The following is a 144179-nucleotide window of genomic DNA, read 5'->3' on the forward strand; positions in this document are numbered from 1 at the left end:
AACTTTCTTGATGGTTCAGATAATTATCTATGAAAATATTATTTCTATGTAATTATTAAAAGCCTGAGGAAAAGTGAAAAGTGCAAAGCTTAAAAAAAGTTTCCATATTTGTTAAAATATTTATGACAAGCATAGTCTAGCTTCCATATACTTTGGTTCAGGAAAAAAAAAAAATCATCTTGCCAGAAAATAAGAACTATCCATGATTAAGTGATGGGTCATGAACAAAAGGTGCTCCGATTTTAAAAATGCAGAATTTAATCACTGGAAGGAAAAGAACAGGAGTCTAACATAAGAACATTTGCAATGCTGATGAAATGCTCACAGTCTGAAAATGCTGAGTGATTTGACCTGGGATGAAACAGAAAGGAGTCTATTACATTTACATAGCAGGTAATGAAAAACAAAAGTAAACAATTATTTTGAACCCTTTGGCAGTTGCTTTAAAATCACTGTGAATGTAATCACAAAAGAAAAACTTTCCTGAAAAATAATTAAAAAAAAAACTATCTCTGAACTTCTGAGAAGTATCTAAACCTGAGAAAAATGAGGGTTCCTATCAAAAGGGTTTTTCTTAAGTGCCAAGAAGAATTACATTTGCCATACAACAGTTCCAGAAAATACATATCTTTCATTTCTTTGCCTATACCTAGAATTGAGGCTCCAGTTATTTCTATGAAATGTTACAATTCCTTCAAGACCCAATTGAAGTCCCACTTCTCTGGTCAAACATACACACACACATGAAGGTCTTTCCTCTAGACTTGTGTTGCCTTTATTGTTTTTATGTATAATGAGTATTTTCTTGCACTGTCAATTACATTGCTAGGTATGGAGGTTTAACCTATAGCATGCTGGCGCCTCTTTATTAGGTCTGTACAGCATCTTCTATATTGTTATATTTCTCCAGAAACTTCTACAAAGTAGGTGCTTAGTCCATAGAAAAAGAAGACAAAATAAATCTGAATATTTCAACTTGAGGAAGGCATTTAAGCTCTTCGGATCTCAAAACAGAAATTTAATGTTGGCCTAGCTAGCAAACTTAGCCCATGGTGTCTTCATAAAGATAAATTAGGTGAACTGGTTTTCAAACTGTAAAAACTATACCTTATATGAGAAGGAAAATTCTAATGCTGAAGAGAAAAAAAGTTGGGCTACAGAGACACTTAATGTGCATTCTAATTCTGGCTTCTGACACTTATTCGCTGGGTCCTTTCACAACCCATACTGATTTATAAAACTGTGACAATAATACACATCTAGCAATATACTGTGAAGGTTAGCATTTCACAGAATCTGGAGAGCCATCAATAAATGCTAGATTTATTATTGTTCAAGCATAAGGTATTATCATACTATTGTTATAGGTACAGATATTTCAAAAGGAGATATAATGCAGAAAAGTAATACAATCTAAAATACCACCACCAATTTATTTATAATGAGTTTGTATGCTGTTCCCCCTTTATATTGAAATACAAGAAAATAGGCACATTTCAATTAATACTGAGAAATTGGGCAACAATTGATTTAAAAAATCAACTCTAATGTTGTGTTACTTTAATCCATATAAATGTACCCAAACTGACTATATAATAAAAACACCTGTAGAACTTCACAAAATGCTGAATCTGAATCCTCTCTCTCTCTCTCTCTCTCTCTCTCTTCATATATATATATATATATATATATATATATATATATATATATATACACACACACACACACACACACACACACACACACACACACACACCATTATCTCTCTATAATGATCAGAGTTGGTAGGAACTCACAAAGTTATTACTACTTCAATATCTGAATAGACTATCTTTAAAGGCTTAATTATTCTAAACTTAATGGGAAAGCAATACCTCCATTTTACCACGAGGATTATATAAGAAAGTATATAACATTATTTTGAACATTGTAGAGGTTTAGTAAGAGTTGTACTAGAATAAATAACTATTAAGACCTCTATATTATTATCATTTTATTACCATTATTATTATCACTAGAGGCCCGGTGCATGAAAATTCATGCACTGGAGGGGGGTCCCTCAGCCTGGCCTGCCCCCTCTCACAGTCCAGGAGCCCTCAGGGGTGGGAGGCGACCCTGCAATCAGGGGAAGGCAATGCCCCATCACACCTCTGCCGCTGCCACTGCCACTGCTGGCAGTGCAAGCCTTGGCCGGCCCTGGTTACCTGAGCCTCGGGCAGCCCTGGGCAGCTGGGCAGCAACCATCAGAGGCTTGCCTGCACCTCAGACCGGTCCTGGGCTGCTGGGGGGCTGAGGAGACTGGGGGACTTCGGAGGCAGGCACGCAGAGTGGCCGGGCCCGCCTGGAGGTAGGCCCAGCCTTGCCGCACGCCTGCCACCCTGGTGGGGCTGAGGGGACTGGGCACCGTCATCTTGTGGCTATGGGCGCCGCCATCTTTGTGACAGCATGAGGGTCAATTAGCATAGTCCCTCTTTATTAGATAGGATTATTGCTATTATCATTGTTATTATACAATGTGTACATGTGAGCCCTTCTCAAAGCATTAACATGAATCTTTTCATTTGCTACTTCAGTGAGTTGCTTCTTAATTTCATTGTACTACCTCTCCTCCAACATCTCCAATAAATAATAATTAGAGCCCAAAACAATTATTTGTGAGAATTCTAAAAAACAAAACAAAACACATTTATCTCAGTTATTTAATCTCAAAAAAAGGGACAGTATGCCACCTGTTTTATCTAAAATAATTGTGGCACTACCTGGAAGGTTAATCTGGGTATGTTATTTTTATGACTTTTAAAGAAAGATATATGTCAGATTCATAAGGTGAGTCAAAAGTTGATGGCAACTTTAAGTTGACTCTAAAACCTTGAAAGTGATTAGGAGATTCATGTTCATTTGACTTGGCCTAATAAATTCTATCCAAGTGTGAATGCACAATATGAAATACACAGAACATACAACATACTTTGAAAAATCTTCACTTACTGTATTAATATCTTTATTAAACTTCAAGGGGAAAAAAGGAAATTGTTACATATATTAATCAAATGGTAGTGCATTTTCCCTCTTTGTATAGTATGAACTTCAATACAGTATTTGAAGTATTTCTTAATAATTTCAAACTAGACAACTGCCATGTGGATATGTGGATTGTATTAATCTTGATTTAAAGTGTTAAAGGTCAAATTATTTGCCTCTTTCCTATTAAGTGGTCCCTTCTACAAAAGTAAATTTAATTTGTTCATGTCGTCATAGTCCTATATACCCTAAAATATATTCACACAAACTATTGATTACTATTGTGTTATATATAGTTGAAGTTTAATTCACTCATTTTTTGCAGTACACAATTATTATTTTGTTGAATATCTGCATTGTGAATAACTTCCTTTCTTCACCTTAACTTGGAATCTTATTAAAGCAAGAAGATATACAATTTCTGTTAAGAGGACAACAGTCACTCATTTCAAAATATGACCATGAAAAATTGTGTGATATAAAACTTGCCACTTACCCGTATCTAGGGCATTTTGAAAAGTAACTAATAAATTATTTAAAGAGCTTCTAATATAATGTGCTACACATATTATCAATAAAAAATGAGCAAAAGGTCCTGGCCAGGTGGCTCAGTTAGTAGCAGCCTCATCCTATACACAAAAGGTTGTGGGTTCAATCCCTGCTCCAGGCATATATGGGACGAAACCAATTGATGTTTCTCTCTCATGTCAATGTTTTTTCTCCCCCCCTCCCGCCCCCACTTCTTCTCTAAAATCAGGAAACTTATTGTTGGGTAAGCATTAAAAAAGTGAACATTTTTAAAAGTAACTCCCCTCTAGGCAATGTTTCTGGAAGTATTTTGCATATGAAAACACACTTTCCCAATTATCCATCAAAGCACAAGGAACATTCTCAGAATGAAATACCTGGAATAGAGTGACTTAAAGCTAGCCAAACAAAGGGGCAACTAATTCTCTTCTGTTCTTTTGGCCAGATTTGGCTGAAGACAAATTTGTATTTTTAGCCCATAGCTCTTTTCTCAGTCTCAGACCTACATATCCATCTGCCGAGTTGGCATCCATGCTTGAACATCTTACAAGCATCCCAAATTTAATATGGGCAAATATTAACTTTTGAAATCTCCCTTCAGACATTCTCCAAAGATTGGCATATCTACATTTTAGTATATGGCCCCTCTGTCCTCCCACCTAAATTATCTTGGATGACTTCCTTACTATTTGTCACTTATCCAAGTCTTTCGGATTCTATGCCCTCAAAGTATCTAGATTCAAACTGGTTTCCTGCATCCCTATGGCCACTACAGTAGGCCAAGACACCACCTTCTCTAAACTGAACTCTGTCAACAACCTCACTACTGTATCTCTGCTTCCATTCCTGTCCCTCTAGTCCACTCTCCACAGAGCAGCAGCAGGAGATTTTTAAAGCTAAAGTCTATCATACTTTTCACCTACTCAAACTAATTCTCATTGAACCAAGAATGAAAGGAAAGTTCTTAAAGTAGTTTCCAACTTCTTGCTTCATCTGGCTGCTGCTCGCTCTCTCTCCAGTCTCAGGTGATGCCAAGGTGTTTAGATAAACTGTATGTCTCATATTAAGAGTCATCTATTCTTTATCTACATTTCACATTTAACTGGGTTTCCTACCTTTTACTTGACAATCCTAGTGGTGTCACTATCTAATTGCTCATGAAGTGCCAGTGACAGCAGCCTTTTAAAAATTTTCCTCAGAGCTACAACCTATCCCACTATAGCACCTACTATTCCTGTTAACAGGATCGCTCACCTGTCCAATCTTTACATGACAAGCTACAACTCTTCTTTTCCAGATTTGCCTTAAATGCCAGGTTATAAGAGAGTCATCTAATGTGCCAATCTGAGTAAAGTTACATCATTAAATTCTCATAACACTTAATATACAGGAAGTTCAAAAAAATGTATGCACACACTTTGAATATAGGCAATGCTTATTAAAGTACATTTCATTTTCAAAATTGAGCTATTAACTGTTAAAGTGTGTATACATTTTTGGGGGGACACCTTTTTGCTCTTGCTCCAATCATAGTTTATATATTTACTTACATGAATATAAATATGTAAATATGTGCTTGACTTACCACTATATCCCTCATGCTAGCAGAAAAATTATGGACATAGTGGATCCTCAATATAAATATTTGAAAGGCCAAAAGGTAGAGGAAGGGAGGGAGAAAAGGAAAGAGGGGAGGAGGGCAGAAAGGAAGGAATAAAGGGAGAGGGAGGGAAGAAGGGATTAATTCTATCTAAAGCAACCCCTTTATTCTAAGTTTATGCTGCCTATACAAGCTTCTATACTTTGATTTCCTGAAAGCATGTACAATTTTGGACCAATGCATCTGACCTTAACCATAAAGTATCATTCAGTCATTCTTACATATCTATTGATTGTTGGAAATGAAGATATTGGCACACTGGTCTGTGAGTTTAGTCTTTATTATTAAATTCCATGGATTTTATCATTCAATTATAAGGTCTGGCCTGATTTCTTGTCATTTTCATTTTACCATACCAAGGACACTTAATCTCAAGTAGGAGATTCTGTGTAGTCTCTGGTTCCCTACTTTTAACCCAACTCATAACTTCAGTGCCACAAATAGGATCAGCTTCTGTGGAGAAGCACAGGACTTGATTGGAAAATCTATAAGGAGGATTCTCCAAAAGGTCAGAGGACTCTAGGGGATTCTTGTTGAAGACAGCAGACCCTGACTTGACTTTTCCAAACAAGTCTGACCCCCAGATGTTTTCCTGGAATCTTTATGGTTAGACTTCAAAACATCCTTGTTTTAAAGACACTACAGATACATGTGTTTTCTCAAGGATACTTATCCTGCTGATTGTATCTAGAGGTTAATTTTATTTCAAGCTGTTGCTAAAAGCCTAAGGAGGCAGGCAAACGAGGCTGTCTGGTTCCTTTAGCCAGGCAGTCCCTTAGCCCTCTCTTTCACAGAAACATGTGTCAGAGTAATCATTCATTCGTCGCTCAGGGTCTGCTGGCAAGTGGTTCCCTGTGTGAGGACCAAGGAATGCAACAAAACATGACAGAACCCATGAAAACAGAGGAATAAAATAAAAATAACTGCTCAGTAAGTCATTGGAGCCCACTTGGGGTTTCCAAATTCTAGGGAATTGTTTCTCAGCTAAGGTTTCATAATGGGACAGTAGTTGTCCACAGAACAGCAGCAATATATCACAATGCTGAAACAGTTATTAAAAACAGGTGGTGCCACTGTTACAGAAGAACAACTAAAAAGCTTATTAAAAACTGTTATAATTTACTAGAGGCCTGGTGCATGAAATTCGTGCACAGAGGGGGTGTCCCTCAACCCAGCCTGCACCCTCTCTAATCTGGGACCCCTCGAGGGATGTCCGACTACCCGTTTAGGCAGTTGGACATCCCCCACACAATCCAGGACTACTAGCTCCCAACTGCTTGCCTGCCTGCCTTCCTGATTGCCCCTAACCTCTTCTGCCTGCCAGCCTGATCACCCCCTAACCACTCCCCTGCCAGCCTGATTGATGTCTAACTGCTCCCCTGCCAGGCCGATTGCCACTAATTGCCCTCCCCTGCCAGCCTGGTCACCCCTAACTGCCCTCCCCTGCTGGCCTAATCACTCACAACTGCCCTCACTTGCAGGCCTGGTCCCTCCCAACTGCCCTCTCCTGCTGGCCACCTTGTGGTGGCCATCTTGTGTCCACATGGGGGCAGCCATCTTTGACCACACGGGGGCAGCCATCTTGTGTGTTGGAGTGATGGTCAATTTGCACATTACTCTTTTATTAGATAGGATAATCCTTGGTTCCCTGATGCTGGAATGCTTAGACCTTAATCTCTGGGAACAAGTGGGCAGGCATTTAAAGAGAAATCAGGCCCAGGGAAAACAAGTGCCCTTATCATCATTAACTATGTGGGCTCTTGTTCGAGCTGCACTATGCCCATTTCATATAGAGGATCAAACCCTACAGAGCAACAGGGGGATTTACTATTGTCCCCTCCTCCTGAAGCAGAGCCTGCAGAGCCTATAATACCTAAAGCCCTGCTGCTGGAGGAAATATTTTCTGATCCTCCACCTCTGGTGTGGGAGAGTCCACCAACTAGATCCTGGATTATGGGGTCCTGTGTCAGACAAGCCATGTTAGAAGGAGAGCTTTTGGCTTGCCCAGTTATACAAGATCAACAAGGTAATAGAATTCATGAGTCGCTCTCCTTTAATACCTTTAAAGAAATAAGAAAAGTATTAGAGAAAATAGGGCAAAGAATGCATTTACAAAAGGACTCCTAAAGCCTTGTCTGAAAATTATCACATGACTCCTTGGGGCTGGCAGATTTTAACCAAAACAACTCTGGACACCAGTCAACATTTATTATGGAGAGCAGAATATGATGAGATCTGTGAACAACTGGCTGTTTGTGGGTGTTCACTAGCCACCCGACCCGGGAGCCCTCTGGTTTGCACTCTGGCTGTAACTCCTGGGCACTCTACAACATCTTCTGAAAAATCCATGGAAAGAACTCTGGTTTATTAAGTCTTATCTGTAAGTTGTGTACGCCTATAAATATTGTACATAGTGTCTCTGTTAATTGTTGTTTTGTGTCTTTGTTGTTTGGTTTAATTTGTGTAAAGATGGGTCATATTTCACTTTGCTAGGGGCCCCAGCTACCTGTAGCAGGCTGAACATGTGGTAGGAATTGCAGGAACTTCCCAGCAGCTTCCAAAGAATTCTTAATCTTGGGGGCCCTTCCTGCTCTCCCTCTCAAGGCATCAGCCACTGGAAACTCATAGCTAGTAAAAGTTCTTGTCTGTCTGTAATGTAACTTGGTTACTGATTGATGTTCTTTGCTTACTTTCTTATCTTTAGGAGACTTAGTTTGCACTTCGCCATTTTATAAACATACGGAATCCTCCCTCTCTACTGTTTGGGCTTTATGCCACTCAAACCCCATTTGTTGTACTGGGTTAGTATAAAATAAGATTCTAAGGCTAATGTCCCAGTCCGCCCTTTTGTGAATACTCATTCATTTACTGTGGGGTGTTTTTGTTTGTTTGTTTGTTTCTGTTTTTAAAATATCTTCTTATACACAAGATTTCATATCATTAGTCTACTCAGAAAGAGAAAAATATGGGAAATAATTTTTAAACTCCCCAAGTATTTATCCTAGAGGGCTGGAGCTATAGAAGTACCCTTGAATAGGCTGCAGAAGTGGCATCAGCGGGGTTATGGGGCACTCTCCTTGTAAAGGACAAAAAAAATGGTACTTTTACCCTAAACCCCTTAGAAGCCCAGGAGTTACTGCAGTCCTAGGAACAAAACCCAGGACCTGCTATCTCCCCACATACACACCAACCCTTTCTCCAGCCCCCTGAGTGTTATCAAGGTCATGTTATCTCTGTTAGCTTCTTAAGAATATGAGTATATTTTCCATTGGGAAAATAAGCCTATTTCTCAAGGTAAAGGGGAAAAAAAAGTTTTTCCTGTATTTGCCTAAGAAGCAAAGGTCATATATATATGTGTGTGTGTGTGTGTGTGTGTGTGTGTGTGTGTGTGTGTGTTTGTATGTAATTAAATTATATATATATATATGTAATTAAATTATATTAATCAGGAACTTGATTACTTTAAATGAATAACTTACTTAATACTGTCTAATAATAATAATAATCTTTTAGTCTAATGTATTTGACTACTTTCTCAGGGTTTGAATTTTAAGAAACTTTTTCTTGACCTAGAATTGGCTTTAGATCAGTGGTTGGCAAACTCATTATTCAACAGAGCCAAATATCAACAGTACAACAATTGAAATTTCTTTTGAGAGCCAAATTTTTTAAACTTAAACTATATAGGTAGGTACATTGTTATTAACTTAATAAGGGTACTCCTAAGCTGGCCTTTGCTAAAAACTCAAGGGGCCAAAGAGCCGCATGTGGCTTTCGAGCCACAGTTTGCTAACCACTGCTTTAGATCATTCCAATAGGCTCTAGAATGCCTCGACTGTTGTTTTCATTCTCACGGAGGAAAATTTTCTGTTTAAGGTACATGGAGAGCTTTGTCAAATAATAATAACTATATTATACTTTCATTTATAGCTCTAATTATTATTCTAGAATATTGTGTTTTACAGAAAGGACAAGATTCCATGTCACTTACATTACTCTATAAAGTATCTAAATTTATAGAAATACTAGCAGGAAAAATCAGAAGAAACAACACTTTTTATATAGAACTGAATAAATAGAAAATAATTATATAGTTTTTGTAACTTTTGTTGAAAGTATTGCAAATTCTTAAACTTTTTGTTTTTCAGATATAAGGCAGTATTTTTAAAGCAATTTGGTAAATTAAATATTTATCTCAGCAGGCAGTCTGGCCTGCAGCAATCTGACTAATACAACTGTGCCTCCCATCCCTCCGTGTAAGCAAAATAAGCAGTGGGACCCCTCTGCTGAAGCATTCCATTAGGAAGTTTGTCAAGGAAATCATGCCCATTTGACAGTCTTAGTGGACCAACAAGTTATAGATTGGAGCCCACATGGTCATTTGCAAGCCAACCACACTGACATTTTGGTACACTGTGCATCTAATACTAGTTACATTGGTTATGCAGGCATGCCTGTGGTTTGGACTGAGGGAGGGATGAGTCCTCCATGACCTCGAGTACTAGGCTTGCCAGTTCAGTAAACTTTATGGAGATTAGGCCATGTTTTCAGCCCTTTGAAATTGTGGCACGGTGACTACCAGAACTCCCCGGCTACTATAGTATGACTTTTACTGATAATCTTACTGACAATAGCCTGTGTTGTAGCATCAATCGCTCAGGGTCTGCTGATTTGCACCACTCACCCCTATGTCTTTGTTATGGGCCCCAATCTACTAATAAACTACAGTTCATCTTTTCTAGTGCAGGTTGAAGAAGGAGTTTCATTTGCATCCTGTATTACCACCCAGAATATTACCTCATTGAACATCAGCACTATTATGATACTTAGGAGACAAGCAGAAATCCTAATACCTGTTAATCTCACCAGGAAATGGAGAGGCTCATCAGCTATCAAAGTCTTAGAAAGAGCATTGAGCCAATTACGGCCCAAAAGATGTTTGGGAATGCTCATCGAAGCCATCATCTCAGCTGTTGTTATTCTTACTACTGCCAGCGTCACCATGGCAGCCCTTTCTGAGTTAGTGCAGACTGCCACATTTGTAGACAATATGGCCTATAATGTATCTAGGGAATTCACTATACAACAGCACATAGATCAAAAAATATTACCTAAATTATAGGCAATAGAGGCAGCCATTGAATATCTAGGGGAAAGACAGGATGCTATAGCATACAGGGAAGTGCTCAATTGCAATTGGGAGCATAAGCATATACATATCACCCCCTTAAAAATGGAACAGTAGTCACCATCAGAGGATTGATTTTAAAAATCATCTATGGGGAGTCTTTCATGATAACCTTACTGAAGAAGTAAACATGTTGCAAAGGCAAATTAGAGAATCCGTACTTGCTATCAGTAAACATGAAAAACAGACTACTGCTTAGAATACGGTAAAGGAGCATTTAAAGTGGATAGACCCCACCTCATGGTTTCCTGATCGGACTAACCATTTCTGTCATTGTAATTCTCTTTGTTTTTCTTTAGTCTACAAAATCAGAACTTGAGCAGTGAACACAGACCAAGACATTCCAAAGCAGAAAGTTCTCTGCCTCCCTCTGTCTCCTGCAGCCAACAAAACAAAAAGGGGGGAGATGTGGGAAAGAACTGGACTTGGTTGGAAGGTCTACAAGGAGGATTCTCCGAAAGGTGAGAGGCCTCTAGGGGATTCTTGTTGAAGATGGCAGACCCTGACTTGACTTTTCCAAACAAGTCTGAGCCCCCATGTGTTTTACTGGAATCTTTATGGTTAGACTTCAAAAAGTCCTTATTTTAAAGACACTACAGATACATGTGTTTTCTCAAGGATATTTACCCTGCTGATAGTGTCTATTGGTTAATTTTAGTTCAAGCTGTTGCTACAATAAAAGCCTAAGGAGGCAGGTGAATGAGGCTGTCTGGTTCCTTTAGCCAGGAAGTCCCTTAGCCCTCTCTTTCACAGAAATGTGTGTCAGAGTAATCATTCATCCACCAGTCAGGGTCTGCTGGTCAGTCCCTGCAAACTTCTATTCACTGTTTACTTTAATTGCTAGTTTGATATAAGTCTGACAAATGATCTTTCAGTCTCATTCCAGAGACTTGTGTTAGTCAAGACAGAATAGTAAAAGCTTTCATGTTTTGGAATCTGAATTCTATATCTCTAATCTAGTCATAGTTGCTCAGTGACCTTGAGAAGATTCCACAACCCTTTGAATGTTAATCTTCTCATCTATGAAATAAGGGTTAACTATTTCCTTCATAATACTACTATGTTAATTATATGAGGTTGCTTTTTCCTTAAAAGTCTAAAGTCCCAAATCCAAGGCCCTATATGATCTTGATATTACTGAACTCACCAACTTCATTTATGCTACCCTCCCCTCCTATATCATAAAACATAAAGTCCAATATTTTCAGTAGCAGGCAAGTAATGAAAACAATGAATCTGATGGGATATAAAGAAAAACGGGGAACAGTGGCAATATGGGTAGAGTAGCTAACACAGGCCTCATCTAAAGAAATCTACCCTGACCGGTTTGGCTCAGTGGATAGAGCATCGGCCTGCAGACTGAAGGGTCCCAGGTTCGATTCCGGTCAAGGGCATGTACCTTGGTTGCGGGCACATCCCCAGCAGGGGGTGTGCAGGAGGCAGCTGATCGATGTTGCTCTCTCGTCAGTGTTTCTAGCTCTCTATCCCTCTCCTTTCCTCTCTGTAAAAAATCAATAAAATATATATATAAAAAAAGAAAAAGAAATCTACCTACTCAGCCCAGGTAATTGTTGCCACATGAGAACACACATTTAGTATTTTTAGGTTATCTGATATTTTTAAAACAGAGACCAGAGTTGAACAATTTTGATTTTAAAATATTAGGTACTAGTTAAAAATCATTTTGGAACTTGAAGAATTACCAATCAAGTTGGCCAGTAGAAGCATGATGTACTCTCTCATATATACACACATAGCAAGGACATAAATAATAACTAGAATATAGAAAAGTAAATATATATATATATACACATATATATGAAAAAAATAAACATAAGTATCTCAAAAAAACATAAATGGAGCACACAAAAACAAGGTGGCAAAATGTGTTTCTTTATGTATTAAGCCTGACCTTAATTGATTTTATAAAGTTTATTCTACAGGTTCTAAGGCAAAAAGAAAAATTTTAGACAAGCAGCTAACCATATATATATATATATATGTATATATATATGTATGTATATATATATATATATATATATATATATATGTGTGTGTGTGTGTGTGTAAAATAAAAGCATAATATGCTAATTAGACTGGACAGCCAAACAGCCTTCCAGACGTCCTTCTGGACAACCTTCCGAACGAAGCCAGAGCTGCGAGGGCCAAGCCTCTTGTATGAATTTTGTGCATCAGGCCTCTAGTATATTACTGGGCTATTACTAGAAGCCTGATGCACAAAATACATGCAAGAGGCTCGGCCCTCGCAGCTCTGGCTTCGTTCGGAAGGTTGTCCAGAAGGACGTCTGGAAGGTTGTTTGGCTGTCCAGTCTAATTAATATACTAGAAGCCTGGTGCATGAAATTTGTGCATGGGTAGGGTCCCTAGGCATGGCCGGCAATAAAGGCTGATCTGTGGGGTGATCTGTGGGGTAATTGGGTGGCGGTGCCGCCCACTCACCAGCCAGCCCCGCCTCCTGATCACCCCGCCACCGCTGCCAGTCACCTCCCTCTGCAGACCTGAGGGCTGGGGGCAGCTCCTCTGTTGAGTGTCTGCCCCCTGGTGGTCAGTGTGTGTCATAGTGACCAGTCATCCCACTGGTTGTTCCGCCATTCAGTCGATTTGCATATTAGGCTTTTATTATATAGGATATACCTATTTTAGCCACTGACCTTCCTTCACCACCCCCCAGGACTTCATCTATCATTCCAAGGAAGCTAACCCAACAATTCTTTTATACTTGAGAGCACTGAGTACAGAGGCAGGTCTATCATGAGGGGAGCACCCCAAGTTCCCCACACCCTTCTTAGGAGGGTAGGGATACAGGTTCTAATGCTAGTGGTTAGTGGTCAACAAGGAGCCCATATTCCTAAGCATTGTAAAGTGTAAATCTGATTCTGGGGAAAGTTTATTGTGTTGTTGTTATTGCTGTACTCTCTTGTTTATTTTATATCCAGGTTCAAGAAATATATTGACCCTCTAAACTTCAGAGCTTTCTTTTAGAAAAGAAGTATTAAGGTTGTTAGAAAACAAATCTTGTGCTGCCTCGCTAGCACTGGTACAAAGCTTGCTGCAGCCCAAGAAAAATCTTTCCAGATTTATAGCCTTTGGTTAATTCCTCAGACAGTTTTGTAGTAGATGCATCCCTGGAACTTTTTCCTGGGTTGTTTTTCCTTTTTTTATGATTGTATATTTTAAGCAAATGAAACAACCAGTAGATTGGAACAAGTGGTTTGTGTGTGTGTGTGTGTGTGTTTAAGGAAAAAATATGTGAGATAAAGTGTTGGTGGAGAAAATGGTAGAAAGTAAAAAGCTTCAACTGGCTACAAGTGACATCTCTCAAACTCAGTAAGTCAGTCTTCAATAGCTCCAGGGACTTTTAGTCAATAAACTTAACAAGCTGAAGCCAGAGCCCCAGCTTCAGCACAGTATGCAAATGAAAGTTCAGAAAGCCAACTTCTTTTCAATCCTGGGCCAGAGTTAATAGGAAATGACAAACTGTGTAAGGAGCATTTGACAGAGTAAGGTTTTTTTTTTTTTTATCCTATTTGTTTTTGTTTTTGTTTTTGTTTTCTATTTCACTTAAGGGTAAGTAACTAGAGAAGCTTAGTTTTGAGTGATAAACCAAGCAGGACATATTATTTAATAAATAAGCTTTTTATGTGAAAATGATATTTCCATGGACAAGAGTTAAAACACTTCACATGACAGATATTTTTTTAAGTGTGATTCTAGATATAGAAAGACCAGCTATAATGATGTTTATAATATAGACTAATCATCCTATATAATAAAAAGATAATATACTAATTAGAACAGACAGTGGAACAACCCTCCAGATGACCTTCCAGATGAAGCCAGGGCTTCGAGGGCTTAGCCACTTGCACAATTTTGTGCATCGGGCCTCTAGTTTAGTTTATAAATTAATAAATGTATGATGTGAACTCTGATGTCTCGAAATAGTGCCAAAAATATCTTTTGATCAAATGATAAGTTTTTCAGACTTAATACAAAAGGAGACCATAACATTGATAGTTTTAGTCTTATCTCCAAAAGTAGAAATTAAAGGAGATATCTCTTGAGTTTAGGTGAGGCAATCTTAAGGCAGATCTTGCAAGGAAGGGAATGGTTGGAACTGGGCAAAGATTATGACAGGGGAGCTTTGTCTTGGAGGATACAGCAAAGTTCAGGTCATGAAACAAGGCTTGATGATCAAACTGTTTGCTTTATATGCCGGTTCACTGTCTTATCTTTCAGGAGAAAGGGTTTCTTGGAACAAGTAGCTAAGTAATTGTTTCTTAGCCCCAGTATTGTTTTGCACACAGTATAGTGTGTTTGGTTTCAGAAATATTTAGGAATCAGACACAAAATTATGTTGGCTACTATTTTCACTCCCCATAATGAACATGCCTCATTTCTAAACATTTCTCTAGTAAGAGTAAGAATTATTTTGACCTTAGATGCCCCTGATTTTTCTAACTTGATGAAATTCCTTAGGTATACCTAAAAATAACTTACCTCCTAACTAACATTCTTACATGGTAATATAAGATGTTAAGTAGAGATTTTAGTCTTTAAGACAGAATTTATTGAAAATAAAACAGAGCCCTTAATTCATAGCGTATCACTTCTTTATTAATAATTCAAATGATTATATACTTAGTCTACCAAATAGAGTATTGAGAAAGAAAACTATTTTATCTAAGTATGGAATTTTAATATTATAAATTATATGAAGGTCATATGTATGATATAGGTAGAGTTTAACTTTACCTAGATTAGTAGATTAATTTGGATTCTCTCCTGGGAGTCAGCATTTATAACTGAAGGAAACTTGGAGAATACCTAATTCAAACTTCTCTATTTTAAATATGAGGAAATAACTAACTATGAGGAAACATTGCCATCTGCCTGAAGTCATGCAGCTACCTAGCTTCTTTTAGATGCCATATTTAAGAGGCTTTAATACCTGAGAGTTTCTTTTCCCTTTCACATGCTTTTACTCTGCCTCAGTTTTTGTTGTTGTTTGTTTTCTCTCTCCCACAGATTTTGGTCTTGAGGGGAAAAATACGTCTCTACTTGCTGGCATTATACCCCATTACAAATGTTTTTCCAGGAACCCCTGATGATATCTTTATGTTTTTCCCCCTGGATGAGCCTCTACCCAAGCACGCCTCCTAGGAAAGTATCCTCCACTCTTAATTGAACATTCTCTTAAGTCCCTGCTGAAGCTATTGGTTCATCCTTCACATTCAGATATAGCTGTCCCTCAGTGTCTAAGGGGGATTGGTTTTAGAAGCCCCCAGGGATTCCACAATCCATAGATACCCCAGTCCCTTATATAAAACTAGAGGCCTGATGCACGAAGATTCATGCAAGAATGGGCCTTCCTTGCCATGACTGCCGGCACCACCTTTGCTCCGGCCAGAGCCACCTTTCCACCTTTGCTCTGGCCCAGAGTCGCCTTTCTGCCTTCCCACGCTTCCCAGAGGCCCAGAGCGGCTGGGGCGATGCAGAACACCTGCATCATCGCCATGGCAATGACGCAAGAGTTCCGCCCCCGGCCACTCAGCGCCTGTGTATGCAAATTAACCTGCCATCTTTGTTGGGTTAATTTGTATACTCACTCCTGATTGGCTGGTGGGTGTCACGAAGGTATGGTCGATTTGCATATTTCTATTTTATTAGTGTAGATGGCATAGTATGTGCACATAAGGTATATTTGTTTATAGGTTACAGCAGGGTAATCCTAGATAGCACATCACTGAAGTGAATTCAGCAGAGTGCTTAGCAAATTGCAAATTCAAGTTTTGCTTTTTGGGTGGACTGGCTCACATAGCCTGATTAAACATAGGTGGGGCAACCAGTCAGGGGCCAATCTGTTTTAGGGGCTAAATACAATTCTGGAAAACACCTCACCTTAAAAAGGTAAACAAAGCAGCAAATATGGCCAAACAATAAGCCAGCAGTCATCAAAGGAAATAAAATTATAATCATACTTGGTTTTTCCACAGCCATGATTGCCACAGACATATTAGAAATCTAGAAGAACAAAAGCTAAAACAACCATTTCTAACTAATAAATAGTAAGGTACCATGAGGCTGAGAGGAACATAAAGGCAGGATTGTGAAAGACCTTTGGGCATCAAACACTGCAACCTGCAAGTGGCCCTGACAAAAAGATACGGTGCTGAGGACTTTGGGAGGGGATGCAGAGCACACAAATGGCCATGGCATGCATATTGGGCATCAACAATACAGATAGTGAAAGCCTCATTTTCAGGCATCACCAGCTGGATCTGCAAGAACAGAGGATTACACTGCATAATAACCAAAAGAGCTTGACTTACAGACACCCAAAAATAGCTCAGTGGGTTAGATGCTAGGAGCCCTGGAGATTCCATAAGAGCAAGCCAGACTGACACCTAGAACACTGCTATGAATTCATTTTCCCTGGGGCTTCGGGCCTGAGGAAATAGAAGTTACCTTCTGATTTATTGCTTATTGTTCTATCTAGAATCCAAAGCAATGTTTTGAAATGTTACAACTCATCTATTGAGCATTTTTTGCCTAGTCTCTTTACTCTTTGTATTCCATTTATTTCTGAGAACCACAAAGTTAACATTAATAGAATTAATAATTCTTTAATATATTTAAGATACCTCTTGACTAATGCAAAAGAACTAAAGAGAACATGCAATTATGAAACATGATAATTATGGGGGATAGTCATTTATAAACAATCTATTACTTAATACTCTTCTTCTCCTGAAATGCCTGCTCAATTTCACAGATATTGGGTGTCTGACTTAGTTCTATATAAATGTCTGTTTGAACAGATAAGTGGGTAAAATTATATTATTACACAATAAATAAATATGTTTACTTTTTGCTTCAGGAAATTCTCACAAACCCATTTCTCTGGCAAAAAACAAAAATACTCATCTGGGCAAAAATCTTTTCAATCAGGACAATAAATAGTTCAACTGGACGAATAGCTTACACAAAAGTTTACTTAACAAGACTTGACTCATGACCCTCATTTCACTGTCTACCAATCCCAAATTTATTCAACTCAATCAGTTCTCTTCCTTGAAAATCCCATCACAAACTCCTAAGCATAGACTCTAAAGCTGTGTAAACATTCTTTGATGTCTCCCTTCTGAGAAACCAGGAAGCCTTCGTCAATGTAGTGCTCTTCCTCACTGCAGTATCCTATCTAATAAAAGACTAATATGCAAATTAACCATCACTCCACGACAAAATGGCGGCACCCATGGCCACAAGATGGCGGCGCCCATTCCTCTTAGCTCTGAGCCCCGGCGCGCGACCTGGGGCAAAGTGGCCGCGGGCTCGGGGGCCGGGGGTCTCAGGCCGGCTGGCAGTGCCCCGACCCTGAGCCCTGGCGTGATCCAGGGCAAAGCGGCCATGGGCTCGGGGACAGGGGGTCTCAGGCCGGCAAGGCAGTGCACCCCCAATGCGCGATCTTCACTAGAGCTGCGCACCCCCACCGGACTATCCCCAGCCAGGCTGAGATGGCAGCCTGGGCAGGGGTCTCAGCCTGGCTGGGCTGAGATGGCATTCTGGGCTGGGGTCTCAGCCTGGCCAGGGCCCGAACCCCTTCCAGCAGTGGCAGCCTGGGGTCTCAACCATTGAGTCACACCAGCCAGGCAGATATGGAGGAATCTTAAATGTTTCTTTTTTTTATAATATATATTTTATTGATTTTTTACAGAGAGGAAGGGAAAGGGATAGAGAGTTAGAAACATCTATGAGAGAGAAACATCGATCAGCTGCCTCCTGCACACTCCCCTCTGGGTATGTGCCCTCAACCAAGGTACATGCCCTTGACCAGACTCAAACCTGTGACCCTTGATTCTGCAGGCCAATGCTTCATCCACTGAGCCAAACCAGTTAGGATTGTCCAATATGCTAAAGAAAAAACCCTATCTAATAAAGAGGGAATATGCAAGGGAGGGCATTTGGGGGTGACCGGGGTGTCAGGGGAGGGCAGTTAGGCATCAATCGGGCTGGCAGGGGAGTGGTTAGGGGGTGATCAGGCTGGCAGGCAGAGCGTTTAGGGGCAATCAGGAAGGCAGGCAGGCGAGTAGTTGGGAACCAGCAGTCCTAGATTGTGAAAGGGATGTCCGATTGCCTGTTTAGGCCCAATCTATTGGATAGGGCCTAAACAGGCAGTCGGACATCCCCCAAAGGGTCCCAGATTGGAGAGGGTGCAGGTTGGGCTGAGAGACACCCCTCCCCCTGTGCACGAATTTCGTGCACCGGGCCTCTACTATCTAATAAAATGTGCTCGGTTTGACTGACATGCTTTAGTAGGCAGCTAGGGAGTCAGAAGCGACAATCTCAGAAGTCCCCTGAGATCCAGTGGAGATCCCACCACCACCACTGCAGCTTGAGACCTTCCATTCGAGAATAGCACATGATTCTCAAGCCCTTGAGCTTCCTACTGTGAAGGGGAGGTAAGCCTGGTGTTGAATCTGAGCTCATTTTCTATAGCCCTCAATTTCTGATTTATTTTATATCTCAGAAATGAGGAACTCGCATAGAAATTGTTTTATCTTCTCGATTTAAAAAATATTTTCCTTGGTAGAAATCTGCCTAGTTATTGATTACAATATTGATTGACTTTATCTGCCCTCAGCATCACTTGTGGTTAGTCTATATAAGGAAGATCCCAGGGAAGAGAACAGTTAAATCCATCTCTCAAGCAGACTCCAAAGATTCACAATGTCAAAGGTACTCAACACACTGATGTCCTTATAGGAGAAAAATTGCCTTGAGTCATCGATATCTTATAGAAACATTTTCCCCATCGTGTCATGTTTGGAGAAGCTCATGAGAGTGTGGTTCTGAAAGCAATCTCTCCTCAAAACAGTCCATCTACAAAAAAAAAAAGCTCACTTATCATTTTCCAATTGGAGAGAGTTGACTAAGTTTGAGGAGTCTGAGATACAAAGTGCAACAGCAACTTACTCTAACAGCTATTGACAGACAGACACTCATGGGCTCGTTTCAATGTCAGTTCATACACCTGTGGGTCAGATTCCTGTTTATTACATGGTTTTGCACTATAAATCTAATTTTATTGTTTATCTTTCTAAATTTCATAATTATACCAAGCATAATTAAACATAGTGAATATTTGGGAGAAGTTTTGATACCAGCAAACTTGTTCATACCAGAGGCACCTTAGAACAACAATAAAAAAAGAGTAAAATTGAAAATATACATTGAATAAATTTTTCTTTTTATGAAGAAACTCCTCCAATAAATTCAGATTCCAATTTTTTTTTTAAAGAGCTTTTAGCAAAGACATGAAAAATGTAAAAACTTCAAATTTATTTTAGATCTTCCTGTAGGGGAGCTCAGAGATGCAATATGTCTCTAGTTGGATTCTGTTTAACCTTCTGTGACTATTTAACTCTCTGTAGCCTCAGGTTTGGCTAACTACCCAGAAAGCTGGAATGCAGCCAAAGATAAACGTCAGGCCCCAGGAAGGAGGTTAATGAATGGATAGAATGTGGAAAACTCCCTGATGTTATCTATTAACTTAGAAATGCATTGTTCTTTCTGGTGGTCTACATGACTACCCACCATATGGTTTTACTATTAACCCCCTCTAAAAAAAATAATAACAAAATGAAAAAATAAACATCCTGGGAGCGTGTGGATTTATTCCCAGCAGTCACCACTGGAAGACAGCAGCCACGTTGCCTATGTATGTAAGTTTTTCCTATTAAAGCTCTTATGAATTTGAAGAAGTCTACATGCCAGTTCTTCTGAATCAATCCTGAATTTAGACTTTGGGGGCTTTCCCCCAGCATTCCAAATCACAATGAACCTAGTAACCTTTACCTGACTTGTTATCTTCCCCCCAACCTGTGCTTCTCCAGTACCCTCTGCTCATATTCTCTTTATGACCCAATTCCTTTTCACTTTGGTAGCCAAAAATCCTCAAAATTCCACTGCCTCTTAAAGTTAAATACAGTTAGGACAATCCTGTTTTAAAGGTTGAGTATTAACATGAGCTTTTATAGATGTACTAGAGGCCCCATGCACAAAATTCATGCAAGAGTAGGCCTTACTTTCCCCCCCTCTCCCCCGCTGCCGGCACCAGCTTTCCTCTGGCACTGGGGACCCGGGCTTCCCACGCAGCCCCGGCTTTGTCTGGAAGGACGTTCGGTCTAATTAGCATATTACGGTTTTATTATTATAGATGTGTTGCCATTACCCCTATCATTACCCCTATTACATTTCATAAGTAATGATAATTTTTTAAAGGTTTATATTTCATTATGCTTAATTGCACATCTCTAAATTTTTGAACAAGAGGCCTCACATTTTTATTTTCTACTGCATCCCACAAATTATGTAGCCAGCTCCAGTGCTGTCGTTTAAAATATAGTAGGAGAAGGGGACAATGTAAGTAAGTCCATAGACTTATCCTCTGAAATTTTGATAAAATTGTACAAAAAGTGGATTAAAATTGGCCATCTTGATAAGATGCTCATTTTAAAAAATTAAGAACATATGCTATCGTAGGGGCAGAATGCTAGAGTTATATTGCTACAGACCTCTCTGGTATAAAAAACAAACAAACAAACCAAAAACCAAAGAAGTCATGGAACAAGAAACTAGGTCATTTGGTTTATACCCTTAGAAGTCTTTCTGTTAGCTCTTCAGGTTGGGGATGAAATTTGTTCTCTTGGTTTAATTTACACTCTTGGCTCCTAGATTAATAGTAGGCTACAAACTCTGATCATAAATATTCAGTTAGTTTTTGTCAGTGTATGGCTCCCAGAGGTTTAAATGCTATTGTTCCCATTAAATGATTTGGAAATCATCATTAACAAAAAGAAAAAGAAAAGAAAAGAAAGAAAAGAAAAAGAAACAGGAAAACTTGATGGCTACAGTGGCTGAAGTCACCACCCCTGGAAAGTTGATACATGACCACCATACCTTAGACACGCTGCAGAGATGGCTTGACCACTTCCCCCACTCCTGCTGAAGAATGCTCCTGGGGATCAGGGAGTCAGGGTTGAAAACTGAGAACACCTACATCCACTTAAATCAACTATTAGGACAGAGAACAGAGGCCACCTGTGTCAACATGACTCAACTATGTGTTCTAGGAAATTCTTGCCCCAGAAGATAAACCAGTAGACCAATAAATAATGTAACAATGTTTGCTTCAGAAAACTCCAGCAACCAATTTGTCTTTTTAAAAAAAATAATTTGCTCATCTGGGAAAACAGCTTTTTTTTTTTTTTTTCAAGACAGTATCTTGCTCACTTGGCAGACAGCTTACATATCAAACAGCTGTTTCTTACCAAGACTCACTCTAGCGTTCTCACCTCACTGTATCCAACCTTAAATTATTACGCCACAAAACTTCCTTAATCCTACTCGGTTTTCTGTCTGGAAAGCACTAAACCTCTCGAATCAGATTCCATAACTTTATAAACATGTTTTCCTTACATTAGTCTTTGATACACTATTGAGATGCTATTAGAGAGGAATTTATTTTTATTTCAGTGGAACTAATAAACTTAGCTTTGCTTAACCAGTAGATTTTTGGTGATCTTTTGAGAAGATGGCAATCACAGCACATTCCTATCAACGTGGTAAATATAGCCAGATAGGTGAAAACAGAGAGAAATGAGTAGTAATCCACCAATGTGGTTAAAAAAAATGATTTAAGAAAAAAAAAAACTTCTCTATATTAAATTTACTGTTGAATGAAGATAAATGCCAGTTGATCACACTACCCCAAAATTTTATTTCTCCTGAAATATTTTAATATTCAATATATTAAATGAGTTTGAGTGGTAGAGTAATGATTAGATAGAAAATATCATCTGAGATTTCAAAGGAACAAAGCATTTTGTTTTGTTTCATTGTTTTAATTCCTAGCAGAGTAATAAAGGGGATGGGTGAGTAGATGGTTATACATCATAATCAGCAAGACAGTTTGTTAAAGCACAGATTGCTGGGACCCATTCCCATAGTTTATGATTCAGTAGTTCTGAGCTATGCTCTGAGAATCTGAATTTCTTACAGGTTCCCAGAGACAGGTGATGCATGTGCTGCTGGTCCAGAGATCACTGTTTGAGAACTACTGGTCTCAAAGACATTAAGAACAATTAGACTAAGTAGGTATTTGTAAAATAAGTAGCTCATTGCACTGTGTTTTCTCTAAGAAAGCTTTTCCAGAGACAAAGCCTTTGTTTTTCCAAATAATCAGAAGTTCAAATTCTTAAAAGTGGGCAATTTTCATGGCCAACTTATTTCTAAGAAACCAGTGAAGCCATAGTTTTTATTAAAAAACACAAACACAAAAACATACAGAAGCAGGGATAAAATCGGAGGAAGCCTTCCTTTCAAGGCTAAATTGAAAAGAGATTCAAAAGTCAGGTCTTAAGGCATAATGGGCTGTTGGAGTAGAGATCACAGGCGATCTACCCAAAAAGTGTTAGTAACATGAAATGTTTTGGTATAGTATAGTGGTTAGGAGCATATTCTTAAGGATTAGTGGACCAAAGTTCACGTCCTGATTCTGTCATTTTCAATTGTTCTGTGAGCAAGTTATCCAACATTTTCCAGCTTGGTTTTCTGATCTAAAGATGGGACCCTGGCCCAGCTGGTGTGGCTCAGTGGTTGAGTGTTGATCCATGAACCAGGTCATGGTTCGATTCCCAGTCAGGGCACATGCCTGGGTTACTGGCTCCATCTACAGTAGGGGGCATGCAGGAGTCAGCCAATGGATGATTTTCTTTCATCATTGATGTTTCTATCTCTCTCTCCCTCTCCCTTCCTCTTTCTGAAATCAATAAAAACGTATTTTTTAAATGGGGTCCTCATGGTGTTTCTCAGTGGTTAGAGTGTCTGTCTTGACACTGAAGAGTTGGGGGTTGTTAGATTCCTGGTCAAGGGCAGAAAAATATCCTCAGGTAAGAATTTTTTAAAAATGGGGAAGATAACCCTGGTTGTCTGACTTAGTTGGCTGCAGCCTTGTCCCATGAACCAAAAGTTGGCAGGTTTGATTTCTGTTCAGGTCACATATTCAGGTTTTGGGTTCAATACCCAGTTGAGGCATATGTAGGAGTTTCTCCTCTCTCTGTGTGTCTGTCTCTCTCTCTCTCTCTCTCTCTCTCTCTCTCTCTCTCTCATAAAAAAAAGAATAAATAAAATGGGGACGATAATACACTATTAATTGGGACAAGTAATCTATTTCTTCACTTTATTTTATAGAGTATCATTTTTTTATATTATAAGCAAATGCCTATAAATACTCCCTTTCTGCCCTAACTGGTTTGGCTCAGAGGATAGAGTGTCAGCCTGCAGACTGAAGGGTCCAGGTTTGATTCCAGTCAAGGGCAGGTACCTTGATTATGGTCATATCCCCAGTAGGAGGTGTGCAGGAGGCAGCTGATCAATGTTTCTCTCTCATTGATGTTTCTAACTCTCTATCCCTCTCCCTTCCTCTCTGTAAAAAATCAATAAAATATATATTTTTAAAAAATACTCCCTTTCTTATGCAGCAAATTTGATGGTCCCTAATCATCATGACCTTCAGTGATGGCCCCAAGATCCTTCTTCTGTTGCCTTTCTCCTCAGAAGAGTAGAAGCCCTAACCAAGAGCATGCAAAAGAATAGTAAACACTGTAAGCCAACTTTCCCCACACACAGGTATATTTAATGGCCACTGCTGCTGTACACCCTTGTGATGCAAAGGTGCCATGTAGCCTCACAATCAAATGTGGCACTGACCTGGTAGCACATGCCAGGAATTTATCCTCAGGAGGTCTTAGGAAGCAGATTCACAAAGTTATAACTAAATTTTGAGAAATGTATCTGACATTTTGATTGATCATACTGGTCAAGCTTTCATACAACCAATCACAAAAAAAATTAATTTCTTTCATTAGTTTGTTGTGAAAATATGAAAAAGATAGCTCTTTCATAAGCATTACATAAGTCTGAATCCCAAATCACACAAAATTATCCTAAATGTTATAAAGTATAAGGACAGAGGACTCTATTTTTTAATTTGACCCTTTGCATCTTCCTTAGTCCCATTCTTTTTTTTTTTTTTTAATATATTTTTATTTATTTCAGAGAGGAAGGAAGAGGGAGAAAGAAATAGAAACATCAATGATGAGAAAGAATCATTGATTGGCTGCCTCTTGCATGCCCCCTACTGGGGATTGAGCCCACAATCCAGGCATGTGCCCTTGACTGGAATTGAACCAAGTACCCTTTAGTTGGCAGGACAATACTCTATCCGCTGAGCAAAACCAGCTAGGGCAATGGTCGGCAAACTGCGGCTCGTGAGCCTCATGCGGCTCTTTGGCCCCTTGAGTTTTTAGCAAAGGCCAGCTTAGGAGTACCCTAATTAAGTTAATAACAATATACCTACCTATATAGTTTCAGTTTAAAAAATTTGGCTCTCAAAAGAAATTTCAATCGTTGTACTGTTGATATTTGGCTCTGTAGGATTGGGCCTAAACAGGCAGTCAGACATCCCTCTCACAATCCAGGACTGCTGGCTCCCAACTGCTCGCCTGCCTGCCTTCCTGATTGCCCCTAACCACTTCTGCCTGCCAGCCTGATCACCCCCTAACCACTCCCCTGCCAGCCTGATTGATGCCTAACTGCTCCCCTGCCAGCCTGTTTGCCTCCAACTTCCCTCCTCTGCTGGCCTGGTCACCCCTAACTGCCCTCCCCTGCAGGCCCAGTCACTCCTCTGCCGGCCTGGTAACCCCTAACTGCTCCCCTGCCAGCCTGTTTGCCCCTAACTTTCCTCCCCTGCTGGCTTGGGTCCCCCCAACTGCCCTTCCCTGCAGGCCCGGTCGCCCCCAACTTCCCTCCTCTGCCGGCCTGATCACCCCTAATTGCCCTCCCTTACAGGCTTGATCGCCCCCAACTGCCCTCCCTTGCAGGCCTGATTTCCCACAACTGCCCTCCCTTGCAGGCCTGGTCCCTTCCAACTGCCTTCCCTGCTGGCCATCTTGTGGTGGCCATCTTGTGTCCACATGGGGGCAGCCATCTTTGACCTCATGGGGGCAGCCATCTTGTGTGTTGGAGTAATGGTCAATTTGCATATTACTCTTTTATTAGATAGGATAGAGGCCTGGTGTACAGGTGGGGGCCAGCTGGTTTGCCCTGAGGGGTGTCTCGTATCAGGGTGGGGGTTCCCTTGGGGCATGGGGCAGCCTGGGAGAGGGGCCTGTGGTGGTTTACAGGCTGGCCACGCCCCCCAGCGACCCAAGTGGAGGCCCTGGTATCTGGTATTTATTTATATTCTATAATTGAAACTTTGTAGCCTTGAGTGGAGCCAAGCCTCCAGCTTGCTCTGTGGCCATAGCCATTTTTGTTGGGATTTATTTTTCTTCTATAATTGAAACTTTGTAGCCTTGAGTGGAGGCCTGGGCCGGCCAGTGTGTGCAGAAAGCTTGGCTTCCTCCATTGCCGGGGAAACCCAAACCTCCAGCTCGCTCCATGGCCACAGCCATCTTGGTTGGATTAATTTGCATACTCACTCCTGATTGGCTGGCGGGTGTGGTTAGTGGGTGTAGTGGAGTGATGGTTAATTTGCATATTACTCTTTTATTAGATAGGATATGGACACAGACAACAGAGTGGTGAAGGCCTGGGAGGTGAAGACCTTTTTCCCATTGACCCCCTCCACCCCCCTACCCCTCCACCACTTGTTTATGTAACTAAAATTGTTTTGAAACACAGCTGAACTCAGTTTTTTACGTATTGCCTATGGTTGTGTTCTTGCTACAGTGGTAGAGTTCAGTCTGGTTTGCAAAGTTTAAATATTTGCTGTCTTGCCCTTTACAGCTACCACCAGTTGTCTTAATGAGGAATGCATGGGACATGAGCAATCAGCAATCAGCAAGCACTTAATTAGAAAGGACACACTCCAGAGCTTCTACAAGTGCTTCAGGCAATGGCGAGGGCACAGGCTCTGCTTATTACCAAAAATGCATATACAAAACAGGTTTTCGTTTATGACCTTGGAGTCATTTTTAATTTCTTTTATTTTCTCATTCCACACCCCCAATGGCTTTCCTTCACTACACTGTATATGTAAAATTCACCCATGTCTCATTACTTCCAGTACCTTCTCCCCTAACCCAAGCCTCTATCATGTCTTGCATGGATAATTGTAGTAGCCTCCTGAACTACCCTTCTGTTACCATCCTTGGCCTCCTACATTCTCTTATCATCGCATCCATTGGAATGCTGCTTTAGCAATTGAAATCTAGAAGACGTTACTCTTCTTTTCACCAACCCCCATCTCCCAATGGCTCACTAAACCAAACAAAGTCCTTGCCAAACGATCTCCTGCCAACCTCTCCCCAGTTCACTCTTCCCTAGACACAATAGCCTTCCTGCTTTCTGCCAACACTGGAAGCTTGCCTGAACCCCAGAGTCCTTGCATTTATTAATTCTTTTACCTGGATGGCTCTTCCTCCTGATATTTACATGGCTCCTTCCTCCAAACTTTTGCTCAATTATCACTTTATCAAACAGTCTTTCCTGATTTTAAATGTGCAACTCTACCTCACTATCCCAACATTCCTCATCCCATGTTTAATATTTCCCCATAATATTTATTGTTTTTTAATATACATTACATTTACTTACATTTATTTTCTTTTATCATGTTCTAAAATGTAAGCTAAGTAAAGACAGGGAAATTTTTTTTTTTTTGAGGTTTGCGCTTGCTCATTACTGTATCCTCCAAAACACAGTTCCTGGCACATAGTGGGCACTCAGGAAATATTTTACAACTGAATCAATTAGATTAATTCCTCATTAATATGCATATTGAATATTCATGGTAGAATTAACATTATTCTGCATATGTAGTCTAAATATTTTAGAGATACTTATCATCAGGCATAAATAAAGTACAGATGAATAAGGTATAAAACAAACACAGTGAACTCCCATTCTATACTCTTTACCTGTATAACTGCATCCATTTAGATAATAAATAGGGATCTTGTCTGGGACTTGATTCATTTCTAGTTCAATTCCATTGTGTCAAGTGAACATAGTTTGTATTATTTTGCTCCTTTTAAATTAATTGTTTTATGGCCTAACCTGGAGAATTCACCATGTGAAAAAAATATGTACTCTACTGTTTATTGGTTGGAGTATTTTATAAATGTCAATTAGGTCAAGGTAGTGGATAGCGTTAAGTCTTCTATGTCCTTCCTGACCTTCTGTCTAGTTTGTGTATCAGTTTTGGAGAGCAGGGTTTAGAAGTCTCCAATTATTATTGTTCACAGGTCTGTTTCTCCTTTGCTTTTCCTTATCTGTGGGTATTATCATTAGGTGTGTAAACATATATATTTTTGTTATTGCTTCTAAAAAACTTGATCTTTTTGTCCCTATGAAATGTTTCTGTTTGTCTCGGATAATCTGTCTTAAAATCAATTAATGTAGTCATAAATGATGGGTATGGTTTGTGTGTGTGTGTGTGTGTGTGTGTGTGTGTTTCATCTTTTCACTATCAATCTGTTGAGTCTTAATCTACAGTCTGGTTTTTTAAAAGAGCATAGAATTGGATCTTACTTCTTTTGCCTGTCTGCATTTGATTTGGATGCTTAGTCCATTCATATTTTGTGTAATTATTGGTATGATTAGATTTATGACTGCTATTTTGCTATTTTTGATCTAAGTGGATGCAGCTACAGGTAAAAATTCCTTGAATTCCCATTTTCCTTTTCTGAAGATTGGTAGTTCTTCACTAATCAGTGCTTCTCAGTTTGTTTTAAATCATTTCCAATTTCAAGGGCTCAGACTGGTTGATTTTGATAATTGTCTACAGTTTTATAGTTGCCTTTTGAGGATAGAATATGGTGAACTCTTCACTCTACCATGCTGGAAACCCCCAATTATAAGGCTTTTGCAATAGTTCAACAATAAAACACAAAGACAATCTGAACTAAGGATGAATATTTATGAAGATCCTAGAATAGGTATAGTAAATATTTAAAAGTTTTAAAAAGGGTAAAACTTGAAGAATAATTGCATTTGAGAAGAAGAAATTCAAGATCAATAGAACATAATGGTTAAAATTGTACGTTTTAATCCCACCTTTGGCTCTTTTGGCTGTGTGATCTTTCTAGGTCCCAGTTTACTCCTCTGAAAAATGATGATAATAAACATTCTGGTATGAGAATTTATTTATTTATTTTTAAATATATTTTAATTGATTTTTTACAGAGAGGTAGGGAGAAGGATAGAGAGTTAGAAACATCGATGAGAGAGAAACATTGATCAGCTGCCTCTTGCACACCTCCTACTGGGCATGTGCCCACAACCAAGGTACATGCACTTGACTGGAATTGAACCTGGGACTTTTCAGTCCACAGACCAATGCTCTATCCACTGAGCCAAACAGGTTAGGGCTGAGAATTTAATTTAACATGCATATGAGATTGTTTGCACAGTGTCTGATATGTTGCAATTTCATAAAAATTATAGCTATGCCTTTTACTCTCCTCTACTCCTATCAGCTTTTCCTTTAAGGTATTAATAGTACCATTGGAAATGGATCACACCTAATGAAAACTCCATAAAAGTTCTGTAAGAAACTAATATACTTATAATTCTTCCTAATGACCAATACAATAAAGTTAAGCAACACACAAACAATTAAGAACACACTATATTCTACACTATAAGCTCTAAAATTGTTATGGCATAATTGTCACATTAGTACAGAATATGATGATTTTTTTGCTGTTAAATTTTCTTCTCTATTTAATATATTCCAAAGGGGTTTTAAAAATAAATTTATTTCCTCTCCAATTTTCCTCATTCCTTCAGCAAACACTGATTATTTTCCCTAGTGTCCTGAATAGAGATTGAAATCAATGTGGGTTTGGTATTTATTATTTGATTAGTGCACCTGAATCATTAATAATATGAGCTCAACTCTTAAAATAGTTTGAATAAAGAGCTGCTGTCACAGATCACACAACGGGAGACCAACAATGCAAGCCTTCATTTCTGCTCATTAATATTAATTACTAACTCATGCCCTAGACATTATTTCAGTAGAAAAATCAAATGAATTCTAAAATACATCATAATGGTCATATTTTTTACTTGTTTTTATTTATTTATAATTTATACTTCTTATTCTTCCAAAATATATTTGAAATTCCTCTTAATAAACACAGAAGACCATAAAAGTAAAAGCAAAAAGAAATCATGAAAGAGATAGCAAAAGAGGTAGAGATTATTCTACCCAGAACCTGGGGTCAGAGAGACACTGCAGTTGAGCATTTCTTTGAGCTCTGACCTTCCTGACAGCCAAGAGAAAATGTTAAATAAAGAATCACATATTCTCACCATCAAATTAAAGGAAATGCAATAGCTCTACAGATGACAGAAACATTTCTTGCACTGAATTCTTGAAGGAATTAAACTTGACAGGACCTATACCAATCACATTGTGTAACATATACAACAAAGTGTTCCTCAGCAGTTTGCAACAGATGAACACATGTTCTTCATGTAGTTATTAGAAACACCATGGTTGCTTAATAAAAAACCAAGGAAGCAATACTAAGCATTAGCCCAGAGAATGCTTTTATTGATAATGTCAACTGTCATTGGCATTTCACGTCTCCTAGTAATAGACTCTGCAGACTAAAATCACTTGATTCTTTCAATAGCAGTGTTTGTTCCTGTAACTCTCATTTGTGGCTTCTAGAGACCATTCTGTCCAGGTTGCCTCCTTCTCAAATTACTCCTATCCTGGAGTACCCCCAAAGCTCTATCCTTGGCTTTTTCTTACTCTCCATGTTTATACTGAACAATTTTATTGATAATCTATGCCAGCTACATACCATGAGACTCACACATCCAAATGACCATCGCAGAGTTCTTTCCTTAAGACCAGTTCTGAATGCTTGATAGAGATCTAAAATGTATGTGGGTTCTATCAAAATCTGTTTTCCTTTTGTATTCTCTATCTTGAAAATTCACATAATTACCCAAACTTAACCAAAGCAAACTGATCAGTTCCTTCTCAACTCCATCTCCTCACTAGTTCCCACATCTCTCTGATCTTTCTCATCCTCAGTGTGACTGCCTTATTTCAAGCCTTATTATTTTACACCGTTTTTTTATTTGTGTACAAATCTGTCTTGCTCAGCAGTGAGTTCTTTGAAGACAGAAGCCTGATTCATTTTTAACCCTAGCATCAGATAGAACCTGGAATGCTATTAGTTAAGTAAATACATATTGAATAAATGAATGAAGAAATTATTTCATGAGAAGATGAAGTACTGAGTCATGTTCTTTACATCATAGTTTATCAAATCTAAAAAGCTCAATTGTAAACTACATCATTTTTTTATGAGCCATTAAACAAGGGGAAAATTGTATTGAATCTTGTAAGATGCCATTTTTTAGATATGGGGAAAATATGAACAAAAACAAATGTGTTTTACAACTGATAAGAGATGATATATGTTATCTAACCTGAATTGTATCACTTTACAGGGATCTGAAAAGAAATTGATAATCTTCAAAGCCTCAAAATAACTGGCTGGTAGCACAAACCCCTGAGAGCCTTTTCTCTGGTTACATTGTACAGCCCTATTTAGCTCAGTTTAGATCATATACTTTGTGTTGTTAATAAAAGCAAGAGCCACACACTTCAGGTGCGGTTTCTCTCTCTCTTTTTTTTTTTTTCTCCCCACTTTTTCCAGGTTCTATCATGATTATCACCATGCCCAAAGAGAGTTTGTCTTAATCTGCCCAGGATTCCATAACAAAATACCATAGAATCAGTGGGTTGCTTAAACAACAAAAATATATTTTCTCATAGTTCCTGAAGCTGGAAGTCTGAGATTTGGGTACCACCATAGTCAGGTTTTGATGAAAGCTCTCTTCCTGCCTTGCATATGGTTGATTCTCACTGTGTCCTCGCACGTCAAGGGAAAGGGACAGAGAGGGAGGGAGAGATGGAGGGAGGGAGGCAGGGAGGAAGAGAAAGAGAGCTCTGGTTGCCCTTCCTCTTCTTATAAGGGCACTAATCCTTTTGTGGGGCCCCATCTAAACCTAATTACTGCCTAAATACCCCATCTCCAAATGTTACCACCCAGGGAGATCAGGGTTTCAACACATAAATTTGGGGATGCACAAACATTCAGTCCTTAACAGAGTCCATGTCACATGAAGATCCTGACTCAATTTCCACCCTTTCTTGGACTCCATGCTTATTTTAAGATTTTATCCACTAGAGTTAGAGAAAACATCCTCCTTCTTTGGTCCAGAGAAGATAGCTACCAGCCTTTGCCTCTCACCCTTTTAGGGACTGTGTTTTGAGGCCACATATACATGGAGCAATTCAGTGGTAGTTCACTGATGTTTCCTAAACTTTGCTCAGTTATCCTCAGACTCTCCCAGAGAAGTGGTTAAACGACATTTGTTTCTAGAGGCAGATCAGGAGAATATTCTCACATGACTTTAATTTTTCCTCCCCACCAAACTCAGTAACACCAGGGTAAAGTAAAAAAAAAAAAAAAAAAAAAAAAGAGTTTTTCTGCCCTGACCTTCGCAGTGGAGTTCAGGATCTGAAGGAGGATGCACAAATGAAAATGCTATACAAGAAATATGAATTTAGAAGGCATTGGGGGACAGGTGGAGTCTCTTTCTTGAAGTGATACACCATCTTCTGGCCAGGTCCACCTTTTATTTACTTGAATACACATTTGCCCTTAGCAATACATACAGGCATATCAAAGGTAAAGTTTGGTAAACAGTAAAAGGATTAACAGGTTAGGGCAATGGTTCTCAACCTTTCTAATGCCGCGACCCTTTAATACAGTTCCTCATGTTGTGGTGATCCCCAACCATAAAATTATTTTCGTTGCTACTTCATAAGTGTAATTTTGCTACTGTTATGAATAGTAATATAAATATCTGTGTTTTCTGATGGTCTTAGGTGACCCTGCTAGTGGTATAATTGGACTAATACAGTGTGTGAACTTTCAGATTGGTTTCTTTCACTTAGTGATATGCATTTAAGTTTCCCTCATCTTTTCATGGCTTGATACTCATTTCTTTTTATTACTGAATAATATTCCACAGTTTTTTTTATGTACCTATTTATTGTACATCCTTGTTGATGCCAGTTTGAGCAGTTATGAATAAAGCTGCTATACACATTTGTGTGCTAGTTTTTCTGTGAACATGTTTTCAAATGAAATGGGTAAGTACCTAGAAGCACAATTACTGGATTATATGGTAAGACTATGTATGGCTTTATAAGAAACTCCCAAATTATCTTTCAATATGTCTGTACCATTTTGCATTCCCAACACAATGATTGACAGCTCCTACTGCTCCACACGCTTGCCAGCATTTGCTATTGTGAAATTCTTGGGCTTTAGCCATTCTAATAGGTATGTATAGATATCTCACTGTTTTGATTTGCAGTTCCTTATGACATACGACACTGGACATATTTTCATAGGCTTATTTGTCATTTGTATATATTCTTTGGTGAGGTGTCTGCTTTTGTTTGTTTATTTGTGTGTTTCTCCCATTTTTAATTAGTGTTGAAGTTTAAAAGTTCTTGATATAATTTGCATATAAGTTCTTTATTATGTGATTTGCAATGTGTTGTTCTAGTCTGTATCTTATCATATTGTTCTCTTCATGGTGTTTTTTACAGAAAAGTTTTTGTTTGTTTGTTGTTTTTTTATTAATTTCAGAGAGGAAGGGAGAGGGAGAGGGAGAGGGAGATAGAAACATCAATGAGAGAGAATCATTGATCGGCTGCCTCCTGCACACCCCGCACTGGGGATTGAGCTTGCAACCCGGGCATGTGCCCTTGACCAGAACCGAGCCCAGTATCCTTCAGTCCACTTCAGTCCACAGGCCGACGCTCTATCCACTGAGCCAAACTGGCTAGGGCCAGAAAAGCTTTTAGTTAAAATAAAATCCAACTTACCTTTTTTCCTTTTTCTTTCATCGACCATGCTTTTGGTGTTGTGTCAAAAAACTCATCACCGAATCCAAGGTCACCTATATTTTTTTCCTAATTTATCATCTAGAAGTTTTATAATTTTGTATTTTACATTTAAGTCTATGATCCATTTGAGTTGAATATATGAAAGATATAAGGTCTGTGTCTAGATTCATTTTTTGCATTAATGTCCAATTGCTCCCATGTCGTTTATCAGAAAGACCCCATTTACTTTTATTTTTTAATAAACTTTTTTCAGTTCAAAATGATTATCTGTCCTCAGTTTCCTTTTGCAGTTTTGCACATACTTTTGCTACTGAAGGTAGCATATTCTAACCTACAACAAAGAATGTGTTCCACTTTGGGCCTAAGCTTTTGGTGATGTTTTCTGGTGTGTGACTTTTAGGGTATGCTTTGAAATATTGCTAAAATAAAATTGAATTAAAAAGAAAAAAAAAAAGAAGATGATCTCTAAGAAAGGTCCATGCCTCAAGGTTTTTTAAGAAAATTGTGTGAGAGAACTGTTTGTCAAGTAATTGCTTGGAATGTGTTCTTTCCAGCTCCAGAAAAAAATAAAACAAACAAACAAAAAACAGGCTAGCTTTTTTTTTTTTTTTTTTCTCATTCTCTATATTACCTATTGACACTTCTCTTGACAACATTCTGACTAGGTAGTAGAATTCAGTCATGTCCAGTGGATATTTTAACCATTTCTGGCCTTACTTGGCTACTTTTCTTCTTCCTCTTAAACATAAATTTACAAACTGAGCCACCTACTGAAAAAAACAAAGGTTTACTTTTTTTTTTTTTTTTAGAGGGAGAGAGCTATCTTTCACCAAGAACTATTCTGTTGCTTGGAGAATGTCAAGATGAGTTAACTAGGTAAGCTTAAGATATAACTGATATCACCATCCCTTTCAGAGTCTGCTTCTTTTGAGATGCCTTTTGAAGATGATGCAATTTTAACAGGAAATCAGGATGAATTCAGCTATATACAATAAAAACCAGACAACAGTGTTTTAACCAGAAAATGGATTTATTTTCTCAAATATAAGAGGTTTGGGCTTGGCAATTCAGCACTGGTACAGATGTGCCAGCAATCAGTCTCTCAGTCTTTCTGCTGTAACATTCCTGATGTGTGGTCAGAAGACAGACACTGCCCTGCAGACCACTACAGCTGCATTGAAGGCAGGAAAACAAACGTTTGTCTACTTATCAAGGTAAATCTTCCCAGAAATCCTAGACTTCTCCCACTTATATCTCACTAGAGGCCCAGTGCATGAAATTCATGCATTGGGGGTCGAGGGAGTGTCCCTCAGCCTGGATTGCGAGAGGGCACCCTCAGGCCAGGCCAAGGGACCCCACTGGTGCATGGGGCTGGGGAGAGACACAGGAGTTTGGCCAGCTGGAGAAGGACCACAGGAGGGCTCCAGGGCATGTCCAGCCCGTCTCACTCAGTCCCGATTGGCCAGACCCCAGCAGCAAGCTAACCTACCTGTCAGAGCATCTGCCCCCCTGGTGGTCAGTGCACATAATAGCAAGTGATTGAGCGGCCTTAGCATATCATTAGCATATTACATTTTGATTGGTTGAACGGACGACTGGACGACTGGACACTTATCATATTAAGCTTTTATTATATAGGATTAGATGGATTTATGTCACATTGCCATGTGTAACTACAAGAAACACTGGGGAAAGACACATTTTGTTGTTGGTTGTGTCGATTGCTGCCCCATTATCCTTCTTTTAATACTGATGAAGGGAACAAATGATAAACAATCAGCTATTTACATTGGCTGGGATATGAACTCTATCTGCTCAACAACTTGGAAACATGAGGGCACATAAGTTGAGCAAATAAACTCCTAACAACTGACTGAAACTACAATCAAGTTGTAGTGATAATTTACGTTATACAGTATGCAGATCCACAATTATTTTAACAGTGAAAGGATGATGAAATTTGATTTCTTCATAGCCCAATGGTTTTAATTAGACTATGTAATAAAATGCTTTCTAAATATATTTTTAATTCATTTCTTCTTTTTCATTTTTTTCCATCACTCTCCTAAGGTAGGCCTAGATCATCACTATCACATTTAAATATTTTCCCACTTTAAAAACTCCTACCCGTTTCAAATTCAACCTTCTAATATCTGTCAGCATGTTCAAAAATACAAATCTGACCCTGCCAAACTTGTGCTAAACACTTTTATATATCTTTTCCTTCAGAAAACAAGCCCTACCTTATTCACTAGATGAATCCAGGCTCCCCTCACCACTGCAGCCTGGATTCTTGCCTCTTCTCCCCTCATCTCTGACATTAACAAAGTAATAACACTTCTACCTCATGGGACTTTTACTGGGATTAAAATAATGTGCACAGCCCAATACTTGGCACACATTGCCAGATAAGCTGTTCTCTCCAGCCTCATGTCACTTGATGTCCCCAAGACTGGATTTATTTCCCTTTTGTATTCTTTATTTTAAATATATTTTTATTGATTTCAGAGAGGAAGGGAGAGGGAAAGATAGAAACATCAGTAATGAGAGAGAGAATCATTGATGGGCTGCCTCCTGTATGCCCCACACTGGGGATCGAGCCCACAACCTGGGCACATAACTCGACCTGGAATCGAACCATGACCTTCTGGTTCACAGGTAGAACCACTAAGCCATGCAGGCTGGGACCTTTTGTATTCTTTTTTTTAAATTGACCATCTTCACCATTTTTTAAATATATTTTATTTTTATTGATTTTTTACAGAGAAGAAGGGAGAGGGATAGAGAGTTAGATAGAAACATCGATGAGAGAGAAACATTGATCAGCTGCCTGCTGCACACTCCCTACTGGGTATGTGCCCGCAACCAAGGTACATGCCCTTGACCGGAATCAAACCTGGGACCCTTGAGTCCGCAGGCTGACACTCTATCCACTGAGCCAAACCGGTTAAGGTGACCTTTTGTATTCTTTTCCTTCCATCAAGCTAACTCCCTTTCATTAAATTGTAACAAACAGACAAACTAAATTAAGAAGAAGAAAAAAAATCACCTCAGTTTAGATACTACCTCTTCAAAGATGTCTTTTTCTGGCTTTCTTCTAGTGTTCTCATAAGATTGTGTGACTAAGTCTATCACTGAATTCAGCTCCCCCTATTAAAGTTATCTGTATGGATGTTTGTGCATCTAATTAGCTTGTTTCTTACGTTTCTTTGAACAACTGTACTGTTACAGCAAAGTGACTGACTGATGACTCATAAATATTTGACAAAAGTAATAACATATATACATGCTCTTTAATTATAGAAAAAGCAATCTTGTTTCAGTATTGTCAAACTGTTTCCTCTATTAATCATTTAAATTCACTTGGAAATTATTTTACCAGTGAGGCAAGTTTTATCTTTTATAACACTAAAGAAATTACAAAGCACAAAAAAACAATATTTAGAATTTCTTAGAAAAATATGAAACATTTAATAATTTGGGAGAAATAACATTGGAAAGTAAATATTTTTAAATCCTCCAGATTAGAATTAAATGTTTTTAAAAATATTATTTAAACTTGTCCCAGTGTCTACAGAATATAGTCAATGTCTCCTTAGAAAGTTTCATTTGAATCCTAGAAGGAGTTAATGATTTTTTAAAATTTGAATTCAATTTTTATTTACACTTCTATAATATAACTAGAAGCCTGGTGCACGAAATTCATGCAAGGAGGGGGGTTGTCCCTCATTCCAGCCTGTACCCTCTCCAGTATGGGACCCCGGTGGGATCGGGCCTAAACGGGCAGTCAGACATCCCTCTCACAATCCAGGACTGCTGGCTCCCAACTGCTTGCCTGCCTGCCTTCCTGATTGCCCCTAACCACTTCTGCCTGCCAGCCTGATCACCCCCTAACCACTCTGCTGCCAGCCTGTTTGCCCCAAACTTCCCTCCTCTGCCGGCCTGGTCACCCCTAACTGCCCTCTCCTGCAGGGTTGATCACCTCCAACTGCCCTCCCTTGCAGGCTTGGTCCCTCTCAACTGCCCTCCCTTGCAGGCCGGGTACCTCCCAACTGCCCTCTCCTGCTGGCCATCCTGTGGTGGCCATCTTGTGTCCACATGGAGGCAGGATCTTTGACCACATGGGGACAGCTATATTGTGTATTGCAGTGATGATCAATCTGCATAGTACTCTTTTATTAGATAGGATAGAGGCCTGGTACAGGGGTGGGGGCCAGCTGGTTTGCCCTGAATGGCGTCCCGGATCAGGTGGGGGTTCCCTTGGGGTGTGGGGCGACCTGAGCGAGGGGCCTGTGGTGGTTTGCAGGCCGGCCATGCCCCCTGGCAACCCAAGCGGAGGGCCTGGTATCTGGAATTTATTCTCCTTCTACAATTGAAACTTTGTAGCCTGGAGTGGAGCCAAGCCTGGGGCTCCCTCCGAGGCCGGCAGCCATTTGTGTTGGGGTTATAATTGAAACTTTGTTGCCCTAAGTGGGTGGGCCCGGCCAGGGTGTGCGGAAAGCTTTGCTTCCCCTGTTGCTGGCGGCAACCCTGGCCTGCTCTCTCAAGCTCCATTCTGCTGCCATTTGTTTGAATTTGTTTACCTTCTATAATTGAAACTTTGTAGCTTGAGTGGAGGCTTAGGCCTGGCAAGGGCAGGCGGAAAGCTTGGCTTCCTCTGTTACCTAGGAAACCTTGCTCTCTGTGGCTGTAGCCATCTTGGTTTGGGTTAATTTGCATACTCGCTGACAGGGATAGGACTAGAACCGCAACAGAGTTTGAAAAGTATTCTTTTCTGATAGGAGCTCAGGAGCATATCCCAAATCCCATTGTGGTGACTGTATTCTGGGTCAGTTTACCTAAGCTAGAACTACATTTCCCACCATCACATTCCCTGATTATTGTCTTTTTAGAGTTGCCCAAAAAAGAAGTTTGTGAGAGATTTGGAAGGAAAAAGCAAAATGGCCACCATCAAAGTTTTAAAATCACCAAGATTTAGGTGTGAAATAAAGATGCTAAGGGGTCATGAGATTCCTACGTTCACAATCATTTCCAGCTCCCCTTCCCTTCTGCTGATCCTGCTGGCCAACAGTGACCTCAGCCACAGAGAAAGCAGCCTTCCAGAGACCTCTCCAACAGCTCTTCCTTGGGGTCCCACTCTAACAACTGGAGGTCCGTAGGTGTAGAAGGCTTGTTAGCGAATTTTCTCTGATGCTCTAACTCCTCCTTGCAGACCCTCATTCCCCAGTGACCCCTTGTTAGGAACTCAGTTCCTTTATCCTGCTCCACTACACCAAACGTCGGGTCTGAGCCCCTCTGCCAGGGGCTGGACCTTCTTGGATGCCAGGTGGTAGATGAAGAAGCCATGAGAAGTTGTAGGTATATAAGAGAGTCTTTTTTGTAGAAGCCAGTGGCCATGTAGCCATTGCCAACAAGGAGCCACTAAACAAAACAGTTCTTCAAAGCAAAGTCCATACAGTAGGTAGCTGCACACCAGCTAGGTAACAATACATCTTCCTCACACAGCAGCAGCAGCCTCTGCACCCATAGCAGCAGCCTGCTGGTCAGTAATACATCTTTCCCATAATACAGCCCCACATAACAGCAACCTGCCTTACATAGTTGCAGCAGCCTCTGTACCCACAGCTATTATCTGAGCAGCTGTGCTGGCTGGTCAGTAACAACTTTATATTACTTAGACAAAAGAGGCTTCTTTCTAAAATGTGACCTCAGTCTTTTGGGTTATAGAAGGGCACACATGTGCAGTGTATAGCTTGCTGCATCCCTGCTTTGCACCTGCAAATAGCAACTCAACTTTGAACACTCTGATTAAGATTCCACACTCAGAGTGGCCTTGAACATCTGGCATGTCTGAACAAGGCCTCGACATTCCAATTGACCTTGAGTATCTAGTGTACTCTGAATAGGGTTCTACACCGCCTACAATGTGGGTCCCAGTACCCTACAATAAGTTTCCTATTCCACAATGCACACAGTGCTTCTGCTTTCCTGACAGGACTCTGACTCACACACCTAATTAACACATTAATTGGCATATATTGCACACTTTTTGAGAGATAAAAAAGAGCTCTGCTAAGCTGATGCTTAGAAGATATTAATTACAATGAAAAAAGCTGTTATGGCATAAATTAGCATACACATTTACATATACTGATCAAGCCTGAGTCCTCAAAATACCTTTGCACGGTGAAAGCTTAGTATAAGATAGTGCTGTCTCTCAGAGTATTTTATAAATACAGCACACAAAGATTAGAGCTGTTATTACATAAGCACAATGATATATTTAAACATCTAAGAAACTTTTTAACCCAATATTTTCCTAACTATTGTGGACACAAGCTATTTTCTTTCTTTTTAAAATTAAATGTATTGAGGTGACTTTGGTTAATAAGATTATATTGGTTTTAAGTGTACTTTCTTTTTTTTTTTTTTTTCTAGTGTGGGGGATGATGTATACCTATTAGTATTAGACAAACCAGTGACCTACAGCTTACTGGTTTGGGGAAAACATACTTTTTTAAGATATTATGATTTTAAATTACAATTTAGGGAGAATACTATTGTGACCTTTGATATGAATAATATTGTGGAATTCCACTGATTTTAATTGTAAAAGTATCAACAATAAGAAAGGCCTTGAAGGCATTCACACCCACTACATAGGTATATTTTTTAAGTGACTCAAAGAACAATGACCCCTGTTGGTTGGCTGGATAAATGAAAGAATAAATAAAAAGCATCTCTATCCCACAATTAGTACTGAGCAAGATCATTGCTATTGAAAATGAGTCTGGTTCTCCTTCTTCTTTCTATTTTGTGCTGCCAATCCGCACTAAGCCAGGCTGTTTCTGAAAAATGTGGGAATGAATACACCCTTCAATATTTCTTCTACACTGACTGTAAATATAATCTAAGCATAAATCATCAAAAGTAAATACCAGTGAGCACTTTAATCCTTTATAATAAATCAAGGGAATGAGGAGTCTGTACCTGATGATGAAGTTTTAGTGTAGGTCAAACCAGCGGTTTGTCGAGGAGGCAGCATTTTAGAGAACTAGGAGCATTTTGTTTAAAACTCACAGCTCCACTGTCAGGTAGGAATTATTTGCACAAATTGCTATCTCTCCTGGTTATTAAGCGGTGCTGCTTTTCTGTTTTGGGGTATTTTTTTTTTAACTTGAGCAAGCCAAATCAAATAAAAACAAAGTTGTTTTTGTTTGCTTGTTTGTGAATGCTTATTATCCCAAAGAGCTGAACTAGATGCTATATAGGATAGAAAACTAAGTCATGAAAACATTTGGCCACTGGATAATTTCTATCAAATAGGGTAGATTAGATACATATATCAGTAATTTTAATACTAGGTTGAATCTGGTCAACATCACAGATGAAGTGTAGATTAAGTTCTACCAAAGTTAGGAAAAGGAAGAGATTACTTCCAGATGGAGAGAGCAGGAAAATCTTCTTGGAGTAGGTGGCACTTGAGCCAAGTCTTGAAGGAAAAGACAGATTGGGAATTCTGAAAGATCATTTAACCAAAGTAAGGAAGACAAAGACCTGTAATTAGGAATACCAAATAAAATCCAGGATGCCTAGATACATTTTGATTTCAAATAAACATCAAAAACTTGATATAAGAATGCACAAGGTACCATTTCTATTATACCTATACTAAAAATTGCTTATTTTTATCTGAAATTTAAATTTAACTGAGTTTCCTGTATTTTTAGTTGTTAAATTTGGCAACTACCTGGAGAGGAAATCACAGGGATATACTGGGAAAAGAGGGTGGTTCTGTTGGTGTTATGGGTTGAATTGTGTCCCTCTAAAAGCATATGTTGAAGCCCTTGCCCCCAATACCTCATATGGTGACAAAACAGAGTCTTTATAGGGGTAATCAAGTTAAAATAAGGTGATTAGGGTGGTTCTCTAGTCCAATATGACCAATGTCCCTATAAAAAAAAGGGGAAATTTGTACATAAAGGCAGATGTGCATAGAGGGATGATGTGAAGAAGGAGGCAGAGATTAGAATTATGCTGCCACAAGCCAAGGAGGTACCAGAAGTGAAAAAAGGTCAGTTAAGAGCCTTATCCATGGGTTTCAGAGAGAGAATGGCCCTGCCAACTCCTTGATTTTGGATGTGGAGCCTCCAGAACTGTGAGGCAATATATTTCAGTTGATCTAAGCCACTTATCTCTGATACTTTGTTATGGAAACCCTAGAAAACTAATGCAGTTGACTACATCCAGAGGTAGTTTCTAATGAGTAAAAGTAGGAGTGTTATGAGCTGAGGCAAAACTATAGGAGGCCCAGAATCCTCAGGAAAAGATTCTAAACTCGTTGTTTCCTGTGCATTCCAAATGTAAAAAAACTTTATTAATGCTGGTTTGTATAGCTCTGGCCATAAGGAAAAATAAGCCATGGCCCAAACATACACAGTATATCATTTTCTTACATCATCCATTTTATTTTTGTCTAAAAACAAAACAACACAAAAGGATATGTTATTAAGAAAAATGCAAAATATGCACAATATTTTAGGACAGAATAAGACTGGAAAACTCTTAAGTTTCAAGTTCTAGCTTCTCTTCAGTTTAGACTCCTAAATCCTGAGAAATATTTTTTTAATTTATTTTTTCATCAAAAATACTCATGAGAAGGTTTGAAAAACATATTTAATTAGTGAATGGATACAGATGTTTTAGAAGAGACACTCTGAGGAGATTTTAGGTATAAGAAAACAGCACAAAATAATATACCGCCAGGCCGACATGGCTCAGTGGTTGAGCACTGACCTATGAACCAGGTGATCAAGTTTCAATTCCGGGTCAGGGCATATGCCCCAGTTATGGGCTCCATCCCCAGTGTGGGGTGTGCAGGAGGCAGCCAATCAATGATTCTCTCTCATCATTGATGTTTCTATCTCTCACTCACTCTTCCTTCCTCTCTGAAATAAATAAAAATATATTTTAAAATAATAATAATAATAATATACCTCTATACTCAAGGAGTTTGTATTCAAATTCTGTAAACAAGATACGAAAAGGAAATGTAGAGTTAAATAATGATCAATTCAAGATAATAAAAGAAATATTAAAGCATTTCATTATAAATTAAAACAATTTTTTCTCTATGGATATTCTGAAATACTATAGTGATGATTGAAGGAATCATCAGGAGATATATCTTTTAGCTGGACCTTGAAAAATGGAATGGATTTGGAAAGCATTTGTAAATCATTTCATTATTATACTGAATTAAGCTACATAAAATTTTACTCAATATTTTTTAAATCTGAAAGTATCTATGGGAGCTTCAAACAAGAAATTATATTTAATAATGTACTTGTCATTTTGATAATTTTGAAAATGCACTATCACCCAAGAATGATGTACAAAGTCATTCAGCATATTCTTCTGCTTTGTATTCAAATCACTCATAGTTATGGGAAAAACATCCCTTAAGAAACAGCTTTTGGAGAGTAATGATGGCAGATGGTTAAGTTAGTGATTTTGCTGAGAGGACTAAGGGTGTTCTAACTCTGGTGTGTGAAATCATCCCATTTGCACAACACTGGAAAAGTGACATTTGAATTAATTCCTTTACTTCCACCCCTAAAATTGAAAAAATAAATAATACCCAGAGAAGAACTAGTATGGATCTACTGTGACTGGATAGCATTTAATCACAAAGAACTATTTATTTGAAGAATTTGTGTTCTATCTTGTGCTTTCAAAAGTAAGCAACTAAGTTCCATATAGTTACACATCATGTATATATGCCAAGATAATGTATGATAAAGCTGGTATTTCACATCAAACATTAGCCTATTCAATAAATGATTACTTTATTATTTTTAATATATTTTTATTGATTTCAGAGAGGAAGGGAAAGGGAGAGAGAGATAGAAACATCAATAATGAGAGAGAATCACGGATTGATTCCCTCCTGTATGCCCCAGACTAGGGATTCAGCCTTCAACTCAGACATGTGCCCTGACCAGGAATCGAACTGTGACCTTCTGGTTCATAGGTCGATGCTCAACCACTGAGCCACGCTGGCCGGGCAATGATCATTTTATAGAAACAAAATAAATCTGAATTCTGTGACAGAGATGGCCAATTGTTTGCTAAATCCATTTATTTTTCTGAGGAATTCAGTTTGAGCCTGTGGTTGGTTCTAGAGAATGGCACATGAGAAGTAATACATAGCACTTTCAGACACAGTTCCAAAAAACTCACACTCATGCTCCCTTTCATCTTTTCCCTCACAATGACATTGTTGAAAAAAAAAAAGACTTTCAGACAAGCCTTGCAAACCACATTTGAAAAATGTCAGGCAACAGTGTGGTGATTGCTAGATGTGTGTGGGTGAGGGGCAGGAGGCAATGGAGGAGTATAGAAGGGATAAATGGTGATGGAAGAAGACTTGACCTGGGATGGTAAACACAATACAGGTGCAGATGATGGGTTTGTGGGATTGTGCCCTGAATCCTGTATAATTTTGTTAACCAGTGGCACCCCAATAAATTCAATAAAAAGAAAAAAAAATGTAGCAGAGCCAGGGTTTTCCTTAATTGGCCAATCACTACTGTCTTAGTCTGCTGGGACTGCAGTAACAAAATACCACAGACTGAGTGGTGTAAGGAACAGAAATTTACTTCTCACAGTTCTGGAGGGTGAGAAGATCAAGGTCAAGGTGCTAGCAGATTGGGTTCCAGGTGAGGTTGCTGTGTGCTTACAGGAGGAGAGAGAGGAGTGAGTACTTCCGCTTTTTATAAAGTCACTAACCCTATAATGACAGTTTCCCTTTCATTACCTAATCTAAACCTAATTACCTCCCAAAGTCCCTACCTTCAAATACTATCATGTTGGGGATTATAGTTTCAACAAATAAATTTTGGGGAAACCCAATAACAGCTAGCTACCCACCTCCAAACATACAGCCATCATTGGCCTGGGATGGAAATTAGCCCTTAACTGAAAAACTTTCATTTTGTTTGAACTCAGATTTTTTTTTAATCTAATTGCCTTAGCAGTAATGTTCCCTAACTAATACAGTGTTTCACATAATAAATAAAAAACTAATTTCCAGGTGGATTAAAAAGATAAGTCACACAAACCCAGAAAGTAGGAAAGGAAGACGATAATGATTATACCTTACAAAATTCAATCTTTCTGGAGAAAGAAATAACTAACAACGTTAAAAAACAAATGATGGCTTGGGTGAAAATATCTGTAGCCTATTTAAAAGATTAATTTGTGCAAAAGAAGAACTCCAATAAATCAATTTTTAAAAGAGGAAAACTATCCAATAGAAAAATGGGCAAAGAAATACAAACAGGACATTCACAGAAAAATAAATTAGAGGTACTCAAAGTGCAAAGAAATTTGATAAGTGCTAGTAAAAAAAAAAAAGAGAATTTAGCAAAAACAAAACAAAAGTATTTAAACACTAAGAAACTAATATGGGGACAACTCAGAGAAACTGTTTTTGTCATGCATTGTGAGTGTGAGTGTAGCCCAGGGAATCTACCTGGAGACAATCTAGCCACTTTTTATTAGATCTGAATTATGCACATATTTTAAGTAACAATTCTGTTTCTAGATAGCTGTTATTTTGAAATAGCACTTACTAGTACTTCTATATTTATGAAAAGATATAATTACAAATATTCTCTGAAACATTGCTTGTAATAACTCCTCCAAATATAAATGAACTAAATTTATATTTGGCTCAGTAGATAGAGCATCGGCCTGCAGACTACAGGTTTCTGGATTTGATTCCGAACAAGGGCACATACCTTGATTGCAGGCTCCTCCCTGGCCTGGCCCTGGTCAGGGGGCGTTCAGGAAGCAAGGAATCGATGAGTTTCTCTCACATCGATATTTCTCTCTGCCTTTCCCTCTCTCTTCCACTCTCTCTAAAAATCAATGGAAAAATATCCTCAGGTGAGGATAAAAATATAAATAAATAAATAAATAAATAGATAAATAAATAAATAAATATTGTTTAATAGAGGAAGATTAAATAATTTCTGGTAAAACCATATAATGACATTCTAACAAAAATCCGATATACTAATGTGCAATGACATGGAAAGCTTTCTGAAAGATATGTAAACAAAGCTAATCAAAATCAATGTGGATTTGTAATATATATTATATAAAAATTATGCTTGCTTTTATTTTTATATTTTAAACCTACATCTGCTTTTATATATGTATGTGTTTATACATATAAAATATAAAAACATATATGTGTATATGTATGCATCCATAGCAGATCATTGAATATCGGTTTTTTGTTCAATATTGTTTTTGTTTTAACTTAACTCATATATATATATCAATTAGCCTACGCTCAAATTGGTTTCCTTATATATTATTTCACTTAAAGTTGCAGAACCCATCATTGCCATTAAATGACTTGCTGTACATACATACCTGTAAATGCATTGAAAGGATGCTCTGAGGAATACACACGACTGTTCACAGAGCCCATCTCTGGGGAAAGGAGCCAGCATGGGACTAGCATCAACAAAAGACTTTTATATTGTGTCCTATGCATGTTTACATTGTTTATATCTTATACTAAGACAATATATTCAGGTGTTTTTTATGAAAATATCTTTCTTAAATTTTAAAAAGTTAAGACTTGATCTGATCAATCTTTCTCTCATATGTTCCAGGAAACACTAGTCTCCTGAGATGCTTCATGCAAATGAATTCTGGGATCAAATACATTTTTTGATTCACATTTCTAAATTTCTCTAAAGGAGAGGCATTTCCCAATTAATTTCAAAAGAAATTCTTCAGCTTTCAGACAGAGACATAGTTATGAAGTAGCAGTCATTGACTGTTTGGGCAAATGTAACCAAACATCTGAAAACCAATCATATGCATTTCAAAGAGAGGAAGAATTGGTGAGACTGATTGACAGTTCTGAAGGGAGTCTGAAAGGTTAGATATCAAAGTTTTTAGCTGTCTTTGAAGAGAAGCTATTTAACTTCTAGCAATATGTAATTAATTTAAGAAGGAAAATGAAACTAAAGGAGTACCTAAATAAAAAAATGCAGAACAAAATCCAAGAATTTTTCAATGTGAGTCCAGATTATATTGTCAGTTCCATGGAGGGTACAGATACAAGCCAAAGTAATAAAAGCAAATATGTCAAAACCAATATGGCACAATGATGTTGTACATTACAACTACTGGTCATAGGAATTCAGAAGAAATTTTACATGATGTGAAAAAAAAAAAAATAGCCTCAACCCAATAAAAAAAAGTAACATACAGTGGTAAATGTGTGCTATAGTTAGTTATTAAAAAAATGTGTGTAGATTGAATATAGTAGTTTTATTTTTCTTTTCCTTTTACATATTTGCTCACAAAGCTATTTTTAAGTTTATGGTATCTCTTAAAATGTATATCATCTTTGTTCCTCAAAGATCACAGGCTGAATCTGCTTAGAGGCTTAGCAATTGCTGTGCCAACCAGGTGGAACACTTGTCCATCTGATAGCCACATAACTTGCCCCGTTTGCTCAATGGAGCTTTTATAGATCACCTTGGTTAAAAGTGAGATTCTTCATCTGTGCCTCAGCACTCCCCATCCTTCTTCCATTCTTTATTATTTTTTACTAGAGGCCCAGTGCATGAAAATTCATATACTCAGAGGGGTGAGGGAGGGTCCCTCACCTGGACTGTGCCCTCTCGCAGTCCAGGACCCCTCAGGGGATGTCCAACTGCTGGGTTAGTCCTGCTCCCTGGGGATTGGGCCTAAGCTGGCTGTCAGACATCCCTCTGGCAGCCTGGGAGCCCTCGGGGGGGAGGGGTGTCCGACTGCAGCTTAGGCCCGCTCCCCATGAGAGAGGCTCCCGCCACCACCCCTGCACTCGCAACCATCAGCCCAACTTGTGGCTGAGTGGAGCTTCCCTTGTGGAAGCACACTGACCACCAGGGAGCAGCTCCTGCATTGAGTGTCTGCCCCCTGGTAGTCAGTGTGCATCATGGCGACCGGTCATTCCCAGTCATTCCACCATTAGGGTCAATTTGCATATTACCCTTTTATTATATAGAATAGCATTTATCCCCATGTGGCTTACTGTCTAGTTTACTTATTTATTTGTTGTCTATCTGTTCCCACTAGAAATTAGGTGGAAATAGTTTTTTTTTCCTGCTTTCTTTACCCTCATATCCCTAATCCCTACAACAGTGCCTAATAAATCTCAAGTAGTCAATAAGTATTTGTGGAATGAATAAATAAATGAATGGATCCTGAAATCAATATCTGTGAGTTGGGAGAATAAAATAGATTGGTCTGGAGATTCACAAGGCTCATCAGTAAATTAAATTCTCTGGGGCAATGCTATTTTTAAAAAGCTATTTTGTTTTGGTGAACCCTTTGTTTCCCAAAGTTATTTGACTATAGCACACTTTTCCCCATGTAACATTAAAATACAATAAGATTAATATTCCTGTAAAACAACTGAGGGAAAATGAGATACTCTAAAATCTCAAGTTTTAGAATTTATTTTATTTTATTTTTTAATTTCTTTATTGATTAAGGTGTTACATATGTGTCCTTATTCCCCCATTACCTCTCCATCCCCTCCACTCATGCCATCATCCCCGTGTTTTCTGTGTCCATTGATTAGGCTTATATGCATGCATACAAGTCCTTTGGTTGATCTCTACCCCTTACTTCTCCTCTCCCCTTCCTTCCCTCTGAGGTTTGATTATTTTTAAATATTACATGCGTTGAGTCCTGCTTCCCTTTTTTTGCTCCTTTACCCTCTTATTATGTCCTTTCTCACTTATGTCTTTGTAGTTTTAGCAAAATATATTATTACTCAAAGACATGGTAGTCATGGAATCTGGCACTCAGAACATAAGATATAAGTTGAAAAATTCTTTAAGCTGATTTGAAAAGTACATAAAAAATAACTTACAATAACATTGATATACAGAATATTTCCACGCTAAGTGTATTTATGCTGAATCATAATTTAGTGAAGATCTACCAGAAAAGTAGAAATCATTTTATGTTTTTGTAACAGAGAACATTTAATGCAAGTTTAGTTATACAGGTGAGTGAGGGAGAGGCTGAGAAACCCAACAAGGGACAGTGAGGCAGCCCAGAGATGAGTAATGGTAAGAATCCCCTGCAACACCAGAGGCTGAAGGACTCAGGAGGAGGTAGACCCAGAGCACAGAAGCAGAGGATGCCTGGCAGAAGGGGGCACTACCAGAGGAGAATCAGGCGGTGCCAGAGACCCCACCCAAAGAAGAAATGGGGGCATGTCCTGGCTTTTTCTTTCTTCCCACCCTTTGAAATCCCACAAGTGCCCCCCATTAGCTGAATCAGTTGTCATGGGAGCCTGGGAAATGCAGCCCCCATGATACAGAACAGAATAGCAGGAGTGAAGAGAGGAATAGTCCCAGGACTGGCTCAGCTTACATGCCATTCAACAGAACCAACACATGAACACTTGCCTTGATTTTCAGTATGACAGTAAGTCTAACCAAAGATTAAAAACAAAATAACGTTATTTAAATTCAACTCATCCCCAAAAGTCATATTATTAATTTTAATATTCAATTATGAGTTCGGCAGCATACCCTTGCAATCAAGTAGATATAATCAACTGAATTGCATGGAAATAATTATTGATAAAACTATGTTTTAATCACATATGACAACACAACTAATACACTACCAAAGAAATTTAAGTGTTAATTTACATACATGGTTTTTAAAACTCTGGGATCCAATACTATCATAATAGATATCACTTTAATACAATTTATTTTCATAATATACTATTACTTTTAACCATTGATGACCATGCAATTTACTAAATAATGTTTTTCTTTACTTCAAACTAGCTAAAAGTGCTTCACATGGTATCCTTAGGAGCTACATGTAACCCATTTGCAACAGGCTATGCCAGTGGTTGGCAAACTCATTAGTCAACAGAGCCAAACATCAACAGTACAACGATTGAAATTTCTTTTGACAGCCAAATTTTTTAAACTTAAACTTCTTCTAATGCCACTTCTTCAAAATAGACTCGCCCAGGCCGTGGTATTTTGTGGAAGAGCCACACTCAAGGGGCAAAAGAGCTGCATGTGGCTCGTGAGCCGCAGTTTGCCGACCTCGGGGCTATGCAATAAACCATGCGCTAGACCATGAACTTTAAATAAACTATTAACTGGAGTAAAATTACTCAAATATAGCAATTGAAAAAGAAATGTTAGAGGCAACAAACTGAAAAATAATTTTATTTTAATATAGCCTAAATGTGGACATTTTATATTTAAAAAAAAAAATCCTGAGAAATAGCAAGCAGTTTTCTTGTATATAGTACCAATAAAAGAGTATGGTGACTTTCATGTTGTGGTGGTTGTTTTGTAAGAAAATTGTTATGTAGTATATGGGTAGAACCACCAACCATCACAGCAAAGAATGGCTGGAATTATTATCCAGAGTGATCACACTGTTGCATCACCTTCATGAATATACATCACGTGTATTTCTCAAAGAGAATCAACATGAATTAAAATAAAAATACAATACAAGAAAACAGAACCATTAGCCCATAATTAATGACAGGCTAAGAATAAAAGAATAAAAAATAAAACTATCTCATGCAATCTGCTAATGACAATTATGCTTGAGCTTTGTAGGAGCTGAAACAAAGAGAAAAATGTTGGGTTTTGTACCTCCCACTGACAAATATGAGGAAATGTATACACCCTCACTGGAAAGGGCTGATAATTTCACATTTTCAGTCTCACTCAGGTTGAACAGTGACAGCATAGCACTGAACTCATAGAAAAATGTTGGCTTGATCGCAATCAAGTACAAAAAGACCTCCCCAGTCAATTTCCAGGTTATTGATCTGATTCATTCCTTAAAGATTCAGTGATCCTTGCCTAAGTGTTAATCAGCATCATTTTACCACATTCCCATTTTAATTCATTCCCATTGGCTTTTGTAAAACTGATTGTATGTGTAGATTTTTTTTCAAAATTATGTTGTTGCTTCCAGGAGAGCAAAATGATTATTTTTGGGTCTTTGAAAGCTGTCATGACAACACTTTTGGTAAAAATTAAACTGTGAGTGATTAGAAACAACTTAATTCAAAGATTTTAAATGGATCATTTTGCATTAGAAAACCAAATTGAGACCAGCTGATGTAGCTCCTATTTCAATTCCTGGTCATGGCACATGCCAGGGTTGCAGGCTCAATCCTCAGTGGGGGGCATGCAGGAGGCAGCCAATCAATGATTCTCTCTCGTCAATGATGTTTCTTTCTCTCTCTTTCCCTCTTCCTTCCTCTCTGAAATAAATAAAAATGTATTTTTTTTAAAAAAAGGAAAATAAACCAAATTGAAAATCCCAATCATTTTGGTACTTAGTTTAATTTTGGTGGAATGAGCTCTTTTGTAAGGATTAACATGGAAATAAATCACTATTGCTACCTCCTAACAAGTAAACCACAATTTAAGACTTCGAACAGCCATATATTGTGGGAAGGCAAGATTACCCCATAAATACGCAATAAAGTATTAAATATTTATTGTAAGATCATCATTGGATTTTTATTTTTTATTCCTATAGGCCTTTACAAAAATCCATTAAAGTTGATGAATAGTAGCATTTGTTTTATGAGCTCTTTATGTTGAACAGAAATTCTGCTTGTTATGACTTTTTAAATTAAATGCATATGATGGATCTACCTGTGATCGAAACAAATATTAAAGCTGCTTCTGAGAGAAAACCTAGAAAGTGTTTGCAATGCATTGGGGGAGAGGTGCCAGGATTGTATCACCGCATGCAGCCAAGACAGTGACAGGTAGCTTTCTACCATATAATAAAGCTGATGGAATATATAACAGCTCTGACAGCATTAATCCATCTTTCTGCTGTGGGGGCTTTCACAGGAGATGAATGATACTCCCCCCTCCAACTCGCCTTGTCATCTTGCTGTGTTTCCCTTTCATTTCTCTCCCTTGCTATTGTTCTCTTTTATGATCAGCTATTGCTGATGCTTTGAACCCCCTTCTCTCCCTTCCTCACATCTAGACATCAAATCATTAGCATCTGAGCCTGGTTCATATACTCCCTGCCTGAGGTGCCAACTGAGCCATTTATGAGCTCAATGTCACTGCAGTCTGCAAGCTGTACTCCAGGGTGTCGTCCTGGCCTATAGAGTCCAAACTCCTGCTGCAGCTGAGTGAGAAAGGAGAATGAATTATGGCTTCAAATCATTACCCTCCAGATCAGAATGTTACATTCCTCATGATGCTAGGGCTTGATGTGTCACCTTAACCTAATCATCTCTTCAAGGATGAGTATGATAACAAACTTCCCCAAGTTGGGTTGAAAGCAGCAAGACAACTGACATTTTTTTAAACTCTTCTGAAGTCTTTTCTCTAAGGAAGAAGATAAACTCACTGTTGTTGCTGTTGTGGTTGTACTTTTATCACATCTTATCAGAAATTTTACCTACTCAAAATTCTATTCCCTCCTGACTAGCTCAAAATCACTAAGCTTTCACACTAAAGTAAAAGAAGAATGAATGTTTGAGAAATCATGAGCTTTGAAGCATAAAAATCACTCCAGCTAAGCAGCTTGGTGGTCCTCTGTTGAAGTTTCATGTTACCTGCCTGTCAAATCCCTAGCTAAGCCAATTTCCTGAAGAACCAAACTGAGAGAACACAAGAGGGGCTGACCAGCTGCTAAAGCCAGAGAACAGAGGGCATATCAAAGGGAATGGCCCTTGAAAAGGCTCCATTTCAGTATTCTAGCTGACCACCAGCTCAGGGAAAGCCCCCTTTAAAGTGAATATCAGATAAATCTCTGAGAAGAAATCACTCACAGATAAGAAACAGTTGTTGAAGAGGGGAAAGAAGATACATGTTATTGATATTTAACTACTCAGTTATTTTAGTTATGTGGTTCACTAAATCACAATAAAAGAATAAAATGAATCAAATATAACAACAAAGCAACAGAAATAATTAGGCCCTGTCCTATTATATATCACTAGATCTACAGCATGCATGCCTAAGTTTCTCTGAGGTAAAAATAAACAACAGGCTATCATATAAAGGTTCACAACCAATAACAACCAGAATGTCTCAAAATGGCATTGTCAGAAGTCTCCAGGAGAACTTTGCTTATTATTATCAACTTTCAAATGATGATAAGTCTTCAAAGAACACTAAAATCCTCTCTGAGAGAAAAGGTAAATACAGTAAAGATAAGAAGTCAATATCATAAAATGAGGAAACCCAAACGAACAGACATTTGAATAAGCATAGTCCAAGCAATCATAGCATTGAAAGTTCACATATACAATACTTAACTATATGCCAGACATGGATCCAATCATTTATTAACTTATTCAGTTCTCATGATGATCCCATTATCTCCATGTAACAGGTATGGAATAAAAACAGAGATTTGGAAACAAAAATGGTCATGCAACCAATGAAGAATGAACTCAAGAGTTCAATCCAGGGGGGTCTGGCTCTTAACCATTATGATTTCTATTTCTACTAAATTTATTTATATTATGTCTGCATCTTAGAAACTCCTAAACTCGTTCTCTCCCCTCTCTTATGTTTAACTGTTACAATAAATGGAATATGCACTGATTTCCCCATTTCACAGATAAAGTAACCAAAACTGTCTAAGTTCAGGAAACTTCTACTAGTAAGTGGCAGAGCCAGGATATAAATTCATATCTGACCTTCCCTCTGTTACCTTACTACCTCCCACGAAAATGCATTGCTTAGATCTCCTGCTGCAGGGACATAGTTTTCTGACAGCCTTAGTGGCTATCTTTCCACTGGATCCACCACCATTTTTGCTCCAAGGTCTTGCTTCTCCTGGGATGCTCTCAACAATGACTGAGCACAGCAGGGTATTAGTGCAGGACATACCTGCAGTGAAATAGAACTACTCTATCCTGAGGCTTTTGTTTATAGGATCCCCATGATCATGGTTAAAACTTTCTTAGAAGAGTTTTATCACTCTTCCTACCCAGTCGTCCTTACCTTTCTCCTTTCACAAGTGACAGACCTGCATCAGAAACTGGGTTTCTTCCTTTCTACGCCTATTCTCCCCTTTAGATGTTATCTTTCATAACCATTTTCCCTAATAAATCTCTTGCATGTCTAATCCTATACTGAGCTCTGCTTCTCAGAAAACTCAAGGGAATACACAAGCCAAATAATAACTCCAGAAACTCATTTAACTATATACATAATAATATAGATATCTATGTTTTTAGACATGTTATTGATATTTACTCAGTTATTTTAGTTATGTGGTTCACTAAATCACAATAAAAGAATAAAATGAATCAAATATAATAACAAAGCAACAGAAATAATTAGGCCCTGTCCTATTATATGTCACTATCACTAGATCTACAGAATGCATGCCAAAGTTTCTCTGAGATAAAAATAAACAAGAGGCTATAATATAAGGGTTCACAACCAATAACAACCAGAATGTCTCAAAATGGCATTGTCAGAAGTCTCCAGGAGAACTTTGCTTACTCTTATCAACCTTCAAATGATAGTAAGTCTTCAAAGAACACTAAAGTCCTTTCTGAGAGAAAAAATTTTGAGTTCTCTGACTTTATGCATCTCGGTATCCTCTAAATTGGTTTAAATAATAACTATTGACTTATTTTTCTCATGATATTCTATGACTTATGATGACCCGGAGGTATGTAATTGTTCCTACTTGTATCTCTTAAAACTTGTCTTCCTTTTTATGATCAATTTTCTTATTTTCCAAAGTGTTCATCTTGAATTGCCTTTCAGGACTACAGGATCCTTTGAATCTAGTGGCAATTTCAGCTCCCAGATATTTAGCATGAAGGAGAAATACCAACACCAGAAATGTGCTTTGTGAAGCACTAACATTGGGCTGATGAGTTACACTGAGAGACATAGAATGTAAGAGGCTCTTGTTTAAGCTCCAATAGTAACTAATTATGGCCATTGAATATACAAAGCACTTAAAGTCAATATGACATCATTATTAATCAATACAATTGTACGTGAATAGGATTCAACTTGGACTAAATTGTCATAAAGATCAGGCTACATCAATTTAGTTCTGGTGCAGATTAGCACTAGTTAGAGAATGAGCTTCTATGACAATAGAATAGAATGCTCTAATACATCTGTACTTTGTTCCATGACCTCGGCAGCAACAAATCACGGGCTAAGTAACTGCAAAACAAATTGCATGGTGCTGAAGAAAAATACAAACAAATCTTATTTTGTTGAAAATAATTACCATAATTCAAGCTGCTAAGGAATCCATCTCACACTTGTGTAATACCACTACAGATTATGGCAATATACAATCAAATAATAAAGTATGGTAATGATATGATGTGACAGTATAAGGTGGTATACTTTGGTTAGGCACAGTATGGCAAAGAATAGCTTTTTTAAACTATTATACATCATAACAGTATGTCCAGAGTTCCTCAGACAGCACTGTGCTATCTGTCATGTTTTCAGTTAACAGGATTCAAAACTCTTGGTCAGAATCAGTCAAGACAAAGAGCCTTTCCCAAGATCAGAGATCAATAAGCAGACTGTGACCTGGCCACTTTCAGAGTGTGGCACTCTTGCTCAAAACCTACAAAGTAGATAAGAATATTGAGGTAATAGTTTAATAAAAATTTATTGTATAATTAAACTTATTACTAGAAGATATGAAATTTTATTCAAATACAACTTTTTAAAATCAGAAATGTCAAGAATAAGTATGAAAGCTTTGTTTGCAGGCAACTTTTTTAAATGAGGGGTTACTCAACTTGTATGTTCATATGTATGTGGGTATAGTTGATAAAAGTACCTATCTGATCACAAGATTTTAATGAATAAATTAGTTATGCATTTATTTGTATTCTTATTCTAACTAAAATCAAAATAATAAAAATACATTGCTCATAAACTAACAGAAAGTTTTCTGTAAACCTAAAAGTACTCTAAATTTAAAGTATTTTGTGATGCTAGGTGAGAAAAAAAAATAACAAAAGGCATAAACATAATGGAAGTTATCTATCTAGCTATCCAGGTCTTTGTTAATGCATTACCAATTTACACAAAATCATTAAAAAGCAAAATTGATAAATTTAAACTATTGAAATTTTCTGAGAAGGATTATAAAATATAACACTACACATGAGTAAAATTTTTTATAGGTCTTCCTGTGCCTGGCTTCTCATTTAACCTTAAAATAAGTCTGTGAAATGAGCATTATAATCTCCATTTTATGTTGAATGCATAAGTGGACCATAAGAGCGGTTACACCAAAGTCACCAGTTCTGTCAGACTTCAGAGCTCCACCTTTGAACCACTAAGCTCCATTATTGTCCTAAGCCATTAAATGCTTAAGTAAGTCTCAAACAGGTTCCATCTACTGTTGCCCCAATTACCTATAGGAGGTTAAATTGGGCTGGGAGGATTTACCCTTCTGATAGCAAGCTTGGTGTTGCAATGTCCAAGGAAAGATTCTAGAGAGGATTCAGAAAAACTACGCATATTAACTTGGTTGTTTAATGCTAAACAAATTACATAATTTTAGGTGATTTAAAAGAGATCACTGAAAATTATTTCTGGTGTCTATTGTCAAAGTGAAACTGAAAAGCATATAATTATCACAGTCATCTCCTCTACTCCGCATTCCTTTTTCAAGAAAGGCATTTTCTCTACTCTTTATAGTAATCTGAGCTTTTCTCTTTCTTCTAACATTCTTAAAAATAATGAACATAGAACTACAATACTTAATAATTTAGAAATTCCTTTAATATTATATAAGCATCATTCCTCAGAGTCTGTTGATCTGAATATACCCAGTTTTTCGAGTTACATATCAACTATGTTCTCAACTTTTCTTACTTGACTTTTCATTTTCCCTTTACGGACTAAGTGCCTTTACATGGTTAGAGTTAAACTTTTCAAAAAGATAGGCATTTTATGAAGCATTAAAAGCTCCCACTTGTCAGGTTTTCACAACCTACAGGTGACTTGTGGTTTGTGTATATTTATATTTTTATTAAAATTAAATTTAATAAATATAAAATGTTTAATAAAAATTGTAAATAGAATTCAATGTCTTTATCATGCTAATTTTTCTTTCATTTAAAATTGACTTCTAATTGTTATCATCTTAAAATTATACCCGTCAAGGCTATCCTTGAAACTCTCATTTATGAAAATAAAAATAAGAAGGACACCTACCCCTTTGTTATTTCTTCTTCTAACAACCTCTTAATAGCAGGCCAAAAATATTGTTAGTCACCTGGACGAGGTTGGGAAGAATGAGTTCCCATATAGAAAGCCTTAAGGGCAGTATTTTAAGAGTTGATAGGCTGCCCTGGCCAGGTGGCCCAGTGGCCCTGGCCAGGTGGCTCAGTTTGCTTACAGCATCTTCCCATACACCAAAGTGCTGTGAGTTTCATTCCAGGTCACAACACATATCTAGGTTGTGGGTTCGATCCCTGGTCGCCCTCCAATTGATGTTTCTCTCTCTCTCAAAACAAAATTAATAGAAACATATCCTCAGATGACGATTTAAAAATAAATTTTTTAGTTGAGGGCTAAATTTAAAACCAGCTGTTCATATCCTTGCTATCTAGAGTACATTTTGTCTCCAAAATGTCTTTATTATTTTTATACAAATGGTTTTCAATAAAGGACATGAAGTGTGAGAGTGTGTAGATGTATTATTTCTCTAATAATAACATATGAATCGACAATCTTTACAAATTTGCATCGGTCATTTTCAGACTACACTTCATACCCTGAGAGTTTGGGCTGTCATTTCTGTCCTCCATTGGGGTAAACTCTCCTGCAGAGCAGTTGAATCACTTTCACCTATCCATTCCCAGCACAGTTTGTTGTTTAATGTCCTTTCCTGACTCAAAATACTTTGGCATCAAGACTAATGCTTACTGAACTTTGTTTAGAAAAAGGAAGTTCAGGTTTAGAATGAATTTCAGCACTTTTAATGGTTCCCCGTTGACCAAACGTAAAATCCAAACTCCTTACTGTGACACAAAAAGCCTCTGAGGCTCTTGATGGCTTTTAGTTTTATAGTCGTGCTCACTTGGCAATCACACGTGGGCTGCAGAAACACACGCAAACATTTCAGCCACTCAAGAATCCTGAGTTCCTTTCACTTCACATCTTTCGTTTATGACTGAAATGCCATTTTTTTTCTTTTTCTGCTTGATTAATATCTAATCCACTCTTCCTTCCCAACTGAAATAAAAAATTACTTCCTTTCTGAAGATTCCCTGATATTTCCTCAAAGTAATATTTGCTTTCTATTTTCTAATACTATACATTTTAAATTATTATCACATTTAGCTTCTATTACATTTTATTATAATTGTTTGTACCTCTGTCTCTGTCTCTCTCTCTCTCTCTCTCTCTCTCTCTCTCTCTCTTCCTCACCTGTGCATGTTCTCTTGCAAATGCTTGCTCTCAGTTATAAGCTCTAACAAGGTAAATTCTGTTCTGCAATGGCTTCACTTTGAACAGTTTAGAAAATGGTAAAAAAAAAAATGCTTTTGAATAAAATTGCAGAGCAATTATTTACAAGTTAGAACACATTCTACCCCTCACAACTGTATGCCATTGGGAAGTCACAACCTCTCTGAACTTCTGTTTCCTCAAGGAGAAAACAGAAAAAGGAGAAAAGAACTTTATCTCATATGATTGTTGTGAATATTAAGTTAAATGTTCTGTATAAAACACATTGGAGAATCATTTTTAAAGTATTATCTAAATTATTCATATTATTAGTAGATAGCTAGAGGTACTTAATAAATGATGTCATATATTATGATTTCTTTTTTAAAAATATATTTTTTTATTGATTTCAGAGAGGAAGGGAGAGGGAGAGAGAGAAACATCAATGATGAGAGAGAATCATTGATCAGCTGCCTCCTTCACGTCCCCCACTGGGGACCAAGCCCACAACCTAGGCATATGCCCTGACTGGGAATTGAACCGTGACCTCCTGGTTCATAGATGGACACTCAGCCACTGAGCCAGCCAGCCGGGCTGTTATAATTTCTTTAAAATACTAGGGTAAATAAGAATAGTCAGGTTAGTCTTGATGATTAAGTTATACAGGACTATCAAATTTTCTCCCAATAGACTTTTTATTTTAGAAAGAGCAACAAGAAGAAAAGTATAAAAATATATTTTAAAAGTAGAATTATTTCAAGATGCAATCGTATTCTTTCCCAAATACTGTAATGAGAAACATATTAGGTGGTGCAGTTATACTTTGTCAGAGGATTTGTTTATACTCATCAAGTTTAAAATCTGACTACACTAATATCATTAGCATCTTATTTTTGCTTGGTTCACATAATGTTATTCAAATACTACACAAATGAATCTCCTGAGACTTATTTCTTTTCTCTTTGAAGTTGAACTTACTTTAATGTTTGCACAGGGGCTCAAGTGGGAGCACAATAGATATTTATGGGCATAAAAACTAAATGCAGCTTGAAGCAGAGAATGAATAAACCTCTGATTATATAATGTCTCCATTCCATGCTTGGGAGATGTGTGTAATGTACCTTTTATAAGGTACCTGCTCATATTCATCATGGCAAGAAAGAGGCATAACAAATGTGGGGAGGACACCCCAGTAAGGGAGCCAAATACTTCCATGAGTCTTTTTACTAATCTATTTAATCTGATTTCATCTACAGAGAGTAGGAGTTTTTATTTAGAAATATATTATGGCTTATGGATAGGCCTAAAGGGTATTATGCTAAGTGAAATAAGTCAGACAAATAACATACAATTTCACTCATTTATGTAATCTAAAGAGCAAAATAAACAAACAAACAATAGTAGTAGACTCATAGAAACAGAGATCAGACTGATGGTTGTCAGAGGGGAGCAGGTTTAGGGGACTAGTTGAAAGAGATGAAGGGATTAAGAAGTACAAATTGGTAATTACAGAATAATCATGAGGATGTAAAGTACAGCATAGGGAATATAGTCAATAACATTGTAATAACTATGTACAGTGTCAAGGGGGTAATTGAAATATTGAGGAAACCATTTTGTTAAGCATATGCTTGTCTAACCACTATGCGGTCCATCAAAAAACTAATACAAAATAATATAAAAATATAAACTGTAATTGGAAAATAAAATTTAAAAAAAGATACAAATAATAAAAGAACAGATAGCAAGAGAGAGAGAGAGAGAGAGAGAGAGAGAGAGAGAGAGAAGGAAGGAAGGAAGGAAGGAAGGAAGGAAGGAAGGAAGGAAGGAAGGAGGAAGGAAGGAAGGAAGGAAGGAAGGAAGGAAGGAAGGAAGGAAGGAAGGAAGGAAGGAGGAAGGAAGGAAGGAAGGAAGGAAGGAAGGAAGGAAGGAAGGAAGGAAGGAAGGAAGGAAGGAAGGAAGGAAGAAAGGGTTTACAAGTGAGCCATTTCATTTTGGGGCTACATGAATTGGAGAAGAACTTGGTAACTTAACCTATATCCCCAACCACCAATTGAGAGTGTGCCTGAGACTGACTAGCTGGATGGCTCTGAATTAGCTCAAATTTGTATACCCAGTCATTTGAGTAGTCAATCTGCCCTGAGCTAAATAGATCTTGAATTAAGACTACTTTCATAAGAAAGTTAAAGAAAACATTCATTTAATTATTTTTCAGGACAGTTAATATTTCAAGGGCTTTTAAGTTCCAAGAAAGAAAAAGGAACATTAGGTTTGACTATGTTAATTTACAGTTCATTGGGAGAAAGGGAAAGCATCTCAGTAGAATTGCTTCGCTTTCCTACAAGGCTCCTACAAGAGGATGATAGTCAGTGACTTACACAAGTATCGATCTGTCTGTACTCCTCAGAGATGCTACCCTCATTATAACATCGATCTTTGTTTTCCTTACAGTGCATATCATGCACACATCAAATCAGTGTTAGCATTATGTAACCTAACTGCTCTCCTCTGAAATCAAGGTTTATAGAATTGGTCCAATCTCTCATTACATATAAAAATATCTAGCCCTAGCCAGTTTGGCTCAGTAGGTAGAGCCTCAGCCCTGTGTTCGATTCCAGTCAAGAGCACATGGTTGGGTTGCGGGCTCGATCCCCAGGAGGGGATGTTCAGGAGGCAGCTGATCAAATTCTTCCTCATCATTGATGTTTCTATCTCTCTCTCCCTCTCCCTGTGTGGAAACCCTAACCAATGTATGCCAGATGTTCAAGGCCAATTGGAGTATGGGGGCCCTGTCTAGAGTATGCCAGATGTTTAAGCCCAATCTGAGCTTGGGAATCCTAACCAGAGTGTTCAAGGCTAATTTGCTATACTCAGGTGCAAAAGCAAGGATGCAGACACTGTGCAGGTGTGCCTTTCTGTAACCCAAAAGACTGGTGTCACTATTTGGCTAAAAGCCTCTTTTGCCTAAAAGTATGTTAAAATTAGTATAAGAGTATGTTATTGATGAATCAGTGTGCAGCTGCTTTGTGGGAAAGATATATTGCTAACTAGCTGGTATGTGGCTGCTTTATAGACTGCTTTGTCTATGGTTCCTTGGTAGCAATGTCTACTTGGGCTGCATTGCAGGGAAGATGTATTACTAACCAACTGGTGCTGGCTCTTTTTACTAGGATGGCTCCTGTGTTTGCTACTGCATTAGTAAGAGCTGCCCCTGTAAAGCTACTTTAAAGAACTACTTTGTCTAATGGCTCCTTAGTGGCAATGGCTACTTGGGCTGCAATAAAGACTCTCTTATATGCCTACGACTTCTCATGTCCTCCCTGTCTTCTAATACCTGGCCTCCAAGGAGGTCCAGTCCATAGCAGGGGGACTCAGATCCAATAGTTAGTGTAATCGAGCAGGATGAAGGAGTGAGTACTCCCACAATTGCTATAGTGAGAAGGGTCAAGGAGAAACTTGCTCCAACACCCTTCCTCTCTAAAATCAATAAAAATACAACTTTAAAAATATATATCTGCATCTATATCTATAATATTAGTCTAAAACAATTAATGTACTTATATTGCCTTTACCTAAAAGTATATAATATTATTTTGTTCTTCAAAGGTTCCATACTTTTCTATTTGGAAAAACATTGATTTTTTTTTCCCCCTCTCTATGGTTTTACTGTGGTACAAGCCAACAGGGTTTTATTTATGCTGTGCTTTAGCCCAAATGCCATCAAATATGTCAACTGCCTATGGGAACATTGGACTCTGGGGCTGCCTCTGCTGGATAAGTAGTCAAAGAACAGCAAACAATAAATACTGTGAGTCTAACTCAGATATTAATTAAATCTTCCTTCAATTCCACCCAACTGTGCCCAAATTACAAAAGGAAGTTAGATATATACGATCTGACTCTAGACTTGGTTTAGTTAGGATTTTCTGCTTGGATCAAAACTTACCCATCCTGCACCTCAGTCTCCACCAGCTCTTAATCAAATAGACTAGACATTAAACATCCTGATGTCTTGGGATATGGGGCATGCCGGTAGACAGAGGTAGCATGATTTGTGGCTAATGTCCTTTTACAGTGGCCAAGAATTATGATTGATATAGACTGAATAACTTCTTAATGCAGTCCTTTACACTCATGAATAGGCTGGGTATTAGGCAATATTTTCAAAAAGGAAACTATTCAAATAATTAATTTATAAGACATTAAATAAAAAGTAAAATATTGATAAAGCTTATGTAGCTGAGTAGTAACAATAGTTTCAATAAGTGCATTTACCATGACTAGCATTGTTAATAAAAATGTCAGGTAGTGATGCTTTTTGAAGTGATTTCATGATGAGAGTATCTTTATTTACAGGGCAGTTTTCATTCTGCCTAGGAAATAATGGCACTAAACAAAGCCTTTACTGATTCACTGGCACTCAGAATTGTATCAGATGCATGCTGACTGATGTTTCTTTGGGAAGAAATGAGAACCAATTTTTATTTCAAGTAGTAAATAGATGGTAAAATGGCAAGACCTTTATTTAGAGAAAATATAACATTCATATAATCAGCAATATCCACACTTTAACTATTGTTAATGTTGCATTATGCTTACATCATAAACTTATAATCTACTGAATTAAAGTTTCTATATAAATGTTGCTGTGGGTTGAATCTTAGCAAGCAGGTTGCCTTTGCTAAAAAATAAAAGACTTCCATAATTAAGTAAGAGAGACTCACTACCTTCCAAAGGGCAAATAAATTTAACTACATTAAGGAAAACAAAAGTTACCTTGAGGTTTTCAAAGTATATCTTTCAACAAACTGCTCATAGAAAGTCTTCAGTGTTAATAAGTGTTAAGTACAGAATCAGATTAAAGTAAATATTCAAATAAGCACCAATAAGCTTTTAAAAAGGCATCATAGAAATGCAAAAACAATGTAATTGAAAGCAAATGTTTAGTTTTTAATATAACTTCATTTCAATACATTTATGCTTTTCACTTGACTTAGCTTGGAAAATTTACTTATCACTTCATCTTTCTGCAATTATTTTTATTTTCTGGTCCTGATGCATGTTTTTAACTTGCTGACAATAGATTTGGCATTGTAGGCTAAAAGCAATGAAGAATAACTTTCCAACACATTAAAATTTTACTGAAGAGCTCAGTGTTAGGCTTTATAGGATAGAAAACAAAGCAGGTTGTATTTTGCATTCTTTAAATGACATTATTTTTTTTTTATGTTTCTAACAAGAGTATAGTAGATGACCACCTCTAAAACATTAAAAAAAAATTGAGATTACTACTTCAAATGAATTACTGATTGCCTGTTATCTCCCTGTTCAAGGGTAATTTGCAAGACTTAAACCATATTAGCCAATATAGTTTTATTAAGATAATCAAAGTTTTTATTCAAATATGTTGCATGAATTTGTATAAATATGTTATACATCAAGTGCAAATACTAATAAACTCTTCTAAAAAATGTGGGCCTTTAATGTGTCATTATAATAATAATTAGAGCTAATAATTATTCAGTAATTGATATTTCTGACACTATTAGAAGTGTTTTGCATAGGTTAACTCATTTTATCTTTACAAAAATCCCAGGGAGTAGGTAGGAACTGTTACCTCTAACTATCAGATGAGGAAACTGAGACAGAGAATTTTAACAACTTGACAAAAGTCATAATTGTGACAGATTGAGATGAGAACCAAGAAGGTTTAGCTACAGAGACATCAGTCTTAATCACTATTTTTATAAAATTGCCCCTTTGTACAATTTGCATTTCATAGTCTTTTATGTTAGGATGTAGCTCTCTTCAGTTCTCTTAATGGCAAATAAATTACAAAAAGAAGTTGGACATGTCTAGTAATTAGTAAACACTAGCAGAGCTTCTGATAAAAAGAGAATTGTCAGGATTCATGAGCTAAGAAGCTATCTAACATGAGAACTATTTTGCCAATAGGCAACAGTAAAGTACCATTCAACACTGGCAAAATTCTAAAGCCATCTGGACACTTCAGGATAACATGACAGCAGGTTAAAAAATCCATACCATATTGAGTTCTTTCTTGTTATTATGTTCTACCTATTACTTTACTCTAAATAGCAGGCATTGACAACCCAATGATCACCACCATGAGCAAAAATATAGAGCACAGAGGGATAAAAGGCAGGTTCCTTCTGTCCATGTAACCTGCAATCTACTCTGGAGACAATGTTTGTGCTTAAAGCACGGTACTAACAATGCCAGGTAGCACAAACAAGGAAGAAAATCAATGGCACTACGAGCCATAAGGGAGGCCTTAATGAAGGAGAAGAAAAAAGAATGTGTTCAAAATGTGTTTACTGAGCATCTTTTATGTATCAGGCACTTCCTGTGCCCTGGGCTTACAGTGAAATCAAAATAAAACCCCTAGCTAACATCCCAGTGGGAAGGAGAAAAGGAGAGAGAGAAGAGAGAGAGAGAGAGAGAGAACAAGACCTGGTAAAACATAATCTATACTAATAATAGAGGAATATGCAAAATTTCCAGGATGCCATCACAGTAACAGTAACAACTGAACAGCAGGCTGCATGGGGTGACCAGGCCAGCAGAGGGGTTAGTGAGGGACAACCAAATGACTGAACAGCAGGCTGTGTGGGGTGACCAGCAGGGAGGGGGGCAGTTGAGAGTGACCAGGCCAGCAGGGGGTAGTTGGGGGCGACCAGGCCAGCAGGGAGACAGTTGGGCGCTACCAGGCTGGCAGGGGGCAGTAAGCACGACCAGGCTGGTGGGGGGGCCATTAGGGGTGACCAGGCTGGCAGAGGGGGCAGTTGGGATGACCAGGCCAGCAGGGGTGGCAGTTGGGGGCAGCCAAGCTGGCAGGGGGGACAGTTAGGGGTGATCAGGCCAGTAGGCAGAGGTAGTTAGGGGTGGTCAGGCTGGCAGGGGGGACAGTTAGGGGCGATCAGGCAGGCAGGTAGGCAGGTGAGCGGTTAGGTCCCAGATTGTGAGAGAGATGTCTGACTGCCGGTCATCTGCCAAGGGGTCCCAGGTTGGAGAGGGTGCAGGCTGGGCTCAGGTCACCCCCTCCCATGCATTAATTTCATGCTCCGGGCCTCTAGTAAAAGGATAAAGAAGGACAAGTTGAGTTATTTTAGTAGGAAGGTCAGAGAAGGCCTCTCTCAAATTATGAGACTTAAAGTGGCACTTAAAGAAAGGCAGAAAGAAGCTAGTTAAAATTTTTCAGTTTAGCCTTTCTAGGCAGAATGAATAGGAAAAAAAAACAGAGATTCAGAGGTAGGAAAGGTCTGAAAAGAAGTCAAAAAGGTAGCCAGAATAGAGCCTTATGGGATATGGAGAGATCTTTGTGTTTTAGTCTAGGGCAGAGGTCAGCAAACCACGGCTCGCAAGCCACATGCAGCTCTTTGGCCCCTAGAGTGTGGCTCTTCCACAAAATACCACGTGCAGGCGTGCATGTACAGTGCGATTGAAACTTCGTGGCCCATGCGCAGAAGTCTGTTTTCGACCTGGGTGAGCCTATTTTGAAGAAGTGGTTCTAACGCTGAGCCACACTCAAGGGGCCAAAGAGCCACATGTGGCTCATGAGCCAAGGTTTGCCAACCACTGGTCTAGGGGACAGGAAGTTAGTGGAGCACCAGGAGCAAGAGGCTGCCATGGATGACATTGTAGGAGGCTCACTGTGGCTTCCTTGTGAAGAATAGACAGTAGGAGCAAGAGAAGAAACAGAAAGAACAAATGAGAGGCTACTGTACAAATCATGGGAGGGAGGGTGGTGGTTCTGACCAGGGTGCTAGTAGTGGAAACAGTGCAGAAGCTGAAATATTCAAAATTGAATCTAGAACCAACAGGATATGTTGATAAAATGGACAGTCTGGACTGGGAAGAAACAGAAAACAGCGACAGTGGTGATTTTAGAAAATTACACAGTTGATGCAAAACAACAGTGCTCATGCAATGAAAAACGACAAAGTAAACCAGTCAGAGAGCATGCATTGCTGCAGCCTGGCCACTGGGCATTGGGTCAGCTAGACATTTCACACCACAGAACTGTTCCTCTCACATGCTGACCTAGACGTGAAATTGTAAGTATTAAAAAATTATACATACTAATTATATATATATATATATATATATATATATATATATTTATATCTATATATATAGTATATATTTATTAAAATATATAATTGTAAATAGATATATATTTTGCATATATTTAGTTATTAAATACATCATGCCCATTTTTTAAAAGACTAATATTCCCTTTGCTTAACTTTAAAGAGCAAGTAGAAATAGTATCATGTATTCCAAAAATTGTAGTGACCACAAAAACATTAATACAAAGGAATAAAAAATGTAAGCACCTCTTCTAATACATTGTCCATTAAGAGTCGCTATTTCATAACGATTCACCTTGAATCTTGCTCTAAATCAAGTGCCTTGGCACTGTCAGAAGGGGCAAGAAACAGAGTAGCAGAGACACATTAAACATGCATTACACTATATTTATCTTAATTTATTTATTCCACAAAAGCTTCCTCTGTGTGCTAATACACATCAACTATTATGTAAGGTGATAGGGCTGTAGAAATGGATAAGCCGCCCTAGGCCATTATCTAGTTATCTCAGTGTCTGGCAAGAAGGTGCCCTTGAGTATGCAATTACAAGTGATGAGCTGTAAATAAAGAGTATTAAGGAAATACAAGGTTCCACATAGCCTGTACCACCAAAGGAGCTGAGCACTTCATAACAAACACATTTTAACATGATAGAGCTTTGTTTTTTCAGTTAGCAGATTGTTTATTCTTGAGAGGAAGGCTTTCCAGTGATTTAAAATCTCTACGTGGACATTAAACATTAACTACCTCAATGTCTCTGAGTATGAGAAAATAGTAAGTTACCTCAAATGGGCTTTTGGTTTGGTTTTTTGGTTACTTATTTGTTGTTGGTGGTGGTGGTGGTGGTTGTTAATCCTCACATGAAGATATATTTCCCATTGCTTGTCAAAGAGAGTAGAAGAGAAGGAGGGAGAGAGAGAAAGAGAGACGTGAGAAACATCAACTGGTTGCCTCCCTAACAGGGGCAGGGAGCAAACCAGCAGCTCAGGTACATGCCCTTGACCAGGAGTCGAACCCGTGACCCATGTCCCTTCTTCAGGGGCAGGGGGTATGGACACACTCTAACCACTAAGAACACTGGCCATGAATGAACAAATGAGTCAATCTGTTTAGAGAAAGAAATGAAAGAGGAATAGAATTTTCAAAACAGAGAGAAAAACTGAGAAACTTTTAAAAAGAAGGAAAAGTACCAGCTGCTCTTTCACCTTTCCACCTCTTACACACATGCCACATTTTCACAGTCTCCACAAATGACCCTGCAGTAGTTTCTGTGATGGAGCTATATATTGAAAAACCAGACACTGTATCCATTATTTTTAACACTTGATATTCACTGAGTGGCCAGATTATTATGATCTCTGAACGCATAATAATCTGGCCACAGTGTATATCCTATATAATAAAAGGCTAATATGCAAATTGTCCCCTTGACCAGGAATTCTACTAGCAGGCAGGCCGGCCAACCAACCATGTCCCTTCCCCCTGGCCAGGCTGGCCGGACCCCACCCATGCACGAATTTGTGAACCGGGCATCTAATATATATATATATATGTATATGTATACACACACACACACACACACACACGCATACATTGTGGCCAGATTATTATGTGTTCAGAGATCATAGTAATCTGGCCACTCAGTGTATGTGTGTAGGCTAAAACCTACCACAATGTTTTCACGAATTAATTAAAATGCTACCTTTCTTTGCTTTTGAAAGAGACTCATTTGCTTTATTTGACCTGGTTTCAGAGCCTGGAAATAGAAAACACTAAAAAAATTAACAGTAACAGAAAACTGGTTTTCTTATAAAGACCCTCGTTTTATCATACACCAGTTATAATCCCAAATCTCTGTGTTTTCTTACAGATACAGTAAGTTCAAGGAGCCTTGGTAGCTGGCGCAATAGTTACCATGTATATTTTTTTAAGTTTAGTGAACAGTACTTTTTCAAAGGCATACACTGTCAAGGCCTTTGGCAGATTAAGGGGGTTTGTGCTACACAGCAGGGGCCCTAAACTTTGGTACCTGCATCAGAGAGATGAGTCCCAAAAACATCTCGCTTGGAAAACAATAGCGTTTAGGGCTAGGAGACCCAAAGGGCTGTAAAGAACTGAGATACTGCTCACTACAGACTCATGCTGAGGCTCAGCGCAAAAGCAGCAGTTTGAAAAGTGCCTATTATGAAGGAGATCCATTTGTTAAACTTGAAGAGTTTGCCCAGGGAGAGGGGCCCGTTGGGACTCTTGAGGAGGGAGGCGCTGGCAGAGGCCCTATTTGCACTCTCCCTCTTCCTTGTTGGGGTGGGCAAGGTGTGCAGTTCTTACACTCTCCCACTGCCCTGCTCACCCTGGAGGGAATGCTCCACCCTTCAACTCTCCTCCGGGTGCCTCCCCAAAGCCAGCTGGCAAGCACAGACCAACAGGGGGCTGGCAATTTGGCCACCCGGCTCTGGTGGTCATGAGGCTTGCATTCTTGAGTCCCACGGGCTGTCAAGATCAGAGAGACAGGGCTTGGCAGGCTATGACCTCCAGGCACTGCACAGACAGCAGGCTGAAACACACCCCCAGACTTTCTGTGAAAAAGGCCATCTCCTTGTCCTGGAGCTTCAGCCTGAGACCCAGGCTTCAGATCTGCCACACCTGTAGACACCACAGAGATGGTGGGGGGGCAGGGAAGGGTGCCACCTTTTCACTCACCCTAGGTCTTACCACAGCTCAGCGGTACATCCAGAAAGGAGCTTACACACTTGTTTGAGCCCTAAGCTGTCACCCAGAGGATACCTCCAGATCTCCTGGTCTGAAAGCCAGCAGCACTTATGATTGTGGTCCCAAAGGACTGTATCTATAGCCATACTTTAAAAGCTGCTGCCTGAGGGTGTGACTTCCTATCAGCCTTTCTAATCAGCTGACTGAGATCCTTCCCTTTGGAAAGCCAACAGGTCTTGGCAAACCCTCAATAACTGGGAACTACAAGAATAAACTGGGCTGTTTAGACAATCCCAAAGTTTCAAGAGACAACCAAGAACTAGGGCAGGGTTGAAGGACAAGGTGCATCTCCTACAGAAGGCTGACCCTTAGAGACTGGGAGAGGTAGCTATTTCACCTAATACACCAACGTAAACAACAGAGAGTCAAGGAAAAAGAAAACTAAAGAATATGTTCAAACAAAGAGCAAGATAAAACCTCAGAGAAAAATGTGATGCAACCAAGACAGTAACTAATCTGATAAACAGACCTTGAGATGGTGAGATTGTCCTGGATTATCCCAGTGAACACAAAGTAGTACAAGGGTCCTTGTACTAGTAAATGAAAGAGGGTGATAACAGAGTCAAAGTCAGGGAGACATCTGAAGATGCTGTGCTGCTGGCTCTGAAGATGAAGGAAGAGCTCATGAGCCAAGGAATGCAGGATGCCCCTAAAGCTGAAAAAGGCAAGAGAAAAACAAAAACACAGATTCCTCCCCTAGAGCTTCCAGAAGGAGCGTAGCCCTCCAGACACCATTTCAGATCTCTCACCTGCAGAACTGTAAAATTATAAGTCAGTTGGTATCTAGTAAATGTGCTGAACTATTATTAATTGCAATCGTTTTTTTTAGATTTCCCTTCAATTTTACATAAACACATATTCCATACAAATAGCCATCATTTTATTTTTCCTTTCCAATACTACTACCTCGTTTTTCAATTTTTTGTCTTGCTCCATTAGATATAATACCCTGCACAATACTGAAGAGGAATAGTAATACCAGGCATCTTAATTATTGCTACCTTGAAAGAAATGATGCTATTTTACCAATTCTATGGTGTTTCCTGATTGGCAAATGCCATTTATAAGGTAAGAAAAGTCCGTACGTAGTCTTGGTTTTCTAGGAGTTATAACAAATTTCCTACTCAGTATTTCCTCTTAGACATTTTATAGTCATTTCTGACCTAATGTGCCCCAAAATAGTTTTATTTCCTCCCCAAATCTGCTCTTCTCCTAACTTTCCCCATCTCATTAAATGGTGCCAACCTTCACACAGACACTCAGGTCCAAATTTAGGAGTCATTCCAGACTCCTCCATTTTCTTCATTTTTCACACTCAAGTTAATGGCAGATCCAATGAACCTTAAGTTTAATACCATAACATAAGCAGCCATTTTCACCTCCCAGCTCATACAGACCTAGCTATCATTTCTCATGTGGACTACAATAGCCTTCTTACTGCTCTCTTGTCCTGAGAGTCAATTTTATCAACAGGTATAGTGAACTTTGAAAAATGTAAATTATTTAATGTCATTCTTGTGCTCAAATATCTCCATTGACCTTCCATGAGATGCAAAATGTAATCTAAGTCTTAGATTAATCTAAGTCTTAAATCATGACCTTTAAGATTCTATGTTATTTGACCCAATCTCCTATTACTCTCTACATCTCTCAATCTGCCTCACACATTACTCTCTAAAGCAGTTCCAACTGTAGAATTTTTTTACTTGGTGTTCTCTCTGCCTGAAACCTTCCTCCTTCATGTTTCTTCAGTGATTGTTTCCTGTATCCATTCAGGTGTCAACCCAAATGTTTATCTCCTCAAAAAGACAGTCCTGGACCATACCATCAAAAATATCTAAAATGCTACACATGTTCATGTAAGTGTGCACACTTATAGTTTTTTTGAAGCTTTTTTATTTATTGGTTTGAGAAAGAGTGAAACATAAGTGTGTTGTTCCACTTATTTATGCATTCATTGGTTGCTTCTAGTATGTGCCCTAACCAGGGATTGAACCCACAGGGATGGAACCTTGGCTATCAGGATGATGCTCTAACTAACTCAGCTATCTGGCCAGAGCCACACCCATAGTTCTTTATTCCTTGATTTTTCTATGTACAACTTATGACTACCTGCCTACATTATACATGCAAATATATAGTGGTGTTTTTTGATGTCTTTATATATGAGTTTAGTGCATTAACAAGTCTTATGATTACTGGTTTAATTGTGAAACTATTCATTCAATCTTTTTTAATTTTTATTTACCATTCCTTTTTTCCCCCATTTGTTGAATTAATTTTTGCTTAGATCTCTCTATATTGTATACATATAACTTTACTAAACAAGTTCTCTAAGAGAAAATTAGAGTTTTCATATTATTTGTGTTGACTCTTGGACGAATCTGACTTGATATAGTCCCAACAAAATCTAAAGTTATTCAATATATCTCTTCTCCTACCAAATAACAGATAATTAATAAGCTTTAGCTATCTTCCAAACACTCTGCAATTATCTTCTACTAGAGGCCCAGTGCACGAGATTTGTGCACTGAGGGAGTCCCTCAGCCTGGTGGCCTGCACCCTCTCTCGCAGTCTGGGAGCCCTTGGGGGATGTCCAACTGGCTCAGGGAGCTGGCCTAAGCCGGCAGTCGGACATCCTTACCACTGCTGTGGAGGTGGGAGAGGCTCCCACCACCGCCACTGTGCTGGCCAGCAGTGAGCCTGGCTTCTGGCTGAGCAGCACTCCCCCTGTGGGAGCACACTGACCACCAGGTGACAGCTCCTGCATTGAGTGTCTGCCCTCTGGTGGTCAGTGCGCATCATAGCAACTGTCGGTCAATTTGCATATTAGCCTTTTATTATATAGGATAACTTAGAATTGTAATTTTTTTTCTTATCTTTTATAGACTAACCAACATCATCTACCACTGTTTTTCTCCCCACGAGTACTTCTAGCATCACATTCTTTTTATTGGATTATTATTTGTTGTTGTTGTTTGCTGAAGAACATCTTTTAGTAATGTTTCAGCGAGACTCTTTCTAGTACAAATGCTCAGCTTTTGTATTTCTGAAAGTATTGTATTTCTTCCTTACTTCTGAATGAAAATCTAGCTGATTAGAATAATTGAAAAATCCTATGGGGGAAAAAAACTTTAAACAGCTTTGAAAATCCTCAAAGTGATAAAGGAAGAAAAAATATTCATAAAGTAAGAAAAAAATGAAACAAAAGAAGACAGATATTGATAAAAACCAGATGATTGTTATAAAGTCAATTATTATCAACAGTAAAATTGAATTATGGTTGCATGCTAATTTGGGCAAAATCACAGACAAAATTGAGATAATTAAAACACTTTACTAAAGAATTGACCCAGAAAGTCTACAAAGGGATGTAATAAATGAAAATTTAATGGAATGGTTTCAAAAGCTTGGTTATCGTAAGTCGCTAAATAATAGTGCTATTGAATTATATGTGAGTGAGCCAATGCAGAAGTCTAGGGAAATATAATAAAAACAAAGATTTCTTTGCAAGTATCTTTTAAATCATTTTCTATTCTAAGGAACCTAAACTGAACTCATACAACTTAACAAAAGGAAGATAAACAACCCAATCAAAAAATGGGCAATGGACCTAATAGATACTTTTCAAAAGAGGACATACAGAAGGCCAAGAGACATATGAAAACATGCTCAAAGTCACTAATCATCCCCAGGGATGCAAATCAAAATGACAATGAGATGCCATCTCACACCAGTCAGAATGGCTATCATCAACAAATCAACAAATGACAAGTGCTAGAGAGGATGTGGAGAAAAAGGAACCCTCGTGTATTGCTGGTGGGAATGCAGACTGGTGCAGTGTAGAGAGCACCTGGGAAGGCACATGAGCATTTCTTTAATTATTGTCAGCTGAGTCCAGTGGAGTTGGCAGAGCCATGTCCTGGAAACATACTGTGCCAGAGGCAGGTACGTTGTTGGCCTGACCCTTAGCTCAGGTGCCAGGGGGTGGGTTTCATTATCTAAGTTCAGCCAGGCGCAAGGAACGGACGCAATTATCCGGGCTTAGCCAGGAGTGACGATTACAAAGAAGCCACAAAAATGAAAAATTACAGCTTGATCTTTAACCATGATTATAGCTTGATCTTTAACCATGATTTCACATAATTTCCTTTGTTTTAAACTCCAGTAAAACTTCCTGGAATTATCTATAAATATAAAACCCTGATATGCAAATAAACCGAATGGCGGAACAACTGAACAACTGGTCACTATGACATTCACTGACCACCAGGGGGTATGCACAGAACATGGCAGGCATCAGCAGCAGGCGGTAGAGCGCAGAACATGGTGGGCATAGGTCACGGCTGGATGGTGGAGCAGGTGAGTGGGAGCACCGGTCACTGTCATCAGGACGAGCCTTCTGGTGGTTACTGAAAATTCTTTGCTCCTGTGGGCCACAGTCCCGCCGAGCACTCGCACCTGCTGCCGGTGCCCGGCACCAGCCCTGATCTCTTGGCACCGTCAGCGGGTGTGAGTGGCGGCTGCCAGCCCCAATCGCCCCTCAGGGCTTCTCCACCACCCTCTGACTCTGAGGGGCGATCGGGGCCAGCAGCTGCCTCTCGCATGCACTGCAGGCGATGGCCCTGCTCATACCCGCTGCTGTTGCCAGCCCCAATCGCTCTGCGCCATCAGCAGATGCAAGCCGAGCCAGTGCTGTCAGAGCATGGGAGCAGTGGTGGTAGGATCAGGGCTGTCGGCAGATGGGGGGCCACGGCAGGAGGGACCAGGTGGGGGCATGAAGGATGGGCTGAGACCTGCCCCTGTGTGCACGGCAGCCTCCTGGCCCACAGTTCCTTTCAAGTTGCATGAATTCATGCACTGGGCCCCTGGTACTGTATAAAATAAATGTGCTGCACTGGCTCTGGGTCACTGTCTCTCCATCAGAGGGCCAGCTGTCCCACCCAGTCCCAGCTTTCCCTACTGTCTCTGTGTCTGTCTCTTTCATTTTCTCAATCCCCTGTCTCAGGGCTCGTGTCCGCTCTCTAGCTGTGCCGGTTGCAGTCCAAGAGAGAAATACTTACAGTGCAGCCACTGTGGAGAACAGTACAGAGTTTCCTCAAAAAACTAAAAATGGAACTCCCATTTGACCCAGTGATCCCACTTCTAGGAATATATCCCAAGAAAACAGGAACACCAATCAGAAAGGATATATGCACCCATATGTTCATAGCGGCACAATTCACCATAGCTAAGATTTGGAAACAGCCTAAGTACCCATCAGCAGATGAATGGATTAAAAAACTGTTGTACATCTACACAATGGAATACTATGCTGCTGTAAATAGGAAGGAACTCCTACCATTTGCAACAGCATGGATGGAGCTGGAGAGCATTATGCTAAGCAAAATAAGTCAGTTGGAGAAAGATAAATATCACATGATCTCACTCATTTGTGGAATATAATGAACAACATAAACTGATGAACAAAAACAGATCCAGAGACAGAGAAGCATCTATCAGACTGTCAAACCTCAGAGGGAAGGCAGAGATTGGTGGGGGGAAGGGGGAAGAGATCAACCAAAGGACTTGTATGCCTGCATATAAGCATAACCAATGGACACAGACACTAGAGGGGTGAGGGCAAGAGCAGGGGAGGGGGGAACATGGGGGGGATAAGGACACATATGTAATACCTTAATCAATAAAGAAAATAAAAAAATAAAATAAAATAGGTCAAAATAACCTTGGGACTAGGCCTAAAGCAACATTGTATCCCAAAGAACTGTTTGTAAGTATAAAAAGAAAGCAGATATTTATGTCTGCAGGACTGAGCACTACCAGACTAAAAATTAGTTTACAATTATGTCACTACATATAAGTTAAGGTTAATAAGAACTCCATTGTAGTTTTAATAAAGAATTCTCTGTAAAAAATAAAATAAAAAATAAAGAACCTAAACTGAAAATTGTAGTTTGAATTCTGTATATTGTTTATGCTATAAAAATAGAAATTTAGTCAATAGATTTGTACTTTAGGAAAAATTTTAACTCTACTTTAAAAATATTGTAAATGAGTGTATATGTTTTGAGCCAAAATAAAATATTTATCATGGGCTTATATAACTTTCATGATCCCCTGCTTTAGCCAACTTTTCTGATTATCTAATTAGATACCAGTCCCAATAGCCTTTATTGTATTTCTGCCATCATCAGAAAGTACTGGGAGAAAAATCAATTGGAGGACTTTGCTTCTTTATGAAGACAAAAATGAGATGAAATTAATTTAATTTGGCAATAAAACTAATTTTTTAGTTTAAATTAAATTCCTATAACATTTTTATGCTCGACTATGTCTATTGAGAGATGACAGGTTGCCAGTAATGTGGGTCTTACGACAAAGTAATACGTTTGGGATTAGTCTTAGTTTGGAACTGTGTGATGTGGGCCCAAACAACACTGACTCAGTGAAAAATAAATCACCCACCCGCTTGGGGACACAAGAGCAAGTGTCTTGGAGTTCTGTACAGGATTTGTGGCTCACTGAGCAGTTAAAGTGCAACCCCAAGGAGCTGTCCCTTCTAAACAAGCACGCCACTGCAGGCACTTGCCACAAGGGAGCCTTTGCAGGACATTTTGGAGAATGCCCCTCAGATTATTTATTACCTTAATAATAATCTATGCAGGACTCGGTAGGAGATGTAGTTCCTTAGAAAATTCACCAAAAGAAAAGAAGAAAGAAAGAAAGAAAGAAAGAAAGAAAGAAAGAAAGAAAGAAAGAAAGAAAGAAAGAAAGAGAGAAAGAGAAACAAAGAAAGAAAGAAGAAAGAAAGACATATTTAAAACATTTTTTTAGTAAGAACTAATATCTATATGAGCAAAACAAACTTGTTAATTTTGTTATAACCAGTTACCAGGTATAAAGCTACTAGTTCCAGAGATTTGTATACCTATGCAAATGACTAACTCTAAAGACATAGAATAATAGAAGTTAAAGCTCTAAAATCGCTAGTCTAGTTCAACCTCTTCATTTCTACATAATGAAATAAGACCTGTTATGAGATCCATAACATGCTTTCCCCATGGAGAAACTAATTCAATATATTTTTTAAATTGAAAATAGAGATGCAGAACCACAGATGATGATAAATTCTTCAAAAGAGCCTCTTCTGATGCTTACTGTGCCCCATAGAATGAAAGTTGAGGGAATGAGGAAGGAAGAAACAGGTAGATAACCTCAAATTTTTATTTCCTTTTGGGCTATATAGACTGGCCAACTCTTTGCAGAATGCCCAAAATTTAAGAATTTGATCCATCAAATTTCCTAATAGGTAAACATTCCTTGGGATGGTGAGACTATGGTAGCAATTTATAACATTTCTAGAGCTGTGATGATTTGCTTTTATGACCAGTCCAATCAATATACAATATGTTCTACAATATCAAGTATTGACAAGGATATAGAAGAACTGAGACTCTAATTTACTGCTGGTGGGAATGTAAATTAGTACAATTACCAATGAAAAGTAAAGTTGAACGTATATATGCCCTTCATCCCACTAGTCCCACTCCTAGACACATGTCCTAGAGAAACTTCTCCATTGTGCTCAATGAGTCATTCACAAGAATGTTTATTGCAACATTTATACATTCACCAAAAAACTAAAGGAAATCAACTTAAAATATTAATATAAAAGGAATGGATAAATATGTATTGATCTATTCACTCTAGGAGATCATACATAGCAGGTAAAATGACTAAACTGAAAGTTGAAAAAGATTACTTATATTATGAGTCATTCTTAAAAAGGTTAAAAACATCTGCATATGTATACATACATATTGCTTACACATTATACACACTGCACATATTATATAAAAACATATATTTATGTCAAATATATATGTATTATATTTTATAAGTATACTTAAGCGTAAGCATAAACTTACATAGAAATAAAAAATTTCATTTTAGAATAGTACTTATTTCAATAGAGGAAGGAAAGAAAAGAGGTTCAGAAATGAGTATACAAAGGGTTAAAACTATATCTGTAATATCATGCTGCTTCAAAAATGTAAAAGAAATACTAAAATGAAGTTGGCAAACTGATATGACTTTGCAAAAGTTTATAAAGGGCCTTTATATTTTCATTGTATTGTTTCTTTACTTTTCTCTCTAGATGAAATATTTCATAATTATATAATACAGGTCATTACATATTTTTTCTAAATTAAAGATTCAGCAAACTCTTTAAGATACGCAAGCTTGCAGAGAAACAAACAAACTAAATAGCCAAGAGCCATTGTGTTTAGTCCCCATTTTTCTAAAGCTCCTATGGATTCTACTCCAGGAAGCAAGGACCACACTAGAATTCTTTGTTTATTAGAGCATTTTTAAAAATATATTTTTATTGATTTCAGAGAGAAAGGAAGAGGGAGAGAGAAGTAGAAAAATTAACGATGAGAGAGAATCACTGATCCGTTGCCTCCTGCGCGCACACAGGGGATTGAGCCTGCAACCCAGTCATGTGCCCTGACTGGAAATCAAACCATGACCTCCTGATTCATAGGTCGATGCTCAACCACTGAGCCAGGCTGGCCAGCCTAATAGTGTATTTTTAATAATGTTTTGGCATTTTAATCAATATCAGGATCATAATTCTAAGACTGATTGCCTGCTGAATCTTTTGAGGAATGAAAGATATTCCAGGGACAGTGCAAAGAATTTAAGGTCTTTTTCTATGGAAACAAAAACTAAATGGAGGACTTTCGTTCATGCTCCCCTTATCATAAGGTAGTTAGCTCCAAGAACACCAGGAAATACAATTTTCATTTCAGAAACTAGAAAAATTGAAAGTAGCAAAACCAAGCTGTAAATCTACCCCCGACCCCCTGCTTCTTTCAGCACAGATAAAGGCACCCAGAAAACTGACTACATTATTTCAAAGTCCACTATGAGTATCTCAGGTTGTTTGGGTCAGTTAGGTTTATGAGTAGAAGAAAATTAAACTCAGCTTAGACTTTAATCTGCTGTTGGGGATCGTGAACAAGGATATTTCCCAGGCAACAGTTGTTTTGCACCTCATTTTCGCTAATACCATTTCTTTTTTATTTGGGAAAATTTCAGTCTCAACATTTCAATTAAACTTTAATACTCCCTGCACTAAACTAAATTGAGAGGATCTTGACTATGCCACTGAACATTTTATCTCCTTACTTGGTATAGAATAGGCTTATTTACATTTTTTTCTATTCATGCCTCAAATTTAACTATAATCCACAAAGGGAGAGATATAAGTGCCTCCTAATACTTCATTTCTCATATACATGATTTCAACTCTTTTCAAGTGCTACATTTACATAATTCCTACGATTGTTTTCATGGGAACAAAACCATTTTAGATCCCTGAAGATTCTTCTTTTAATAGCTCAGGGGGATGCATGTTATCAAAAGCGTCAGTATGGAGAGAGAAGTTAATGATGTAAAGGGAATAAACCTGATTCCAGAGATAAGATGAATTGCAAGTCTTCTCCTCCCAGCCATAACACCTCTCTGCTGCCTGCATGGGCTGCAGGGAAGGAACTGTGTCTATTTAGATGACAGGCTTGACCTGCACTCAGGTCTTTGTGACTCTCCACCCAGTGTTAGTCCTTCCAAGGTTGTCATGTCTCGTTGCTGGATCAAAAGAAGTTGAACTCAGCTTTGCAGGGGCAGTTCTCCCGAGCATTTCTCCTTTTTGGCATAAAGCAGTTTGATTCAAGGAGAGAAAACGATGCGGTGCACAGGCTTAAGTTCGTTTTTGAACTTCAGTTCTGTTTCTCATCGGCTAAATTCCTTGCTAACTCTGGCAAGTAGGAAAAGGCACCTTTTCTGTGGGGTTGCACTTGCTGGTCTATTCCTGATTGCCTGAAGTTCACCAGTAAAACTGAAGCAGCATGGGCCTGGCCAGAGGTTGGCACTCAGAGATGGAGTGTCAACGCAGGAACCAAGAGGTTGCCGGTTATGTTCCAGGTCAGGGCACGTGCCTGGGTTGCAGGCTCAGTCCCCAAAGTGGGACATGCAGGAGGCTGCTGATTGGTGATGTTCCTGTCTCACCGATTTTTCTATCTCTCTACCCCTCTCCCTTCCTCTCTTTCTAAAAATCAATAAAAAAAATTTTTTTTTTTAATAAAAAGAAGCAGCATTGGAAGTTCCCATCTAAGTCCCAGCTTCCCTGCCATTTCTGCCACTGCTACCAATAAATCTATAAAACAATATTTTGCATAAGTACCTAACATTGTAATTCTTGTTCTTATTTAGAAAAAAATAAATGCGGACTTAGCCATTGTAGTCAAACCGAGTGTTACTAGGCCAAGTGGAGAGTCAAAGAAATCAACTGAAAATTTAAGAGCACTTATGCATTACGTTACTTAATGCAAACATGGCAAAATATCATCTTTTTGTGCAATGTCATTCTATATAATAAAGAGGTAATATGCAAATTGACCATCACGCCCTCGTACAAGATGGCCACCCCATTGTGGTCACAAGATGGCTACCACAAGATGGACAGCAGGGGAGGGCAGTTGTGGGCAATCAGGCCAGCAGAAGAGGGCAGTTAGGGGTAACCAGGCCAGCAGCAGAGAGCAGTTGTGGGTGACCAGGCCGGCAGGGGAGGGCAGTTAGGGGTGATCAGGCTGGCAGGGGATCAGTTTGGCATTGATCAGGCTGGCAGGGGGGTGGTTAGGGGGTGATCAGGCTGGCAGGCAGAAGCGGTTAGGGGCAATCAGGCAGGCAGGCAGGCGAGCGGTTGGGAGTCAACAGTCCTGGATTGTGAGAGGGATGTCCAACTGTCGATTTAGGCCCGATCCCTGTGCAATCAGGCCTAAACTGGCAGTCGGACATCCCCCTAGGGGTCCCAGATTGGAAAGGGTGCAGGCTGGGCTGAGGGACCACCCCCCCACCCCAGTGCAGCACTGGGCCTCTAGTGTTAAATAACTTGGCTAAATCACACACTTTATAATATAAAACTTGTATTAAGCATCTAACCTTTTCCAACTACAAAACATTATTATTTTTTCTATTCTGTTATCGTTCCTGCAGCATTGGAGTTTTAACAATTAAGCATAAAAGCAAAAGAATTATATCCCTTTCTATACATGAATAAAATATATAATATGTAATATGCTTACCAATGTACTAGACTTAAGGGGGGTTTTTAAAAATGTATCTTTATTGTTGAAAATATTATAGATATCTTCCTTTTTCCCCAAAAACTTGTTGTCCTGGATTCTTCTGACTTTCTCCCTTGTACAATCTAGTTGGTCAAGCACTACCAAGTCTACTCCAAAATATACCTACCAATATATTGACTTTTTCCACTAACATTGCCACCACCTAGTTCAAGTCACAGGTAGGTGTGTGGATTTGCATAATATGACCTCTGAAAGGCATCAGTTTCCAGAGAGAAACTATGAAAGCTTCAAGGAAGCTTCTAAGTACAAGGTGAATATAAAAGTTTCCATATTTTTGTTGGTCTATATGGCCATGAAAACAAACTTCATAGGAGGAAGAGAAGCAAAGGAATCCAAATTTTGATAGAAAGGGGACAAAAAGAAATTACCCATACTTTCTCTTAATGTATTATTACAATCTGGACAGAATTATGTGAGGGTATCTACTTGCCAAGAATATTAGCTCAAAAATACTTCCCCCCACTCCAGTCTCACTCCCATTCAATTAAAGAAAAACAGTTTGGGGAATAGGGGCAATGATGTATCTTAACATTCTTCTTAGGTATAAAGAAATCTTCCTATTATGCATGAAATCACTGCTTACAGTTGTAAGGTCATAGGCATCTGCCAATTACCTAATATGCTCTTTACTCACTCGTTCATTAACTTATTTATTCATTCAGAAAACATCTTTGGGTGCCTACTATGTACCAGGATCTTGAGTTCTGAGATTATAATTGTGAATATGACACAATCATTGTTCATAAGTAGTTCACTTTCTAATAATATAAATACACTTACAAACATAAAAAAATCATCTCTGTAAAGTTAATTTCCAGTGTGATAATATTTTTTGAATTTATACACAATCTCAAATTTCAAGATTATGGGTTCAGGACGTGAGCAAGTATATTCACCAAGATCATCTTCTACTACAAAAGTTCCCTCTCTGACAACAGTAGTTTGGCCCCTTACTAATTTTGATGAAAAAGAAAATCAACAGATATACCTAAAATCTACTTAAATGCTTAGGAGAAAAATAAAATAATTGAAAAATAAGAGGTGATCAACCATGGACATTTGAATAATTTTTAAATTTCAAATTAATTTTATATGCATATAAATGTAAATATTTATTAGTCTCTGCACACTACAGACAGATTTAGAAATTCTGTATAAATTCATATGAAAGCCCATCATATTCTACAACTAGGAAAACATAGTTAACCTATTAGAAAAGACATTAAGTTGCACAGTGATTTCAATTAAATAAAAATTAAATGCTTAAAAGCAGTTACCAAGGGGTTTATAGTCTCCACAAAGAAAATCATATATTTTTTATTGAATGATGTCAGTCCTTTACTTTGACTAACATAATTAGATAATAAAATAGATGTAAGTACTCAAGGAGAGGCAAAGTATCACCTGGCCCTTTGTTATCAACTGTAAAGCTACTTCATGGGAAAGTTCTATTTAAAAATGTATTGAAACATTTACTTTTTAAAAATTAATATAAAGCATTCTAAAATTAATGTCTTCACACTTTGAGTCAATATTGTGAGTAATACTCAATATATGGCACTGTCTCTATATCAGACAATGGGAACAAAAGCTGGAAGTATACATGTAAATATTGTAAACATTTATAAATGTATATATCTATACATTTTTATGTATAGCTACAATGGCTCAATTTTTGTGCCATCCTGAACTAAGAGTTGCCCTTGTAGTATCAGAAAGGCCTGGAGACTCTCCTGTTTCTGTCACTCGGCTGGTTCTGTCAGTTTCTCATCTATTAGATATAACATGAGTACCTACAAATCGGGCTGTTGTGAGGATTGAAGGAGTAAATACTATAAACTATTATGTACACAGTCTCATCTGTGTCCAGACGTAATCACTGTACGTCTCTTTTATGAGTATATTCAGTCACATTTCTTTAATGTGTTAATGAAAGGGCCTGTCTGATCCTCAGACATGTGTTACTTGGCACATTCACAGGGGCAGGCCTGGTGCTCAGTCCTGGAGGACTGAGTTGGCAAACCAGCCCAGAGCCTGCTGCAGGATTGGCATGTAAATATAACAGCCTTTTCCTTCTTAGAGTGTTAGAGCAGCAGAAGGTTTATGCAGCTCTTGGGCAGAGGAACCCGAACAGGCTCAAATCCAAGGTGAAGCAAGTGTGTAGATCAATGAGAAGAGAAGCCATCGATAGTACCAAGTCCCCTAGTGGCTTCTTTGCAAGTGATCTCAGCTTGGGACATCTGTTCCAAATTTTCTGCTTTGGTCCACATCTTAGTAGGCAATTCAGATTTGCACAGAAGTAATTCTATGCAAAAGAATTTCTAGCCAGGTAGTTTGGCAGATTTATTGCTCTAAGGCTAAGACAATCTACCCACTTTGTGGTCAGACACATAAATCCCAATGCTTTATCACTTGATAGTTATAGTCCTGGCATCCTTCAGATCAAGTTTATTTATTTATTTATTTATTTATTTATTTATGTATTAAAAATAGGTAACTATTGCCCTAGCTGGTTTGGCTCAGTGGATAGAGCATTGGCCTGCAGACTGAAGGGTCCCAGGTTCAATTCTGATCAAGGGCACATGCCCAGATTGCAGGCTCGATCCCCAGTGGGGGTTTGCAGGAGGCAGCCAATCCATAATTTTCTCCCTTCATTGATGTTTCTATCTCTCTCTCCCTCTCCTTTTCTCTCTGAAATCAATAAAAATATTTTTAAAAGGTAACTGTTTCTACCAAATACAGTTGTAAAACTAAAAGAAATAAATGTTAAGTATGCATCGTACACTTGGGAAATAATTAAATGAATAAATAGCTATGACTCAAACTGTAGTAAAAATGGGAAAGGATGGTGAAAAGGAAACAGAGAAAGATTCTTGGAAAGCTGAAATCTCTAGGAAAGGAGCAGCAGAAGTGTTGGATATACTGAAAAAAGATTAGGTAACTGTGTATTATCAGAGTGCATGATTGGAGTACAAGGAGGAAACTAGCAGTTAAATTTGGAAAGATGGGTCAAGAGCCAAACATAAACCTTATTGAATGGCACTTCATTGGAGTTATTATTTCAAATATCAGAGGTTCTATGATAGAAGATATAACTGGAGCTGAATGCATATTGAGTATGCGATAAAAATTATTCTTTCATTTTTATTTATTTACGTTTTTGCTTTTGTTTGTGCATTTTGCATCTTTATTATCTAAATTCCCATTTTGGAAATAAACATTTAGAAATATCCTAAAATTAAGTGATAGTGATGGTTGGCCAACTCTGTATAGATACTAAAAACCATTGGGTTATACATTGTAAATGGATGAACCTTTGGCATGTAAATTATGGCTCTGGATGTGTAAACCAAAAACCCAGAGCAAGTGAGGTCTGAGCTAGCAAGCAGACATTGGGGCCATTTTCTAAGGCCTGCCCACCAGCTCCTGTCACTCCTACACCAGCCTGCATACAGAAGGCTAAAAAAAAACCAAAACAACTTTATTGAATATTTCAGTCAGGGGATGTGACACTGGACAAAACCTTGATGATTTTCACTTCTCTCACTTCTCTCTACTGCAAACTTGACATTTCTCTCAGAAAATATACCTGACAGTCTTGTTTCCTAGGTCAACTGAGATTTTCAAACCCATGCAAACTCTGCTGCCTTGCATTATTTATTTAAGGACAGTGGAGGCCAACAAAAAGAAGCTAAATCAAGAAACTGAAATTTCCCATAATGAATAAAAGCTTATATCTAAATTCACAGGGCATAGATGCTACAGAAAGTGAACCATTACTAATAAATTTTGAAGCAACATTCAATATTCCTTAAAAATAGAACCTGAGGTTTTGGTTAATTGTGATTATTTTGTTTTATAGGTTTATCTTCTTTTTATAATAAACATATAAAAATACTCAGACCATCAAACCTCAGAGGGAAGGTAGGGGAGGGTGGGGGTAAGGGGAAGAGATCAACCAAAGGACTTGCATGCATGCATATGAGCCTAACCTATGGACACAGACAACAGGGGGATGAGGGCATTAGTGGAGGGGCTAGCGGGGAGTATTGGGGGAATAAGAACACATATGTAACACCTTAATCAATAAAGAAATTAAAAAATAAAAAATACCATAATGTAACAAAATTATTTAAAATTTTATTTTAACTGCTTTTAAAAGCACATACCAATATAATTTTAGTATGAGCCTAATGACATGTGGACAAGTGTTCAAACTATAAGTAGTGAGTATTTCTTATATATCTGTCATTTTCAAAGATGTCCTTTACTGTACCCTATATACCAGTAACTACCCAATGAAGTTATTGCTCTTTGTTATCACCCAAGTTTTATTCACGAGGAATTAGACCCAACGAGGAAAAGGGACAGCAAATCTGTTAGGATAGCAGAATAAACCTGAATAAGCCATCTCCCTGTCTCATACCTAACAAAACAGCAAACAAAGAAAAAAGAATAACTCAAGGAAGAAAAATATAACCTAGTAACAACCAAAGAAAGAAACATTGCCTGTACCTATAAACTTCAGAGCTCATAGTCAAAGTAGAAAAGATAAGATTTTGAACACTGGGAAAAGGCACCATACTACACAGTGTGGCAAAATTCCTAAGAACTGGCAGTAAAACTTTCGAATACAAAGGAAGGCAAACTGAGTGACTAGCATCTTTGTTCCAACTCTAACTGAGAAGTAATGGAAACACTTGCTGGAGAAAACAGATAAATAAGAGAAGTGAACAACAGGGCTGACTTATAGAAATAAAGCCCCCAGGACTGCACACTGACTTGGAACAAAGGCTGAAATCTAAGTGTTCCCCGGTGGAAATGTAAATTCCACCTTCCCAACCAGATGGAGTGAAACATTATACAATACATTTGATAAACTTTCAGAAGACTGTAGCCCAAATAAATCTGTGTACTCCACAGTTGAGATCCCCGCCTCCCTTGACAATTCCCCTGGCTACAAAAAAATAGAAGGCATATAAAAGACTCAGTCTTCAATCTATTGTTGAAGGAGAAAAGACACAATTCTCAGTGAGACTCTACATCAAACTGAATAAGAGGCTGGGACAGAACCACCCAAGCATAAACAAGATGACAGAATCCACATGGCAACTAGGCAAAGGTGTAACAGTAAGTGAAAAGGTGAATCTCTTGCATGGTAAAAACCTAAACTGGAAGGAAAACATATTCCCCTGACCAGTAAAAAATGTCACTGCACTATAGAACATTTATTTTGTGAATATACATTGAACCAATAAGAACTCAAAAATGATCTTGCATCATGTTCAGAATGAGATTTTTTCAAAGGGAGGGAGGGGTAAGAGGTCATCAACCTACAGCCATATGTATAATATTAATGATCATATTAATTTTTTAAAATAATAAATATATTGAAAAGTCATGGAAGAAATAGACATGTCTGGAAATCAATATCACCGATGAAGAGCTTGAAAAAACTTCAGTGAAAGGAGATAAAAACACGAAGAATTTAAATTAATAGAAGAAAGTTAGCAGACATGAAAGACAGGCAAGCCCAAGACAACCTAATGATCATTAGTATCCCTAAAGTCAAGAATTCAACAAATGAAACGGAAAAATAAAAATACACAGTATAAAGAAATGTTTCACTGAAATAAGCAACAATAATTAAATCTGAATTTAGAACTTAAAAAGGGAAGTAGGATTCATTAACTATGTTTTATGGCCAAAGGAAAAAAAAAGGTAGAAATTGATACAAATTGATTATATTTACTTTTTTTGTTTTTCCCCCCTACATCACACAGAAAGATACTTTCAATATGCAGATGTTTGCTGTCAAGTTTGAAGTAGTATCTGGACAAAGAAGGGTATAATATTGACTTTCATGGACCTGGCAGTTGTTGCCTCCGGTTTTTGTTGTTGTTGTTACATGGGAAGTCATTGCACTCATGTTGGACCTCAAGACATCATCGTAACATCTAAAAGATATAATCTTAATCCCTGGCCAAGGTACAGTCTCATCTCTCCCACCTATGCCAAGTAAGTCTGCTTTGACCTAGTCTGTGTTCTCTAAAGCTATAACTTCTCATCAGAGCATTTTCCAGGATAGACTAGTCTATGCTGTGATAACTTTTAAAGATTTACTCTTATCAAATGGCTTTGGCTATTGGTGGACATATCTGATCTCTGCCATCCTCACTTTGCCAGATTGATGAAGTCTTTACCTTCATCAAATTATAACAGCAGCAACAGCAGACTCCAATGTGGCACATCAATAGTTAAATGCTTTCAGTAAGATGTGGCACAGGTGATGACTTCTTGAGCAGAGCAAGTCTACTCAGCAGGCCCAGTTTCATGGGCAATGAAAAGTATAATCTCAATGTCAAATGCTAGAGCAGAACCAATTATCAGATATTAGAAGTAAGATCCTCTACAATCAGAATTATTGATTTCTACTTAAGTCCTAAATAGAAGTATGGGGTTAAAAAAATCAAATGTTCATGCAGTCAAGTATTGCTAAACTACACAAAGTTATCTTTTATTTATTGTCAATTTTAAATTAAAGCATGTATTATGCTAAACACAATCAGAATAATTTGTATGGCTTTATCAAGAGGAAAACATCCCAATGACATTATAATAGCTCTTCCTCATATAGAGGCTGACACCTTGCTTAATTTTTTCATTGATCTCTTCCAAATGGCATCAGCACAAACAAATTTTTTTAAATATGAGGGAGGAAAAAAATATACCTATTCTGAGATTCAGCCTCTGAAATCAAATAAGGCAAGGAAAGCTACTAGTAAAGAAGTGAACTTGGTAAGAAGATGCATTTGAATTAAATTGTTTTAGCCATTTAGGATAAAATATAAAGTATTAAGATAAATTAAAGAGACAGAAGAAATATTTTTTTTAGGTTTACTGAAAAACCATAGTAGAAAATGCCAGAGTAATACATACACACACAAAACAAAACAAAAACAAAACAAACAAACAAACAAAAAACTTGAAAAATCAGATTCATTAAGACATGAAAACAGAGAAGTATTTCATTACTGTCTCCTTTAGCCAAACCTTAAATATTATGTGCACATGAAATGACATTTCAAGACTGTTATAATTTCAGGGTCTTTTTATTTATTTATTTTCAATGAAAGTGACTTTTTAATGTCTGATGGGTTACAGGTTAACTTTATTGTTTTGATTATTTCATATAAACCAATTCTTGATTGATTAATAAAAAACTCATATGTATCCCTCTTTTTAAGTATATAGTCACTATAGCAAACATAAAAAAAGTAACTCACATTTTAGCATCAATCATTACAATAGCTAGAAATTCTTTTATTTCTCTCAAAAGGACAAGGATTGGCAGCCTCACTCATAAATTCTTCCAGAACCTAGGACTTCCTGAATTTGTTTGTATCTTTAGATGGTTGGGTGACTTCACTCTAAATCAGGAATGAGGAAAATAGGCTTGAGGAGAACCACAAGTAAATTCCAACCCACCACTGAAGGATTTCATTAACTACCACAAGGTTCTACCACACGGCAAATTAGCCCTGGAAAACAGGCTTTCTGCCACACCGAACTGAATAAAAAGGGAAAATGCAGACCTTAACATTCTTGTTCATAAAGGCTTTCTCTTTATTCACAAATGTGAAATTTTTGGAAACTATACCATAGCAATGCATGCCTTTTTCCCCAGAAATTCACAGGGAGAAAAATTTCCCTTCAGAAATTTCATTAACATAGTCTGTTGAGCTAGATAATGTTGCATATTTTTAAACTACTAACCATTATTCTAAAATACAGAAATTGAAAAATATTAATTCCTTTAAAGAGAGGTTGCTCTACCTTGCATTGTTATGAATGTGGATCACTTACTGACTAAAGGAATGACAAGTAATTCAAATAATCAAATCACACAGTGCCCTGATTAGATTCCAGCCACAACACAACCTGAAGTTCACACTTACTTTCACATACACAACCAGTTGTTTGATTGGATCAACTATCAAATGTAATAAATAATTCCTAATTTATAGTAATAGACCTATTTATAAGTAACATAAATTATCATAGTTAATGATGAATATAAAAACATAATAAAATTACAGCCATTGCCAAAATGTCTCCAAATAGAGAGAATGTGATAAGGGCAGAAAAGGTGCAACAGAAGATACCTAAACACCAAAGCAAGGAATGGTGAAAGACACAACTTGCTTAAAGTATAACTTTCCCTTAGGGTTTTACTTTCTCTAATAGTGCTGCTGTTACCCACACAATGGGAGGTTGTTGGGGTAGAATGGCAGTGATAGAGAAAGGAAAAATGTGTCCCAGATTTTTAAGCACAATATTTTGTTGTAGCTATGGTGCTCTCAGGGACCTGGGTCAAGTGTGTAGGGGAAATATCCAGAATTGGCCAGGATGATGTTTCTCTCAGGATACTTTTCCCACGACAATTATGATGCTTAACTGTATATTCAACTTCACTGGATACCCAGGTAGTTGGTCAAACATTATTCTGGGTATGTCTATAAAGATATGTTGGGATGAGATTAACATTTGAATTGTAGACTGAGTAAAGTGGATTGCTCTCCCTAATGTAGGTGGGCCTCATCCAATCAATCTGAGGTATGGCTAGAACCAACAGGGTGCCCCTCCCATGAGTAAGCCACTCTCCTGAGTGGCTGAGCTTTTCATGTCTTTATACTTTCATTGAAACATCAGCTCCTCCTGGATCTTGAGCCTGGCAATTTTCAGACTGGACTTACACCATTACCTCTCCTGAGTCTCAGGCCACCTGACTGCAGTTCTTACAATTTCTCAGCCTCCATAGTCATATGAGCCAACTCCTTACAATACATCTATATATATAAAAGCCTAAGCGACTGTCCAACCGTTCAACTGTCTGACCAGTAGCTATGACACAAAATGACCACCAGGGGACAGATGCTCAACGCAGGAGCTGCAGAGCTGCGGTGACTTGGCAGCTGCAGTTCTCGGGTGTCGCACCTGGAATCAGAGAGGAGGGAGCCCGATTCCAGGGTGCATCACCCAAGAATCACCCTCTTGCAATCTGGGACCCCTCAGGTGATGTCAGAGAGCCAGTTTCAGACCAATCCCTGCAGGCTAGGCTGAGGGACCCCACCAGTACATGAATCCATACACTGGGCTTCTAGTATCTTTATAGGTATATATATTCTCTTGGTTCTGCTTCTCTGGAGCACAATGACAAATATGGTCATTAATGCTTTCTAATCAGCTAACGCTTCCAGTGGCTGAATTATCTAGCACAGTGGTCAGCAAACTCATTAGTCAACAGAGCCAAATATCAACAGTACGATGGAAATTTCTTTTGAGAGCCAAATTTTTTAAACTTAAACTTCTTCTAATGCCACTTCTTCAAAATAGACTTGCCCAGGCCGTGATATTTTGTGGAAGAGCCACACTCAAGAGGCCAAAGAGCCGCATGTGGCTCGCAAGCCGCAGTTTGCCAACCACGGATCTAACAGAATAACCAGTTACAATAACCAATAACCCCCATCCACCATTATTTAGACCAATTCTTCTTAAACATTATGATGCATACACATTCCTAGGGATCTTGTTAAAATACAGATTCTGACTTGCAGGTCTGAGGGGGGACCTGAGACTTTGCATTTCCAACCAGATCCATCTACATGATTTTGAGCAGCAAAGATGTAGGGACTTCAGAGTAAAGTGCCTGAAGACTTTTATGGGCCTAGCCGTCTCTGCTGCATTTCGTTCAGTCCTAGACCTTTTCCTACATGGAGGCAAAGCCGCAGTTAAAAGTATAAATCAAGGTCATCTGTGAAGGAAATGAATGTCACTCACAGCAGTTGGTCTCTGTTTCCACAATCAGCAAGCCACAAATTGGTGCCTGTCTGTGCATGAAGAAGAAAAATAGAAATGGATAAAAACAAAAGCATTTCCCCTTGGGCAGAAACAATCCACTGTGCCAAGTATTATTTTCTGGCTACATAACTGTGACAGGCAGAACTTGGTCCTCTAAGTGGAACTAAGTCCGTGCTGCAAACCCTTGCTTTCTCAGAACCTCCCCATAGCAATGCATTCTCTTGACAAGTACCTGAGCTTGCTTGCCTATCTTGCCACAACAGGGAAACATGTATTTCTGAGTTATTTTTTATGGTATCAAGCCTATTGATAAGAAAGGAATTATGCCATATATTAAAATGTCATTTAGCCAACTTTGAAAAGCCTTCATTTGTGACAACTCAAATATGCTCTTCAATACCCATAGTAGAGATTATAGAAAATGAAATGTCAACTTTATTTTCCATTTAGTTTTAGGTTAACATTTTGCAATAACTTGTCCTGACTTGACAAAAGCACTTGTACAAGCAGTAAATGCTACCACATATTTGCCCAGTAGACACTAGGTTAATGAAACATGAAAATATTTCTCCATGAATGACAAGAGGCAGCTGCAACTCTTAGAAGAAAAAAATGTGCTCTGTTTTATCCAGACTTCTAAACAGTCAGCCTCATGATTGGAAGTAGCAACCCAGGTTAGAAAACCTGACGTTTCATCAGATGCATTACCTATTCTTTAGACCACATAGTACTTTAAACTGTTTCGTGACAGAAAATATCATGCAGGTGTGAAACAAGGGAGTTGAAAGGTGCTTTCACTCGCTTTCCATTAGAAATTTGATCCAGTGAAACTATTCATTTCTGCTCCTTCCTTTTAACACCATTCTGACTTACTCATTTCCTTGGCTGCTTTGGTAGATGTTTTGACACTTGACACTTTTAAAAGGAGCAAAGAGCAGGAGGTTTTCCTATATCGACATCTCTGTGTTTTCTAATACTGTTAGAGAAAGAATTCTTTTGCAAAATCAGATGTTTTGATTAAAGAATCCTCACATATGTGATTGTAGTACATTTACCTAGGCTTACCACTATATCTAGGCTGTGTGCAATGTAACATTTCCTTGATGATCCATAAGGCTCTTAAACATTGCATGACAAATGTGTAGAAATAGGGGTTAATCGTGTAGTGTAGCTGATGAACTGCAACACCGCATTTTTACCGAGTGCCAGGGCAGTAATGGTACCCAGTTGCTAGAGTGCTAAAATAAAGTGAGTTACTGGCTCACATAGGTATTATCTAACATCTGGATCATGCTGTTTCTCAGACATCGAAAAATCATTAGCCTAATGAGTTAAGGTTGCTTGACACCTTATATATGGCCTCATGCATTTAGGTAAATTACCTCAAAGATCTGGAGACAGTTTTCAGGGTATTTAAGTTTCCAGTGTCTTGAATAGAACCAGAAAATGCTTTTGCCTCCAATATATTGATGAAGTTCTGGTGCTGTGAAGTGAGTCATTTAAAACATTTTAACGAAACCCAGAGGTACACTCTTCCCTCTGTCCCACATTCTTACATGAGAATCACAAACCCTAACCCATTCTCGTGCCTGTTTCTTCCCTCCCTGACATCGCCACTTTATTCTTCAGTAAGGCATTTTAGCAACAATATAGATGATTTTAAAAATCAGGTTTTCGTAACTATTTAATGAAAATAGCATTTTATAGACATTTTCATTACCAAAAATTTATGAGCTCATAAAAGTGAAATGAACTAACATTTTCTAAATGGCCACTATGTGTCTCCACTTGGGTAGGCACTTAATATGCATTATATGCATGATCTCACTTAATCACTACCAAAAATCTGTAAGATAACTGCCTTTATTCCACTTTCCAGATAAGAAAATGGATCCTTTGAGAGTGCAAATATGTCCCTGGTCACACAACTAGTTATCATTAGCTAATTCATATTATTTCATACATATGATAAATTAATTAAATAAAGCATAATTTAACTTACCCTAGGCAGTTTGTTTGCTTGGTTTACATCTATTCATTTTTATAATTATAAAAGTAATATAGTTCATCATTAGAAAACTTGGAATATAGAGGATACTGCAAAGAACATAAATATTACCTGTAATTCTGCTACCCGAAGATAATAATTAATAATATTAGGTGGCTTTATATAAATTTAAATTTTACAAAATGAAGTTCATACTGTGTGTCTTTTATAACTAGTTTTGCACTTAACAATATCTCATGAGTATTTTTATGTTGTTAAATGCACTTCTAAATATGACTTTTATGGCTACCTGTTATAATTCAATCTGGTCCCCATCGTTGAATATTCCTTTTGTTTCCAAATACAATTATTCTTTAAAAAACAAAAAATCAGAAGGTGGTGTTATACAATGAAAACAACTTGGCACAGGAAATATAGTACATTGAATTCTAAAGTTGTTATATTTTAGCTCTGAAACTTTAAGAATGTCATTTAACCTTTCTGGTAGCAATTTTTAACTACAAAATAAATAATTAGAATAAATAACACTTTCAACATATTTTAGGTTTGGTAAATCTAGGAATACTACATAAATTATTCTAAAACTCTGATCTTCAATCTAGGACATTTGCATACCCAAAGATATAGGCAACTGGGGAGAGAGTGGTGGTTACAAACATACAGAGGCCGGATCCATGTGGCAGGTTGCACTTCCTGGCATGCCCAATCTACTCATAGTAAAATGTTATTTTGACAAATACTTATGTATTATGGATAAAATGTAATATTTTTATAAATTGTACTCCCTAAAACAGAAAATTCAAAATACTGAACCTCAACTCTTTCTACCATGTTGTTAGATGTATTTGGTGGGGTATTTTGAGTATTTAAGCAGCATTGCCTAACAGCTATAATAATAAAAGCGTAATATGCAAATCGACCGAATGACTAAACAGCAGAACGGCCATCCGGACGACCTTCAGGACAGCCACGCTATGACATGCACTAGTGCCAGGCCAGCCAAGGCAGGTGTGATGCGATTGGTCAGGGGGCCCTGCCATCACACCACAATCGCCCCGCAGAGGAAGGCCCAGGCCACCAGCCAGTGACGCTGTGGCGGGTGTGTGGGGCAGGCCAGCAATCGCCCCGCAGAGGGAGGTCCAGGCCAGCCAAACGATCACACCCCACACCTGTCGCCCGCAGAGGCAGGTGACCAGTGGTGAGGGAAGGGGGAGCAGTGCCACACAGATGGCAAGCAGTGGCAGCAGTGGGGGCGGGGCCAGCTGCTGGCAGCCTGGGGAAGGAAAGCCCCATAGGCCCTGATCGCCAGCCAGGCCTAGGGACCCTACCGGAGAGGACCTGGATTGCGAGAGGGTGCAGGCCGGACGCAGGGACACCCCTCCCCAACCCCCCACACACACACACCGTGCATGAATTTCTTGCACCGGGCCTCTAGTAATTAAATAATTAAAACTGATAGTAAAAGAATACTAATAAGGTACTTTCATATAAGTGAGGCAGCTTTTCGGCAGGATATTCTTTGTAAATGACTTCCTATGAACCACTGAACATTTCTCTAGATTAAAATGAACAAATAGTAATACTTTCCTTTTGTTTCACCTCAAATGGATTCTTCCAAAAGAACAAAATCTCAACAACAACAAAAAGTTACCTCATGAACTCCTATTAAAATATGAATTTTAACGCCTTTAGCAAAATGTGGCTTTGGAAGCAGCTTGGTCTTTGTGGATCCTAAGCATTTTCCTCTTGTCATTTTCTTGCTATTTGTCCTCCTTGAGTTTTCAGTTCACTTGCCACCATCCCAGGAGGTACTTTCTCCTTTGGATGATATGCTAGAGACACTTTTTCATTCATAATGTTGACCTGAAAAATAAAACAGTCAATTATGTTACAAGAAAAAAACATGGGTTTGATCAGGAACAGCTAAGAATTGTAATTCGGGACAAACAAGCTATACCAAAAGCCATAGGCAACTTTGTCAAATAAGGATAGACATGTTATTTTATGGAGAAAAAGGAGGAAGTTGGGAGGGGTTGTTTTGAATAGAGATCTATTGGAGAAAGGCAAGAGTTCAGGGAGTTGATGGCTTTTCATTGGCTGAGCCGCTGAGGTAGTTGATTTCTTATAGGAGATGCAATGTACATCTTTTCCTGTCTGATGCTTCTTTCCTGTTGAGGATACTTCTGTCGGGTCTGGAATTGACAATTCTTCCTGTAATGACATGTAGTGGTACTGTGTGAGAGCTCCCCCTACTGGCCTCCCAACTCCTTTTTAGTGAGGTTTTCTTTTATTCGTTTTTACAATTATTCCTTTATTAAATCAGATATTTATAAAATGTACACGATGAATCTCTTTCAAGCTAACTTTTCCCAATAAAAGTTTAAAATGTGCATTTGTACAAGCCACACACACACTGTTACACACATTATTACACAAGGGGATCATGAGATTTCTTACATGTTTAAATGGTTTACAAAGCAAAACACTGTTGTTGAAATAAGAATCACTATCTGAAAAAAATGAAGATAGGGTGAATCAGTTGGGACTTATTCATTTTAATAGTCAATCTATAAAAAACAGCAATTTCTAACAGTCTAAAGAAATAATAATTGACATAATGGTAGTCAGGTAACAGACATAATGAAAATTAAATGAAATCTACAAGATTGTGATTTAACTTGCTCTACTCATAATTTAAGTTTTAGCTTATTTTTTGTGGGAATCTATTAATGGGTATTCAGTATATTTCCACATGTATATCCTTGAATTTTCTCTTATCTGAATCTCTATTGAGATTGAGATCCTGTAGTTCAAAATATATTGGTCCAAATGAAAAGGTCCCAAACATAGAAAGATAATGATACTGAGGGAATTTTTCTTGTTTTGTTTTGTTTGGTTTTGTTTTGTTTTAGAACTAGCTCAATTCATAAAACTATTTGTCAATTTTTCAGGCTCATGCAGATACCAAAGCTAATATTTCAGCATTGATGATATGTTATATCTGTATAGAGAGTCACAGTTTCTTTCCACACACCATGTCCCATTTGTTCTCACAGCAGGCATGGGATGCAGGTAAAGCAGCAGTCATCCACATTTGAGAGACAATGGAGAGAACCGAAGTAATTCCTTCAAGGTTATACAGTTAGACCATGAAAATCAGAAGTCAAACTGACTCAGCTTGTCAGTCTAATGTTTTCACTCTTCATTTGGATATACCATATTCTTTGAAAATGTTGTTCAATTTTTTTAAATATATTTTTATTGATGTGAGAGAGAGGAAGGGAGAGGGAAAGAGAGATAGAAACATCAATAATGACAGAGAATCATTGATTAGCTTCTTCCTGCATACCCCCTACTGGGAATTGAGCCTGAAACCCAGGCATGTGCTCTGACCGGGAATTGAACCGTGACCTCCTCAGTTCATGGGTTGTAGCTCAATCACTAAGAGAAACCAGCGGGGCAATTTTGCTCAATTGTAAATCAGAATCAAGAAGTAGATTCAATAATCTAATCATTTGACTTAAGAATTAGATTGATGTAGAAAATAGCCATACCATTTCCTATATTCTACCCTTTTCAAATCTCATTTTTCCTAGTCAATTTGAGAATAGTAGAAAGATAGGGCAGTATTGGATGACACGTAATAATAAATCGAAAAAACAATACTTACCAAATTAAAATAAATAATCATCAGGAAACTGTTTTATATTTAGTAAGAAGCCTTTTTTTTAAGAAAAAGGAGTTAACACTTTGGATATGACTACTTAGAGGTCTTTAAGGTTGTACTGAAATTATCTTTGTTAGCATGAACATTTTACAAGAGTGAAGTAAAATAAGGAAACAGGCGGAGCCAGGCTAAGTAAATAAAGGGTTTTTCTGCCAGAACCTGGACTACACAGGCTCCCCTCAGTGTTGCCGTGATTAAAGACCTCCTCCTCCTGTTACATACATTATAGTAATAAACCTTAATGTAATATAAATAGTAAACAGAGCAGAGCAACACTTAGCCTTGCCAGTTCCCCTTTGGGGAAGGATAAAGACATTTGTACAAAAGGCAAAGGACATCATAGAAGTTATAAGTGAAAGTGTTTCTCTTTTCTGGGCCAGTATGTCTGTCGGATGTTTAGATACCACAGGTGTGCTGGACTTCCTTTGGCTGTATTAATCAATGAATTAAGCTCAGTGCTTTGGGCATCCAGTTTGTCCTTCCTACCTCTTTGGATATCTTGATAGTTTTGTCGTGGGTTGCAAGCAGCTTTGACAGAAGCTACCTGCAGGTATCTTTCTGTGTCTGTTGCCCCCAAGCACACTCAAAGGGCAAAGGGGGTTAGAAAAAAAGAGAGCCGACCAGGACATCTCAAGTAGAACATCACCGCCACGCGGTTGAAATGTGTCCCCACTGTCTTTCCGGGCCACTGTTGTGCTTGTCCATTGGTCCGTACTTTGTAAGGGGAATGACCACAGAGGTGTTTAAGTTATCTACATAAAGTCCTGTGACATTGATTTCATCCTTTCTGTGAGCCAGGGTTCAGCAAAGAAAAATCTTTGAATGAAAGAGGCGGGGGGGGGGGGGGGGGGGGGGCGACGGGAAAGCCAGAATTTGAAATGTCTCCTGGTCAAAGCCCTATTTCCTTTAGCACAGAGGGACACCTTTGCCTTTGTCTATTACCAGATATGTCCTTCAAATTGAAGCCATCTGTTCCATAAACTTCTAAGACTTGGGCCAAGGGAATTTTAAACCAAGAAACCATTTCACCAAATGTCAGTCAGTGTGTCTGGCATCTGGCTGATACCTAAAAGCTCAAAATGTAAGGTTTCAGAAGGCTACAGCCTTTTCTGGAATTTCATAAAGTGTAGCGTTCACTAAAAAATTTATGTTTATTTTAGCTCTCTGATTAGTAAATGACTTGACATTCATTATAAAGAGTTTAAAATATTAAAAAAAAAATAAAAATGATTCATGATCACAGCACACTGATATAACCACTATTGTCATGTTATATTTCCTTGCCTTCTTTCATATAATGTTTGTTTTACAAATTTAGCATCATATTCTATATACTGCCATATGTATCTGCTTCTCCCTATGTATTTTCCATGTCATTTAATGGTGTGTGAAACTGTTAATCTGTCATAAGACAGTGCCATGATTAATCAATTCTAAAATGATATACACATGGATTATTTTCCCCCATTTCAAATAGAATTATTTATTTATTTATATACCTTTTAATCCTCACCTAAGGATATGCTTATTAATTTACTGATTTTAGAGATAGGGGAAGAAAGAGAGAGAGAACGAGAGAGACATCAGTGTGAGAGAGAACATCCATCAGTTGCCTCCTGTAGACACCCTGACCAGAGATCAGAACCCTCAACCTGGGTATGTGCCCTGCCTGGGAATAGAACCCACAATCTTTTGGTGCAGAGGACGGTGCTCCAACCTACTTAGCCACACTGGCCAGGGCTCAAAGAGAATATTTTAGAGAATGTCTTTGCTCATATCACATTGTGTGCATCTTTAAGTTCTGCCTTAATATTGTTCTAGAATCACACTTATTATGACAAAGATCAATGCATGTCTTTAGAATTCTGATAACATTTTGCATAATTTGAGAGAAAATACTGATTTTCTTCTAGAAAGGCTCTGTCTCACAAGCAGGGTGCTATGGATGGGCATCTTTGTCTCACACTACCCTGTAACAGAAGAACCATCTTGGGAAGATACCTTAAAACATCCAACTATTGTTTTTTATGAATTTTTACTAGTCTGGCTTTCTCTCTCTCCATCTGTCTCTCTTAAATGCTGCTTTCCTACAACATGGAAGGAATCTCAGTTCTGTGACACACCCTGCTCCACAGGCTGCCCTCACCTGGCCCACCTGGGATGCTTTGGAGGAGTTCTGTCCAGGTCTCCTCTGCCCACTGCCTGCTATTTCCTCACTTCTCAGAAAGGAGAAGTGCGTGTCAGTGCCCAGCGAGTCTTCAATCTGATTACATCTAAGGCATATGCAGCTCAAATGCCTCAACATTAGCACCTTTTCTGTAGTTTTAAGTTATTGCAGGTTTCCTTCTAATTTTTTAAAAATATTATTTTTTATTATTTCACTCATACTGCTTTTAGTATTTTCATACTTCCCACTTGTTATTCATCCCAGCATTAAGCCTTCAAGGCACTGTGTTTTTGTTTTGAGTGATCAGGATGTTCTCCCCTCCCAAATGCAAAGTCAGCTTCTCCTGAGGCCTTTCCCCATTCTCATCCTCTCCTTCCTCCTAGAGGTCTGTCTTACCCAAGGAAGCCTCTCCTCCAAACATCTACTCCAACCCAGTTTTATTCTCAGCTGGCCATGAGCTAATCCCCCAAAGTGTTAGATGGTAATCAGTGTATTAGCTGAACCACTCGTGCTGTGCTTTCTTTCATTTAAAGATTTTAAGGGAAATTAAAGAAAAATGATAGCTTTGTAAGATCCAAGTGAATAAAAGTTTAATGATAGTAGGAAAACACTTTGGATTTGAGAGTCTTGCCTACTGCTCCCTCAGAATTTAATTCAAGTTGCTGCCTTTTGAAGGACTGTTATTTTGCCTTAAAATGTAAATATGAATCTCAAATATATCTCCAATTTTCTTAGGCTCTCAATTCCATATTTATTTTAGTCTTAACCCAAACAAAATCTTGTTACTGCGAAGTGGCTAGCATTCAGGGCTTTGTTTCCTCCAATTGGTTTCAATCTGTAACTTCTTTTTTAAAATATATCTTTATTAATATCAGAGAGGAAGGGAGAGGGAGAGAGAGATAGAAATATCAATGATGAGAGAGAATCATTGATCAGCTGCCTCCAGCATGCTCCACACTGGGGATCGAGCCCACAACCTGGGCATATGCCCTGAGCTGGAGTCTAACCGTGACCTTCTGGTTCATAGGTTGATGCTCAACCCCTGAGCCACACTGGCCAGGCTCAATCTTTAAGTTCTTCGGCTTACATAAGCAGGGCCTACTCCATGAACTTAGCTACAAGCTCAAGATCACAGCATTTTAAAACATTAAGTTCAGTAGTGCGGTATAAAGATACCTTAATGGAATCTGACAAACCTCAGAAAACTGAGGTCCTAAGAAATTAAACAAGTTGCAAGGAGATACAGATGATAAATGTCCTCCAAAACTTAAGCCAGTGCTTCCTGTTATAATTATGTCATTCACTATGTTATTATTGTTGAAAAATTCATGTGAGATATACTCTAAAAGAACTCAGTTGCATTTTATTTCAGTTCTATTATCACAGCCTCACAGTAACTTTTCTCCTTTGTAACTAATCTCTTCTAAAATCTCATCCAGTGCCTATCAGAAGAAACAGTTCTTAATTAAAAATAAAGTTTACAAACACACAGGTGCAACCTCAGATGAGTGAAAAAGCTAGTGTGCTGCTGCTATAATCCTGCTTCTCACAATTAGGTTCTCTCCTAATCACATGCCCTGCACCTGCTGCTAAGGGATGGGCTTTAAGGAACTCAAAGGTTCATCTGAATCCACATTTATTCAGCTTAATGAGCTTTATGCATATACTAATCTTTGAAACATCATACCTCAAAGAGGTATTCAATATATACATATATACATATACATACATATATATATATGCCATATATGCTATCTCTATAAATATTATTAATTATTGTATTATTTTTCAAACATTATATATATACATACATATACGTGTGTGTGTGTGTGTGTGTGTGTGTGTGTGTGTGTGTGTGTGTTCCTATCCCTCTAAAGAACACAATTAAGAAAAGGCAACAAATGTTCTCATAGTTTGTGGTGTGGTATAAAACACAATGACACAGTTGTTCCTCCTTGAGCAGAGAGAATAGAGGCACTTAAAACCAAGAATACTAGTAGCTTCTCTTGGGTTAAATTTTTTCTTCATATAATGCATAAGCTTTCAGTCTTGGCATGCTTTCTTGAGACTGAAAATGAAACATGATCATTGTCTTTTATGACAAATAATTCTTATCCCATTTGACTAACGAAGGAAATGACTTCTTAAGCACCAGATTGCAGATGGAGGAAAGCTAAGCGGCTGGAGAGGAAGGGTTCTGCAGTGACAGCCAAAGAATGTGATCTGAGCAGATCCGGTGCCCACACGCTCACTTCAGTGACAATAGGACTATTGTGGTCTTCAGAATGTTTGTTTGTCAAGGAGGGTTCCAGGTCCAAGAGGGACTAAAACATGACACGATGTCCACTCCTCCAAGGCATGCAAGCTGCTTGGTTCTTACTGTCATAACTTCTGCCCTCAGGAGCTGAAGTCAGGACTACCACGGTCTGACCTCCCTTCATCTTTCAGAAGAGGAAACTGTGATCAGTCTTTTTATAGATTACTGTGTTTATTACACTTGAGTCAGTTTATTTAACTTAAGGCCTTAGCTTGGGAGGGTTAATAAGGCTAACAAATATGTTAATAAATAATTTGATTGTCTTTGCCTGACTTAGAATAAGTCTAGGTCTGACATGGTACATGCATATCTTGAACCAGGACTAATTTTTTTTTTTTTTACCTTTAGTAAGCTGATTGAAGGTAAATTCTGAATTTTAATGAGTTGAACTTGGACAAACTAGACCTTATTTTACTAAACTACATATTTTACACCATGAATGAATACATTAAGAAGTGCAATATATAAATTAGAATTGAGGTATTTTGGAGGAAATAGCATATTATTTTATAGAGAAGAAATTCATTTAAAAGATATGGGCAGAATGGGCTCAGAGTTTTTCTTGGTTAGGAGTTTAGTTTTCCTACCACAAAAATCACTTACATCTACAGACCTCAGATGTTTATAAATGGTTAATCTACATAACATCTTTGGTTCTTACAAATAGCCTGTAAGTTATTAGAAGAAGAAATTTTTATTTTAAGTTTAAAACCATGAAAACTAAGACCAAGGTGGCTCTGTGCCCTCCCAAAGTAAAGCCTATTGACATAGTGACTTAAACTTGCAACTGAAGCTTATTGCTTCTACAAGCAATTCAACTCAAAACAACCCATTTTAACCCAGTGACAATTACTTCCCTTTGGTTGTTAATGTACTTTCAAGTGTACACATTTCCTTTATTTGATCCAAAATTTTAACTGAACAGGGAATATGTCTTATCTTCATATCTTCTATGCTGCTCAGCCTGGTAACTTGCACACATTAACCTATCTTGACGAGTTAAACTGTACTTTTAACATATATTCATGCAATCACTTAATGATTTAATAACTAACATATATGTATTTAATAACTAACCTATATGTATATAGGTTAGTTATCAACTGCTCTTTGCATGTTAAATCCCTTTTAGAGATAAAGCAAAGAATTATTTAGCTCTCCTTTTTTAATGCATTCATAGAGTTGAATTTTTCAAAGATGAGCTCAGACTGTCTTTTGACTATTTCATTCCACACTTGAAAGTTGGGGTTCTTAGTGGATATCTAACCTTCTGCCCTCAGTCAGAATGGGGTAATATTTCTTAGCATTTAATAAAAGTTTTGTTTTGTTGTTTATCTCCAACAGTCTTATCTTTGTCTATTCGGGCTGCTATAGCAGAATACTATAGACTGGGTGGCTTAAATAACAGAAATTTATTTCTCACAGTTCTGGAGGGCGAAAAGTCCAAGATCAAGGGGCTGGCAGATGTGGAGTCAAGGGAAGGCTTGCTCCCTAATTTACAGATGGCAGTGTTCTCACTGAGTCCTCACATGGCACAGAGCAGAGAGAAGAAGCAAGCTCTCTTGTGTCTGCACTCTCATGACTTCAAGACCTCCAAAAGGGCTCATCTCCTCCTACCATTAGTCACACTGGAGGTTAGGATTTCAACATATGAAGTTTGAGGGGACACACATTCAGTTGCAAGCCTGTTAGTGCAATATTGTTGACATTCTTAAAATTCTTAATCAGTTAAGAAACTACATATTATTCAGGAGTTTTTACATATTCCTCATTTGAAATTAAAATCTCTATGATTAGAACTAAAATCCTAACCAACAGTATTTCTCTGGCCAAGAAGACCTCATCAAGAAAATGTAAGAATGTGCCCTCACCGGTTTGGCTCAGTGGATAGAGCTTCGGCCTGCAGACTGAAGGGTCAGGGACATGTACCTTGGTTGCTGGCACATCCCTGGTCGGGAGTGTGCAGGAGGCAGCTGGTCGATGTTTCTCTCTCATCGATGTTTCTAACTCTCTATCCCTCTCCCTTCCTCTCTGTAAAAAATCAGTAATATATATATACTAGAGGCCCGGTGCACGAAATTCGTGCATGGAGGGGGGTTGTCCCTCAGCCCAGCCTATACCCTCTACAATATGGGAGCCCTCAAGGGATGTCCAACTGCCTTAAACGGGCAGTTGGACATCCCTCTCACAATCCAGGACTGCTGGCTCCCAACTGCTTGCCTGCCTGCCTTCCTGATTGCCCCTAATTGCTTCTGCCTGCCAGCCGGATCACCCCCTAACCACTCTGCTGCCAGCCTGTTTGCCCCCAACTTCCCTCCTCTGCCGGCCTGGTCACCCCTAACTGCCCTCTCCTGCAGGGTTGATCACCTCCAACTGCCCTCCCTTGCAGGCTTGGTCCCTCTCAACTGCCCTCCCTTGCAGGCCGGGTGCCTCCCAACTGCCCTCTCCTGCTGGCCATCTTGTGGTGGCCATCTTATGTCCACATGGGGGCAGGATCTTTGACCACATGGGGGCAGCTATATTGTGTGTTGCAGTGATGATCAATCTGCATATTACTCTTTTATTAGATAGGATATATATATTAAAGAAAGAAAACGTAAGAATGCATAAATTGGCCCCAAATGTGGCAAAAGCTAATTTTCTTTCCAGATGAAAAGGAGAAACAAATTTTAAATGATTTGTATGATATTACATGTCTTTTGCCTCCCACACCCAGAGAGTGACTGCAGACTACAGTGACTCTGGGTCCAGCTAGCCAAAGTGGTTGTCATGCATGATTGCCAACTTTGGTGACCTTTGCTATCACAAATTAACCACCCCAAATTCTGGGCTTTTTGCCATCATGTCTGCCTCTAAAACATATTCTCTAATTTTCCTTATGCATATTTTGGTGCCAGAGACAAGAAAAAACGGGATGGGTATAATAATCCAAAGAGCAGTTGTTGCTTTTCATAAAGGAAGATTTTCAAAGGGTGACATACATCTGGAACTAGCATCTCTTTAATGGTCCCTTCAACTTACCCTTTGTTTCAAAGCCCAGTCTCAAAATATAATCATTACAGCCAAATTTAGTGATTCTATATTGAAATATGAAATAGCATTTTGATAAGACTTATAGGGTTGGCAAAAAATCAAAGGAAACCATGGTGATCCGAAAGTAGCAATATGAAAACATAAAGCCCTAGGTTATTTTAAATTTTAGAAGCTCATTTTAGCTCAACCAAAGCACGAAAGAATATAAAATAACAAAGAAACAGAAATCACAAATAACTTTAAAAAAATCTTTATTGAACCACTAAGAAGTATTTTTCTGTCTCAAGAATCTTAATGCCTTAGTTTAAGGCAGGATCTCTCAAATTCAGCACTTTTGACATTTTAGGATGGAAAAATCTTTGTTGTGGGGGGCTGTCATGTGTATTAACAGATGTTTCGCAGTATCCTTCGGTTCCACTCACTAGATGCCATAGCATCCCTCACCACTTCTACTCCTACAGTTATGAAAACCAAAACATCTCCAGGCATTGCCAAGTATCAGGGACAGAACTGCCCTCTGTTAAGAACCACTAGCTAAACAGTGAGGATAGAGATAAGAACAAAAACAAATATCGATTCAAACATTTTAGAAATATAATTTTGAATGATGAGACAATGGTGTTTATTAGAAAAGCTGGACCATTTCTCAATTAATTCTTTCAAGAATCAATTAACTGCATACTATGTGTCTGGCACTGGTTTATACTTGCTCACTTTGACATTAACTGACTTCAAGAATAGTTAGTCCCTTTCATGACATAGTGCTTAGACATAACCCTGTAGAAAATAACACTAGTTTGGAGAGAACATGGGTCGGACAGATTATTAAACATTTACAGTTTGCTACAGCAGAAAGATCATAAGAAAGTATAGATCAATATTAAGCTGTGTTACCACAATTATGTTACCAGTTGTGATCTTGATGTAGTCACTTGACATTCAAAGTCTCAATTTTCTCTATTTGTTGATGAAAAACCTATTACATAGTGTGTTAAGAATTAAAGATAATATATGTGTAATACTTGGCACATGAAGGTATTACCATTACTGTCCACTGAGTATTTATTTACCTACCATTAATAATTTCTATTATTATAATTATTATCACTAGAGGCCCAATGCACGAAATTCGTGCAAAAGTAGGCCTTCACAGCCCTGGCTTCGTCCAGAAGGACATCCGGACAGTCGTTCTGCTGTTTGGCCATTTGGTCAATTTGCATAGTATGCTTTTATTATTATAGATTATTTTCTCCACAAACATTACTGTTGTGAACTGTGGGAAGAGGATCTGTTATACTACTGCCTGTGTCCTGAGTTCAAACCAAAATGGACTGATGGAAAATTCTACTTTAGTGACATTCAGTTTATTTAATTTGAGTCACATAAACAAGATTATTTATTCCTTAACAATTAAGATTTGAGAGTTCATCTGAACATGAGGAACTGTTTTGAGGATCCTATTTGCCTTTGTACTTTCCTGGCCTATGAATTCAGTTTTGTATTGCTGTCTACTAATGCAGACATATCCCTATACTTTTCCCTAATTATTCAGTTTCTGACTTCAACACAACCCACATATAATTCTATTTGGCCATATTTTGATGGAAACTACTTGTAGCTATTTTATCTGGATAGAAAGGTTCTCTTTCATTATCATTATGATCTGGCATTTTACACTAGATTCAAGTGTCATTAAAACCTGTGAAACACCTTTAATACAATCTCAATTTTTTTTCTTCCTCCTCGAAAAGCAGTATATGTTCAGATTTAAAAAAAACACAGATCAACAAAAAAATTTTAAGCCTTAACAATCCTTCCCTGAGGCATGTCACTATTAACACACATACATACAACCACATGCATTCATATTGACAAAATCTGACAGAATTATGAGACACATATAATTTCTGCTTTTATAGGTATGTGCAGAATGCTGTGGGAGCACATGAAACATTTCTTATCCACATTTGATTGATCCTGAAGGTTTCCTGGAAGCAGTGAGCCCTGGAGGATGAAAAGCAGTTAGCTAATCAAAGGGGACAAGGATGTTGGAATGAGAAGTCCAGGCAGGTAACAGTAATGGTAGAGGAAGGTGATGGCAAGAGCAAAAGCCTGGAGTGGAAAGAGTATTAGAGGTCTTGAGGTCTTAAGAAGTTCAGTGCATAGAAGTGCGTAGTTACGATGTTGGTGGTGCTTGGAATTTGTAAGTGATGAAACTGGAGACATGAATGGGAGAAAGAATATGCAATACATGAGAAGTCATGTCAAATATATGGTGTTTCTCCTAAGAGCCATTAAAACTATAGACCACAGGTATATGCAGATTTTTGTTTTATAAAAATCATTTATTGCGGGGATTGGATTAGAGGATATTTGTGAAGGATGAGCTAAACAGAAGCCACACTGAAGAGGAGCAGTGTTAAAGGCTGCTGTGGTAATTTGGGAGAGAGATGATAAGAGCTAGCTAAGATAATAACAGTAAAGTTGGAAAATAGTAAATGATAAAATTTAGAATTAAAAGAATGGTAATTGCTTTGATATAAGTGCTTAGAAAAAGAGGTGAGTCAAAAATAATACCCATAAAGTCTTTTGATTTAATGGTTGACTAAAATTACCTCATAGAATCTCCATTTCCAAATACCTAACAAGTTCAACCAGATCAACAGAAACTCATATTCTCTCTTTTTCTCATTATATGTATATACTAGAAGCCCGATGCACGAAGATTTGTGCTAGAATGGGCTTTCCTTTCCCTGGCTGCCAACACGGCCTTTCCACTCCGGCCCAGCCCCTTTCCACTCAGGCCCCAGAGCTGCCTCTTTCTGCTCCAGCCCCGCCTTCCCATGCTGCCCAGAGACCCTGAGAGACCGAGGGGTGGGGCAGAATGCCTGTGTCGTCGCTATGGCGATGACGCAAGCGTCCCACCAGCCCCCATCACTCAGTGCCTGTGTATGTAAATTAACCGCCATCTTTGCTGGGTTAATTTGCATATCACTCCTGATCGGCTGGTGGCATAACAGAGGTACAGTCAATTTACATGTTTGTCTATTATTAGGTAAAATAGTATCATTATTGTATGTATATGGAAATATACAATATATATTCACAAAATAAATAGCAAACAAATAAGGAAAAGAACACAGTCTGATTCAATCAAATTTAAAAAGTGGCATCCAAAGAGAGAAACCAAAATTTCAGGGGTGGAACAAAGATGCAAATACTGTGTCTCCTCCTATTCTGTCCCCAGCCTCAGATACTTATCAATCAGAAAGAAAAAATAAATAATGACAATATTCACTATTACTCCCAAATCTGGAGGAAGGCAAACCAGTGGGTATTCGGAAGCTTACAAGACTGTTTTACAGAAGTGAAGTTTGCTGAATGAAAGAGTAGAAACACTAAAGTATTTCCCACAGCTGCAGAGCATACCTCTCAACAAAGTACCACGGAGCCCTCACCAGCATATGCAGCAAAACCTCAAGTATAATTACACATCAGCTCCACAGCATCCCACCAGGCCCTACCTCTGTGTTTCTCCCACAGACATGGATAGAATGCACAACATCCAGCACTCAAGCTGAAGCTGTTTGAGCACATGTTGCATACGTAGTAAGATGGTTACTCAAGAAGTTCTTATACCACAACACACAGCAAAGGAAAGACCTGAAAAGAGCTGCAACGGTATGCAAAAAAAAAAAAAAAAAAAAAGGTACAACACACTTGCAGATGAACTGAAAAAAAATAAACAAATAAAAATACATTATTCAATTTTTTTTTTTCTGACCAGGTATCTCAGTTGGTTAGAGTGTTGTCCCAATTTCAAAATTACAATGGAGCTATAGAAATTAACACAATGTAGTATTGATATGTGACAGAGAAAAAGCCATTAGGACAATCTAACCTTGAGAAAAAGATCAGGCAATCCCAAGAACATTCTACAAAATATTTGATCAATAATCTTTGAAACTGTTAAGGTCAGCAAAGCAAGGAAAGTCTGAGAAACTATCACAGAGCAGAGAAGGCTAAGGACACATGATGACTACATGTATGTGGTATCCAGGATGAGATCCTTGAACAGCAAAAGGACAATAGGGAGAATAGTGAATGCTGAATGAATTGTATAGTGTAGTTATTAGTAACATACCAATGTTGTTTCCTTCGTTTTGATAAATATACCATGGTAACGTAAGATATTAACAATAGAGGAAACTGGGTGAGGGCTATACAGCACTTCCTGTACTATCTTTGCAATTTTCCTATAAATCTAAAACTATTTCAAAATTAAAAGTTTGTGGGGGAAAAAAAAAGGATGTCTGCAGTGAAGTTCACCTAATGTTGAAATGATGTTCTTGCAGGATAAGAGGTTGGCACCTCACAATTTTCTTCTTTGTTTTTATCTTTCATCTGTCTACTCTTTATTGCATCATTTCTTTACAACAAAATTTTTTAAAAGTATAGCCTAGTTTTCCTTAAAAACAAACCAAAACAAATTATGATACCAAAGTTTCTGGCTTAGAAAACTAGGTGGATGGTGGTTACATTAACTAGCTATTACTGTAATAATACTACAAAACAAACCACCCTAAACTCAATGGCCTACATTGAGCATTTATTTTTATGCGGTTTTATGAGTTAGCTCTGAAGGGTTTGGCTCTGATTTGATGCACTGGGGAAGGCAGGGGTTATGCTCAAGGGAACAACATGTGTTTTTCATTCTCCTTGGGCCAGTATCTTCCTATTAGTTTTTCCAATGGCAACTGGTAAGACCACAGGAGGATTTCAAGACCACATAATGCCTCTCAAGGTTTGGCCACCAAACTGGCCATTTTCACTTTACCAACATTCCATTGGTTTTAGCAGAAGTCACATGACCAAGGTCAACATTGTTCAGGTAGGGAAATATATTCCACCTTCTCCAGTGGATAGTATTGCAAAGTCATATGGCAAAAGACATGGATGTACACACAATTGTAATATTGAAAGGCCATGGAAAATTATGTGCAAAAGGTCCAATCTACCTTACAAGTATAATTTACTGAGAGGAGAACAAAGTCATACCCTATGTAATATGTTCTTATTTAATTAAAAATTAATTTGAGTCAGTCTGTATATTCTGGGAGTTATTACAAAAACTTGATCTGATCAAAGAGAGGTAGTGTTTGGGGTTTTTTCTTCTGTCAAACATATTGAACTGCAGAATTTGGTCCCATCAATTTCTTTTGCCTTTTTCTGACAGCTAATGCCGTTGGCAGACATCAGTAAGATCAAGTTTTCAGGCTTTGCCTAAAGGAAGTCTGTGATGTTATTCCCAGAGTAAATGATTCAACTTCTGGTTAGTTACTATGGAAATTAATATACAGCAGCATATTGCTAGTAACATAATGTTTTATTGCTTCTCACCCAATTTTGTTTTTGTTTATTAATAGTTTGCATTTTAAATAAAGAAATGGCTTTCAATTCCATTATTTATTTTACATTTAGTGTTAATTGAACTGAAGGTTAAATGTTACAGAAATGAAATTTTCTAAATAGTAATTATGTGGGTAAAACATTCCATTAATATCACTGCATTAAACCTTCTGGAAAATTCACAATTAGATATTTGTTACACTCTAGTTATGTGGATATACTATGGATTGTTTCTGTGTAAAAAATTGTAGCTTTAATTACATGAAAGAAGTTGCTACTTATGGTTTATTTACAAATGTTTAATGCCAGAAAACAAAAATGTCTCAGTACTAACAACATATAAAAAATACATTTCTTAAAACATACATTTCTTTCATCTATAATTTATACATTGGTAACTAATGAAAATGCATTTAGTATTTTTCAATGCTCTGATAATGATGAACAGCTACTTGATTTTTTAAAATAGCTCTAAAACAACAATGTAAATAAAAATATTAATGACAAATGTAATACCAGATGATCTGCATAATGTACATTTTGCTAAATAGAACTTGTGCCATTTATATAGGAGTGGTACAGATGGGTCTAGGAATACTGTTTGATATATTTTTGGAAAACAAAAAAAGAGAAAGATTTTCTCCCAAAGGGTATTAACTCTCAGTTTTGAAGTCTTAAAATAATAACTTTCATAACCCAAACACAATAATTAAAGGGAACAGTAGAGATGTAACTCAAGGCAGAACAAAAGACCAAAAAGGCAGAGGGAGAGCCCAGAAGGACCACAGAGGGCTCAGAGGAAGACAGGTTTTTCACAAGTCTTGACATTATTATAATAGGCCGCAGAGGTGAAGCCCAGAATATAACTACTAAGCCATTACTGAGGGTGTGTGGGTGTGTCTATGTGTGTGTATACATACACACATAAACTTACATTTATTTTCCAGTTAGCATCACAAACGTTTGTTAACCAGAAATAACCAGAGAGGAAATGTAACTGCAATATAGGATAAAGAGACTGAGAACTGAGGCTGGAGAATCAGACTACCACAATACTAGTAGTACATCCTGGCTCTACCAACCTATTACCTCTGTGACTCAGCGCAAATCACACACTGTTTCTGTGCTTCATTCTTTACAACTATACACGTGTTTGTTAATAGCAGCACTCTGGGTTGCTGCAAGGATCAAAAGATAGAATATGTTGAAGCACTTTTTAGTATAGAGACATACTACAATCCTAAATATTTTAGTTTTAGACTTATTTGAGCATCATTATCTACAGATAATCCAAATTCCAAAGTAACCCATGCATAACATCATTGGCCAAGTGTATATTTTGACCAATGTGTCTATATGGTTTGGATTAACATAGGCAGGATTTATAGGTAAAAATTTTCACTTTGAGCACAGCCGGTTTGACTGAATGATTGAGCATTGACCTATGAGCCAGGAGATCAGGGTTCAATTCTCAGTCAGGGCACATGCCAGGTTGCGGGCTCAATCCCCAGTGTGGGACATGCAGGAGGCAGCTGATCAATGATTCCCTCTCATCACTGATGTTTCTATCTCTGTCTCCCTCTCCTTTCCTCTCTGAAATCAATAAAAATCTTTTTAAATCTTTTTTTCACTTTGAGATATGGGTATCTTGGTTTCTAAATTTCTTACATCCAGGGAGTGATTGCCAAATCTTTTATTTTTGGTTCAGTCAGCACAGTCTCTCTAACGTGTTAATGCATTCTTCACTCTGGCCATTTACAACCCAGTGTTATGTCCTCTATAAGGGCCATAAAGAATTACATCAAAGCACAAAATTTTGTGTCTGACAAAACCTCTGGTTTGGCCAAAATCATCAATACTCATCTGGGAGAACATTTCATTGAAAAACAAATTTGAAATGTGAGGAAAAATATTAGCTCACAGAAAAGATATTAGTGCTGTTTCTGTTCTTGTAGGTCTAGATTATCCAGAAGCCCTCATGGTTTGGCAAATGAAGCTGGGACAATCAAATACTGAAATATCCTGAAATATTCCTGATGTATCCTATATGGATCTATCTCTATAAGTTTTTCCTCAGAAGCCACTGGAATTACTGCCTGGATTTCAAAATTGCAATTTGATTTATGCTATCCAACCCACTTAATCCCCACCTGCCTGTGTGCATTATAATTCTTGTCTGGTACACACAACCCACCAGCCTGGAGTTTGAAGCAGATAAGTAATTCCATTTAACAGCTGTTAAATAGGGAATCACAGGTAGCTTTCATTCAAATGTTAATTGCTCTCAGTGCTTTGCTCATAAACCCACTCTGAAGTCAGGTACTTTACTAGTAAGCTGTGTTGCAGGGAGATATAAAAGTCAGATGAGTTCCAGGCATGCTGACAGAAGAGGAGGGAGGATCTGTGTTAGGACCTAGGGGGCCTAGGCCCGTGGAAGTCATACCACCATGGATATCACATAGTGTGGATGTTTGGAAGACAATAGTTGTTTTCTAAATGATAACACTTTGCAAAAAGACTCCTAGGGACTAATGGTGAGTCAGTCATAAAACATTTACAAATTGAAGCTATAAAAACAGGCTGGAAGGAGACAATGGCAAATTGTCAAACTATAAAACTGTGCTGAGCCAGGACAGAGGTAGCGTGCTGTCAGTTGTTTTGGAATACTCTAAATGAATTAACACTGGATTTGGAGCTAAATAAATGAATGTAGTGATTTTATTGGAGCCAGCAGTTTTGAATGTTGCATAGATAATCACTGGGTACATGGTTTTTCAACAAAGTGCCTGGGGAGGATACTGGGTTATCTTTTACCAGCAACTGTTCAGGAAAAATAAAAAAGTCTAAGCGGAATAATCAATAGCATAATTTAGAACAATTAATTCTGCCACTCTGAACTTCAGTTTCTTCTGTAAAATGAGATGATTAAACTCAGTGGGTCTCTGAGATCCCAACATGGTCCAATATTTGACTATCTCTTGGGTCACGAAAAAAAAAGCAGGAATTGCCCTAGCTGGTTTGGCTCAGTGGATAGAGCATCAGCCTGTGGACTGAAGGGTCCCAGCTTCGATTACAGTCAAGGGCACATGCCTGAGTAGTGGGCTCCATCACGAGAAGTGGGTATGCAGGAGGTAGCCTATTGATGATTCTCTCTCATCATTAAAGTTTCTACCTTTCTTTTCCTCTCCCTTTCTCTGAAATCAATAAAAAAATATATATATTTTTAAAAAAGCAGAAATCATATACTTTTATTCAGACACAACATAAATGCTAAATTGCTGAGTTCTAACTAAATGGCCCAGGGAAACAACCATGGCCGCCTGCAGGGACATTAGGTCTCAGCAAACAAAGGTACAATTAGGGTCAAACTAGGTCATCCAGGAGGAGAAGTGAGGATTTTGTGGGCTGATTTGCCTCAGAATACCTTATCCTTTTTGTCCATTCAACTCAACTATCCAGATTTATTTGTTGGTCATTTCATTACATTTTTAAAGTGTTTTTTAAGTATTTACTATGTAAAGATGCAAAGATACACTCACAAACTAATGAAGAGTCCACAAACTTTTTATTACCAAGAGTAAGGAGCTCCTGCCAGAATGAAAATGAACACTTTTCCTCCTTCATCAAGAATGTCTTGCTGTCATAAAATGAAAATGTCAGCTAAATTAAACAGTGTGCTCAATGGCATGATTGATTTATGCTCTGACTCCAGCTCCTTATCTCATCATGGACCAATTGATAGACTGGCACCACTCCTCGGACTACACCTTGCACAGCTCTGCTCTATCGGGCAGTGAGGAAGAACATTGCATCTCCCCGCTCTGATCACCAACACTCTACAAGGCATCTGGGCAGTAATGCTGATGCCCCAGTGTTTGAAGAGTTTTCAGGGCAAAACCCCCTTTATGTTTTTTCAAGTGAAAGGACTCACACTTGAGTCCAGTGAGAGATGGCACAGGATAGAGTCAAATCCCATACTCTCTACACAATCAGCTCTCTTCTCCAGTCACTAAGGACTTCCTCTCGGCAAGCTTATCATGCCAGGTTCTTTTCTCCCTTATGATGCGGTCTCTTCCAAGAGGTCCCTGATCTTCATATAAACGGGCCCCTGGCAAGTCTGTCTCACCAGATCACTGGACATGTCTTAATCTCACTTGGGACACAATATTGTAAGCAAACTAGAACTCAGACTGGATTCATTCTCAAATGTTCTTATTTGTTCACAATGTATTGAGCAGCATGTATTAAGCAGCATTTGGGGTACAGAAGTAAGTAGCACATGGCATTCACTATAAGAAATCTGGACAATAATTGGGGATAACATATGCATACAAATGCATATAATATTACTTATTACATAAGTATAATTAGATAGTATAAAATGAATGTAGGAGATAGATGTGACATGATTAAAGGAACAGAAAAATGTTTGAGTATGAAGCTACATTTGAGCTAAGTTTTAAAGCATGTTTATGATTCATGAGAAGGCAGAGAAGTTAATGCAGAAAAAAAAGCAGTTAGGGGACTGAGAAATTGCTGGATGTTTTCATTTGTGTTATCCTAGACACATCTGTGCCATGTGAAACCTGAACTCATTGTTGATAATTGCTTGCACTCTGGTCTTTACTGACTGAATAAAATAAAAACAGTAAGTGGTTCAAGGGTAATATTGTAGCCACTACATTTTTGGCAGGTCATAATCTTAACTTATGCCATATAAATATATAAAAAGGAATGAACATGATTTATTTCTGGTATTTTTTCAGACCCGTTTTTTGAGGATGTGAATAGAAGGACAATAATTGATCTAAATGGTTCGAAAGTTAATTTCATAGCAGCTCTATTTGTGAAAGACAGTAATTATTATCTTGGGAGGCCTTACCATTATTTAAAAGCATTTCTCCTTAAGTCAGAGAAAACTTTATACTATCAGTAATTTCCTTGCATCCTTTCCCTACAAAACTTTAATTGCTTCCTGTGCTCCCAGTTAGATTGATTTGGATCTCATGAATGCACTAAAAGCTCTAGTTTATAAAAATGAATAATTTGATGAAGAATGGCAATTAGGGCTCGTTTCTTTAGTAGCAATTTCAGTCGATTTAATGCAAACCATTATGGTGTATTTGGTTCCATTTTGAGACTATTATATTCCATGTAAACTAAATTTCTTGTAGATCCCTGAAAAAACACACACACACATTAGTAATAACTCCCCAAAAAACAACCTCCAATTTCTTGTGGAAGAGTAGCAACTTAAGATGTTTTCAAGTATGAACACACAAAAAGCAACTTCCCTAATCTTACCTAATAATAGAGAAACATGTAAATTGACTGTACCTCCACTACGCCCACAGCCAATCAGAGTGAGTATGCAATTTAACCCAACAAAGATGGCGGTTAATTTGCATACATACCTGGGTCCCTGGAACCTCCTCGGCACCCAGGTCACTCCCAGCAGGCCATCGGGCAGAGGCTTTAGGCTTGGGAAGGGGCTGAGCCTGTGATCAGAGGTGCGGGGGGGAACCCCTTCCCAAGCATAAAGCCTGGGGCAGAGGCTTTAGGCTTGGTCAGGGGCCGAGCCTGGGATCGGAGGGAAGGGGAAAAATTCAATGGAAACATATCCTCAGGTGAGGATAAAAAGAAAAATAAAGAAAGAAATGTCATATCCTATGAAAGGCACATCTTGAAAATGCTTAAAGAAAGTTGTCATTTTTTCATGGTGAAGGGACTGTAGTCTGTGTTGATGAAAATACCTTGGTGGCTGCAGTGACTGGCAGTGACTGCAGCAGCAGGGTGATGGGGCTGGCGCCTTCCCCTGATCAGCTGATCGCCTCCCACAAAGGGAGGCCAGACTGCGGCTTAGGTCTGCTCCCAATGGAGAGCGGGCTTAAGCCATCAGTAGGACATTTCCCTGAGGGCTCCCAGTATGTGAGAGGGGGCAGGCTGGGCTGAGGGACTCCTCCCCAGTGCACGAATTTCTGCACCGGACCTCTAGTATCATATAACAAACAAACAAACAAACAAAAAATGGATTCCAGGTGCAGCAAAGAGATTCCATGGCCTGAACACCAGTAGCCCTCAAACTTCAGTGCCCACAAGAATCACTAGAAAGTATAGTGAAAATGAGAATCTACAGACCCTATCACTAGAAAGTTGGATTTTGTAGGACTGGGGTGATACTTAGAAATTTGTATTTTCATAGATATCCCAAGAGATTTTAATGCAAGTTCTTTAGAACACCCATTGGCAGACTCTATACTAGAGATTTTGTTAACTTTTCCAGATATTTCCTGGGTATTGTATGTGAGCGTGACCTCCATGGGCAGTCAAACCTTATCCCAAAGTCTCAGCATGGTCTTGCAATTTCCAGGGAACCACAGCCTATTCCCTGCAAAACACTAGGGGAGGGATCCAACAAAGGATAGATGCATGCCCAGTAAAGTTGGGGTGACTAGGGAAAGTGCCTGTCAATTAAACCTGGGGACAGAGATAGTTGCCCAGAATGGGCATGGCTGCTACGAGCATGAAAATTTGGGGAATACATAATACCCTAAACACTGGGGTGCCCTTTCTTGCTCCTCTTGTTGCTCGGGGCACACTCTCTTGGTTATCTTGCTCTGGTGGCCTGCGGCCATGCAGACCTCCACTTAGCAGGAACACAAGCTAAGCTAGCCCGATGCTGTACTGGACTCGGCTCCAACATGGAAAGGAAACTCTGGACACTGGCTTTGATTTTAGTTCTGCTGAAACCCCAGCTACACTTCTTCTACGACTGGGCAAAGGGAAATGGGATTTTGGAAAGTCAGGGGTATAATATCATGGAAATAAAGCTTTCTTCCTTACCCCATTCACCCATGGGGCCTCTGGAAATTCTTATTCCACTGGTACTCCAAGAACCCCACCCCCACAAGCAACCGAGGGAGACGAGGCCCTCTCCTATCCTGTAACAAATGTTCTCTACATACAAATGCATGTCTCTTGAGCTTTACTCCCACTAAACTGAACAAAAGCTCAGTTATTTAACAACAATCCATCGAACACCATCAAATAAAGATGCAATAAAGGACAAAAGAGAGCATTCAGACTGAAGCCCTGCCTGTAAGACCTTAAAATATCTTGGGAGAGAAAAAGCTGATACATAAATACCTAAGGAACAATCTGTTGATAAATGGTACAGAGAAAGTACAGGTAATGTATCATGAGAAGTAATTCAGTCAGCTACATTTACCCTTAACTGGATTTTCATAACGACTCAGAAAAAATTCCTAAAATATTCAAGCCAACTTTAATAAACCTATTTCATCTGTTCTTTGTAAACAAAAGTTCCCATTGACTTTAATACTAAAGAATTGATTCACATTTTATTCACAAATCTTTACTATCTCATCTAATAAAAGAGTAATATGCAGATTGACCATCGCTCCAACACACAAGATGGCTGCCCCCATGTGGACACAAGATGGCCACCACAAGATGGCCAGCAGGGGAAGGCAGTTGGGAGGGACCAGGCCAGCAAGGGAGGGCAGTTGGGAGGGACCGGGCCTGCAAGGGAGGGCAGTTGGGAGGGACCGGGCCTGCAAGGGAGGGCAGTTGTGGGTGATCAGGCCAGCAGGGGAGGGCAGTTAGGGGTGACCAAGTTGGCAGAGGAGGGAAGTTGGGGGCGACCAGGTCTACAGGGAAGGGCAGTTGGGAGGGACCCAGGCCTGCAGGGGAGAGCAGTGGGGGGGGACCAGACCTGCAGTGGAGGGCAGTTAGGGGCAAACAGGCTGACAGGGGAGCAGTTAGGCATCAATCAGGCTGGCAGAGGAGTGGTTAGGGGATGATCAGGCTGGCAGGCAGAAGCAGTTAGGGGCAATCAGGAAGACAGGCAGGCGAGCAGTTGGGAGCCAGCAGTCCTGGATTGTAAGAGGAATGTCTGACTGCCCGTTTAGGCCCGATCCCAATGGGCAGTCGGACATCCCTCAAGGTGTTCCAGATTGGAGAGGGTGCAGGCTGGGCTGAGGGACACTTCCCCCCGCCCCATGCATGAATTTCGTGCACTGGGCCTCTAGTATATATACAATTAAATGTTCATGCCCAAATCCAAAAAATCCAAACAAGTTTCTTTGCTTAAAATTGCAAGGCCTTAATGTTATATTCAACTGCCTACTAACAAGATTCCTACTGTAACAATTTGGATTTAAGCAACAACTGATATTCAAATATTAGCTGTGGTTTTGGTAAGTATCATGCAAATGTGGTCTTGGTAAGTATTGACTACTTCTCCATAGTATACCTAAAACCCCCATTGTTTGCAATCAGTAGCCATCTGATCCCTTAATTATAGGTGATGGAATCTGAAGACATTCTTTTATTCTTAAATTTGCAACTTAGTTTGTAGCATTTAGAGACAGATTAATTATGTGATATAGCTTTGCTTTTTCAGTGTACTTTTAAAGTTTCAATCTCTATGTTATGTTTGAGGATATAGAACAACTTATTTTCCTAAGCATCACCAGCATTTTGTAGCGTTAGATAGAGTTTTAATGGGAGGAATTATTTGAGGGGTAGGTCTGACATAAAATCCACTCAAATAAACCTGTTACCTCTCAAATGGAAGGATTAACACATTTTTGATAAATGTGGAGAGGTAAGAATAATATCACCAGTGCCGTTTTGTATAAAAATGATTGATAGCAATTTACATCTCATATTGGCTAAACAAAATGTTGTCAAGCTTGATTAATATTAGAAATGATAATACTTTTTTCAGTTTAATAGCATGAAGTCCAATTACTCTGATTAAGGAGAAACCACAAAACATTTGATAATTACTGGATGAGATTGACAAATTTACTCACCAGCTTGAATTTTTTAAAGTAGCTAAGATAGTTTCACACTAATAATTTCCTGAATGCAAACAATGTATTTAGCTTAACCCGAGATGATCTCAGATTTAGAAACCTGAACTTTGCACAATTTGGGGGATCATTTTATGGTTTTAAAAAAAAAAGAATTATTAATACAAAATCAGGTACACAGCCTTGAAAGGGTCCAGACCAAGTAAGAAAACCTGAAGTATAAGGATCCTCGGATTCATGGCAACCTCACCTGGCCAAAATGTACAATGTTTACTACACTACGTTTGGTTTTCAAAGACGTGTCATGGAGAGGTTCGTTCAATCTCCCTGATGATTTGCCCTTTGGAGGTTATGAGATGCTCTGTCTGCTGGCAGTTGAGCAAGCTCAGCCCAGTGTATGTGGTGTCTCCAGTCTTCTGCCCCAGTAGCGGCAGCTCAGACCTGTCTCTACAATCAGATTGTTGCAATTTGAATCTTTGTTCCCCCTACTTGTGCCATCAGGAGCAAATCACCCACTGCTCATCAGACTGTTTCCTCATCCATAAAAATGAGAATAACAATAAGAATACCTGTTTCACAGGATTGCTAGAGGACTAAAGCATAACTTAAAGCATGCGAAAGGTTGACACGGTATCCTAACACTTACCAAACAGGTATTGATTCTCACTAAAAAATAAATATATTTGTGAACTTTAAGTACAGTGATAGCATGATTATTCCTATATATTATGCCTGATGATTTCTACAAAGGCTTCCTTGCTAGATGCTATTAGTACTATAACATGACTGATATTCCATGTAGACGCCATACCAATAGGATATCTTATTATTGTAGATACCAGGCTTAAACTTCAGAAGGGATGCATTGAATTGTTAAATTATTTTATCCCTTTATTCTATCTTTAAAGCATTTTACAAAATTGTACAGATAACTGTGCATGTCAGAGAAGCCTTAGATTTTTATTATGATTGAAATTAATTTAATAATATCAGATAAAAGCTTTGATCTCTAGATACTTTGATAGATGAAAGTAAAACCAAAAAAAAAATTGTAAATATTCATGCATTTGGCCTTTCTGTAAATCTAGCTGACCTAAGTCTCTAAAACATTTTTTTATAAATTGGGACTAGAATTTCCCAAATGGGTTGACTTTTTCAAGAAAATTAAACTAGTGTAGAAAATAAGAAAGTTACTGAATGAATTGCCTTGGTTTTTAGATCAAAGATAAATAGATAACTGTTTTTCCACTTTTAGTTCTAGAGAATAAGGAAGAAGGCCTTAAATTGAAAGACTTTCTTGTACTATTGAAAAAGAAATAAGTGAACACTATTCTCTCCTTTAAAATTTCCTTTTAAAGATTTTCTTTTTAGGTTTTTGATTTTTATTTTCACTAGGCTAGTTCAACTAAGTTTCAAGACTGTTTGCTGTCACAAATTTAAGTATGCTAACCCATATTTTATTAAATTGGGCTCAATTTGTTTCTGAGAAACTGATAAAGAATAAGCATGAGCAGAAAGTCTCTGTGTTTGTGTGAATACTATTGGCTTAAAGCAACAGAACTGAATTACATTTATTTTCTTATACACAAAGTTTGGATGTGGCTGGTCACCAATGTCAGTGTAATTAATTAATAATGCCATGAAAGACTCAAGTTCTGATCAGCTGCCCTTCAACTCTTGGGGTTGTAGCACTTTGTGCTGACTGCATCTGTGTGCCTTTTATCAGGAAAGCCACAAGCCTTCCCAAAATCTTCTCTAGCAGATGCCTGCTTAAACCCATTGGCCAGAAATGTGTCTTTTTTTTTTCCATTGCTGAGAGACTGAGAAAGTGAGCATCTGTCCTAGAACCCATAGTGGAAGCAAGCAAGGTTGAAGGGAATGAGGACAGATGTTATGTTAGCCACCAAAGCAAACATAACATTAAAAATAATACCATGTCATTATTATGTAATATTTATGTTTCAGAGCATCTTCATATCTAACACATTAAATAGTAGAACTAAGACTCCTTGCTGATTGGTAATTGAGATTCTATATTTGGGGCTAGTTATTTAAAAACTTAATTTTTCTCTCATTATTTAAACACTAGAGGCCCGGTGCACGAATTTGTGCACCAGTGGGGTCCCATGGCCTGGCCTGCAGGATTGGGCCAAAACCAGTTCTCCAACATCCCCCAAGGGGTCCCAAATTGCAAGAGGGTGTAGGCTAGGCTGATTGGGGCCAAGGAGGGATGCGAGAGGATGGCCAGCCAGGGAGGGACCACAGGAGGGGTCCAGGGCGTGTCCAGCCTGTCTTGCTCAGTCCCTATTGGCCAGACCCCAGCAGCAAGCTAACTTATGGGTCAGAGCAGGGGTCTTCAAACTTTTTAAACAGGGGGAAAGTTCACTGTCCCTCAGACCATTGGAGGGCCAGACTATAGTTTAAAAAAAACTATGAACAAATTCCTATGCACACTGCACATATCTTATTTTGAAGTAAAAAAACAAAATGGCAAAAACACCCACATGTGGCCCCTGGGCCATAGTTTGAGGATGCCTGGGTCAGAGCATCTGCCCCCTGGTGGTCAGTGCACATGATAACAAGTGGTTGAGCAGCCTTAGCATATCATTAGCATATTATGTTTTGATTGGTTGAACAGATGACCAGACGACTGGACACTTAGCATATTAAGCTTTTATTATCTATTAGAGGCCCGGTGCATGAAATTCATGCACAGGGGGAGGGGTTTCCTCTCAGCCCACCCTGCACCCTCTCCAATCCGGAACCCCTCAGGGGATGTCCGACTGCCAGGATCGGGCCTAAACAGGCAGTCGGACATCCCTCTCACAATCCTGGACCACTGGCTCCTAATCACTCACCTGCCTGCCTGCCTGGTTGCCCTAACTACCCCACCCTGCCAGCCTGATCACCCCTCACTGCCTCTGTGTGCCAGCCTGATTGCCCCTAACTGCCCACCCTGCTGGCCTGGTCGCCCCTAACTGCCCCCCACTGCCAGCCAGGTTGCCCCCAACTGCCCCGCCTTGCTGGCCTGGTTGCCCCCAACTGCCCCCCTGCCAGCCTAGTTGCCCTTCACTGCCCCCCCGCCAGCCTAATCGCCCCCAACTTCCCCCCCTGCTGGCCTGGTTGCACCCAACTGCACACGCCCTGCTGGCCTGGTTGCCCCTAACTGCCCCCTCCACCGAACTGGTCGCCTCTTACTGCCCCTCCTGCCGGCCTGGTCACCCCACACAGCCTGCTATTCAGTCATTTGGTCATCCCTCACTAACCCCCTGCCAGCCTGGTAGTAGGCAGCCATCTTGTGAGGGTGTGAGGGTTAATTTGAATATTACCTCTTTATTATATAGGATAATAATAAAAGTGTAATATGCAAATCAACCAAACAGCAAAATGACCATCCAGACAACCACGCTATGACACACACTTGTACCAGGACAGCCAAGGCAGGAGTGATGTGATTGGTCAAGGGGCCCTGCCATCACCTCACAATTGCCCTGCAGAGGGATGCCCAGGCCACCGGCTGGTGGGCTGCGGCTGGTGGGCAGGGCCTCCCTCAGCTGGCAGGCTGCAGCAGGTGGGCAGGGCCTCCCTCTGTGGGGCAATCAATCGTGGGGCTCCCTCAAAGTCCAGTCTGAGGGACCCCCGCCCCAGTGCATGAATTTCAACATCCTTTAGTATAGGATGTTTTGAATGACCACTGACAACCAGACCCTATATTACTAAGTGCTACAGTTACACAGATAAACTGTTTATAGTGTCCTCACCTCAGGAATGAGCAAACACATAAAAAATTTATTAAAGTGTGTGGTAGGCAGACAACTGCCCTCCCCACTCACCCACCCACCCTCCCAAAGATGGTTACATCCTAATCCTGTGACAGTTACATTTCCTGGCAAAGGTGGGTTAAGGCTGCAGATGGAATTAAGTTGCTAATCAGCTTACTTGCAGATGGGGAGATTCATGGATTATTTAGATGGGTCCAATCTAATTAAGTGAATCCTTAAACATGGATGAGACATAATGGTGTGTCAAAGAAATGAAATATGAGAAGGACATGACTTGGCATAACTGACTTCAAAGATGGAGAAGAAGACCAGGAACGAAAAAATGTGGTGATCTCTAGAAGATGGGTGGACCCCTCAGCATACAGCAAGGAAATGGGTACCTGGGTCTGATAACTGCAAAGAACTGAATTCTGAAACAATAAGGACTGAATAAGCCTGGAAGAGGACTCTCTCCTGGAAGAGCGTCTGGGAAGAGACGCATCCTGCCTACACCTTGATTTTAGCTCCATAAAACTTGCTACATACATAATTATAAGATACTAAATTTGTGTCATTTTAAGCTACTACATCTGTAGTAACTTGTTATGAAAATAATAAAAAATTAACATATCATGATATGCTAATGGATACATTAAACAAAAAATTATGTTATAACATGGTAAGGGCTTAAGAAATGTCTTTGATATCATGTTAAGAATCTCAGATTCTATAAGTAGTAACTAATAAAGAACTATCAGGCACTTTTAAGTATTGTTAAAGCCACAGGAGAGAAAGTATGTTGAACTTTTTCTATATACCACTTTCCCAAATAATTTCCCCAAATCCTACAATTCTTGAAACTTAAAATGAGTTACAGCTTAGTTTTAGATTCTTAGCTTGTTAAAGAGAGCACCATTTAATTTGGTAAATCTCTTCATTAGTAAACATCTGGTATGGGACATCTATAGGAAAATAAATCATTTTTGTGAATTATTTTTCAGAAATTTTTGTGTGATAATCCATGTTCCTATAAAATGAAGCTGTGTAATCACTAAGTTGAATGCAAAATATTTTCTATTTGAGTTTTTCTGTTAGAATAAAGCAGTGCACATAACAACTTATTTTCATGTTTTTCCTATTGTAGAAATACTTGTTTACCTATAACAAGCATGCCTCAGGCACTAGTTCTTATTAAGTCTTATACACCAAGCAAGTTTGTAATTTTAAAGGGGACATCTACAATGACCTAAATGGAAAGATTACATTTGTCTTTAGCTTAATTAGTGAGTAGATCACTCTCACTGCCATACACCACTGAAAATTTTAGGGGAAAAAGTCCAATCCCAGGTCTTCTAGTTGAGGCAAAGCAAGACAAAAGGCAAATAAAGGAAATTAAGTTTCATTTAAGCAATAGAATTGAAGTTTTAATATAACAACATTGGTATCACCAGAACAAATCTGAAAAATGCCTGCTATATCCTGCAGGGTGGTTTTCAACTGTTATATGTTTACTTTTTATGAAGACAGTTGGAAATAGAGTTTATTACCAAGTCCACAAGACACTGCCAAATTCACAGGCTAAGAGGATTTGCAATTTTCTGTTGTCTTAGCAATTGGCTGTGAGGCTAACGATCAGACAGCCTGTGTGATAAGCCAATTTGTTCATCAAGGAGATATAAACCCTGTTTCAACTGTGCCTCCGTACACTCTATGCAGTTGCCTGGCTGTTAGGAATTCATGTCTGGTTTATGACTGGAGGGAAGGATTTGGATCTTACATTGCAATTACTACACTGTATCAGGATGCTTTAGTTGTTTACAGCAAGACAGTCCAGGAACTGGCAATAAACCCAGCCCATAAATAAGCACAAATATTTGGGAGATGAGGAGTGCAAAGGCCTGCATCACAGTTTGGTTTAGGAAATAATTATTTCTTCTAAAGACCCAACAGTCTTCAGTTAAAATTGAGGCAAACTATTTCATGGTAAATATTTAATTCTATTTACCAGCCTCCTCACTGGCCCACATGGATCCACTCTGACCACCTCCAGTTCATTCTCTACAAGGTTTCCTGAGAGATCGCCAAGTTGTAAATTGCAACAATACATGGCAGTGCCCACCTTTTTGCCTAAAATATTTCAATGGCTCCCCAGCCTATTGGAAAAACACAACATTCAATAGAGTCTACGAGGTTCTGTAGTGCCTGGTCACCATCTGCCTATCCACCCATCCTCTATCATCCTCCCTTTGTTCCCTGCTCCTCAGTCACACAGGGCTTTGTGCCTCTCCTTGCACTTTCTGTGCTGTTTCCTGACATTGAATCTGTGCACATATACTTTTCTCTGAATGGAGGAATGTTCCCTCTCCTATTAGTACGTTAACTACTACTCATCCTTCTATTCTCAGCTCAAGGATAAGTTCTCAGTAAAGGCTTCCCTGACATCCCTAAGTGAAAGCCTTTCTTTTAGGTTCATACTCCCATGCACCAAATTGTATCATTGTTCATTGTTGCAAACAGACTCCTGCATGTGGTTATTTGATACTAGTGGCCCAGTGCACAAAATTTGTGCATGGAGGGGAGTTCCATCAGCCCAGCCTGCACCCTCTCCAATCGGGGACCCTTGGGGGATGTCCAACTGTCCTACAAGGATCGGGCCTAAACCGGCAGTCAGACATCCCTCTTGCAATCAGGGACTGCTGGCTCCTAATTTCTCACCTGCCTCCTGCCTGATCACCCCTAACTGCCTCTGCCTGACTGCCTGATTGCCCCTAACCTCTCTGCCTGCCTGCCTGATCACCCCTAACTGCCCTTCCCTGCAGGCCTGATCTCACCCCCAACTGCTCTCCCCTGCCAGCCTGATCTCACCCCCAACTGCCTCTGCCTGCCTGATCACCCCTAACTGTCCTCCCTGCCAGCCTGATCTCACCCCCAACTGCCCTCCCCTGCCGGCCAATTTGGTTCTGATTTGTCAGTTTCTATGCCAGTCAGTGTCAAAATCTCCACCTCCTAGGCAGCCATTGGCTCCTCACAGTTCACCCAGATTTGGTTCTGATTGGTTGGTTTCTATGCCAGTCAGCATCTCCGGGCCTATCTCCAGGGCTGATCAGAGAGGTGGGGCTGATCAGCAGCCCCCCACGAAGGCCTGGAGAGAAACAGAGGCGCAGCTGCTGGCGAAGCCTGGAGAGAAAGAGAGAGGCAATGGCTGATCAACAGCTGCCACAGAGGCTATGGATCAGACCCTGCCTCTCTCTTCCAGCCTCTCTCCAGGCCTGATCCACAGCCCCCTTGGCAGTCAGTGCTGAGTCACTGTACCCCCACCAGTGGCAGTCAGTGCTGGGTCGCCATGGCAACCCAGCACTGACTGCAGGACTGACTTCCCGTGTTCAGTTGAGCCTTCAGTGGGTCATTACAGACCCTGGGTTTTTATATAGTACAATTATTTACCTCTTCCACTAATGGTAAGCTCCATGACTGGGTATTTGTGCTTTCTATTGTTCCTCTAAAACCTAAAAACATGCCTGAGACATAGGCATTCAATAAACATTTGTTAAATATACAAACAGATGAGGTAAGAATATTTTCAGTGATTCTTGATTACATCTGTCTTATTATACATTGATTGTTGTGCCAGTATTTGCCATGAAGAAAATGAAGCACCATATTGTCTAGCACACTGCTTTCAACAGTCAGTTGCTTAATGCAAGTTTAAGAAATAGAATTAGTCATATGGACAGAATTGTGTTTATACATAGCCCAGGAAAAGGTTCACAATGGTCAGGGTTTTTGTTTTTCTCCCCTTGCTTTGACATGCTTAGTATGCACTGGTAAGTAAAAAATAAATAGAACTAAATGTCAGTGGTATGACTAGCACTCAAAATGCTATTGAGTTTTAACTGCCATTCATTATGGACCAAGTAGCAGTGCCAAGTGAAAGAGAGAGCCACATATGGTATCTGTACCAACTACTCAGCTCTGCCATTATAGAGCAAAAGCAGCCATAGATAAGACATAAACAATGACCATGACTCATGGTGGTTAGCTTGATCAGTGAGTATGGTAGGAGCAGAGACAAAGACTACCAGGTCTCCTTCCTGCAGTAGGTGGCTCTGGAGAACACAACAGAGTGTATTTACAAAGTCCCTGAGAGGTAGCAGATACTCAGGGTCATACTTACTTAACAACAACACTAGGAATTAAATTTAGTCCTATAGCAGGGGTTATAAGTGAACAGACACCTTGAGGATATGTGAATCCAATAATTGAAATATATTTCATAGATGTACAATTTTATTCTCTTCATTTCCTTTTGTAGAAGAAAAAATTAAGCCTAATGCCCTCAAGAAATATGCCCATGGTAACATCCCCGTTGAGGGTCAACATCAGGGCTAGAGGCCAGATAGCATAGTGAGACATTCCTGAATGGTTCCCATATGTTAAATCTGTACCAATTCTGTAAGGAAATGGATGTTAAAAGTTTGTTGATGGCTGCCTGGGTGGGGTTCATTGGAAAGCCATCCTCTAGGGGTGCCCATAAAGAAGCCATCAGCGGGGAGGTGCAGTAAAAGTGGCCCTCACCAGAAAACTCTCTGGGTGCTGGGGTTGTATGCATGAGAAGGTGTTCCAGAACTTGCTTACAAGCCACTTGCAGGGCAGTGCTGAGAAAGTCGTCCATGGGAAGGTGCCAGGCCTCGTGACTCACTGTGAAGCCACCTGGCGGGTGCCATGGAAGCTGTCCGTAGGGAGGTGCTATTCCTTGGAACTTGCTACCGAGTTCCAGAGCTTTGGCACAAGGTTCCAGGGGAAACCGACCCCTGGGAGAAGCCACACCAGCGGCACTTGCTGGGATACAGCTCTCAGAACTTTGTGAGACGCTGCCCATAAAGACATGACTGGTTCTGCAAGGAGCAGGTCGGACCTGAAGGAGAAGCTGCTTCCTCCTGCAGTGTCTCTCTGGAGCCCTCTGTGGACAAAGTTTAACACCATGCTGCCTGGCAAAGGAGAAATACTTAGTCCTGCTCCAGTTTTGCACAGCAGGCAATGAAGAGTAGACTTGGAGCTCAGCGGCAATACACTGATAGATAGTTGGCACACTGCTTTTGATAACTTGTTAAATAATGTGCCTTGATCTAAAGTCAAAATCAATCTTTCACAAGTAATTGCTGAGAAAAGTACAGCTTACCTGAAGACACAGAATGTTTCTTCCTCTTGGAGGGTAAGAATTATGATACTTTGCTCCCTTACAATCTGGCATCTATCGGAAATAGTGTTATCATTCTTAAAGTGTGCTTATTTATGTTGGTCCTCATTCCCATTCTTGTTTTCCCTGCTCTTGATCCTTTGTGCTTAGCTACATTTTACCATTGCTTTATAATATGCATATTTGAAGGAATTTTCAGTAGCTTCAAATAAATAAGACCTAATCTCTGTTATCCAGAAGTTTAATTTCTGGGTTAGATCATAAGACAAACTCACTCAAAACAATTAAGGAAAAACAAAACAAAGAATCTTATTAAGTGGTAAATTTTGCAGGGCAAAAACCGATGCTCTAGGAGTTCCTTGAGGGAAGAATATCTGAATTGTCACAGTCAGTGAAAGCCTCCCAAAGACTTACAGTGACCTTTAAAACAAGAAAATAATATGTTTCAGCTGCAGGGCAGCAGAGGAGAGTCAGAGAGGAGGCATTTCTTCAATCCCCAGGGAGTCCCAGGCCTGGGGAAGGTCAGAGTTTGATAAACAGGCATCCATGGCTTGGCATAACCTGGCCCACCTGCCCCTCCAACCCAGTCTCTGAGCCCTGTTTGAGACCAGTTCTCTACTTCTTTCACTTTGGTTTATCTACTTCCCTGAGCACATCTAATTTATATTTCTATTAGACATTCTTCTCATGTCTCCTCCTTGGAAGTCCTCCTTCTCCCTCCTCTTCATCTGCTTGAGTCTTGTCCATCACCCAAGACCAACTGATCTCCCTTTTCTATAGTATGTAATTCTGCTCCATTCATTTCAAGGTGGGAAACCAGAATAGTGGAAAGTGTCCAGATTTTTAGTCAGGATTTGGGTTCAAATCCTGGCTTTCCAACATTCTCACTGTATTCTTTAACCTCTTCAGTCTCTGTGTTTTCATTAAATTTAGGGTTGGCGATACCTGTTTTGTAGGTCTGTAATGAGGCTTGAATGTTATTACACGTGTATATGTGCCTTGACATTTTTGCTGAATAAAGCTCATGTGAGCTATGGCTGGGTGTGTGTTCCCATCCTTTCTAGGGTATGAACTTAGGGATGAAATATGTCTAACAATACTTGTATTCCTCTTAGGGTGAAGTACAGTGATCAGAACATAGCAGGCACTAAATAAACACTAAGTGAATGGTTAAAATCAAACTATTTTCTGTAAAAATATAAAATGATCCATCTGCACTGTATTTGCTATACTCATTTTCGTTTGTACCCATTAGATGCATCCAAGTTACAATTTTACTGGTGAAAAGCAATTTGAACTGGTAGCATTCATCTTTGCTATAGCAAACGCTGGGTTCATAAAAGCAGTTTGGAACTCATGAGCTGCCATTGCAATAATACTCACTTGATGCATTGTACAGATAGCAATTGCTAAGTGATCTTGCAGTACTAGTACTCAAACAACTGGTACGACTAGGAATGTCAATCACAGATCAGTCAAGTGGGAAACTTGGGGAAATCAATCTCACCAGCAGTTATGGAATTCCTAATTGTTTTCAAAGTATACATTGTATGCAGGAGGTTCTAAACAAACTGCATAAATAGAGCAGGGTAGAAAAGGGCAGAACGAAAGGGAGGCAGAGGTGGCTGGTGTTGGTTCTGTGATATAACACATGGAGGAGCCAGTCCCGCACACCAGGGGCAACTGCTATCATTTACTAGCATTAGGCCTTCTTTAAACCTCAATAATTTTTCTATATAAAATGGCAATCATGCAGTTGTCATGAGAATTGAAAAGGAGTTTTCAAAGCACCTCATTCAGGTCCTTGTGGAACTTGGGCGATGAGCATCCTCTATGGTAACTCAGTACAACAAGGTGCTATTTGAAGGTTTGCTTGCAGACTTATTCCATCAAGTTCCCAACATGCATGTCCAGAATGTAAGCCACCTGAGTTATGGTCTCAACAAACACCCTGATCCCACACCTCATTAAGCATCTTGCACAAGGCCATAGACTCAGTTAATAGTTCACTGGAGCCACGACTGCTGTGTTCAAGACAACCTCTGTGATAGCTGTATTGAACAATATACTCCTCCCCGCCCCGTCATCCCCAGGAACAACTCATTAGAAATAGCACTTGGCACCCACGGAGTAAGCAGCATTCTATCTGACACGATCTAATGGATTCAGTTATGATTAGTCAGGGTCTCTGCTTTAAAGAAATAATGATCCCTTCCTTGTCCTCACTGGGACACTAAGGTAAAGGCTGTAACTGAATTTGATGAGATCTGACATCGTATCTCCTGAATAACTTAAGCTCTCTGAGATCCGTGTAATACAGTTGTGAAGGTTAAAAGAAATTAGATTTGCGAAGCACTTAGCAGAGTGTCAAGCATGGAGTGATCAATAGTAACAACAACATTGTTATAACAAGTAGTTCCTACAAGAACAGCTCCAAGAATCTCCAGAAATATCAACCCTATAAGCTGCTATAAAGGGTTATGCATGACTTTTAAATCAGATCGTTTTTTAAATGTTAAAGTGGTAGAAGGGAGCGAATAGAAAACAGTCAGCTGTCAGGTAATTGTGTGGCCTTTCATCATCAGCGGTTGCTTAGGGGAGTTGAGTTCTACCTACCCCTGCCTGTGTTGCTGCTTTATGGAGGAGAGGGGAAACTAGGGAAAACCCAATAATGTCACTGAGACTCAGTGTACGTGGGTAAAATGAAGCCCTTAGAAGTGTTCAGGTTGCTTTCAACTCTGCTCCACTATGATTCTTAAACATGTTATCTTTTCTGGTGGTGGCAGAAGAAAGCTCTGTGGTTCAAGAGAACAGGGACAGAATTGGGGATAAAAGATCTTGAAGGTGAGATTAAAAATGAAAATGCTTTAAGGGAGTAACCAAGCAATATATTCACTGAGAGGTATGGCTTTTGAAATGTCTGCCACTGACTGCATGACATATTTGCTTGAACAGAGTTTCTGTAGCAAGTTGACATTAATTTGATTTTCTCTGTTGGCTGACACTCTAAATTCTTATTTCCTAGGTTACCATAGAGCTCTCTCTAGCTAGTGTCACTCAGTGAGGTTGGACTGTGCAGGCTTAATATGATGCCAATTTTGTGCACTGCTGTTTACTCCCTACTCCTTCAAATTAGATGCTTTTCTGGTCCTGAAAATAAAATATCAACAATGCTACTAGACAAGACTTCAACTTGGTAACCTTTCAAAAATATAGCCCTTCTATTTCTGTCTGCTGAGGACATGGGGATTTTTTTATTATTATTCCGGAACAATGTGTGCAAGACGGGGAGATGCGCTGCATGCAATGGGCTGGAATCTCAAGCTAGAGTGGAGGCAGGTTTCCTCAAGGGAGCCTCTAAAAAGAGAGAAATTCAGTGTATGAAGAAAGCAGAAGCTTTCATTTCAGAGCAGGTAAAAGAGACCAGACACTGAACTTTCTATACGAGACCTAGAAAAGGTCCACTCCCACCCATCTCACTGTTTCTTCCACTCAAAAGAAGACCCTCCAAATTCTACTCAAGATTCCCATTTCCATTGCAAGTCCCGCTTCTCTCTCATTAGATGGAAGATGGTGTCTAGGAGGGCAATTTATTCCCCACTTCTCTCTCCTCTCATTTGCTTGAGGAGGGATTTTTCCCTCAAAGCGCCTGGCCTCTTGCCCTACCTTTATTCATCTCCAAGGAGGAGGAGCAAGTGACCTGTTGGTGACCTTGGAAGGGGAACCTGGCTTGCACAGCTCAGCTCCCCACACCTCCCATCCTCTCGGGAGCAGCCCTCCTGCAGAGGCAGGACACCTGCTTTTGCTGAAAGTCCCCTTCCCTGAGGAGAGGCTGTCTGACTCTCTGCTTCAGGTTAGGAAGCCACATTCTCCGCATCCAAGTAGATTGCTATTGGATCCCTCATCTTCCCTTACTGTTTGGTCTTACTTTGCATTTTGTTCAGAAAGCACATGTGCACGGGAGTTATTGCTGCTGCTCCCGATATAAAATTATTAGTCTCTGTTCTACGGGAGAAATCTGCTGCAATGTCTTCAGCTATTTCTTAGAGTGAGTCAATTCATTTTTGCTGGTTCCTTCCCCTTCCATTGCATCTAATTCCTCCAAAGTTGGGTACTAATCCATAGAATTGATTATCAAGTAAATCATCTGTATGCAGTGAGTAATAAAACAGAATAGTCTAGACCAACAAAAGATTAGCTTGGAATTGAACCCTGCTCTGGTAGAAATGTGGGCTGAAAATAACTCTGTATCTATCTAAATTGTCTCACTAAATCATAGAATTCAACTAGAAGGAAACATATAAAATCTGAATCTACTCTGTTTTGCATCTACAGTACAGTAACAGACATACCAGTAGTATAGGAATAAAGTAGCATGATTTCCCATCATGGTTTGTCATTGATCTGTCACTGAACTGTGATAACCCTTCTGAACCTTGGGGCTTTTTTCCTCATAAAATGGAGACAATAATAACTACCTTGCAAAATTCCAGAAATATTAAATTAGATAACTCATGAAAATAATATTTATGTTTTGCAAAATTTATATACAAATGTGAATTGTTAATATCATGGACAGAAAAACTGAGAAGAGACAGAACATTACATGCCCAAGGTTCCACAACTCTTTGTGCTCAAGATGAGAGCCCATCTTCTTGTCTTCTAGCTTCTACTAATTTCTTCTACTAGAGGTCCATGGACTTTTATTTTATTTTATTATATGTGGTTTTATTGTTTTCAGAGGTGAGGGAGAGAGAGATATAAACATCAATGATGAAAGAGAATCATCTATGGGCTACCTCCTGTAAGCCTCCTTACTGGAGATTGAGCCCAATTTCCAGGCATATGCCCTGACCAGGAAACAAACCTTGACCTCCTGGTTCATGGGTCTATACTCAACCACTGAGTCACACCAGCCAGGTGGTTGAGGGACTACTTTTAAATAAATACATAATTTTCACCCTGGCCGGGTGTTCAGCTGATTGTTGATTAGAATGTACACCAGGACGGTTACAGGTTTGATTCCAGGTCAGGGCACATACCTGAGTTGCAGGTTTGATCCCGTCATTCAGGGCATATACAGGAAGTGGCCGATCTATTAATGTCTCTCTCTCTCTCTCTCTCTCTCTCTCTCTCTCTTCCTCTCCTCCTTGAATCATTAAGAACATATCCTCAACTGAGGATTTCAATAAATAAATAAATAAATAAACATATTTTAGAGCCCACTCTAGTTCTAAATCACAATATTATAAGCAAGCCCTTGCATTTGTATTTTACCAATGAACGCTAAGTTTGGGAACCATTGTATCTAGTGCAAAATTTATCTAATATTTATTTAATGCTGCATTGTCATCAATTATAGATGTTGTGTCTGTCCTTTACTAGAAAACATCTTAAGAGCTCAGTAAAACATTTCCCTCTGTTTTGACCTACTTGGGTCACTCTAAGTTAAAAGCATACCTCCTCACAATTAAAAAAAAGACCCTCAAATTTCTACAGCCACACATCTCCATCTCTAACTTTCTACTCTCGAAATGATAATTTTAATATTTATTCCAACTTCCTCAAAAGTCAGTTTGGAACTCTCAACCTTGGGCACTGAGCAACAGGCCCAGATAGGAATCATTAATGCATATTGTGAATTATAACAAGTGAAACCAGATTATGACAAACTCCATAAAACTGCCAAATGGTTATATTCTAATAGAACTGGGTTATAGCGAACGCAGTGCCAGAAATTAGGTCCAGGTCTGTGGAACTTGGAAGCAAAATGGGTGACTTCCAGCCTCTTTGAAGTGAATTATCCAGTGAAAAGGAGTGCTTTGAATGTAATACAAATACAAAGGCTGTACCACACAGACTCGGCTCTAAGGAGCTTCTGGGCCTTTCTGCAGGGGCCGCACACAGGGACTTGGACTGCGAGTGAGACGGAGCCTTCAGTGTGAGCAGAGGAGTAGCCTGGTGTGACTTTCATTTTCACAGCACCTCTCTGGCTGTGATCTCGGGACTAAGGTAGAAGCCAAGAGACCAGTTAGAATCCTATTTCCATAATCTAGTAAAAGATGGTGGGGAGCAGCAGGGGAGAGGATGAGAAGCAATGGGCTTCTGCATTTATTTGAAAGGTAGAACTGACAGGATTTGATCCTCAAAGTCCCCTTAACTGAGCATTATCCATTTGGAAATGACTCTGCTCTACAAAATAATATTTAACAACTCTTAAACAACGTTTATCTTTCAGGGAAATAATATTAACCTTAAAGAAAAATAGAGGCTAGAACAAACTAAGTATATATTACATTGACATAGTCTAACATATGTGTCATGTAAAATAATATAATAAAACAATATATAAATAAAAAATAAATAAAATCTATTCACAAATGCAAAAGTATACACTGAGTGGCCAGATTATTATGACCACCTGAAGTTTGTAGGCAAATTAGCCATACACTGCATCGTATGGGATATGGAAGCCGAAGGGCTGTTCGAATACCTTTGCTGTCTGCAGTTACCAAGATAAAACGTCTCAAATTCGCACAGGAACACAAGGATTGGACAGTCAAGCATTGGAAAAAAAGTCATGCAGTCCAATGAATCACGTTTCCAGTTGCATCATGCAGATGGCAGAGTGAGAATTTCGCGGACATAGCATGAAAGCATGCACGCCACATGCATGAGTACAACCCTTCAAGCTGGTGGGGGCAGTGTTATGGTTTGGGGCATGTTTTCCTGGCATGATTTGGACCCTTTAATTCATGTGGAATAATGCCTGAATAGCACAACATACCTAAGTATCGTTGCTGATCAAGTTCATCCTATCATGTTGATGGCATATCCCAATGGAGATGGCTTCTTCCAACAAGACAATGTGGCATGCCACGGTGCTCGTATTGTGCAGGAGTGGTTTCAAAAACATGAGGGAGAGTTTACCTTGCTTAGGTGACCCCCACAATCACCAGATCTCAATCCAATTGAGCATTTGTGGGACGAAGTTAAAAGAGCCATCAGGCAGCTGGTTCCACAACCATCAAATCTCACAGAACTGGACAGTGCTATTCATCAGGCATGGTGTCAGATTCCTCGCATCACCTTTCAACATCTCGTGGAGTCAATGCCAAGAAGAATCGCTGCAGTACTGAAGGCAAAAAAGATGGCCCAACGAAGTACTGATGGGTGGTCATAATAATCTGGCCACTCAGTGTCTACTCTACACATGTTCTTAGTGCAAATCTATATAATAAAAGCCTAAGCGACCATTAGGGCAGAACGATGGGAATGGCTGGTCACTTTGATGCGCACTGACCACCAAGGGCAGACACTCAATGCAGGAGCTGCCCCCTGGTGGTCAGTGCGTTCCCATAGGGGGAGCAGCCGCTCAGCCAGAAGCCAGGCTCACAGCTGGTGAGCACAGTGGTGGGAGAGGCTCCCACCTCTATGGCAGCACTAGGGAGCAGTGAGCCAAGCAGGAAGGAGCAAGCAGGCGGGCAGTAAGAAGTGGGAATCCCAGATTGCAAGGGGGTCCTGGACTGTGAGAGGGCACAGGCTGGACTGAAGAAACCCTCACCCCAGTGTACAAATTTCGTGCACTGGGCCTCTTGTATATTATAAGCTAGATGAGTATACTCTAAAATTTACTTAAGGAAATTCAGTTTTATTTTGTTTTGTTTAAAAACATGGTATTCGGAAAAGCTCTATAAAATATTTATTAACAAGCATAGCTATTAACACTATTTTGTTTTGCCATGTTCAGCTCTTTGGTCTACAAATATTTTTTAAATATCCAGTTTGAATTTTTCTCCTTTAAACCAGCTATTTGCTCACAGTGTAGCAGAGTTCCCTCCCTTTCTATTTTTCTCCTCTTATTATCTTGCCCTTCCATTGTCCTCCAAGTTCTTAGGTTTTGAAACTAATCTTCCACTCACGCACATTTCCCCTGGGAAACTTCTGTTCCACCTTTCACACTGCTGACTAGTTCTCTTCATCTTTCCTCCTTTGTTTTTTGCAGCTAGCCTCCTAGTGGTGGGCCAATCAGCGGGGGCTATTTCCCTTCACCCAGGAGGCTTATAAAACCATCTCTGCAAACTAACTAGAGGTTCCATGATTGAAGTCAAGATACCAGTTGAAGCTATAAATAAAATGTAGCACTCAAATCTGAGGCAGTGGGTTTTTTTTTTTCTTTGAGTTATTCAAAAGGACACCATCATCTCATCTCTTCTAAACATTTTTTTATTACATTGCATTTTAATGTTCAATAAGACACCCCAAATGAAATGCTAAAACCCCCTGTGGACATTTTATTTTGTATGCTATTCCTTTTCTGCTTAGAATCAGAATATTAGTTTATAAAGTGGTTTTCTCAAATGAAATTAGGGAGTAAATCAGTGTGATTCAGGCATTCACAATTGTATATCAGCCTCCTATTGTGGGAGGATTAAATGTGATTTCAAACAATAGAAGGCAATCCCAGGAAAAAATTATCTAGGTGGGTGTGTTGATTTTGATATCACAATTGGGCTTTGGGGTAACATCGCTTAGCAAAGTTCTGATAACAACTTTTATAAGAGCCATGATTATCCTAGGACAGTGATGGGCAACCTTTTGAGCTTGGTGTGTCAAACTTCGCCAAAAAACTGAGCATAACTCAGGTAGTGTGTCACTTTGAGGAAAAAAACATTATTTCGCAAATGTTTCATCCTCAGGAGCAGCAAATGTTTCATCCTCGGCATGCGGCTGCCTCAGCGGCTGCGTGTCATCAGAAATGGCTACGCGTGTCAGTGCTGACACGCGTGTCATAGGTTCGCCATCACTGTCCTAGGATGATCAACTTTAATCACTTGGCTATCCAAGTTTTTCTTTACCTTTCTGGTTCCTCCATGTATATTTTCATGTCAGAACTCTTTTTCTTGTTTTAATAAAATAAATTTGCTTTATGATTATCAGTAGATTACAACATGCTTGGTTATTACCATTTTGTGTTAATTGCACGCCTTGAATTCTCTATCAATATTATCTCACAATTACACTTGTCATGAAAGCACAGCTTTAAAAAGCACAAAGAATTAATCTGTATATAAGTAATTCTTTTGTAGTGTGGTCTGACTTTATCATCTTTATTCATAAAAAATCTATACATTGTACCCTCCAGGTTACCAAATATCTGGACAGAAAATAAAATCTTTGTTAAATGTCTAGGTAGAGAGAAAATTGCTCCAATTTTCTAATGAATGTTTCTATTTTCATACTATCTACCACTATATTTGTTGGCCTTTAAGAGAGGTCAAATTCTTCTCTCTAGCCTCTAGTCATTTCCCGCCTCTAAAATATGAATCAAAATTAATAATTATTGTAGTCATAATTTTATTGATGATAGCCAACACATAAGTGCTTACTGTGTGTTCTGACAGTGTCCTAAATGTGTTACATATATGAACGTATATGATCCTCACATCAACATTATTAAGTAAGTACTGTGACTGCTCTCATTTACAGATGAGATGACTTGAGCTACATCATCACACTAGCAAGTGGTAGAGAACCTGAATTGAATCCAATGGAAAAAACCCAAAGAAATCTGACTTGCTGCTCTAAACCCTATGTAATATTCGTTTCATCCCACCACCCCATCATTGCCAAGGAAGAGGGTGTGGCTCCAGTTGGAGAAGTGATCATTTAGCCATGTTTTTAGGAGTGTAATTTTTTTTAAAAGATAAATATCATTGAGCACATGGGTGGAGACATTCATCTTTCTATTTATAGTGGGTACTTTGGGTCCAAGTCAGAATTCCTAAATCCCTGACCACATAATATCATATTAATAGCACTCCAATACAATAATGACTTCTACAGTATTGACAATAACCAAATGTATTTTAAAATTCAGGCAATTATGCAGAAAGCATAACTTATAACCATCTCCCAAAAAGAGCAAAGTAAAAATATTTAGATTAACAAGTCAAAATGAATTGGTACCTACGTTTCACAGAAAGGTTCTAAACTTCATTCTGCTTATGTTGAATTCCTATGGACACAGAGCCACAATTTTTATCTTTACGATCTAGGGCTAAAACATTACAGAAAGAAGAATTACCTTTTATCTGATAAATATTACATGAAACTTATTAAACAACAATTATCCATCAGGAACTATTTTAGACCCTGAAGGGCTGAACTAGAGTCACCTGGTTAAAAAAACAAAAACAAAAACTGCACCCCCAACCTCAGGAATCACAGACTGGCTAAATATGCAACATGGGATTTTTACATTTTAAACTTGTTATCAGGAATTTTATATCAATACGAATGCAACAAGCACTGACAATCGGACCCCTTCTTAGATCACTAATAATTTACATTAGCCTCTTATCCTCACCCCAACAGCGTTGAGACCCTGGAGACATAATTATAATACAATTTCTGCTCTCAGTTCAGAACTATCTCTCTGGCCAGTAGAATTTCACACAGCCCTTCTACATGTATGCTCACCTTCTCACTCACTGCCTCCAATGTGTCCCTGACCCAGTTCTGACTGCCTCTTCTTCATTCATGTAGGTCATCTCTCTGCCTATTCTCATCCAGCCCAGCTTGAGCCATGACTGTTCCCAGTTGTGGGTGCGGACTTGCCCAGCACCTGTGCTCCTCTGAACTCTATCCGACCCACCGTGGGCTGCCAGGCTCTGCCCCTGGGCACACTTCCTGCTGGGCAGACACCTGGCTCACCATTTGTTTGGCTTCTCTTGTGCCCTGGCTGTTCTCCTCACACCCACCTCACCTTCCTCTCCCACGTCCCACCTCCCTGGGCTGTAAGAGCATGCACATAAATCAGCATTTACTTGTTGACACTCATAAACATTTCACACAAAAATATTCCATTTTGTAAGCCAGGAAACAAAATGAAATCAAAGACATGTTTAAAGGGTAATACATTCTTACAGTCTTGACTCGTTAAAGTTGAGGGATTTAATAAGAGATACGTTTTCTCTTTTATCTTTATTTGAGATATTAAAACAAAGTTTTAGAAGAACTAAATAAATGACATGTTATTCAGAACACCACAGGCTATGGAAAGGACACTGTGTAAAACCCAGTTAGTAAATCTCCAAACAGTCAATTAGCACACCAAGATGAGCAGTAAGTAGACCTCACAGCCTTTCCCAAGCAAATACAGTAATTAAAAACAAATTACTGTGTAGCCTAGATGTGGTGTTTTACATGTACCCCCACCTGCCAACCAGCAGCTAAATTCATTCCAAGACTGTCTGGCCAAATAGCTGCTTCCCCATTGGTCAACTGAGGTTTCCTGTGTGAGTACCTTTTGCAAGAATCCAATCAGATTGGGCCTTTTGTTCTCAGAAGGAAGCAGATAGTCTCTCTCCGGGTCAATTCAGCCTCAGTCAGAGTCTATTCTTTGTGCTTAATTTCAAAGAGGCTGGAGATATTATTTCAACACCAGAATAGAATACCTGGTTTCTAACAAGAAAATAATACTATCTCCTATTTTTCCTACAGGTAATTGTAATTAGGAAAAGGAAAACCAGCCATTGGGTATTGATAGCTTCATCAAAAACCCTTGGGAAAAATTAAAGAAAAATGCCTAATTTATTATCTAACATATAAATAAGTCCTTAAAATCAGGTCAAGTGAAATTTATTCTTTTATTTTATGATTGATTTTGCATATGTGTATCTGCACATAGAAGGCTAGAATTAAAAGAGAAAAATCCACTGCTTAAATGTTATAGCTGAGGAAATTGAGACCCAAGGTCATATAAATGGGAAAGTAAGGCAAAGTGTGACAGACTTTCCACAACACATTACTCTGACTGAATTTATGTCTATGTTTGTAATAAAAAATGTATAGATTTCAGGTGCATGAACATAGATACCTAAATAATTCCTCACATGCATTTTTATGGATGATCTTCACCTTCTCTAATTAGGAGAGTCAAATCACAAAGAACTTTGTTAACAGAAGCACATCTATTTTATGTCACAAGAGAAATGAAACCCCAGCTATGTAGATGTAGGGTGGATTTTTTTTTCTCATTTTAAATTTGAAATATTTAATCATCCATTCAGTGAGCACTTATTTCACATTATCCATATGCCAGGCATATAGACAGTGAACTTTATGAAAGAAAAGTATTAGTAGACTTCAACTCCTGAGACAAAGGCAATTATCAGCAGCTCATTTCTAGTGCTGTGTTAAGCAGGATTCTGAAGGCCCTAGCCAGTGTAGCTCAGTTGGTTCAGCATCATCCCATGTACCAGGAAGTCACAGGTTCAATTCCAGTCAGAACACATGCCTGGGTTGCAGGCTCAATCTGCAGTAGCGAGTGTACAGGAGGCAGCCAATTAATGTTTCTCTTTCTCATCGATGTTTTTTTCTCTCTCTCTCTCTTCCTCTCCTTTCCTCTCTCTCTAAAACCAATAAGAAACATTTTTTTAAAAAAAAGAAGGATTCTGAAGAGCTATCTAAACACAGAATGAAAGAGTACTTATGTACTATTTTCACTGATCACAAGGAGCATAAGAATGATAGTAAATGTGTTACTTAGATGACATTCCTATTGTAAGATTATTGTTCTAGCTCTAATACTCTCTATAGATTCTATCTCCTATATTTCTATTTAAATATTTTCCTGAAGTTGTACAAAAGGAATGGTTGATTGTGGATAATTGCTTTGTTCCAACATGAAAATAAGAAATGAGAGAATACATGGAGTTAGAGCAGGGGTAGTAGAAATGAAAGGCAATTAAAAACTGCTAGTCTGTTTAATAAGGAGTTATTTCCTGAATCAGGGTTTTCTGGTTCAAGCTACAGACCATGCTAAAAATCATTGCTCTGCTGCTTAAGCTACTGGGACAAAATATGAGGAACATTTCTGAAAGGTTCTTTATTATAAAACTTTGTTTTTCCTTTATGACTTGTAATAGTGATTTATTGAGAAAATTCACTCTTTCCTCAATGATAAATGCAGTCTAATCTGCAAGCTTATAACATTTTCTGAGTAACTTTATCAAATCAATGAGTCTTCATCAAAATGAAATCGCAAGTATACATTAAATGTGTGTTTAAGCTGGAAAAGAAAGAAAATCAAAATGGTTCTATTATTTCCCTGTAGAAAGGCTTATGTAATCAGCACAAGTCTTTCAATGGTGGTTTCTTTAATCATTTGGTTGGTATAAAACCATAAGTGACATGCCCTCAAAATCATGAGCGGAAGCCAGGAAGTCAATGTTAAGTTCACTGTAAGAATATGATGAATTTGCACTATTGTCTGGTCTCATTATATTTTTTGTCACAAAAATGAGTTATCACAGAACTATAATGTCTAGTATGTTCTCCTTTGTAATACATTCTTATTCGCATGACAAGAATTACGACAAGGGGAGAAAATGGACAAAATTAATCCACCCTCATGACAGAAAATACTGCATCAAATTAACTTGTGACAGGCAAGTATTTTTGTGAAGGCATTTATTGATGGCATCTGTCTTATCAGTCTACCTACATCAGTTCTTTATGTGCCTCATCAAAGATCTATCATGGGTAGAACATCTTCTGAAAATAGTTTAGATGTAAAGAAAAGAAACCGGGTCATTTTACACATGATCTTTGGGGGAAATCCCTAAGTCAATAACTTGGAGTTTACAGAACTTCACTTGAACAAACTCCATCCAATGCTATCCCTTTTTGAGAACTTGCTACTTCTGGATTTGGCAGCAGAAATTTATTTTCAATTATATTTTAGGGTAAAAATAGGGATAGAAACATTTAAAATCATTCATTCATTCATTCCTTAAGGTACATTTGCTTTCTGCTTTGGATCTAAGTAGTAACCAACACAGAACATTCTTAAGATAATAGATTTACTGCACAGCTTTTAAGAAAACCAAATGAGCTGAATGAGAAAATGCAATGTAGTCATTTTATGCAAAAGGGAAATAATGTTGAGGATCAATGACAATAGTTGAATATAATTCATACTTGCTCACATATGAATACTTCTGACAAAGATGGGAGGAATGCATGATGTAGAGATTTTCTTTAAAAAAAAAAAAGTGCAGCGATGTGTGAAGAAGCAGAAAAGTCACCAGCACAGACAAAAAGTTATCTTCAAAAAGTTACTTATTGGGAAGCATTTATCCCAGAAATTCCCCAAAGTCTAGGCTCTGGCTCACCACGCTGAAATTTAGAAGCTCATGTGTGCTTACTGTTCAAGAAAGTTCTCCAAGACTTATGTGTCAAACCAGAAGACCAGTTGCTGTTTTTTGTCTGGATTGCTTAAAATGATCACTGTACTGAACAAATACATTTTCAATGACTCCTATAAGAAGATCATATATGTTTTAATTATTTTTAAAAGTACCCAGAAACCTAAATGAAAAAAGTGTTTCTCTTATCATGAAAAAAAAAATCAATTACTATTCTTTTGTGTGGGGAAGTAATATCTCTAAGGAATTATGACAACTTCCACATCATGGCCCTATTAACTCTCATTTGGATATGAATCTACGTTAGATGATAAATGAGAAAAGACACCTTTGGAACTAATCAGATCCCCAGTGATTATGCAACCGCAGACACAGCAGAACACAAACTCCTTAAGCGGGGTTCTCATTTACTGATGCCTAAAATATCTTTGCTGGTCTCCATTAGCCAGAAAATATAATTTAGGACGGTATTGTACGTTCATACCGGATTAGATACCATTTGATTTTCTTCCAAGGTGAACACAGGCAGCAGTTATCTCTAGGGCCGTTTCTGTAGGAAGGTGTGAAATAGGTATGACAAATTTATACAAACAGCAAAATCCAGATTTTTAAAGTTGTGGTTCAGGCTTGGTTTTAAATTATTCCAGTGTCACTGAAACACACAAATAAGATATCTACTCTTTCAGGTAGATGGCATTTACCATTTTAATTACCTGTTTCTTGTGGGAAACACACACTAATTACCTGACCTAAATTTAGAATGAAAGTTTGGGGGCTAGATTCATTATTCTGAGGACTCTTGTCTGTGCTTAAATGAAAAACTGTAATGAACTAGTCAAACCAAATTGAATTTAAGTGCTTTGGAAATTGCTTAATACTTTTAACCAGTAGAATCATCTGTCTTCTAAAGAAACTGGCATATTCATTACAAACCATTTTCAAGATTGACTTATTACAGAGGCATATGCTCTGTTAAAATAATTTAAGATTTCCTTTTGCATTTAAACAAAAGAACATCATGTAAATATGTGATTCACTTGTCCAATTCATTGTGTTGGTACATTCTGATAAGTTTAGCAATATTTCATCACCAACAATAATAAAGCAGGCCACAGTAGTGATTTCAAATACAGTGAATGTAATAAAGTCCATTACAGCAATTTTACATTGAGAAAACTAATTGCAGGTTAAAAAATTAGGTGGATGCCATTAAAAAAACACATAGATACACACATACACACACACACACACACACACACACACACACACACACACACACACTCATAAGCCTAACATAATGAAATGCTATGTGTCTAAGGGGAAAACAAAATAATGTAACTAAATCCTTGAATTCTAAATCTTTTATAATCATGCACATGTTTGGTCTTCTTCAGCATTCTTACCTCAGCACAATGCGTTCCTCAGCTAAGGAAATAATGTAAGATGCCACCATTATTTGTGATACTTCTATACTTTCAGATTTTGATAATCCTTTACATATCTTGAAACATCAGGGGCTATTCTGCCATTGGCAATTACTTTTTAGTAAAGTATAAGTAAATCATTTTCACATCGCTGTTGTCTCTAAAATTATTCAGTCTCATATTTTTGGCCAAAGATAATGGATCATAGTCTATTCATAGTCTATTAGCTGGCACATGTCAGCTAATAACTCTCCCTTCCCCCATACCCACTTGCTGCCTAGCAGACACCTTTTTAAACTTGTCCTGAATCCAATTTCATTATTTGAGCTATAAGTGCTTGGCCATCTTCTTCTTTATATACCTCTGGGCATAGCCTTCCCATACATCTTCGATTATACTGAGACATTCTGGATGAAAAACAAAGATTATTTTTACTAGTTTCCACGTGAAATTCACTCAAGACTAGCTAGACTTACTAGGGTTGAGGTAGGGCATGATCTCCTATCATCTCCCAGTTCTATCTGGTCTCTCTTTCTCATCATCTCTAATCTCTCCCTCCTCCTCAGGAACAACAAGCAGAACTTCCCTCTTACCCAGCCCTGCAGCTCTACCCAGACCTTATATCTCAGCTTCCATCCTGAGCAATAATCAAATCATGTTACCAAAATCTCTTACATTCTCTTCTCTTAAGAGGAATCCCAATGAGACTTAATCTCATTACCTTTCTATCACCCTCGACTCCATGAACACAAATTATTTTCCTTAAATGTTTATTAAATGAACACTTTATTTAACATGTGGAAGCTTATACAAAACTGCTCAGTTTGAAGTAAAAATAAGGTCCTGTTACCAATCCCTTGTTGTATTTGCTGGGAAACATAGGAAAAGCACACAGATTTCCAGCTCAGAAACGAGAACAATAAAACGCAGTTGCATTAAGTCAGAAATTAGCTATGAGAGAGAAAGTGTGAGAATGATAGAGAAATAACAGTTCAAGTGAAGCAGTAATTCTATCCACTATTTGACTCTGAAGTTACACCCATCCATGCTAAACCTCTTGATGTACACTGGTTAAACCCATGGGAAAAAATAGGTAAATGATTCTACAGGTCTCTTGGCCTTTGACAAGTAAAACATTGTTCAGATGGCCCAGCAAGCTGGTGCAATGATATCTTTGACATTCTCAAAAAGACATTGAGAAATTAATAGAGAATGACTGGGAAACACTGAATAGAAGAGAGTTGTTAGAACTGATAAAATTTTTCTCTAGATGATGATGATAATGGAGAGTCTAGTCTTTTTATTAAAATCTTTTTTTTTAATTTGTTGAAGTATCTGTGGCAGGGAAACAATAAATGATTTAATTTCTGAATTTGATCTCATTAAATTATATACAAAAACATTATATGCATTATACATATATTATTTGCATGACTAAAGAATTTGTTATAGAATTTATTTAACTATATTGGCCCTATTTCCATAAAATTTTATTTGTATACAAATGTCCAGGAGTACATCTAAAGAGTTAGAGTTAGATAAATACATAAGGTCTTTTAGTCTCATCCTTTCATTTCTAGCCAAGGAAATTGAGATATAAAATAGTTACAATTCACTACCCAAAGTGTGAATAATAATTTAAAATTCTTGATTGCTAGACTAGAACATTCATGATTCTCTTTCATCTCTTCCATCAGTGATTCTCAACACTATCTGCATATTAGAATCAACTAGGGAGCATTTTTTTTTAAGTCATGCCCAAGTGTCACCCTAGAGATTCTAATTGAATTGGTCTAGGGTGGGTTCTGTCATCTACAATTGTTTGAAAGCTCACCAAGTGATTCTAACTATAACCAATGTTAAGATCCCCTGGCCCTTTGTTGTATGCAGTGCTGGGCCATTTACCCTAAACTCCATGGAACTGGAGGTAGGAAGCAGGAAGGAAAGAACACATTGAGATGAAGTCTACCCTAGAGTCCCTTGGAGAGCTTACTCAAAGTCTGAGCTCTAATTTACTGGTTCTCAGATCATGTTCTCACTGAGCTCTATCCAAATATGTCACCACTAAAATCAAATTCAGAAGACAATATTAAGCCAATAGGATAGCATGTTCTAGATTTACTCCTAGAATTATTTCTAAATCTTTGACAGATAGTAAAGATTA

This window comes from Eptesicus fuscus, chromosome 3 (assembly GCF_027574615.1).
Source record: "Eptesicus fuscus isolate TK198812 chromosome 3, DD_ASM_mEF_20220401, whole genome shotgun sequence".
Lineage (NCBI taxonomy): Eukaryota > Metazoa > Chordata > Mammalia > Chiroptera > Vespertilionidae > Eptesicus > Eptesicus fuscus.